Source organism: Pristis pectinata, chromosome 29 (genome assembly GCF_009764475.1).
Source record: "Pristis pectinata isolate sPriPec2 chromosome 29, sPriPec2.1.pri, whole genome shotgun sequence".
In the NCBI taxonomy this organism is placed as follows: Eukaryota; Metazoa; Chordata; class Chondrichthyes; order Rhinopristiformes; family Pristidae; genus Pristis; species Pristis pectinata.
The window spans coordinates 26,808,218-26,951,136 of NC_067433.1; the positions used below are offsets into that span (position 1 = coordinate 26,808,218).

General features: G+C 48.7%; 6 protein-coding genes, 4 non-coding genes and 4 pseudogenes across 11 annotated transcripts; 6 read left to right on the forward strand and 8 right to left on the reverse strand.

Moving 5' to 3' along the window:
* The first annotated feature begins 9,030 nt into the window (after window positions 1-9,030).
* Window positions 9,031-11,254, forward strand: LOC127584262 (histone H4-like). The gene is made up of 2 exons (XM_052040911.1): window positions 9,031-9,086; window positions 10,945-11,254. Exons 1-2 carry the CDS (start codon window positions 9,031-9,033, stop codon window positions 11,252-11,254), a joined length of 366 nt encoding a protein of 121 aa, XP_051896871.1.
* An 806-nt stretch (window positions 11,255-12,060) lies between these two features.
* LOC127584406 (late histone H2A.L3-like) lies at window positions 12,061-12,456 on the reverse strand. The gene has a single exon (XM_052041191.1). The coding sequence runs from the start codon at window positions 12,439-12,441 to the stop codon at window positions 12,061-12,063; it is 381 nt and encodes a 126-aa protein (XP_051897151.1). The 5' UTR covers window positions 12,442-12,456.
* A 1,022-nt stretch (window positions 12,457-13,478) lies between these two features.
* LOC127584263 (histone H3) lies at window positions 13,479-15,793 on the reverse strand. The gene is made up of 3 exons (XM_052040912.1): window positions 15,433-15,793; window positions 15,097-15,127; window positions 13,479-13,898 (listed from the first exon to the last, which is right to left on the reverse strand). Exons 1-3 carry the CDS (start codon window positions 15,737-15,739, stop codon window positions 13,484-13,486), a joined length of 753 nt encoding a protein of 250 aa, XP_051896872.1. The 5' UTR covers window positions 15,740-15,793; the 3' UTR covers window positions 13,479-13,483.
* An 863-nt stretch (window positions 15,794-16,656) lies between these two features.
* On the reverse strand, window positions 16,657-17,192 carry LOC127584265 (histone H1-like). The gene is made up of 2 exons (XM_052040913.1): window positions 16,938-17,192; window positions 16,657-16,881 (listed from the first exon to the last, which is right to left on the reverse strand). The coding sequence occupies exons 1-2, from the start codon at window positions 17,190-17,192 to the stop codon at window positions 16,657-16,659; spliced, it is 480 nt and encodes a 159-aa protein (XP_051896873.1).
* A 14,739-nt stretch (window positions 17,193-31,931) lies between these two features.
* On the reverse strand, window positions 31,932-69,138 carry LOC127584405 (histone H4). 2 transcript variants are annotated; one of them, XM_052041190.1, is made up of 3 exons: window positions 68,932-69,138; window positions 55,957-56,088; window positions 31,932-32,413 (listed from the first exon to the last, which is right to left on the reverse strand). In XM_052041190.1, exons 1-3 carry the CDS (start codon window positions 69,002-69,004, stop codon window positions 32,313-32,315), a joined length of 306 nt encoding a protein of 101 aa, XP_051897150.1. In that variant the 5' UTR covers window positions 69,005-69,138; the 3' UTR covers window positions 31,932-32,312. The 2 variants fall into 2 exon arrangements, with proteins under 2 accessions (XP_051897150.1, XP_051897149.1); XM_052041189.1 differs by lacking the exon at window positions 31,932-32,413 and having other exon boundaries at window positions 53,061-56,088.
* LOC127584403 (histone H2B type 1-O-like) lies at window positions 41,548-41,918 on the forward strand (annotated as a pseudogene).
* Window positions 43,069-43,530, reverse strand: LOC127584402 (late histone H2A.2.2-like; annotated as a pseudogene).
* Window positions 44,352-44,714, reverse strand: LOC127584404 (histone H2B-like; annotated as a pseudogene).
* LOC127584401 (histone H2A, sperm-like) lies at window positions 47,903-52,203 on the forward strand (annotated as a pseudogene).
* Window positions 69,139-74,652: 5,514 nt separating the features above from the next.
* On the reverse strand, window positions 74,653-74,726 carry trnan-guu (transfer RNA asparagine (anticodon GUU)). The gene has a single exon. It is a non-coding gene; the product is annotated as a tRNA-Asn (tRNA).
* Window positions 74,727-82,379: 7,653 nt separating this feature from the next.
* LOC127584266 (ferritin heavy chain, oocyte isoform-like) lies at window positions 82,380-84,148 on the forward strand. The gene is made up of 4 exons (XM_052040914.1): window positions 82,380-82,481; window positions 83,275-83,421; window positions 83,627-83,752; window positions 84,005-84,148. The coding sequence occupies exons 1-4, from the start codon at window positions 82,380-82,382 to the stop codon at window positions 84,146-84,148; spliced, it is 519 nt and encodes a 172-aa protein (XP_051896874.1).
* Window positions 84,149-95,169: 11,021 nt separating this feature from the next.
* On the forward strand, window positions 95,170-95,329 carry LOC127584455 (U1 spliceosomal RNA). Its single transcript, XR_007958387.1, has one exon. It is a non-coding gene; the product is annotated as a U1 spliceosomal RNA (small nuclear RNA).
* Window positions 95,330-95,709: 380 nt separating this feature from the next.
* On the forward strand, window positions 95,710-95,781 carry trnaa-cgc (transfer RNA alanine (anticodon CGC)). The gene has a single exon. It is a non-coding gene; the product is annotated as a tRNA-Ala (tRNA).
* Window positions 95,782-96,835: 1,054 nt separating this feature from the next.
* trnan-guu (transfer RNA asparagine (anticodon GUU)) lies at window positions 96,836-96,909 on the reverse strand. Its single transcript has one exon. It is a non-coding gene; the product is annotated as a tRNA-Asn (tRNA).
* Window positions 96,910-142,919: the final 46,010 nt, after the last annotated feature.

A 142,919-nucleotide genomic window follows, 5' to 3' on the forward strand; every position in this document is an offset into this window, starting at 1 on the left:
CATGCTCTCCCATTGAAGCTTCAGTCACCGGGCCAGGCTCATTTCACAACAGAAGGTCCAGTGTGGCCCCTTCCCTGGTTGCACCATCTGCACACTGTGTCAAGAAACTTTCCTGGATACTCCCATCAAATTCTGCCCCCCGAATCCTCGGGCACTAAGGGAGCCCCAGTCTATATTGGGGGAACTAAAGTCACCCACTACAGTTACCCTGTTGCTGTTGCATCTTTCCATAACCTGCCTACATATCTGTTCCACTCTCCCCTACTGGCATTGGGAAGCCGACAGTACAACACCATCACAGTGACGCACCTTCCTTATTCCTGCGCTCCACACATGTTCCCTCACTGGATGAGCCCTCCAGCAGGTCCTCTCTCAGTGTCACTGAGAGGGCCAAGAACTGACCCCTGCGGTACTCCACAAGTTACATCCCTCTTGCTGGAAAAGGACCCTCTTATCTCAACCCTCTTGTTTCTGTGTGACGGCCAGATTTAAGTCCATGCTGACACACTTTCCCCAATGTCTTTGCCCTTAGTTTATGCCCATGTGTCTCATGTGGAACCTTGTCCAATGCCTTTTGGAAATGTAAACACACAACTTCTACAGGTTCCCCTTTATCATCTCTCCCGGCTACATCCTGAACGAGGCCCAGTGGGATGGAGGGGACTGATCATGTCCGTGAATCACAGTACAGTGTCTGGATTGTACAGGTCTCTGTCCCTGAAGTGCTGCAGCTGTCCTGATGTTTAATGGTGGAGTACAGTGCTGGCTGTGTACAGGTCTGTGTGCTCACTGCACAGTGCTTCAAGTTTTATAGCTCTGTGTCCTTATGGTGAAGCACTTGGTGTTGTAAAGTTCACTGTCCTTGTAGTCCACTGCTGACTGTTTCTGTACAGTGCAGTGCAGGGGGTTTTATACCAAAGATACCCCTCCCCTCACTCACCATGCTGAGGGTGCAGAAGTCGGTGTTCCTGCAGGACTGTGCTTGGTTTCTGCTTGTCCATCTCCCTGCTGTGCAATGCTGGAGCTGTACTGGGCAGTCCCCGTGAAGTCCAGGGCTGGTTTGTACACGTCTGTTTCCCTCCAGTGTTGGGGGAGGCTGGTGTAAAGCTCTTTCCACACTGGGCTGTGTGTGGTCTGTATTGGGCTGTGGCATCACAGTGTTTGCAAGGGTTGTTCATGTCTTTATCTGTACAGCAGAGGCGTTGGTGCTGGGAATCTGTGGCACCACAGAGCACTGCTGGGGTTGTTGGGGACTGTGTCCCTCCATTTTAGTGCTGTGTTCATTCAGCTCTCTGGGCTTGTCAGACAGAGCTGTGTGTTTTATCAGCCTGTGTCCTTACACAACAGTGTCGGGTCTGTGTTATTGTTTAATTTCAGTCCATTGCAGGGACTGTACAGGTCTCTATTCACACAGTACAGTGCCAATTAGTTGTCTGTATAATTAGGATCTGTGTCCTTCCTGTACTGTTCTGTGGCTGTGGAGGTCTTCATATGCAGCTGTTGTAAAGGCTGTATCTTGACAATACAGTGCTGGCTGTTTTAAAGCTCCATGACCTTTCAGTACAGTGCTGACTGTTGTAACGGTCTGTGCCCCTACAGTGTGGTGCCTGCTTTTGTAAAGGTTTGTGCCCTTACAGTACAGTGCCGGCTTTTGTAATGGTCTGTGTCCTTACTGTACAGTGCTGATATGTTTATAGGTAGAGTTACAGTGCAGTGCTGGGCTTGTCCAGCTCTGAGCCATTGGTGTTGTGTTTTATTAAATCTCTGTCTTTGTATTAGACAGCTGGGTGTTGTACTGGTCTGTGTCCTCACTGGCCGGTGCTGTGCTCTGGCAGCTCAGTGTGCTTGGAATGCAGTTCCCGTGTTTGTACAGAAGTGTGTCCTTGTTATACATACTGACCGTGTCCACCCTGGACTTTAGAAGGTGCAAAGGAGACCGGACTGTGTTTTTCAGGCCTTTACTGGGCCATTCAACCCATCGAGTCAATGCCGGCTCCCAGTACAACAATTCCATCAGTCCCATCCCCCACTCTCTCCCCACAGCTCTGCAGGTTATTTCCCCCGAAGAACCTGTCCAATTCCCCTTTGAATGCCCGATTTGGTCTTCCCACCACCCGTGCAGGCAGCGAGTCCTAGGTGAGAACCACACTCCATGTGTGTGCCGACCATGATGCCAATGTAAACTGCACGTCTGCCGGCACGTGGTGTGTGTCTCCCAGTCCCTGCCTGTTCATGGGCCTGTCTGAATGTCTCTTCATGTTGCTGTTGTATCTGCTCCCAACTGACAGCACATCCAACGCACCCACCACGTAAAAGAACTTGCCACGTAAATCTCCTTTCAGCTTTCCCCCCCCTCACCTTAAAATTTCTCCTCTCACCTTAAAGCCACCTTAAGCTTAGTATCTGACATTTCTACCCCGGGTAAACAGCTGTTATCTTGCCTGTCCCTGGCTTGCAATTCTTCAACTGGGTCTCCCCTCAGCCTGCAACACTCCAGGGAAAAAACAAACCACATTAGTCCCACCTCTCCTTATCAATGACAGTCTCTAATCCATTTTGGTGAATCTCCTCTCTTGTCCCTCTGAATAACCTGGGAAAGATCCCATCAGTCCCTGTGATTTATCCACCTTAATGTCCTTCAGGTGACCCAACACCATCACCTCCTCGATATCACCCTGCCCCAGATTATCACCGTCACCCTCCCTGATCTCACTGTCCTCCACGTCCTTCTCCTTGGTGAACAACAATGTGAAGTACTTGTTCAGTACCTTCCCACTTCCTCTGGGTCCAGGCATAAATTCCCTCCTTCGTCCTTGAGTGGTCCTGCCCTGTCGATGGTGACCCTGTCGTTTGTCATGTGTGTGTAAAATGCTTTGGTATTGTCTTTAATCCCACTCATCAAAGATATTTTCTGGCTCCTGATTCCCAGCCTGAGCCCTTTCCTGCTTCCTCTGTGTTCCTCAAAGGCCCTGTCCTCTACCTGCTTCCTAAACTTTGCATCTGCTTCATTCTAGTTTTTGACTAAATACAACATCCCTCATCGTCCTCAGTTCCCGAACCTTGCCATCCTTGTCTTCCTTACTCACAGGGACAGCGGGGTCCTGAATTCTGACCAGCCGGCCTTTAACTGACTCCCACATGTCAGTAGTGGACTTGCCCAGTAACAGCTGCTCCCAGTCTGCTCTCCATAACGCTGCCTAATACTGCTGTAATTAGCCGTCCCCAGTTTCCCTCTCCCCCACCCACAGGTCCAGTCTTATCCTCATACATAGCTATCTGGAAACTTACGACCACTGTTCCCCAAGACTTTCCCACTGAAACTCCACTCACCTGGCCAGGCTCACTTCCCTACAGAAGGTCGAGTATGTCCCCTTCCTGGTGTAACTGTCTACAGACTGTTTCAGGAAACCCTCCTGGTCGCACCTATCAAGTTCTGTCCCATCTAAGCCTCAGGCAATGAGGGAGCCCAGTCAATATTCGGGAAACTAAAGTCATTCACTGCAACTACTCTGTTGTTTTTCCATCTTTCTATAATCTGCCTTTGTGTCTGTTCTCCATCTACCACTGTCTACAGTGTAACCCCATCACAGTGACTGCATCTTTGCTATTCCTGAGCTCTACCCACATTGCCTCACTGGATGGGCCTCTGGGACGTCTTCTCTTAGTGCGGCTGTGACATACCCCCTGATCAGCAGTGCAGCTTCCCCACCTCGTTTACTTCCCTCTGTCTTGTGTCTGAAACATCTGAACCCTGGAACATTGCACTGATCCAGGCTGTAAGTCCATCTTCCTGAACTGTAACACTCCCTGCTTTGAAATAACCACACTTCAGCCCCTCACCACCACCATGCTCATTGCTCTGGTTCTACCCGCACTTCCGTTCAGTGTAAGGTGACCTGACCTCTCCTTCCCCTCAATACTCTTCCTTACCTACTGCTCTGGTTCCCACCCCTCTGCCATGCTTGTTGAAACCCTCCTGAGTAGCACCAGTGAACCTTTGTTTAAGGATGTTGGTTCCCCTCCAGTTTCGGTGGTACCCGACCTCCTTGTACCAATCCCACCTTCCCTGGAAGAGAGCCCAATGATCCCTGTACCTGAAGCCTTCCCTCCTGCACCAGCTCCTTTGCCGCACATTTAACTGCACTGCCTTCCTGTTTCTTACCTCGCTGGCACGGGGCACAGGGAGTAATCCTGAGATTGCCACCCTGGAGGTCCTGCTTAACTTTCTGCCCAACTCCCTGAATTCTCTTTTCTCTTTGTCTCTCTCTTGTTAGTGCCAATATGGACCACGACCTCTGGCTGCTCACCCTCCCCTTTCAGAATGTCCTGGACATGCTCAGAGACATCCTTGACCCTGGCAACAGGGAGGTAGCACACCATCCTGCAGTCTCACTCATGCCCACAGAACAACCTATCGAAAGCTTCCCTGTCCCAAAGCGTTCCCTGTGACTACTTCTCACCAAGAACACAGAACAGTACAGCACAGGAACAGGCCTTTTGGCCCACCATGTCTGTGCTGAAGCTGATGCTAAATAAAACTAGATCCCTTCCGCCTGCATGTGATCCATGTCCCTCCATCCCTGTATATTCATGTGTCTATCTAATAGCCTCTTAAACACCACTGTAATATCTGCTTCCAGCACTCCCCATGGCTGCCCATTCCATGCTACCGCTATTCTGTGTATTAAAAAACTTGCCCCACACATCTCAATTAAACTTTCCCCCTCTTACCTTAAAGCTGTGCTTCTAGTATGTGATATTTCCACCCTAGGAGACAGATTCTGACTGTCCACGATATCTATTTTTTTATGCATCTCCCCTCAGCCCCCTTCACTCCCAGGAAAACAGTCCCAGCCCATCTAACCTCTCCTTGTACCTCCAGTCCTGGCAACGTCCCTGTGAATAGTTTCTATACCCTCTCCAGCTGAATCACATCCGTCCCACAGTGTGGTGACCAGAACTGCTCACAGTGCTCCAAGTGCGGCCTCATTAACAATTTGTACAACTGTAACTTACAACTCCTCTCAATGCGTCGGTCAATGAAGACAAGCATTACAGGCACCTTCCTCACCACCCTGTATACCTGTGTCTTCACTTTCAGGGAACTATGTCCCTGTACCCCAAGGTCTCACTGTTCACTGACGCTCCCTAGGACCCTCCCAGTGTGTGTCCTGACCACTGTAACAACACTTCTCTGTTTCTCTGCAGCAACCACCCAGCAATAAATGTCAACGTGCCAGTTACCTACCGAACCATCTGCTGCACCTGTCTGTTATTTTCATTGTAGCTTGTGCAGGACAACCCCTGTACCCCTCTCTATTTCACCCATCTGCAACTTCTCTCCACGTAAATAACAGTCTGCCCTGTGATACCACCTGCCACTGTGCATGGCCTCACACTTACCCACATTAAACTCCACTGACCAAGTGTTCTCCCACACACCCAACCTCTCTGTACCCTGTCGCAGAGACCAGATGTCCCCACCACAACCTGCCCTCCCACCTGTTTCCCTGTAACTGACAGACGTGGACACCTCACCCTCTGCCCCTCCTCCAGGTGATACATATTGATAGTGAATAATTGAGGGCCCAGAACTGATCCTTGGGACACTCCACTGGTTACATCCTCCCAGCCTGAAACAGACCTGTTTATTCTGTGTCTGTGTGATAACCAGTCTTCATCTCATGTTAACACACTTCCCCTAGTAGTGTGAGCTCTGGTCTTGTGCACCAGCCTTTTATGTGGCACCTTGTCAAATGCCTTCCTGAAAATTCAAACACACCACATAGAACAATACAGGGCCTTCGGCCCACAATGGTGTGCCAAACTTTAAACCTCGCCGAGCCCCTTCCTTCCACATATCCCTCTGTTTAAATTCTTCCATGTGCTTAACTAGTAATCTCTTGAATTTCACCAATGTACCTGCCTCCAGCACCACCCCAGGCAGCGCATTCCATGCCCCAACCACTCTCTGGGTGAAAGACCTCCCTCTGATACCTCCCTTGAACTTCCCACCCATTACTTTAAAGCCATGCCCTCTTGTATTAAGTATTGGTGCCCTGGGAAAGAGGTGCTGGCTGTCCACTCCATCTATTCCTCTTAATATTTTGTACACCTCTATCATGTCTCCTCTCATCCTCCTCCTCTCCCTAGCTCCCTTAGTCTCTCCTCATAATCCACGTCTCCAAACCAGGCAGCATCCTGGTAAATCTCCTCTGCACCCTTTCCAACACTTCCACATTCTTCCTATAATAAGGCGACCAGAACTGGACACGGTACTCGAAGTGTGGTCCAACCAGAGTTTTGTCAAGCTGCATCATTACCTCACGGCTGTTAAACTCGATCCCTTGACTTATGAAAGCTAACACCCCAGAAGCTTTCTTAACTACCCTATCCACCTGTGACGCAACTTTCAGTGATCTGTGGATATGAACCCCAGATCCCTCTGCTCCTCCACACTGCCAAGAATCCCGCCATTAACTTCGTACTCTGCCTTGTAGTTTGTCCTTCCAAAGTGTACCACCTCACACTTCTCCAGATTGGACTCCATCTGCCACTTCTCAGGCCAGCTCTGCATCCTATCAATATTCCTCTGCAATCTTTGACAATCCTCCACACTATCCACAACACCACCAACCTTCGTGTCATCTGCAAACTTGCCAACCCACCCTTCTACCCCCTCATCCAAGTCATTAATAAAATTCACGGAAAGCAGATGTCCCAGAACTGATACTTGTGGGACACTGCTAGTCACAGCCATCCAATATGAATGCACTCCCTCCACCACAACACTATGCTTTCTACAGGAAAGCCAATTCTGAATCCACAGGGCCAAGAACCCCTGGATGCCATGCCCTCTGACCTTCTGATGAAGCCTACCATGTGGAACCTTGTTAAATGCCTTACTAAAATCCATGTAGACCACATCTACTGCACTACCCTCATCAAACTGTCTGGGCACCTCCTCAAAGAGCACTATCTACAGAAGGGAACATCTACAGGTTCCCTTCTAATGTCTCAAACAACTCCGGCATATTTGTCAAAGATGTGTTTCCCTTCACCAAACCAGGTGACAGGGTCGCAAACCGGGTCACTGGTCAACAGGGTGGTGAAGAAGGCTTTTGGCATGCTGGCCTTCATCAGTGAGGGCACTGAGTATAGACACTGGGATGTTATGTTGCAGTTCTACAAGACGTTGGTTTGGCTTCATTTGGAATATCATGCACAGTGTCAATCACCCTGCTATAGGAAAGATGCCATTAAGCTGGAAAGAGTGCAGAGGGCATTTGAGGATATTGCTGGGACTCGAGGGAGTGAGCGATGAAGAGAGGTTGAGCAGATTGGCACTATTTTCCTTGGAGCGGAGGAGAGTGAGTGATGATATTACAGAAGTGTATAAAATAATGAGGGGCAGTGATCGGGTCAAGGTGCACAGGCTTTTCACCAGGGCTGGGTTATCAAGAACTAGAGGGCCCAGGTTGAAGCTGAGATGGGAGAGATTTAATGGGCACCTGATGGGCTATATTTTAACCCAGAGGGTGGTCAGTACATGGAATGAGCTGCCAGAGGAAGTGGTTGAGGCAGGTACATTAACAACATTTAAAACCGACTTGGACAGGTCCATGGATGGGAAAGGCTCAGAGGGATACGGGCCAAATGCAGGCAAATGGGACTGGTTTAGATGTGAATATTGGTCGGCATGGAGCAGATGGGCCGAAGGGACTGTTCCCGTGCTGTGTGACTCTGTGGACTTGGTTTGAAGACATTAAACTTTTCTAAATGACTTGTTATTTCCCCATTGATCCCAAACTCCAGCACGGTGCCAACAACAGATGTGACGCTAACAGGACCACAGTTCCCTGCTTTTTGTCTTCCACCCCTCTCCAACAATGGGGTCACATCTGTGGTTTCCCAACCCGCTGGGACCTTCCTGGAACACAGTGAGTTCTGAAAACTTAAACGAATGCCTCCACTTTCTCTCCAGCCACTTCCTTTAAACCCTTGAGTGCAGGTCGTTGGGACCTGGTGATGTTTGCTTTTAGTCCCATTAGTTTTTCACCTCGTGATGGGATTGTTACAGATTATTGCACAGTGTTGAAATGTCACCCATCAGGTAGCTTTGGGATGTTTTCTGTGTCCCCACTGTGAGCACTGATCTAATTGTTGAGTTAACCTAACTGCCATTTCCTTGTTAGTTTTAGCTTTTGAGTCGCTTGTCGCTGGTTCCTGAAAACTCCCCAGTGCTCTGGTCCACCACCAGCCCCTGCCATTTAATGTGCCTCTGATTTAATATTTCCCTTGACCTCCTTTGTTGACCACAGAAGGTTCATCCTTCTCCTGGCTCCTTCTGTCTAATTGGGATCAGTGTCTGCTGAGCGTTCTGACCCAGCTGTTTAAACATCTGTCACTGCTCACCCACTGTCCTGTCCCTGAGCCTATTTACCCCGTCCACCCCAGACAGCTCCACCCTCACGCCTGTGGAACTGCCCTTATTCAGGTTCTGGAGCCGGGTGTTCACCCTCACACTGTGTCTGGAATTCTCCCACGTTGTGATCACTTCTTCCTCAGGGATCCTGCACCACAGGATCTCTCATTGATCCCACCTCATTACACAGACCCACATCTAACATGTCCTGTCCCTGGGTAGGTTGTGTAACACACTGCTGTGAGGAACAGTCCCTGCCCACTCCACACATTCCTCTTCCACGGCACCTTGCCAGTTTGATGAGTTTAATCAATACACAGATGACAGTCACCGTTCCCTTCTTCCCTCCCTTTGATATTTCCCCATTTGTGCTCTATCCCATCAAGAGGCAACACCTGGGGGTGCAGAGACCACTCCCACCCACGCCTTCTTTCCCCTGCAGTTCATTTCCCCACAAATCGATTCCCCATCACGGCCCCTACACATACACCCCCCTCACCACCACGTGGAGAACAAGGTGCACTCCTCCTTTCCCTTTTGCCCGTTCCTGTAGCACACTGAACATCCTGGAATATTGAGTTCCCAGTCCCGGTCACCCTACAACCATGTCCCTGCAACAGCCGTTGGATCAAACACAGTCGTCACTGTACAATATGGAACAGTACAGCACAGAAGCAGGCCCTTTGGCCCACAATGTCTGTACCAGCCACGATGCTGAACTAAACTCCACCGATCTCCTTGTGCACGATCTATTTCCCTCCATCCCCTGCACATTCTTGGGACTGTCGAAATGCCTTAGAAATGCTGCTATCATACCTGCTTCCACCACCACTACCCCAGGCAGCATATTCCAGGCACCCGCCACTCTCTGTATAAACAAAGTCTTACCCCCCACCTCTCATTTAAACTTAAAGCTGTGCCCTCGGGTATATAATATTTCTGCCCTGGGAAAAACCCAGTCCCACCTCTGTGATCTCAACATGCCCGAGGTTATCAGCGTTCCCCACACTGCTCCACCATCCCCCATGTCCTTCTCCTTGGTGAACACCGATGTGAAGCACTCGTCCACATCCTCTGGCTCCAGGCATAAATTCCTTCCTTTAATCTTGAGAGGTCCAACACTCGCCACAACAACCATCTTGTTTTAATGTGTGTATAAAATGCCCTTGGATTTCCCTTAATTCTACTCACCAAGGATATTTCATGGCTCCTTTCACCCTTCTAATTCCCTGCAAGACTTCTCTCCTGCTTCCTTTGTATTCCTGTCAGGCCATGTCTGATTTCAGATTCCTGCACCTTAAATCTGCTTCCTTTCTCTTCTTGACTAAATTCCCAACATCTCTCATCATCCAAGGTTTCCAAACATTGCTCCTCTTGTCTTTCCCCATGACTGGAACATCGGTCCTGAATTCCCATCAGCCGGACTTTAATCGACTCCCACATGCTAGATGTGGACTCGCCCACCAACAGCTGCTCCCAATGTGAACCCCAGCACCTGCCTAATGATGTTGTAACTTGCCCTCCCCCTCCTCCACTGAGGTCCAGACTGATCCTTACTCATGCGTCTGAAACCATAAGGGGTTGCAATCACGCTTCCCAAAATGCTGCCCACTGAAATCCCACTTGGCCAGGCTCATTTCCCAATACAAGGTCCAGTATGGTCTGTCCTCTAGTGATCTAACTTGAGATTGTTTGAAGAAACCCTCTGGGATGCACTGAACATATTCTGCAACACTGAAGCCTCTTGCGTCAGGTAAGTCTTGGTGACTTATTGGGGAAGTTAAAATCTCTCACTGTGACAAGCTTCTGCATCTGCCCATAACTTGCCCACATATCTGTGCCTCACTGTTCCGCTGGCTGTTGGGAGAAAGATAGTACGATCCCATCAGAATGAAAGCACCTTCCTTACCCCTGAGCTCTGCCCACATTACCTCAGTGGGTGAGCCCTCCAGTCTGTCTTCTCTGCGTGCAGCTGTCACACTCGCCCTGATCACTGATGCACCTCCTCCACCTCTTCTACCTCGCTCTCGGTCACGTCTGAAACATCGACACCCTGGGACCTTGAGCCGCCAGTCCCATCCCTATCACAACCAGGTCTCTGTACTGGTCACAGCATCATAGTTCTCTGCACTGATCCAGGCTCTGAGGCCGTTTGCCTTACCCAGAATGTCCCACTGAAACACACACACTTCAGCCCCTCAGTCCTACAGTGATCATTTACCCGGCCCTGCCCGTCTTCCCCATCAGCCTCACTGTTCCCAATCCCGACCTTCCCCTCAGTCCCCCCCCCCCCCCCCCCCCCACCTGCTGACCTGCTGCTCTGGTCCCCAACCCCTTCCACTCTGGGTTAAACCCTCCTGAGTAGCGCCAGTGAACCTCCCTGTAAGGACATTGGTTCCCCTCCAGTTTAGGTGGAACCCGACCTCCTTGTCCCGGTCCCACCTGCCCTGGAAGAGAGGTCAATGATCCCTGTACCTGAAGCCCTCCCTCCTGCACCAGCTCCCTCGCCACAACTTCAGCTGCACTGTAGAAGTCACCGGGAGCGCAGCTGGGATCACCGGTGCCAAGCGGCACCGTAAAGTGCTCCGTGATAACATCCAGGGCATCACCAAACCAGCCATCCGGCGCCTGGCTCGGCGTGGCGGCGTCAAGCACATCTCGGGGCTGATCTACGAGGAGACCCGCGGGGTACTGAAGGTTTTCCTGGAGAATGTGATCAGGGACGCGGTCACCTCCACCAAGCACGCCAAGCGCAAGACTGTGACTGCTATGGATGTGGTGTACGCTCTGAAACGCCAGGGCAGGACTCTCTATGGCTTCTGCGGCTGAAGAACTCGCCCCTTTCTCCCGAGCACAACACAAAGGCTCTTCTCAGAGCCACCCACCGCCTCACAGAGGGAGCAGTGACCCGGAGATCTGATGTGATGTCCATTGGCCTGAAATGTTAACTCTTTTATTCCCACAATGTTCGATTATATTTCAGAGACTCCGGTGGACAAGATTTTCAGCAAATTATTGACAATTCTGGAGGGGTAAGTGGGGGTTTTTAGACAAATGTTAGGATGCAAATGTTAGCACCTCTTGGTCACCGGTTGTACTGTTGGTGGTGGGATTTGTTCAGGAATCAGTGAGCGGGGCGGTGTCCCCGCCTGTTACACACCGGTAAAGTCCAGAGTCAAACCGCACTGTGGAACACAGACTGGGCGGCATCAGGTCAGGAAGAGCGGGGTTGTGATACTAATGGCTGGAGATTTAAACTGCCTCTCTGTGGGTCGGGACTCTAGAAGTGGCGGCCTTTATGAAGTTCCCTGTTTCCCCACTCCGGGCCCAGTGAACCCGCTGTCTCTCAGCTGGGAGAGAGCTCCGTTCAACTGGTGGGGAGGGGAATCGCTTTGTGTGCAGACAGATATTGGTTTAATTCGCGAGCTGGAGGAACATGATGGTGAAGGGGGAAAAAGTTGAAGTTACTCCAGACAGACAGCGCTGGGCGCTGTCGCGGTTGTGGCAGATACACAGGCCGGTTGCACTGAATGGAAATCCCCCACGCTCGCCCCAACCGCTGCTCAGCCCTTCCACAGACACAATGGGTGGCTCTGAAAAGAGCCTTTGGGTCACTGCGTTCACTTTCTGTCGCTTCATTTGCTGGCGCCGCCGGTTTTTTTGGGCAACAGCACGGCCTGGATATTGGGCAGCACCCCGCCCTGATCGATGGTCACCCCTCCCCGCAGCTTGTGGAGCTCCTCGTCGTTGCGGACGGCCAACTGCAGGTGTCTGGGGATGATACGGGTCTTCGTGTTGTCCCGGGCCGCGTTGCCGGCCAGCTCCAGGATTTCAGCCATCAGATACTCGAGCACAGCAGCCAGATAGACCGGGGTTCCGGCACCCACCCGCTCAGCATAGTTGCCCTTTCTCAGGAGCCTGTGAACACGGCCCACGGGGAACTGCAGTCCGGCCCGGGACGAGCGAGACTTGGCCTTGGACCGAGCTTTGCCGCTGCCTTTTCCCCGTCCAGACATTTCCACAATCTAACAAATTGTTTCCCAGAGAATGAGGGAATCCTCCCGCACTCGCCATTCTTGTCCCTTCTGGGGGAATGAAATGGGGCGCTTCTGATTGGTGGAACAGGGCCTAATGTGGAATAGCCCAATCAGAGGGCGGCCTTATTCACCAATGAACAGAGGGCAGCGGGAGAAGCGCGGAAAATAACTGTTAGTCCTCTGAAATTTGAAATGCCCGCCAAAAAGTAATTAACCGTAGTCTGCAAACACATACATTAACTCATGAATGTGACCAATAATAATTTACAATACAGACCTAGAGTGATTCAGATCTCTGATTTTAACAGTTCTGATAATTTGACCTCCAAAAACAAAGACCAGGGCAAGATGACGAACCCCTTCTCCTATGTCTTATGTAAAAAAGCCTTCCCGGTCTATATTAGTGATCGGTCTGTGCATATAAACGGTACCAGAGTATGAACCGGTCGCTCTTCACAAACCGCGGTTTCAGCCGACACTGCAATGTGAAAATGTCGCTCTGGGAAAGGACCGTGATTCCAGCATCTCAGTCTCCTGTGTCCCCGTGAACTTATCATGAACCCATGTAGAAATGGGACTCAAAGCCGTTAAAAAAAAGGAAAGTACAATTACTAAACCCTATTCTCCACAGCAAGTAAAATAGCAACAACCGCAAACAGGCGACAACCTTGCCACAATAAGCGGCTGTACCGGCAGGTGTGAGGGAGAAATGTCTGACCAGGGGACACACTGACAGGGAGGGAGAGGGTGAAGCTCCAGTCTCCGCGCTACTGTTCATCTGACGGCGGAGAATAAATGATTCTCGGGGGTTGATGTGGAGGGACGTGACCTGTGTGCATGTTATAACCGAGTGCAAGGCCGGGATGTCCATTGAACACACTTGTCCAAAGGTCCCACAAAATCAGAGGGGTATGATGAGACGCTAATTTTACAGGAGTGAACAGGAGAATACAGCTCTTTCCTCTGCCGTGTTGGTGGCTCTTAAAAGAGCCTTTTGTGGTGGTTGGTGTCGAGGCCGGGTTCAGGCGCGCTCCCCGCGGATGCGGCGGGCCAGCTGGATGTCTTTGGGCATGATGGTGACTCGCTTGGCGTGGATGGCGCACAGATTGGTGTCCTCAAAGAGCCCCACCAGGTAAGCCTCGCTGGCCTCCTGCAGGGCCATGACGGCCGAGCTCTGGAAGCGTAGGTCTGTCTTGAAGTCCTGAGCGATCTCCCGCACCAGGCGCTGGAAGGGCAGTTTGCGGATGAGCAGCTCGGTGGATTTCTGGTAGCGCCGGATCTCCCTCAGAGCCACGGTACCGGGCCTGTAGCGATGGGGCTTCTTCACTCCGCCCGTGGCTGGAGCGCTCTTCCGCGCCGCTTTGGTAGCCAGCTGTTTGCGGGGAGCTTTCCCTCCGGTCGATTTGCGCGCTGTCTGTTTGGTCCGGGCCATTCTCCTTCAACAGCCGCAGAAAGTTGCAAAAGCCTGAAATACGGGGACTGGAAAGACGGAGCCGACTCCGGGACCGGATTTTAAAGGGTTGGTGAAGGTCCGCCCCGCAGCCTCTGATTGGCTAGAGGGGAGTTGTCTATGATAGAGTCGCAGCACTGCGATTGGCTGCTGTTCCCTGCGGGCCGGCGGAGGGGGAGGGGGCGTGCGGGGGGGTGGGTGTTGTGGCGGGGGGTGGTGACCAAATACGGAAACTGCTGACCGGGGGTCGGACGAGAGCCAATCAGATTGCAGTACGAATGGCTACCTGTACAAATTGAAATCGCCCGCCAATTTCAGAGCAACCAGGAACAGCGCTTGAGGGAAAGTTTCTTACAATTCATTGTCACAAGAATGCAATAAATTTCACCTTCAATTATGTTCCTGATGTAAACTTTATTTTCCTGAATCAGCAGAATCAGAATGTCTGCAGCACTGTTACGGACTCAGTGAAAGTCCCTTTAAGATAGAGAGTGTGTGTGTATGTGTGTGTGGGGCGTGCTTACGTCAATAGAAGGTAAAGGACGTAATGACGTGGTTGAAGAAGGCAGAAGAAGAAGGAGAGAGAGAGAGAGAGAGAGAAGGGAGAGAGACACCAGCCTGCTTGTTTTCTCTATCGATGGATGAGAAACAATAACTGTGTTTGCCATAGAAATCCATGTATGGAAGTTGGAAGTAATCCGGTGGAGTTCACTTTGTTGCTGACCTGTAGAAGGAAACAGGTATTTTTGTGTGGACGACCACGGTTCGGATGCTTTTCGGGTTGAGGAAGTCACTACCGAGTAAACACTGAAGTGTCGTTTGGGTTCCATCGTGGAACATTTGGATTTCGTATGTACTCTCTCTATGTTTTTCTACATCTACATCTTATCTTCAGACAACGGTGGTTGTTGAAGAAGCCGTTGCTCATGTTTCACCTTATGGCTTGCGGAACTGAACTTTAAGAACCATTCAGGAACTGGGAGTTTTGGACTTTGTCACACACACACACGAAGAGTTTAGTTTTGGGGTTAACGTTCGAGGTTTAACATTTTTGAATTCTAACATACTAACATTTTTACTTTTATTTTACGTATTATCATAAGTAGTGATTAATAAAATAGTTTTTAACACCAAATCATGCTCAGTGTGTTTCTTTTGTTGCTGGTTTGTGACAGCACATTTACTTAATTGCTTCCCGACTGACGGAATTCAGTTCTGCGGAAGACGGAGAACAAGGGAAGAGGATCGGGACCAATATTAAATTTACTGCATTCACAAAGGGCTTTGTAGGAATCACCGACAGGAAGAACGAGCCGCAGTTGCAGTTTAAAATGATCAAGGAATCTACCGTGAAGTTTATATTGAACCGTCAATTTATCTACAATTGCTGCGATCAAAATCAAATAATTAAAGTTTCCATCGACTCATGCTGCCGGGACACTGCTCCCTCTGTGAGGCGGTGGGTGGCTCTGAGAAGAGCCTTTGTGTTGTGCTCGGGAGAAAGGGGCGAGTTCTTCAGCCGCCGAAGCCATAGAGAGTGCGGCCCTGGCGTTTCAGAGCGTACACCACATCCATGGCAGTCACAGTCTTGCGCTTGGCGTGCTCGGTGTAGGTGACCGCGTCCCTGATCACATTCTCCAGGAAAACCTTCAGTACCCCACGGGTCTCCTCGTAGATCAACCCCGAGATGCGCTTGACGCCGCCACGCCGAGCCAGGCGCCGGATGGCTGGTTTGGTGATGCCCTGGATGTTATCACGGAGCACTTTACGGTGCCGCTTGGCGCCGCCTTTGCCCAGTCCTTTGCCTCCTTTCCCTCTGCCAGACATGATGCTGCTTCACTCAAGTCGCTGCTCAATGACACACCGACTGTTGCTGTCTCCTTTTATACGCAGCGCCCCGACCTGCCCGAGAAAGGCGCAGAGAGAGCGAGAGAGAGAGAGAGAGAGAGAGGCGGGGAGGGGAGGGGACAGAGTCAGAGGGACAGACACAGCAGAGAGCGGCCTCGCATCTTCCAGCTCCGCCCCCACTTTTCCACAACCGCCAATTTACAGCTGTTAGTCGACAAAAGAAACGAAACACATCGCTGGGTACATTTTTAATCGCGCGGGTTCCACACTAAAGATCAGTCAGTAATATCACCGAATAAATTAATTAACAACTTGTTTCTTCTCCTTCCAGTCCATCCCCAGAGACTGTAGCCTCTCCCCAAACCACTGCGCCCAGACGGTTCTGCAGTTTAGTGAGGTTCACTCGGAGTAATTGGGGAGCCTCCTGTTTTGGGCTTTGGGCTGTGAGGCGGGGAATCTCAACCAGTGTTACCGTCTCACAGACGCTCTCTCCCGGCACCTGTGAGAAGCTTACGGCATTGAAAACATCCCCACTCCGGGGTGACGCTCAGCCCGGACATTCGATTCTGTGTTTTACTTGAGACACTGGGGACGGGACGGGGGCACCGAATGTCCGCGAGGTACCGGGGATCCCGGGTTTTGTGGAAGTGGTTTCCCCCTGAAATCTGAGCCGAGTCCCGGGACAGGAATCCCATGATTCGGGATCAGCTCTTTCCCGAGAGATGTGGGTGGCTCTGAGAAGAGCCGTTGGGTTCAGGTCTTTACAAGTTGCGCTTTTTAATTCACTTCTTTTTGCCCGCTGCCTTCTTGGGTTTCGCTGCTTTCGGTTTGTTTTTTGCCGATTTCTTGACCACCTTCTCCTTTGGGGCTGCGACCTTCCTCGGGCTCTTGGCCTTCTACAGCGGCGTCTTCTTGGCCTCTGGTTTCTTCTCCGCCGCTGTTTTAGCCGCTGGTTTCCTGGGCCCTTGTTTCTTGGTGGGAGACTGCTTGGCCCCAACTTTCCGGGCGACAGATTTATTAGACGCCTTCTTTTTGATTGCTGGTTTATTCTTCACTACTTTCTTGGCGGCTGCTTTCTTTGCTTTATTCACCAATTTCAATGAACTTTTCTCCTTAGGGGCCTTGAAGGAGTCGGAGAAGCCCACGCCCCGGTCTGAAGCAGGGAGCCTGTTTCCACTTTCCTCTTGATGCTGAACCTGATCTGGGCGCCGCGCTTCGCTATATCGACGCCTCTGGTGGCCAGAGCCTTCTTGATGGCGATCGCCGACATTCCCCTCTTATTGGGACAACCCGCCACTATCTGGTCGATCTGTTCCCCCAGCGTGGGACCGGCTGCCTTGTTCCGGGCGGCCGCCTTCTTCTTCTTGGGAGCCTTGGTTTGGGCGGCGTTCGCGGCTGGAGGAGCCGCTTCGGCGGCTGCGGTTTCGGTCATGTCGGCGACTCTGCACAAACTCTCTCTGACACTCGGAACTGAGTGAGAAATGAAGCGAGGGGCGGAGGCACAGAGCAACTTAAAGGCAGCGAGCGGACGGGGCGTCCGATTCCAATTAAAGTCGGATACCCCGGAGACCCAGACTGGTCCCGCTCAGTGTCTGAGGCCGGAATGTTTGCTGTAAAGAAAGTTTGATCCGAATTAAAGGCGGCGCTTTCCATTAATTCCCGTTTCATTGCTGCACTGCCCGCGTTCTCTCCCCGGTCGCTGACATGTTCCCTGCTTTTCCACTGAAATATTGAAACCAACTAAAACTTTGCGGCTAATTCCCACTTCAGGACTGAACTGGGGAGAGGGGCGATCCCGTGACAGGGAAATCTTTTCATTTTCTACTGGAGCGACTGGGAAATCCGGCGATGTGATCGGACCTACAAACAAACACAGTGACACCAGTCTAAACCGCCCTCCCTTTAACACTCTCTCTGACACAATGTTCACATCTGCACCTTCACAGCACAAACTGTGGGCCCGATGCACAGTTCCCAGGACAGGTTTCCCTCTCCGCTCCACCTGTGCTGCCGATTCCCGGGGGTTACTTGTAGTTTCCCAGCTCAGTGACTGTTAAACACTCCGAGTCCGACGCTCCTCACGGTCTCTGATCCCGGGATTGGGGTTGGCCTCACCTCTTCCTTACGGGGACTGCACTTTCAGTTTAAACAGGAGACCAACATCGTTCACAGGCTCCCGCTGTGTGATCAACAATATTCTGTATAATCGACACCAAACCTCCTGACTTTTCTCTTCAATTCCCCGGTTAATCTCACAGAACTGTTCCAGTTTTATGACGAGGGAACCAAGAGGATTGATGAGGACAGGGCGGGGGATGTTGTCTGTATGGACTTTAGCGAGGCCTTTGACAAAAAAAATCAAAGTCAAAGTCGAGTTTATTATAATGTCGACAAGCCCATGTCCGCACAGGTGCGATGATAACGTCCCTTCCAGCAGCATCCCAGGCACACAGCATCAGAGACACATCATCCACCAGAAATGACACATACATTATACGAGGTCTCCCATGGAGGTATAGTCTGGAAGGTTAGATCATGCGGAGACCAGGGGGAGGTCGCTCAGTGGATACAGAACTGCCTTGATTGTGGGAGGCAGAGGGAGACGGTGGAAGGTTGTTTTTAGGACTGGAGGCCTGTGACCAGTGGCGGGTCACAGGGATCGGTGCTGGGTCCACTGTTGTTCATCATTATATGAACGATTTGGATGAGAATGTAGGAGCCGTGGTTGGTCAGTTTGCAGATGTCACTGAACCAGGTGGTGGGGTGGAGAGTGAGGAGGGTTATCAAACATTACAGGGGGGTCTTGGTCAGCTGGGGAAGTCGGCTGAGCAATGGTAAATGTCATTCAATCCAGATCAGTGTGAGCTGTTGCAGTTCGTGAAGTCAAACCAGAGAAGGACTTTGTGAACACAGCCCAGTCTATCAGGGAAATCAGCCTCCCCTCCATTGACTCTGTCTACGTGTCCCGCTGCCACCGGAAAGCAGCTGACATAATCAAAGCACCTCCCACCCCGGTCATTCTCCCTTCTCCCACCCCCCCCCTTCCATCAGGCAGAAGATAGAAAGTATTGGGAACATGTATCACCTGGCTCAAGGACAACTTCTCTTCGCTGCTGTAAGACTCTTGGATGGACCTCTTGTATGATCAAGGTGAACTTTCCATCTCTTCATCTACCATGAATTCAGAATTGTCTCGATGATGGGAAGCAGAGGGTGATGGTTGACGGTTAGAAAAGTGTGAGCTGAATCATTGTGGACCGTCAGACCCGGTGGGATGTACAGTGAATGGCAGGGCACCGAGGAGTGTGTGGACAGAGGGAGCTGGGAGTACGTGCACAGTTCGCTGAAAGTGGCCACAGCAGTGGACAGGGTGGTGAAGAAGCCATTTAACACGCTGGTGTTTGCAATTCAGGGCATCGAGTTTCGGAGTGGGGACATTATGTTGCAGTTATGTAAGTCGATGAAAAGGCCGCACTTGGAGTATTGTGCACAGTTTTGGTCACCCTGTTATAGGAAAGATGTTGTCAAGCTGGTGAGGGTGCAGAAGAAATTCATGCTGACTGACTGGAGGGCCTGAGTTATAGGGAGAGGTTGGCCATACTGGATCTTTATTCCTTGGAGTGCAGGAGGATGAGGGGTGACCTCATAGAAGTTTCTAAAATCATGAGGGGTATTGATAGGGTGGATGGTCATAGTCTTTTCCCCAGGGTTGCAGAATCCAGAAACAGAGGACACAGATACAAGGTAAGAAGGAGGAGATTTAATAAAGACCTGAGCAGTAACTGCTTTAAACAGAGAGCAGTGATGGCCTGGAATGAGCTGCCAGATGAAGTGGTCGAGGCAGGTACAACTGCAACATTTCATAGGCATTTGGACTAGTACATGAAGGGGAGGGACTTGGGGGGTTATGGGCTGAACTCAGGCAGCTGGGTCTAGCAGGCTGCTGCTGTGGTTGGCATGGACCAGTTGGGCTGAAGGGCCTGTTTCCGTGCTGTTTTACTCTATGACTCATCATGGACTTGCACCTGATTTATTACCGTAGAACAGTACAACCCAGCAACAGGCCCTTCACCCACAATGTTGGGCTGAACTGGTTAAGCTGGTAATGAAATGCCTAACTACTCGAATCATTTCTACTTACACAATGTCCATTCCCCTCCATTCCCTGCACATCCACGTGACTCTCAAGCGCCTCTATCATATTTACCTCCACTACCACCCCTGATAGCGCATTCCAGGCACCCACCACTCTCTGTGTAAGAAAAAATCTCGCCCTGCACATCTCCTTTAAACATACCCCCTCTCAGCTTTGAATGCATGTCCTCCGGTCTTAGATATTTCAGCCTGTGAGAAAAAAATCATCCCTGCTGTCTACTTTATCTTTGCATCTCACAATCTCCTCAACCTTTATCAGGTCTGCTCCCAGCTACTGCCACTCCAGAGAAAACAATCCAAGTTTGTCCAACCTCTCCTTCTGGCTCATGCCCTCTAATCCAGGCAGCATGCTTGGAAACCTATTCTGCACCCTCTGCAAAGCCTCCACATTTTTCCTATAATGGGACAACCAGAACTGAATGCAATACTTCAGATGTGGCCCCACCAGAGTTTTATAAAGCTGCAACATAACTTCCCAGCTCTTGAACTCAGTGTCTCGACTGATCAAGGTAAGCACGCCGTTCACCTTCTTTACCATCCAATCAACCTGTGCAGCCACTTTTTGGGGGCTGTGGACTTGGACCCCAAGATCCCTCTGTACATCAACACTGTTAAGGGTGTTCCCAAGGAGATGGTTGAGACTGGTACAGTAACAGCATTTGAGCGTCACCTGGACGGGTGTATGGACAGGGAAGGGTTAGAGGGATAAGGGCCAAATGGGACAATGTTAGAAAGGCATCTTGGTCGACATGGACCGGTTAGGCCTCTATCATTAGTAACCCTTCAGACTCAGTCTGCATAGCACCTGCAGCCACTTTCTAAATGTTTTTTTTGGAAAGAAATCTCAGGATAAATGGTTACTATTTATTTTATCACATTTCTGCCGAGCTGTATCTTAGATTCCTTCTCGTATTTTGTTCGTTTTTATATAATTTTCTCCCTCGGTTACAATTTCTATTTCCCTTGCACAGATAAGGACTTTGCATCGAAATGCCTCTGTCTGAAGCTCTTTTCTTCAGGAAAATTCCAGTAATATATTTGAAACACTGGCAGGGATCCCAGCCGCTCCTCTGATTGACAGCTCACTCCGCCCCTCCTCCCGGGCCGCCGCTCTCGTCACGTGACAGGCAGCAAACCGGCTGAGCAATGTGCCGGCCGGGGCGGCGGCGAGGCCTGGGCCCGGGGGTGGGGGTGAGGCTTCCCCCCCGGCGGGGCGGCAGCTCCCCGGGGCCTGGCCGCAGCGGCGCCCGTGTGCTCGGTGCCCGGGGGTGGTCCGCACTGAAGGGAGAGCGGGTGGGGAAGGAGGCGTTCGGGTCGCCGCCTTCAGTAGCCGGGCAGAGAAGGGAAGAGCAGCGAGGGGCAGGGAGCCGGGGGCGGCCGGGCGGGGGGCGGACACTGGGGAGGCCGCAGCGGGCCTGCGCTTCCAGTGTTGCCTCTGCCCCCGCGGGGCGGCCTGAGGTTTCAGGGCCAGGGGGTTTATCCCCCCCGGGATCAGATCCCATGGGCTGGGAAGGGGAAGCATTGAGCCGGCTGAAGCTGCGCTGAAAGGGCCGCTGCAGAGAAACTGCTCCCTCCAGTCAGCGCCTCTGACACCAGCCGACAGGGGCTCCCGGGGGCAAACCAGGGCAGCAGCTGCTGGCAAAACCCGGCAGGTCGGGCAGCATCTGCGGGGAGAGAAGCAGAGGTTCAGCCCCGCGTCTCAGCTCTGGTTCTGTCTCCACAGACGCTGCCTGAGCTGCTGAGGGTTCCCAGCAGGGGCTGCCTCTGTCCCGGGCTTCCCGCATCTATAGGTTTTTGTTTCCTTCCCATCTAAAACAAAGGGTCCTAAGGTCAAGGGCTGAACTGAAGCGGGGCAGGTCTGTACCTGCTGGGGTTAGAACAGTGAAGGGTGATGCCATCGGCTTCTCCTGTGGTTTACAGATAGATGTAGAGAGATGGAGGAGGCGGCGACTGGATCAGACGGGCTGCTCTTCGCTCTCTGCCGTTCCCATGTGGATCTGTGACCTGACTGGTGGAGTCTGTGGGCCTGACTGCTCCTCCACTGTGGGCATCGGCCTCTTCTCTTCCTGCAGGCTGGTGAGTAGTGAGTGTCCCTGTTCCTCTATTTACCTAACAGACCCTGGGACCCTCTGACATCTCTGCTCTCCTCCCTCTGTGGCTCCTATTGCATCCTCACATCCCTGCTGTTTCAGACTGGAGGTCTGTGACCAGTGGTGAACCACAGGGACCGGAGCTGCTCTTCTGTTGTTTGGCATGTACATTAACGATATGGATGATAATTTAACAGATGACTCCAAAATTATTACGGTTACACAAAGATATGGATAAACTTGGGAATAACTAATGGAATTTAGCTCAGACAAGAGCAAAGTGTTGCATATTGGCAAGTTAATACAGGGCAGGACCATGGCATGGGCCTAGATATTGTTGCAGGACAGAGAGACCTCCGTGCATGGTTCACTGAAAGTGCTGACACAGGCAGTCCAGGTGGTGAAGGAGGAGTTGGGCACACTTGCCTTCAGGGCACTGAGTGCAAGCGTCAGGATATCATGCTGCACAAGATGTTGGTGAGAAAACTCTGGGAGCATTGTGTGCAGTTCTGGTCACCCAGCCACAGAAAGGATGTGTTTCAGCTGGAGAGGGTGCAGAAAAGCCAAGGATGTTCCCGGGACTGGAGGGCTGGAGTTACAGGGAGAGGCTGCAGCTGTTTTCCCTGGAGTATTTGGGGCTGCAGGGTGACCATGTAGAAGAAATCATGAGGGACACAGACAAGAGTCGGGCAGTCTTAACCCAGAGTTAAGGTGAAAAGAGAGCCGTGTAAAAGGGACCTGAGGGGCAGTTTTCCACACACAGGATGGTGGGTCTGTGGAGGAAGCTGTAGCGGTGGGTACAATTACACTTAAAACACATTTGGACAGGTACATGGATCAAAAAAGGTTCAGAGGGATATGGGCTAAATGCAGGCAGATGGAACTAGCCCAGATAGGCTACTTGGTCAGCATGGATGTGTTGGGCCAAAGGGCCTGTTTCCATGCTGTATAAATCTATGACTCCATTTTGGGCAGTTAAACCAGAGCAGGATGTACACAATGACTGGCAGGGTCCTGGGGAGTGTTGCTGAGTACAGAGACCTTGTGTGTTCCTGCCTCCACCACCTTCTCTGGTACCAACTATTCTCTGTGTGAAATGAAGACCCCCTCAGATCCCCTTTAAACCTCCTCCCCCTCACCTTAAACCTCTGCCCTCGAGCTTTAACCACCCCTACCATGGGCAACAGACACTGGCTATGTACCCCATCAGTGCCTCACATAATGTTATACACCTGCATTATGTCACCTCTCAGCCTCCTTCCCTCCAGGGAAAACAGACCCAGCCGATCCAATCTCTCCTGCAAGCTCAAGCCCTCCAATCCAGGCAACACCCTTTCTGCACCCTCTCAAGTGTAATCACACCTTTCCTGTGTCGTCCCGAAATCAATTGTCCCCTTCTGTCCGCTGTAAATAACACAGTGCCACGAGGTCGATTCGAACAAATACCGTTATTAGCGGTGCACCGCTAGGAGAATTCTCTTCAGAACTCACTAAGAGTCGCTTCCCGAGTTCTCCCCGCACAAAGGACAGACAGACATTTATACAGGAATTTTCACGCACATCCCATGCAAACGGCGCCGCGAGTTTCGGTCAAGCTATAGAGATACCGAGACAGCTATCACACCTTTTGTCTTAGTATAATTGAGTTATAATCAAGGCTTTCAAAGGCAGGTATCACCCTTCATTGTTCAGACCAAAGTTCACTATGCCCAGTGTCGCCACTGTCTGACATATCGGAATGGTCCGTTACCTGAAACAAAGGCAGTTAACATACTTAACATTCTAACCTAACTAGTGGGTCAGCAGTTTGCTAGTCCTTGCTAAAGAAATATTAATCATATATATATATTTTTGTTTGCCAGTTATAGGTATGGTTGCAATTCTTAACCCTTCACTTCCTCATTCCCTCCTTTTTATCATTTCATGATAAACAAGAGCGGCGCTGAGAACGGGGCCGAGAGCTTATTAATAAGGACCTTGCAACAGGTATTTAGACAGGCCAGCACCACACAGCATACTATTATAATCACGATGTTCCACAGCTCCATGCAGCAGGTATGATTCCCACGACCCTCCTAGCAGCCACCCCAACCAACTTGCCCCTCCTGTAAATCCCTGTCTAAAGCTATCTACTTGCGTCTGAATGTCCTGAATGACATGGGAGATGCTGTAGGACTCGTCTCTCACGTTGGTGATACATTTGTCCCCAACTATAGCACATACTCCTCCTTGCTGAGCCAGCTGGTAGTCCACAGCATACCGGGTCTGCTGGGCATAAAGTCGAAGCTCTGCCAGTTCCCGGTTCACCGCCTTCAGGCCCTCCATAGTACTGTTTCCCAGTGCAGCCAATCCACAAATAAGGTAGTTCCGGTTTTTTGCGGCTATAGTTCCTACCGAACCCCCCAGAGAGAGAGTACTCAGGAATCCATGGCCTAACGATGCTAAGGGAGATCCCAATGACATAGGATCCCTCCAATCCTCACAGAACTCCTCACTAACTGACCGCACCGCAAGTCTTCATCGGATATGAGCCTTCTGGGGGCAGGGGACCGTGACCGGCCCGATCGTTCCTATTGCAAACCAGGCTGGCAGAGTGGGGGAGGCTGTGATGTAAGTGCCATTAAAGAGGAACACATACCCTTCCTTAGCCCAGTAGCAGGTTACATTACCCGATTGCCGTGGACTGGTCATTTGAGAATACCAAGAGATCCCAGCAAACTTTCTCCCATGCTCCCTCAGGTAATTCTCCCTGGTTAGCCATTCTGAAGAGACATTAGACACTCTCACGTGGGTCCCGTTCCCTTCTCCACAAACCCATTGCTCTCCTGCAAGTAACGTAGCACACCTAGTGGCAGCACACTCACAGCTAAACCATCCCCCTTTAAACCCGCAATTCCTCTCTGTACAAGTAGTAGTGGCACATGCCATAGTATGCTGTATAATCGCTAGCCCACAACCCCACCCTATGCTGGTGAAGCAGTGGGAGAAGGACTGGTGGTGGGCTGTACTACTAGGTCCTGCTGCTGTTCCTTGCAAGCATTTACCCGGCAGCACCCTCCTGTAAGTTCCCATCTGTCCAACACACTTTGTTTTTGAAAATTCATACTTTAAGAGGACACTGGGGCTCCAGCTTGGTGTGGCTACAAAAAGGCCTTCCACTGACTCTGCCAAGGGGTAACAAACGGTGCGATTCCCATGTAGCTGCATATGTATTTTGTAAATTATCCTATAACACCCACACAAGAATACTAGTAATGGTGAGGAGTCCGAATTTGAAAAGTATTATCTTTTCTCCGGTGGCCATCGTTTACAGTCACTTGGATGAATCCAGCGTTCCTGGCCTTTTACATTCACAGCTGTTGGTGTCTGGAGTAGTATCTGGAAGGGGCCTTTCCACCGAGGTCCCAGTTTAGGGCGCTCCCAATCCCGTATCAGTACCGAGTCTCCAATATCCAGGTCATATCCATGTTCTGCCCTTCAGGTGGTTTAAAGGCACTCTCCACCTGTGAATGAAGAAACTTTAAAGAGGATGTAAGTTGTCTGAAATACCGTTGTAGTTCATCCCCCATGATATTAAGGTCAACCTGTGTGGGGGGTTGGGGCTGGGTGGTGGCGTCCCATGGGGTTCTTTGGCTGAGTGGGGGGTGATTCTCATATGGTATAATGCTAAGGGGAGAACCTTCAACCAGTTTAGACCTGTCTCTGACACTAATTTGGTTAGTTTATTCTTAACGGTGCTGTTAGCTCTCTCTGCTACACCCGCTGATTGAGGGTGGTAGATGCAGTGGAACTGCATCTGATATGCAGTGCTTCGCACAATTCTGTATTTATTTCCCCAATGAAGTGGGGGCCATTTCAGAACTTATCCGTCAGGGTACCCCAAACCTTGGTATAATTTCTGTAAGCAATAACTTTACCACCGTTGAGGCCTTATTGTTGGTGGTTGGAAAAGCTTCAATCCATCTACTAAATACATCAACGATAACGAGACAGTACTTGTAACAATGTACACGCGGTAATTCAATAAAGTCGATTTGTATACATTCAAAAGGACCACCTGGCAAGGGGGTTTTGCCTGGGGTGCACTTCACCCCTTTCCCAGCATTGGTTTGTTGGCATATCTAACACGACCGTCTTTTACCTTGTGCTGCTTCCTCTAATCTGGGGTGCCACTAGGTACGTAATAAAATGTTACTCATTCCCTCCTTGCCAAGGTGGGTGTCAGAATGTAGGCAGTCAATAAGCATTGGTAACAAAGAATCAGGTATACATACTTGACCGACTGGAGTAACCCAGAGGCCGTGTAGCGCAGAGTCCGTACACCCGTGCGCCTTCCACATTTGTTTTTCTGAGTAAGGGGCATCTCCCTGTAAGTGCTGCACAGTGACCATGTCTATGGTGCCTGGGGTTGCTATCTTTGGCTTGCAAAGAACTGCTTGTTTTTCCATAGTGGAAATGATTTTGGACCCCTGGCGTGCTGCCAATTTCGCTTCTGTATCTGCCCTGTTATTGCCCTTGGTTATTAGGGAGGCATCTGAAAGGTGAGCGCAGCATTTAATGATGGCAAATTTGTTTGGGAGGAGGATGACTTGGAGGAGGTTCTTTACATAAACAGCATTCTGTATGGGGCTACCTGTAGAGGTCAGAAATGCCCTGTGTGCCCAGCGTTGGCCAAAATCATGGGCAACTCCAAAAGCATAGCGGGAGTCAGTGAAGACGTTAGCTATTTTGTCCTTGGCTAAAATGCAAGCTCGGTCAGGGCAAAGAGTTCTGCTTTTTGGGCAGATACTGGGGGCTGCAGAGATGCAGATTCCACACTCTGGGAGTCGATTACCAGGGCATAGCCACTAAGGCGGGTGCCCTGTTCAGAAATGTAGGCACTACCGTCGACGTACAGGTTCAAGTCGGCTGACACTATGGCCTTATCTGAAAGGTCCGGACGGGGTGCAATCAAAAAGTGGTTACGCATTAGACAGTCATGAGGTGGGTCCGCAAGATCCTCAGGTGGGGTCTCTAGGAAGGTGGCAGGATTAATGGTCGTACAGTAAGCAAAAGTAAGGAGTGGGTTATTCAGGAGTGCTACCTCGTATCTGTTTAAGCGGGCCTGGGTAAGGTGTTGCAGCTGGTAGGAAGTTAAGAGTGCCATTACGGTATGGGAGGAATAAACCTCTACTGCCTGTTGCAGGGTTATATTGGAGGCTGCTGTTACTAGGGAATAAATGTCTGGAAGCATTTGTGAGCATGGTGGAAGTCCCCTTGCAACTGTGTCCAGCCTAGTGGAGTAGTATGCCACCGGTCTTTTCCTAACCCCATGGGTTTGAGTAAGGATGGCTGTAGCGCAGTCCTCTAGGACATTCACGAAGAGCTGAAATGGGCGATCATACAAAGGGTGTCCCAGGGCCGGGGCACTGGCAAGGGCCTGTTTGAGTCTATCTAAGGCCTCCCTTTGTTCCTTGGTAAGTTCAAAGGGTCCCACAGACTGGCTTGAGGCCAAGGGTGTGAGGTGCTTAGTAAGGAGCGCCACGTTAGGTAGCCACTGTCTGCAGATATTTACTAAACCTAAGAAGGCGTGCATACCCTTTGGGGTAGTGGGCGGTGTGGTAGCAAGGATGGGTGGAATACATTCGGGAGTGAGCCGCCACTCGGTAGCACTCAAGCGGGTGCCCAGAAATTTTACCTGGCGCTGGGTTGGTTTTACTTTCTGTGGAGGTATTGCATATCCCCAAGAGTGGAGCGTGTTAAGTAGTCTATTCTTGTCCGCGATGTTGGCGGGTTCCAAGGGGCTTGCTAGTAAAAGGTCATCTACATACTGGACAACAGTGGATTTATCAAAAAGGTGCAACCCTTGGAGTTGATTATGTAAAACGTTTGAAAAAATAGTTGGGGAGTGTATAAGACCTTGCGGGAGGCACGTCCAAGTGTATTGCTGACCTTGGAAGGTGAAAGCAAACAGGTACTGCGAGTCAGGAGAGAGAGGAATTGCGAAAAATGCATACTGCAAATCCACAATGGTAAAAACGCAAGAGTCAGCGGGGATACTGCTGAGAATGGTAGCTGGATTCGGGACCATGGGATGTAGTGGCTCCATTATCTCGTTGACCTTACGTAGGTCTTGTACAAGGTGCCACTCTGTCCGTCCGGGTTTGGGGACGGGTAAAATGGGGGTGTTACCATAGAACCATACAGCACAAAACAGGCCCTTCGGCCAACCATGTTGTGCCGTCCATCAAACCACCCTCACACTACCTAACACCTTCCTCCCGCATATCCCTCTATCTCACATTCCTCCATGTGCCTATCCAACAAATCCTTGAACCTGTCCAATGTATCTGCCTCCACCACCACCCCAGGCAGTGCATTCCATGCACCAACCACTCTCTGGGTGAAAAACCTCCCCCTGACATCTCCCCTGAACCTCCCACCCATAACCTTAAAGCCATGCCCCCTCGTCCTGAGCATTGGTGCCCTGGGAAGGAGGCGCTGGCTGTCTACTCTATCTATTCCTCCCAATATTTTATATACCTCTATCATGTCTCCTCTCATCCTCCTCCTTTGCAGTGAATAAAGCCCTAGCACCTTAAGCCTCTCCTCATATTCCATACGCTCTAATCCAGGCAGCAACCTGGTAAATCTCCTCTGCACCCTCTCCAACGCCTCCACATCCTTCCTATAATGCGGTGACCTAAACTGAACATAGTACTCTAAGTGTGGTCTAACCAGAGTTTTGTAAAGCTGCATCATCACTTTGCGGCTCTTAAACTCAATCCCACGACTTATGAAAGCTAACATCCCATAGGCCTTCTTAACTGCTCTATCCACCTGTGAGGCAACTTTCAGTGAACTGTGAATATGAACCCCCAGTTCCCTCTGCTCCTCTACACTGCCAAGTACCTTGCCATTTACCTTGTACTCTGCCCTGGAGTTTGTCCTTCCAAAGTGTACCACCTCACACTTCTCCCAAGGTGATTGGCAAGGAACCAGGATACCCTGTTTGCAGAACGAATCTATCAACTGAGTTATTCCGTCGACTGCTTCTGTCCGAAGGGGATACTATGGGATAGAAGGCAGTTGTGCTCCCAGTCTTACACGGATCTGGACTGGGGTCACTGGGGTGTACCCTACCTCGGACTTCGATGCGGCCCATAAATCGGGGGTGGGCTCATCTGAAGGGAGTCAATGGAAACAGTGATGGTGTAAACAGCCCGTCACCTTGAAAGGGACGAGGTAATAAGTCAGGGTACCCCCCCGTTAGAGCCTGAGGAACCCCGAAAAGGCCTTTGTCTGCCTGTACCTCAAGCCGGTGGGCTAGGAAACCAGTTCCTTTGGCCTATGTCCCTCGTTAACTGACAGGGTAATGTGAGGGGACATCAAGCCTGACTGATTCCACAATTCATTAGGCACTTGGACCAGAAGTGCTGCCCCCTCCTTTCCCACTACCTCCCCTAAAATAGTGACAGTCACCATGCTACCCAGGAGAGGAGCATACAACCCTTCTAGTTCCCTTGAGGCCCCGGTGGGTTCGAAAGCTAGTGTCACATGCGGGTCAGTAGTCTCCAAGGGTGGGTCAAAATCGCTGCTCGTGAGGTTCACCGTCCACCACTGAGGAGGCTGGTGAAACCAGAGGATCCTATGGATTTTAGGAGCAGTAATGGTAATACCTTCATCCAGGTATTGTATTTTGAGTTGGAAGGAGTAGAGCAGGTCCCTCCCGGCTAGTTTAACCCCCAGGCTTGTGGTTACCGCAAACGGGATCAGGCATTCCCGATCTTCAAATTTAACTTGTTAAGGGGTAGGATCTTTCCTGTCCTTCCACTCAATGGAACTGAAGCAGTGGACAGTTTAAAATCATGCTGGGTAATACAAGGGGCTTCAAGGGTCGAAGTATTTGCTCCTGTGTCTATCATAAAGGGAATCGGCTTTCCTTCAACTAAGAAATTGACAATGGGTTCATCTTCCGGGTTATTGGTGAGGGCAGGGTACATGGAGAAGCTACTGTCCACGTCTAGTCAGGCAGAAAACAGGTTGTTGGTTGATAACGGTTGTCGTCTACCAGGGGGTCTCGTCTGCCAATGACGGTAGTGGGGGCAGTCCCTCCGCCAATGGTCAGGTGCCCCACAAAGGTTGCATCCCGTCGGCCTGGCGCTCACCGGTGCAGGTTGTTGGGGTCCCCTGGGTCCTAGGAAATTACGAGAGGGTGGTGGTGGTGGCCCATAAGGGGGCCCGTACACTGGGGCTCTTAAGTCATTGGGGTACAGTGGGTATCCTTTATCGGACCAGTCAGCCCCTTCTGGAACGCAAAATTGCCACTCCATTTGATAGCCCGTATTGTTGGAGTAGGGAGGTTGGGCCCGAGGGGGTCTCTGCACCATTTCCTGTTTTACCTTTGTGGCTTTCGAATCGCACCCGTTACTCCAGAAGTGGACGAGCGCCCTCCTCATGGCTTGTCGTGTGTGGTCAGGCCAGTTCATGTCATTAGTGCGGATAGCTGAGGCCACTCCCATAGGGATGCATTGTAATAGGAGGGTGTTAAACTGTGGGGAGGCATTGTCTCTGTTGTAGACATCTTCCCCCGCATAGGTACCATAAAGTGAACAGAAACGGTCCCAAAAGTCTGGGCCGTCCTCACCCTGTTTCGGTCGGCACTCTAAAATTTAGTTATGTCAATAGGCTGTTGGAGGGTTTTACGAAGGGCAGTTCTAATAGTGGCCACCTGGTCCTGAGGCCGGACGGCCGCCTGAAAGTCTGTCCAGTCAGCATAGTTCCCCAGGTGTTCTTTCCACTGTGCCACTTCATTAGTCGTAAGGGCCATGCAACAAAGACTGAAAATGTCTTGGGGGGCGGCCTGATACATCTGAATTGTTCCGATCACATAATCTACGAAATCCTCCGGGTTGGTTTTACGGTTGGGCGCCTGACTCATGATTAAGCACATGTCCTGAGGCTTCCAAGGGGGGTAAATTTGGATTGTAGGATTAGCGCTGGCTTGGGCTGGATCAGGATTGGGAACATTCCTGTTGGGGAATTGTTTCTTAACCTTGGCTCCCTTAACCCCTTTCAGCATGGTTGGTAGGCTGGGATTTGTAGGGTCGCCATAATCAGTGGTAGAATCAGAGTCGGTGTCCGTCTGAGAATCTATTGAAGGACTGTCCCTTGCCAAAAAGCTTCGTTGTCTGTCTGTGGCTTTAGAGCCACCCGTCTGTGGGCTTTCCCTTCGACTAAGCCGCATCCTGGTTCGGGACGCAATAGGATCATGGACGTGTCCCGAGGGCGGGACTTGGCGAGCAGTCGCTGGTGGTAAGGGCGGGACTGCTGGCAGGCTAGCCGCATTATATGGGGGCGGCAATGAAACGGGGGGGGGGAGTAGGTAGGGGCTGTAGGTTGGACCATTCCAATCCTCCTCCTCTTCGTCCGTATCATTAACTTGGAACAACAGGGGCACGCCAGACACGTCGGGAGGTACCTCCACTTTATCCTTACTACTTTTATTTCTATTTCTGCTCTTCTCCTTATACACCTCATTTACCTCTTCTCTCTCCCTTCTGCTCTTTGCAGCATCGTGGTCTCCGCACTGAGACTTCAGGACTTCAACTCTTAGGATTTCCCTGTTCATCAAACAGACTAATTCCCCTTCTGCGCACATTATGTTCCCAGTTAGCCTGCTTAGATTTATTTGTTAGGTCTTCGGCTGTTTTTCTCCAAGTGGACATAAATAATTTCCATTTTTCCCCTGTATTCTGCTCCCAAATTACCTTTTCTCCCTTTAGGCATTTATCTACATCCCAAGTTCCCCCCAATGGCCATATTTCGTTTCCCAATTTCTTATTGAGGCATGCTGATAATTTGCGAAAGTTACTCTCGTTCTTCGGATCGTCTTTACATAACTTAGATAGTGGGGTATTGGACCGAGACTTATCGAGAGTTTGTCCCATTTTGTATTCTGCCCAATCGGACGGTACGAATCGCTGCGATTACATATAAGATTGGTCTCTTTCCTTCACCCACTTCAGGTTCCTGACTTCCCCTCTTAAGAACCGGTCTAAGGCAGGGTGGTAGTACCGGAGAATCGATCTCAGAACTTAGAGCTCAAAACCTTGATATTCACAACTTAAAATCCCAAACCCGAAACTGGGGACTCGAACCCCGAACATAACAACTTAACTGGGGACTCAAACCTGTGGCACTCGGACAGGTTCGCGAAGAGTCCGTCAGAGGATTGTCGGTAAGTGAAGAGATCGATTAGGTTTCCGACTCCCTGAGAGGGATCAAGGTGAATCGTACCTTGTGGGCCCGTCCGTCTCAGGTGGCCGTTATCCCCGTCGGTCGCTCACGCCGCTTCCGAAACCTCGTCTTGGACTCTTGGCTGGCTCGCCAAATTGTCGTCCGGAAATCAATTTTCCCCTTCTGTCCGCTGTAAGTAACACAGTGCCACGAGGTAAATTCGAACAAATACCTTTATTAGCAGTTCACCGCTAGGAGAATTCTCTTCAGCACTCACTGAGAGTCGCTTCCCGAGTTCTCCCTGCTCAAAGGGAAGACAGACATTTATACAGGAATTGTCACGCACATCCCATGCAAACGGCGCCGCGAGTTTCGGTCAAGCTATAGAGATCCCGAGACAGCTATCCCACCTCTTGTCTTAGTATAATTGAGTTATAATCAAGGCTTTCAAAGGCAGGTATCACCCTTTGTTGTTCAGACCAAGCCTTCACCTCGATGTCAATTACACTCAGTATCGCCACCGTCTGACATATCGGAATTGTTTGTTACCCGAAACAAAGGCAGTTAACATACTTAACATTCCAACCTAACTAGTGGGTCAGCAGCTTGCTCGTCCTTGCTAAAGAAATATAAATGCATATATATATATATTGTTTACCAGTTATAGGTATAGTTGCAATTCTTAACCCTTCACTTCCTCATCCTGTAGTGAGGTGACCAGAACTGTGCACAACACTCCGAGTGTGGCCTGACCAACAGTTTGGGCAGCTGTAATGTGTCCCAACTCTTTTCCATAATTCTGTGGCTGATGAGGGCAGCATGTCAAATATGGTCTTCATCACCCTGTCTACCTGTGTTGTCACTTTCAGCGAACTGTGGAACAACACTTAAAAAGCATCTGCACAGGTTAGTGAATGAGCAAGGCATGGAGGGATGTGGGATGAATGCAGGCAGGTGGGATTGTTGGAGATAGGTGGTGGTCAGCAGAGATGTGGTGGGCTGAAGGGCCTGTTCCTGGGCTGTACAACCCTGTGACTGTGACACCCCAGCACTGCCTGCAGTGACTTTGGCTGCCTGGGCCCCCAGCTCTGAGCTTGTCTCACTGAACCCCTTGTCCTCTGAGATGATACGTGGACCCTCCCACTGTGACCAACCTGTCAGCCATCTCTCCTAATATGACCCACAATAGTTCTCCAATTTCCCAAATGAAAGGAGTGTTACTCATGTATCTGGCTATACACTTGGCGATGGTGGACAGGAGATCTTGATGCCCTGCAGAAGGGAGGTGGTTCATTATGTGCCCCTCTGTCCCCTGATCCAACAGAAATCCCTGCCCCTGGGTTCTGAATGTTCCAGGTGAGTCCGGCCTGAAGTGCTGTGTTCCAGCTTCCCACTGTACTTCCACACTTACAGGTTTATGCAGCAGAGAAACTGGGGCTTTGGCCCATCGTGTCTGTGCCAACCACCGAGAATCCGTCTCTGCTGATTCAGCACTTGGTCTGTCACCTACTGTGCCTTGGTGATTCAAGTGGTCATCCAGATGGTCCTTAAATCTCTGCCTGCACCACCCCCTCAGGCAGTGTGTTCCAGGTTGTAACCTCCCTCTGGGGGAAAGGCGAAATTCTTCCTCAGGCCCCCTGTAAACCCCTCACTCCTCTCCATAAACCTCTGACCTCTTGTTGTACACACCTCTGCCTGGGGTCACAGAGTTGTACAGCACGGACACAGGCCCTTCAGCCCATCTCATCCATGCCTGTCTGAGCTCGGCCAATTTACCTGCGTTTGCTCCAATTTCATCTGACACTTTCCTATCCATGTACCTGTCAAAATGCCTTTTAAACATTGTCATTGTCTCCACCTCTACCACATCCTCTGGCAGCTCACTCCACACACCCACCACTTTCTGTGTGAAAAAGTTGTCCTTCTCACAAGCTTGTTCACTCTGGTTTTAGTCACCGCAACCCTGGGAAAAAGACTGTGACCACTCACCCTGTCTATGCCCCTCATGATTTATCTACCTCTGTAAGGTCCCCCTCTCCGCCTCCTACACTCCAGGGAACTTCTTAGAACACAAGCCCTTCATTCCAGTAACATCCTGGTGAATCTCCTCTCCAGTGCAGTCACCCCCTTCCAGGAGTGTGCTCACTGTTCCAGCTGTGGCCCAACTAATGTTTTATAAAGTCCTTCCAAGATGTCTGTTCTGTGCCCAGCTGATGGAGGCAAGTATCCATCGGCCTTCACTCTATCTCCCTGTTTCTGTCACCGTCAGGGGTCTCTGTACTTGAACATCACACTCCCTTTATTCCTCAGTGCTCCCTCAGGCCCCACCATTCATAGGGTGTCCGATGCATTAGGGAGAGTTAAATAAGGGTTGGCCCTTATTTAACTCTCCCTAATGCATCACCTCACAGTTCTCATAAGTAACTTCCATCTGGCATTGCCCTGCCCAATTTCCCAGCTGCACCATATCATTCTGTAGTCCAGACTGCCCTCCTCACCATCAGCACCACCTCCAATCCTGCGTCATCTGCAGACTTGTAAATTATCCCCTCCTATTCACATCTAAACTGTTCATGTAGGTGACAAACAGCAGGGACCCAGCACCGATCCCTGTTGTACACTACTGGTTACAGGCTTCCAATCACAAGAGCCACCCTCAAAACAACATTTTGAAGATACTTGGAGAACTTCACGGAAATGTTCAGAGGGATATGGACAAAATGCAGATAAATGGGACTTGCTCAGATGGGCATCTTGGTTGGCAGAGCTGAGTTGGGCCGAAGGGCCTGCTTCCGTGCTGTATTGCTCTCTGACTCGGTCTTCTGTTACCGAGCCAGTTTTGGATCTGGTGACTGTAACATTTTGGATCAGTCTTCCATGTGGGACCTTGTCAAAGGCCTTACTGAAGTCCATGTAAATGCACCTTAAGGCCTCCAGTACCTCCTCGCTGCTAATCCGTACGTGGTCCAAGACATCAGCATTCATCTCCCCCAGTTCCTCAGCTTCCATTGTTTTCTCCACAGTAAAAACTGAAGAGAAATATTCATTGAAAAATCTCCCCCATTTCCTTTGGTTGCACACACAGACGGCCATGCTGATCTTTAAGGGAACCTATTCTCTCCCTGGTCACCCTTTTAATATACCTGTAGAATCTCTTGGGACTTTGCCTCACCTTGCCTTCCAGATCCTTCTTGTATCCTTTTTTGCCCTCCTAACTTCTGTTAATGTGCACCCCTATACTTCTTGTAGTCATTAAGAGATTCACTAGTTCCCAATTGCTGATATGCAGTGTATACCTCCCTCTATTTCTGGACCACATCCTCAATACCTCTTGTCAGCCAAGGTTCCTGAAAGCTGCCAGCCTTGCCCTTCACCCTCACAGGAACATGCAAGGCCTGAACACTTGACATTCCACTGCTAAAGGCCTCCCACTTGGCAGATGCTCCTTTCCCTACAAACAATCTCACCCAGTCATCCACTGCACCCAGTAGGACTATCTATGTACTGGCACAGAAAGCTCTCCTGGGTGCACTTTAAAAATCCCACCTCTGATCATTTCACACACAGTGGATCAGTTAATATTGGGGAAGATGAAATGCCCCAACTACTGTAACCCTTTTCTATTACACCTCAGTGTGATTTGCCTACAGATCTGCTCCTCAATCTCCCACCAACTGTTGGGAGGCCTGCAGTATAATCCCAGCAATGGAATGCCCTTTTATGTCTAAGATCTGCACACACAGGATCAAGTGAAGCGCCTTCAGAGACATCCTCCATCATTACTGCAGTGATGGTGTCCTTAACCAATCTTGCAATGCCCCTCCTCTTTTACGTCCCTCCCTACCATGTGTTAACCTTCCACACACCAGGGTGGTGAGTCTCCAGGGTACGGAAGGTTCCTGTGACAGGGAGGAAAGACAAATATTGATTTAAACGTTGTGTTTGTACCCACCTCTACAGCTTCCTCTGGCAGCTCATTCCACTTACCCACCGCCCTCTGTGTGGAAAAGTTGCCCTTCAGGTCCCTGTTGAATGCTTCCCCTTTCACAATTCCATGTCCTCTAGTTTTAGATTCCCCATCTCTGGGGATAAAGTCAATGATCGTCCACCTAACCCATGCCCCCCATGATGTTATAAATTTCTATAAGGTTCCTCAGCCTCCGAACCTCCAGTGAAAAACAGTCATGACCCCTCCAGTCTCTCCTTGTAACTCAAGCCCTCCAGTCCCAGTAACATCCTCGTGAATCTTTGCTGCACCCTTTCCAGCTTAGTGACATCCTTCCTACAGCTGGGCGACCAGATCTACACACAGTACAGTGCGGTCTCACCAACGACTTGTACAGGTGTAACACGACGTCTCAACTCCTGTACTCGGTGCCCTCACCGATGAAGGCAAGCGTGCCAAACACAGTCACAATCCTGTCTACCTGTGTCACCAGTTTCAGGGAACAGTGTACCTGTATTCCTCGGTCTCTCTGTACCACAACACTCCCCAGGGCCCTGCCATTTACTGTGCAAGTCCTGCCCTGGTTTAACCTCTCAAAATGCAACACCTCACACTTGTCTGAGCTAAACTCCATCTGCAGTTCCTTGGCCCACTTCCCCAGTTCATCAAGGTCCCCTTACAATCTTGGATACCCGTCACTGTGCACTGAACCACTGAGTTTGGTGTCATCCACAAACTTACTGACCATGTTAACAACATTCTCATCCAAATCGTTAATGTAGATGACAAACAACAGTGCACCCAGCACCCATCCCTGTGAACACCACTGGTCACAGGTCTCCAGTCTGAATAACACCCCCCACTGCCCCCCTCTGTCTCCTTCCCCCAGGCCAATGTTGCAGCCACTGCTGTCAGGCTGACCGGCCTGTAATTCCCTGACTTGTCCTTGCAGCCCTTCAACAAAGGCACAACGTTAGCCATCCTCCCGTCTCCCGCTACCTCACCCGTGGCTGAAGCTGATGCAAATATCTCTGCCAGGGCCCCTGCAATTGCTTCCGAAGCTTTCCACAATGTCCCAGGATACAAGTGATCAGGTCCTGGGGTTTATCCACCTTGATATGCTCTCCTCTGAAAGGCCGTGTCTCTGTGACTGCAACACTCCCACACCCTCTCCTGCTGATCAGCTCTCTCAGTCCATCTGCTTCACCAGTGCATTAAAATGGATTCAGTTTCCCCTCCCCACATCCCCCCTCACCCCAGATCAGGCCAATGTCTGCTCCGCCCACTGGACTGACCCAGCTGAGTGGGAAGAAGTGCTTCCGGACATCCCCAGTGCACAGCCTGGCTCTAATTCTCAGGCCATTCCCCCTTGTCTTGGACTCCTCCACCAGGGGAACTAGTGTCTCTGCTCTTATCTGATCAGTTCCATGAATCACATTCCAGTGTCAGGGTTGTACGGGTCTCTGTCCCTGAAGTGCTGGGGCTGACCTGGTGTTTAACGGTGGAGTACAGTACTGGGTGTGTACAGGTCTGTGTGCTCACTGCACAGTGCTAAGAGTTTTATAGCTCTGTGTCCTTATGGTGAAGGACTTGGTGTTGTAAAGTTCACTGTCCTTGTCGTCCACTGCTCATTGTTTCTGTACAGTACAGTGTGGGGGTTTATGTGGCTGTGTCCTGAAGGTGGTTTGTACACTGTGTGTCCCTGCAGTACAGTTCTGGGTGTTGTATCATTCTGTGTCCTCACACTACACTGGTCTGAATGTGACACCTGTGTCTGCACCGTGCTGTGTCCCTGCAGTGCTGAGATTGTAAATGGCTGTGTCCGTACAATCCACTGCTGCTGTGTGTCCTGCTCTGTGTGCTCACAGTGCAACGCTCCGTGTTGTAAAGGTCTGTGTGCTCACGGTGCAACGCTCCGTGTTGTAAAGGTCTGTGCCCTCACGGTGCAACGCTCCGTGTTGTAAAGGTCTGTGCGCTCACGGTGCAACGCTCCTGTGTTGTAAAGGTCTGTGCCCTCACGGTGCAACGCTCCGCTGCTGTAAAGGTCTGTGCCCTTACAGTACAGTGCCAGCTGTCGTAAAGGTCTATGTCCTTACAGTACACTGCCGGCTGTTGTAAAGGTCTATGTCCTTACAGTACACTGCCGGCTGTCGTAAAGGTCTATGTCCTTACAGTACACTGCCGGCTGCTGTAAAGGTCTGTGCCCTCACCGTTCAGTGCTGGCTGTTGTAAAGGTCTGTGCCCTCACAGTACAGTGCCGGCTGTTGGAAAGGTCTGTGCCCTCACAGTTCAGTGCCGGCTGTTGGAAAGGTCTGTGCCCTCACAGTTCAGTGCCGGCTGTTGGAAAGGACTGTGCACCATGACCACACAGACCTTTACGACACAGAGTGCTGCACTGAGGTCAAAGGCCTGCACTGTGAACACAGCTCGGGGGAGACCATTTGGCCCATTGTCTCTGTGCCAGCTCCTATTTCAGCAATCCCATCAGTCCCATCACCTGCCTCCCCCACCTCCTCAGGCAGCACGTTCCACATCCCAACCTCTGTGTGAGGGAATTCCCCCTCAGGTCCCCTCTGAACCTTCCACCTCTCACACTTACCTCTGCCCTCTGCTTTTACACACACACATCGGGGGTGGGGGGGGGGGAGATTCTTCCTGTTTACCTCATCTCTCCCACTCCTACTGTTGTGTCCCTCAGTCAGATCACCCCTCAGCCTCCTTCCCTGCAGAGAAAACAAACCCAGTCTATCTGCTTGACCTATAACTGAACTGTTCCAATCCGGGCAACCTCCTGGTGACACTGACTGCAGTGCAGTCCCTTCCCTCTGTGCGGTGACCAGAACCACACCCAGTGCTCCAGCTGCCTCCTTCCCAATGGTGGATAAAGCTGTCACCTGCTGTCCCTGCTCTTCTGGTCTCTGCAGCAGCTGATGAAAGCAAACATCCCATGTACCTCCCTCACAACCCCACCTACCTGTGCTGCCACTTTCAGGGATCTGTGGTCCCCCTGTTCCCCGACACTCCCTGGGGCCCCACCATTTACTTGGTACATCCGACCCTACTTAACCTTCCACACTGCATCAGCCCACACGTGTCAGGATTAAATTGCCTCTGCCGTTCCTCTGCCTGACGTTCCAGCTGCTGAATCTCATGTTGTGGTCTGAGACCATCCTCCTCACCGTCGGCATCACCACAGACTCACTGATCACCCCTCCTACATTCACAGCCAAGTTGTTCCTTGGTGTGTATCACAGACATCAGTGACGCCAGCACCAATCGCTGTGGGACACCACTGGGGTCAGACTCCCACTGGGAAAACCAGCCGTCCACCACCCTCTGCCTCCTGTCACCAAGCTCATTTTAAATCCAGTTTGCCGACGTGCCTCAGATCCCATGGGCTGTAACTTGCTGAGCCAACCTTCCATGGCTGAACTGTCACAGAGTCAGAGAGTTACACAGCAGGGAATCAGGCAATTCGGCCCAACTCATCTGTGCCGACCAAGTTGCCTCCCTGAGCTGGTCCCATTTGCCTGTGTTTGGTCCATGTCCCTCAACCTTTCCCATCCATGGAACTGTCCAAATGTATTTTAAATATTCCAATTGTACCCACCTCTGCCCCTTCCTCTGGCAGCTCGTTCCACAGACCCACCACCTGCTGTGTGAGAAAATCTATTTCTCGGGACCCATTTAAATCCACCCCCCCTCACCTGAAACCTCTGCTCTCCAGTGTTAGACTCCCCTACCCTGGGGAGAAAGGCTGTGACCATCCCCCTCATCAATGCCCCTTATGATGTGATAAACCTCTACAAGGTCACCCTTCAGCCTCTGATGCTGCAGGGAAAAACACCCCCATCATCTCAGATGGGTTAACGTGGTTGTGAATCTTTCCTGCACCCTTCCAGCTTCCTGACATCCTTCCTGTAGCTGGGTGACCAGAACTGCACACAGGGCGCTCACCGGCACAGCCCCATCACTGCAGTACAGCAACACCATCACCACTTTGCAGTGAAGTCAACATTTTTGTCTGAAGTGTGTTCTTTCTTATAAAAGTTGTGTCTGGTTGATGTTTAATTGATGTTTTTCTTTGGAATGCTGCTTATCTGATGCTGTGTCTGTGTGATGCTGCTGCAGGGAAGTGTTTCACTGCACCTGTGCACACATGTACTTGTGCACGTGACCATAAACTCGACTTGGACCTGTGCAGTTATCGAGTCACAGAGTAACACAGCACGGAAACAGGCCTTTGGCCCAGCTCATCCCTGCTGTCAGAAGTTACTGGTGCCTGAGGGTACGTACCACCAGACTTGAGGACAGCTTCTACCCCACTGTGATAAGACTATTGAACGGTTCCCTTGTACAATGAGATGGACTAGACCTGACGATCTACCTTGTTATGACCGTGCACCTTATTGCACTGCACATTCTCTGTAGCTGTGACACATTGTACTGATACTATTTTTACCTGTAGTACATCAATGCACTCTGTACTAGCTCAATGTAACTGCACTGTGTAATGAGTTGACCTGTACGAACGGTATGCAAGACAAGTTTTTCACTGTACCTTGGTACAACTGCACTGTGTAATGAGTTGACCTGTACGAACGGTATGCAAGACAAGTTTTTCACTGTACCTTGGTACAAGTGACAATAATAAACTTGGAACAAAAGTCCTGCAAACTGAGCTGTATTAAAAGCCCTTCAGGGTCACTAACTCCCTCCAGGGAAGGACATCTGCCGTCCTTATCCAGCCTGGTCTCTGTGTGACTCCCGGCCCACAGCAGTGGGGCTGACCCTCCCTGCATTCTGAACTGGGCTGGAAAGTCACTCCAGGCTGAATGGGGATTGGGGAATAATGGTGATACTGCCAGTGATGCCCACACGCTGAGAAAGAATAAAACCATTCCCAGGAATGTCCGGCAGAGAATGAGGCCATTCAGCCCACACTGGGCCAACACCGGCTGTTTAGACCCACTCCCGTCGTCGGCCCACACCCTTGTAGGTTCAGACTTCCCTTGCGGGAATGAGCATTGGATCAGCTTCACATCCCGGTTGTAAATCCCTCGGTCAGATTTGAGCTCTGCAGCCTCCTCTGTTCCAAGGGGAGAATCGATGATTCTTACCGGCAGCGGCTCCCACCTCCGCCTCCCCCGCCCTGTCAGTGTCCCTGGACCCTGGGCAGTAGGGCCGGGCTGGGATTGGTTTCTTCAATTGTCCAATCAGAAGGTTAGTTGAAAACCTTAATTTTCATTCGTCCAAACCGACCAATGACAACCCTCGCTTTCCCCAATCCCTCATTAGCATAGGGCGGGCGCACTGCCTATTTAATCCACGCTCCGAGCGGGTTCCGCTTATTTCTGGGTGTGAAACCACCAGAAGTAATGCCTGATCCACCGAAAGCTGCCAAGAAGGGCTCCAAGAAAGTGGTGTCCAAAGCGCAAACCAAGGCGGGCACGAAGCGCAAGAGGGCGAGGAGGGAGAGTTACTCCATCTACATCTAGAAAGTGATGAAGTAGGTTCACCCCGACACCGGCATCTCCTCCAAGGCCATGAGCATCATGAACTCGTTTGTGAACGATATTTTCGAGCGGATCGCGGGTGAGGCTTCCGCCTGGCCCACTACAACAAACGGTCGACCATCAGCTCCCGGGAGATCCAGACGGCCGTGCGCCTGCTGCTGCCCGGGGAGCTGGCCAAGCACGCCGTGTCGGAAGGGACCAAGGCGGTGACCAAATACACCAGCTCCAAGTGAAGCTCCACAGAGTCCGACAAACCAAACCGAAAACACAACGGCTTTTTTAAGAGCCAGCCACAACTTCTAAGAAAGAGTTGTTCTAATATTTCAACATGGAATTTGCAGCGCAACAGTGATGGGGAATGTTTGCTTCGTGAGGTAAGTCTAATTCTGATAATGATGATCCAAATTTGAGGTTCCGCTGCCCGAACAGACCTGATGTTGCTTTTGCATTCCAGCCCACTGGACTGACACCGAAATTTTCCCCTCGCCTTCACCATCAGCTTGTCTGTGTCTTTAAATACTTCACCCACAAATCTTTACACAGAGAGCGGATTAATGTGAACACGTTGGTTGCACGATTTCTGTTGTTGGTGTGGCTTAATTCCTGCGGTCCCCTGTGGTGTAACTGCCCTGAATCCTGTTGTGAATACGGTCCTTTCACAGAACAACTTCTAACGCTGCAGTCCCTGCTCCGACTGCAGCTTCTGAATAACGACCCATCCATAAACTGATGCGTTTCACACAAAGAAAACAACCGCTGTTGTGAATTAGTATTTTTAGCCGATCGGTCAGCAGTTGAAAGAATTTAAAGACTAAATTCCCAGGATTTCTCCAATATGGGAACTAATTCACACGCGGTCTGTATTGTAACTGGATCGAGTGACGGAAAAGTGGGGAATCCTGTTCACACGCAGATCTGGAATGTATGTGTTTTTCACTTTTGTATGAAATTATTTTCCTTTTGGCACATCATTGGGGCCTGACCGTTAGTTTTGGCGCTTCTCCTGCTGTCGCCTGTTCATTGGTGAATGAGCCCGCTCTCTGATTGGGGTTGAGCGCTTCACCACCAATCAGAAACGCAGCCCCGCATGTCCCCAGGAAGTACAGGGGCGAGTGCGCGACAATTTCCTCTTTTTCGGGAAAATGTCCGACGTGGGAGATCGAGGGGGTTCGGGACGGGGAGGGAGTCCAGGCTGAGGGGGAACCACCTTGTGCGCAGATAGATGCTGGTTTGTTTCAGGGGAGGGCAGTGCTTTAGACGGAGACGTGGGAGGGGTGTCTGCGGCAGACACACGGAACAGAAATCCCCCGGACTCAGCCCTTCCACAGACACTGGGTGGCTCTGAAAAGAGCCTTTGTCTCGTTAGATTGAAGCTTCGCCGATTTACTTGCTCTTGGGGTTGACAGCGCCGGTTTTCTTGGGCAACAACACGGCCTGGACATAGGGCAGCACCCCACCCTGAGCGATAGTCACCCCTCCCAGCAGCTTGAGCTCCTCGTCGTTGCGGACGGCCAGCTGCAGGTGTCTGGGAATGATGCGGGTCTTCTCGTTGCCGGCCAGCTCGAGGATTTCAGCCGTCAGATACACGAGCACAGCAGTCAGATAGACCGGGGCTCCGGCACCCACCGCTCAGCATAGTTGCCCTTCCTCAGGAGCACTGTGATCACGGCCCACCGGGAACTGCAGTCCGGCCCGGGACGAGCGAGACTTGGGCTTGCTCTTAGCTTTGCCGCCGGCTTTTCCACGTCCAGATATTTCCACAAACTTCTTCACAGAGAATGACGAAACCGTTCCGCACTCGTCTTTTTCATAACTTCTGGAGGATTGTAGCGGGGCGCTTCTCATTGGTGGTGCAGCGTTTAGTCTGATTGGTGATGTGAAATGCCCTAATCTGAGAGCTGTCTGATTCTCCAATGATCAGACGGCAAACAGAGAACCGCGGAAAATAACTGTCAGTCCTCAATAAACCTGAAATTTGAAAAGCCCGCCAAAAAAGTCCCCGCTAGGAAAAAATAATAGTCTAAAAACAAATCAGTTCCAAATCTTTGTGTGAATATGGATTCCCCGCATGAACAGTCACTTAATCCCGCTCCGCTTTCTGTCCACACAATGTGAATTAATTCTACCGCGACTGAATCTGGGAATTCCTTGTCGTTCTTTGTTAAAACACATCAGATTTATTGACGGGTCTCTCTTCACAAACTGAGATCGGAGCGAAAAACAGCAGCGTGAACACTTCATTTGTTGTTACTTGGATTCAGGGCACTTACAAAACAGTACATTGCAGTCACTAAAAGGCATTCACTCCACAATTAGAACAAGAACAACAGCAAACACAAAATTCTTGTTCAAATTAATCCGCTGTCAATGGGAAGTTCAGTGGGGAAAGTGTATGAAGACCGAGACAAACTGACGGGGAAGAGGAGGGTGAAGTTTCTGAGCCAGTGCAGTGGACAGGAATGCAACATCGACACCAGAATTTTACCGGGTAGGGGAACAGGTAATTGCGATCAACATAAATCAGACTGAGAGTTATCTCCCGAAATAATATATGGAAGCAGCTGCAGCAATTCAGTGCAGAAATATTAGTACAACTCTCTCATGGAAACTGTGGGTGGCGCTTAAAAGAGCCGTTGGGTTTTCGGTTTGGTTTGTCAGGACTCTGTGGAGCTTCACTTGGAGCTGGTGTACTTGGTCACCGCCTTGGTCCCTTCCGACAGGGCGTGCTTGGCCAACTCCCCGGGCAGCAGCAGGGGCAAGGCCGTCTGGATCTCCCGGGAGCTGATGGTCGACCGCTTGTTGTAATGGGCCGGGCGGGAAGTCTCGCCCGCGATGCGCTCGAAAATGTCGCTCACGAATGAATTCATGATGCTCATGACCTTGGAGGAGATGCCGGTGTCGGTGTGAACCTACTTCATCACTTTGTAGATGTAGAAACTCTCCTTCCTCGCCCTCTTGCGCGCCTTGCCTGCTGATTTAGGCAAGGCTTTCTTGGTGCCCTTCTTGGGAACTTTCATCAGCTCAAGCATTTCTACAGTCGGCTTCACAGCCAGCAATAAGCGGAACCCGCTTGGAGCGCGGATTAAATAGGCAGCCTACCCGCCCTATTGCTAATGAGGGATGGGGAACAGCCACGATTGTCATTGGCCGGTTTGGGTATATGAATATGTATAAATTCGCTCTGACCCTTTGATTGGATATCTGAAGGAACCAATGGTAGACATACACTGTCGCCAATCAGAGACCTCTCCCACTGCCCCGTGTCCTGTGACACTGACAGGGAGAGGGGGAAGGAGGTGCCGCTGACTGTCACTGCTGCTTCCCCTCCCCAGACCAGGAGGGGAAGTCCCCGGTCTGGTTCCAGTCTCCCCGGGTGTGTTGTTACTGAGCCTCCAGCACCGGGTCCGTGTTCTGTGATGTGGCAGTAGTTACATAGGAGTTAAGGAACAACACAGACATCAGTGAGTGGAAGAGGGTGGGGTATCAGATGGGATTGGAAATCGAGGGAAGAAACATTCAGCACCTTTACACAGATAATCCAGCGGCCCTGATAAACATGTCCTGGGCTGTTCAGAGCAGCGTGGGGGGAAATAGCAGAGACCTTGCCCATCATTTGCAGAGGGCAGAAGAGGTTTACCGGGAAGCTGCCTGGATCAGAGGGCAGGTAGTACAAGGAGAAGTTGGACAGACTGGGGCTGTTTTCTCTGGAGTGGCAGAGCCTGAGTGGAGAGCTGATAGAAGTTTCAGATTATGAGGGGCACAGATAGAGTAGACAGCTGGGAGTTTCCCCCCTGGGTGGAAATGACGAATACTAGAGGGCATGCATTTAAGGTGGGAGGGGGCAAGTTCAAAGGACATGTGCACGGCAAGTTTTTGTTTTTTCTCGGAGAGCGGTGGGTGTCTGGAATGTGCTGCCAGGGGTGGTGGAGGCAGTTACAATGGAGGTGTTCAAGAGGCACATGAATGGGCATTGTGCAGGCAGAAGGGATTAGTGTACTCAGGCATTTAATTACTAGTTCAATTAGTTTGGGACAACATTGTAGGCTGAAGGGCCTGTTCCTGTGCTGTACTGTTGTACGTTCTATGTTCATCTCCCAGTTCTCTCTGGCTGCAGGTGTGCTGCATCCGAGGATGAGGGGTGACCTTACAGAGGTGTATAAAATCATGAGGGGCAGAGGCAGGGTGAGTACACACAGTCTGTTTCCCAGGGCTGGGGAATCAAGAACCAGAGGGCACAGGTTTAAGGTGAGAGGGGAGAGAGGTAATGGGAACCAGAGGGGCAACTTTTCCACCCAGAGGGTGGTCAGTGAGTGGAACGAGCTGCCAGAGGAAGTGGCTGAAGCAGGTACATTAACAACATTTAAAAGGCACTTGGACAGGGCCAATGGATGGGAAAGGTTTATAGGGATATGGGACCAGCTCAGATGGGCATCTTGGTCAGCGTGGCCCAGTTTGGCCAAAGGGCCTGTTCCCATGCTGTGGGACTCTGACTGAAGGTAATGCAGTACATTGATGAGGGCGCTGGGGTACATGTTGTTGACATGGACTTCAGTGAAGCCTTTTGCAAGATCAGGTGTGGAAGGTTGGTTCAAAAGGTTACAGCCCATGGGATCCAAGGCAAGGAAGAAAATTGGATCTGAAATTGGCTTGTAAATGGGAGACAGAGGGTGGTGGAGGGGACCAGCGGTGTCCCACAGGGATTGGTGGCTCCATGTCTGTGCTGTACAGTAACAACCTGAATGTGAATGGAAAGATGTGATCAGTAAGTCTACAGATGACACAGACATTGGTGGTGCAGACAGAGAGAGGGATTGTCTGAGGCTGCAACATGACATCCATCAGCTGGAACACTGGGCAGAGGAATGTCCGGTGGCAAATGTGAAGTGATGCATTGAGGAAGGTCAAATAGGGTGGGGCCCACCAAGTAAATGGACAGGCCCTGGGGAGTGTTGATGATCAGAGGGACCTTGGGATACAGTCCATGGACCTCTGAAAGTGGCAGCACAGGGACACTGGGTGGTGAAGGAGGTACATGGAATGACTATCACCATCAGCTGTTGTAGAGACAGAAAGAGCAGGGACATTGTGTTACAGCTTTATAAAACATTGGTGAGGCCACCCCCGGAGCACTGTGCCCAGTTCTGGTCACCACACTGCAGGAGGGATGTGCTGGTGTGGGAGAGGGTGCAGGGGAGACTCACACGGATGTTGCCAGGATAGGAGCAATTCAGTTATAGGTAGAGATTGGATAGAGCAGGTATGTTTGCTGTGGAGGGATGGAGGCTGAGGGCTGATCTGACTGAGGGACACACAATGATGAGGTGCTTAGATAAGGGAAATAGGAAGAATGTTTTTCCTGTGAAAGTGTGTAAAACCAGAGGGCAGGGGTCAGTGTGAGAGGCGGAAAGTTCAGAGGGGATCTGAGGGGGAATTCCCTCACACAGAGGTTGGGATGTGGAACGTGCAGCCTGAGGAGGTGGTGGAGGCGGGTGTGGGGGAGCAGGCAATGTGACTGATGGGATTGCTGAAATAGCACAGATACATTGGGCCAAATGGTCTCCTCCTGCACTGCCTTTACAGTGCAGGCCTTTGTCTTCACAGTGCAGTGCTCCGTTTTGTAAAGGTCTGTGTCCCCACAGTGCACAGTCCTTTACAATAGCAGGCACTGCACTTTGAGGACACAGTCCTTTACAACAGCTGACAGTATGGGCAGAGACCTTCACAACAAGATGATCTAAAATAAAACAGAAATTTCTGAAATACTCACAGGTCAGTCTGCATATGCCAAACATTTCAAGCATTTCTGGTTTTATTTTAACCAACACAAATACCTGGACACCCACAGAACTGCCCCAGTGGGACAGCCTGCATTTTCACACAACGACAGATACTTGACCTGCACTGTGTGACCTGTACATCCCTACTGTGAACTGACAGGAAACAATAATCCCCCACACTGCACTGTACAGAAACAGTCCGCAGTGGACGACAAGGACAGTGAACTTTACAACACCAAGTCCTTCATCATGAGGACACAGAGCTATAAAAGTCTCAACATTGTGCAGTGAGCACACAGCCCTGTACACACCCAGGCACTGTAGCTCCACCGTTAAACACCAGGACAGCCTCAGCACTTCAAGGACAGAGACCTGGACATCCCTGACGCTGGACTGTGATTCATGGACCTGATCAGATCAGAGCAGAGAAACTACTTCCCCTGGGGAGAATCCACAACAAGGGGGAATGGCCTGAAAATTAGAACCATGCTGTGCACTGGGGATGTCAGGAAGCACTTCTTCCCACTCAGCTGGGTCAGTGCAGTGGGCAGAGCAGACATGGGCCTGACCTGGGAGGGGTGAAGGGGACAATGAATCCATTTTAATGCGCTGGTGAAGCAGATGGACTGAGGGAGTTGATCAGGAGAGGGTGCAGGGGTGTTGCAGTCACAGAGACACGGCCTTTCAGAGGAGAGCAGCAGCAGCCAGGTCTGTGGCACAACGACTGGCTCTGATGTACAGCAGGGGAGGGTGGAGACAAGGGGAGCTGCAGTGATAGGAGACCCCACAATGAGGGGGGCAGACAGCAGATTCTGTGGCCGGGAACGAGGCTCCAGGATGGTGAGCTGTCTCATGGGTGCCAGGGTTAAGGATGTCTCTGAGCGGTTCCAGAATATTCTCAAGGAGGAGGGGGAGCAGCAAGAGGTTATTGTCATTGGTCAGGACAGGCAGGGACAAGGCACGGAGTGAGGAAGGTCTGATGGACTCAGCTGCATTTATTTTAGTGCAAGAAGCCTGACAGGTGAGGCAGGTGAACTCAGGGCACGGATCTGTACAAGGGACTGGGGTATTATATCCATACCAGAAACCTGGCTGAGGGAGGGGCAGGAATGGCAGCTCAGTGTTCCAGGGTACAGATGCTATAGGTGTGATCGAGTTGGAGATAAGGGAGGAGGGAGAATTATGTTTTTTGAATATGGAGACAATCATGACGGTGCTGAGAGAGGATATTCTTGGGAGAATCCCACAGTGAGGCTACATGGGTGGAACTGAGAAATAAGAACAGGGTGATCACTTGATGGGACTTTATTACAGGTCCACCAAAGGTCAGCGGGAATGAAGAGGACCAGACATGTAGGGAAATCACAGATAGCTGTAGGAATAATAGGTTGTAATAGTCAGTGGTTTCAACTTCCCTCATGTTGACTGGAACCACCATAGTGCAAAGGGCTGGGATGGGACAGGACTTCCAGTGAAGTTTGCTCGAGCAGTGTGTAGATGGCCGTACTAGAGAGAGGGCAAGACTGGGCCTCCTGCTGCGAAATGAGGCTGGGCAAGTGACTGAGGTGTCAGTGGGGGAGCTCCATGGGACCAGTATTCTACTGGTTTCTAAATAGTCATGTAAAATAAGATAGGTCTGGTCCACAAATTAAAATTCTATATTGGGCAAGACAAATCTTCAAGGCATTAGACAGGAACTTGCAAAGGTTGATTGGGAGAAGCTGTTTGCAGGTAAAGGGACATTTGGCAAGTGGCAGTGAGAGACGGAGAGTTCAGGGCCAGCATGTCCCTGTCAGAGAGTGAAGGGCAAGGTTGGCAGGATTAGGGAATCCTGGTTGATGAGGGATATTGAGGCACAGGTCAGATAAAAGGAGGCATACGTCAGGTACAGGCAGCTGGGTTCAAGTGAATCCCCTGTGAGTTATGAGAGATGCCGGAGTTCACTGAAGAGGGCAAAAAGGGGGCACGGGATGGTTCTGGCAGAAGGTAAAGGAGAAGCATATGGGAATCTGCATGTATATTCAGGCCAAAGGGGTAACTAGGGAAAGAATAGGTCCCCTCAGGGATCAATGTGGTCATCTGTATGTGGAGCCACAGGTGACGTATGAGGTGTTCAATGAATATTTATGAGCTGGATTTACTGTGAACGTCATGGAAGGCAAGGAGTTAAGGAAAATGAACAGTGAGAAATAGGAACGTATCCACCTTACACATATCCCCTCCACTTTTACATCCCTCGAATCTTGTGTGAACCTTCTACACCCCAGAACGGTGAGTCTCCAGGGTGCAGAAGGTTCCCGTGATAGGCAGGAAAGCCAAATATTGTTTTTAACATAGTCTTAGTGCCCCGCTCTACAACTTCCTCTGGCAGCCCATTCAATATACCCACCAACCTCTGTGTGAAAAAGTTGGAAGAAGGATTGATATACTGCATAATAAGGTGGATAAATCCCCAGGGCCTGATCAAGTGTATCCTTGGACATTGTGGGAAGCTTGGGAAGAAATTGCAGGGGTCAGGGCAGAGATATTTACATCATCTTTAGCTGCAGGTGAGATACCGGAAGTTGGGAGGGTACCTAATGTTGAGCCTTTATTGAAGAAGGGCTACAAGGATAAACCAATGAACTACAGGCCGGTGAGCCTGACAGCAGTGGCTACAACACTATCATGGTGGAAGGAGACAGAGGGGGGTAGTGGGGGATTAGTTATTCAGATTGGAGACCTGTGACCAGTGGTGTTCACAGGTATCAGTGCTGGGTGCACTGTTGTTTGTCATCTATATTAACAATTTGGATCATAACGTTGTTAACGTGGTCAGTACATGCACAGATTACATCAACATTTGAAGGATTGTGGACAGTGAAGGTTTTCTAAAATTGAAATGGGATCGAGATGAACTAGGGAAGTGGGCCAAGGACCTACAAATGGAATTTAACTGGGACAAGTGTGGGGTGTTGCATTTTGAGAAGTTAAACAAGGACAGGACTTCACAGTAAATGGCAGGGCCCTGGGGAGTGTTGGCGCTTCCAGTCAGAACCTTCCTGTATGGTTGGAACCTCACTCACAGCGTGCGCCGCCCCCGGGAGGACTGCGCTGGCGATGAGATGGTTGCCCACCTCTTTGCAGGCTGTAGGTTTGCGAGGAGGGTGTGGCGAAAGATGCAAGGGTCCTTGTCACAGTTCATCCCCAGCAGCAGCAGGGTAACAGAGGATTCTCTGATCTACAGGCTCTTCCTGGGGACACACACAGACATCAACTGCTGCTGGAAGTCATCAACTAGGTGAAAGACGCTCTTTGGTCTGCCCGAAACTTGTTGGTCTTCCAGCACTGTGAGATGTTCGTAGGGGAATGTGCCGGCTGGCACATTCCAGGCTGCAGGAGTACGTGCTGAAGGAAGCACTGAAGCTGGGTGCAGCCAACGCAAAGGCTCGGTGGGGAAGGACTACAGTTTAGGGTTCTTCTGCCACTGGAGAGGGAGAGGCGGGGTCAGGCGAGAAAGCCCCTAAATGTTGTAAATACTGGACCGGGTAGCTTCCAGGGAGCAACACGTGTGGCATTGGTGCTGTTTTCTATATTTAAAAGGTAACACTATTGAATGATCTGTACAAGATTGTAGAGGTTTGCATTGTTTTGTAATTGTATATAGTTTGTCTTTCATCATGAAGGAAGTTTATTTTGAATAAAAAAAATTCTCCTGTTCTGGAACATGGGTCTCATATTTCTACCTGGGTCCATGATCGTTTCACGGGAACACAAGAGACGGTGGGACTGGAATCGCGGTCCTTTCACGGAACACGTTTGTCAGATTGCAGTCTCGGCTCAGACAGCAGTTTGTGAAGAGAGACCGATCCAAAATCCTCTGCATTTCATACACAGACGGATCGCTAATGTGAATCAGTTTTGGGGGCGAAATTATCAGACATGCTGAAATCGGAGAATAAAATTAAAAGCTAATAAACTTTTGGCGGGCATTTCAAATTTCAGGAGCCTGACGGTTACTTTCCGCGCTTCTTTCGCTGCCCTCTGTTAATTGGTGAATACAGCCGCTCTCTGATTGGGCTATTCCTTCCACCAATGACATTAGACACTGTTCCACCAATCAGAAGCGCCCCACTTCATTCCTCCGGAAGGTACAAGAAGGGTGAGTGCGGGAGGGTTCCCTCATTCTCTGGGAAACACTTGGTGAGATTGTGGAAATGGCCAGATGCGGAACAGGCAGTGGCAAAGCTCTGTCCAAGGCCAAGTCTCGCTCGTCTCGGTGCAGTTCCCGGTGCGCCGTGTTCACAGGCTCCTGAGAAAAGGTAACTATGCTGAGCGGGTGGGTGCCCGAGCCCCGGTCTATCTGGCTGCTGTGCTCGAGTATCTGATGGCTGAAATTCTGGAGCTGGCCGGCAACGCGACCCTGTACAACAAGAAGACCCGTATCATCCCCAGACACCTGCAGCTGGACGTCCGCAACGACAAAGAGCACAACAAGCTGCTGGGAGGGGTGACCATCGCTCAGGGCGGGGTGCTGCCCAATATCCAGGCCGTGCTTATTGTCCAAGAAAACTGGCGGCGCCAGCAAATGAAGCGACAGAAAGTGAACGCAGTGACCCAAAGGCTCTTTTCAGAGCCACCCACAGTGTCTGTGGAAGGGCTGATCCGCGGCTGCGGTGAGCGAGGGGGAAGGTGCTATATGAAATCCGCAATAATAAATGAGACACTCGTATGTTAATAGGCCGCAGAGCATAATGAGAACAATTCTGATTTATACATTTTACTGGAAACAGGTCAAGTCCAGATAGCGGACATAACAGCGGGGCCCAGAGTCCGCTGAACAACAGTAACTCCCGGCACTGTAAGCCCTGCAGAATGCACGCACCGCTCCTAATACCAGGACAAAGAAAAGCTGGGCTCGGCTGAGCACCGTCTGGGGCGAGTGTGGGGGAATTTTGTTTCTAGGCAACTGGCCTGCGTATCTGCCAGAGCCGCGGCACCGCCCTGCGATCACAGTCTGAAACACCCAGAGTAACTTTCTCTTCCCTTCTCCCTCATGTTCCTCCCCCTTCCGCCAGTTGAACGGAGCTCTCTCCCAGCTGAGAGACAGCGGGTTCACTGGGCCCGGAGTGGGGAAACAGGGAACTTCAGAAAGGCCGCCACTTCTCGAGTCCCGACCCACAGAGGGGCAGTTTAAATCTCCAGCCATTAGTATCACAACCCCGCTCTTCCTGACTTGATGCCGCCCAGTCTGTGTTCCACAGTGCGGTTTGACTCTGGACTTTACCGGTGTGTAACAGGCGGGGACACCGCCCCGCTCACTGATTCCTGAACAAATCCCACCACCAACAGTACAATCGGTGACCAAGAGGTGGTAATGTTTGCATCCTAACATTTGTCTACAAACCCCCACTTACCCCTCCAGAATTGTCAATAATTTGCTGAAAATCTTGCCTACTGGAGTCTCTGAAATATAATTGAACATTCTGGGGGACAAAGAGTTAACATTTCAGGCCAATGGACATTACATCAGATCTCCGGGTCACTGCTCCCTCTGTGAGGCGGTGGGTGGCTCTGAGAAGAGCCTTTGTGTTGTGTTCGGGAGAAAGGGGCGAGTTCTTCAGCCGCCGAAGCCATAGAGAGTGCGGCCCTGGCGTTTCAGAGCGTACACCACATCCATGGCAGTCACCGTCTTGCGCTTGGCGTGCTCGGTGTAGGTGACCGCGTCCCTGATCACATTCTCCAGGAAAACCTTCAGCACCCCGCGGGTCTCCTCGTAGATCAGCCCCGAGATGCGCTTGACGCCGCCACGCCGAGCCAGGCGCCGGATGGCTGGTTTGGTGATGCCCTGGATGTTATCACGGAGCACTTTACGGTGCCGCTTGGCGCCGCCTTTGCCCAGTCCTTTGCCTCCTTTCCCTCTGCCAGACATGATGCTGCTTCACTCAAGTCGCTGCTGAATGACACACCGACTGCTGCTGTCTCCTTTTATACACAGCGCCCCGACCTGCCCGAGAAAGGCGCAGAGAGAGAGAGAGAGAGAGAGAGAGAGAGAGAGAGAGAGAGAGGGGAGGCGGGGAGGGGAGGGGACAGAGTCAGAGTGACAGACAGAGCGGAGAGCGGCCTCTCATCTTCCAGCTCCGCCCCCAGTTTTCCACAACCGCCAATTCCCACCGGTTTCCCCACAACAGAACGGAAACACAGCGCTCCGGACAAACTCTCTCACACACCGGGTCCGTGTTGAAGGATTTCCCGGTTTCACTGCCTCCCCTGCTCCCGAATTATCAGAAATCCGTTTCCATTCGCCAACAAATACTTGAGGGAGCGGCTGAAAGTGACGTCTGTCCCTCCCCGGGCCCAGGAACAGGGCAGAGCGCCCTCCTCACACACAGTAGTTGGTGGGGGAGGGTGCAGAGGCCTCCAGTGATGAGAAGATTAATTCATTAAATACAAATCTGGGAGAGCTGTGGTACCGGACAGTGAGGGGGGAATGAAAATCACGGTCAGGGGAAGGGGCAGGAATTATAAGCAGATCTGTGCTCCTGGTGACTTCTCCAGTGCAGTTAAAGTTGTGGCGAGGGAGCTGGTGCAGGAGGGAGGGCTTCAGGTACAGGGATCATTGGGCTCTCTTCCAGGGCAGGTGGGACCGGGACAAGGAGGTCGGGTTCCACCTAAACTGGACGGGAACCAATGTCCTCACAGGGAGGTTCACTGGTGCTACTCAGGAGGGTTTAACCCAGCGTGGCAGGGGGTGGGGACCAGAGCTGCAGGTCAGCAGGTGGGGGGATTGAGGGGAAGGTCGGGGTTGGGAACAGTGAGGCTGATGGGCAAGACGGGCAGGGCCAGGTAAATGATCACAGTGGGACTGAGGGGCTGAAGTGTGTGTGTTTCAGTGGAAGGGAATTCTGGGTAAGGCAGACGGCCTCAGAGCCTGGATCAGTGCAGAGTACTGTGATGCTGTGACCAGTACAGAGACCTGGTTGTGAGGGGGACGGGACTGGCAGCTCAACGTCCCAGGGTGTTGATGTTTCAGACCTGATGGAGAGGGAGGTAGAAGAGGTGGAGGAGTAGAAATTCTCCTGGGGTAGAAATGTCAAATACCCGAGGGCACAGCTTTAAGTTTAAATGAGATGTGTGGGGTAAGTTTCTGTTTTGCACAGAGAGTGGTGGGTGCCTGGAACGTGCTGCCAGGGGTGGTGGTGGAAGCAGACATGATCGCAGCATTTCTGAGGCATTTAGACAAAACCAGGAAAGTGCAGGTAATGGAAATGGATCATGCGCAGGGACACAGGTGGAGTTTAGTTTGACATCACGGCTGGCACAAACATTGTGGGCTGAAGGGCCTGTTTCTGTGCTCTACTGTTCCACATTGTACAATGTTTGATACAACAGCTGTTGCAGGGACATGGTTGTAGGGTGACCGGGACTGGGAACTCAATATTCCAGGATATTCAGTGTTCCACAGGAATGGGCAAAAGGGAAAGGAGGAGGGTGATCTTGTTCACCACGTGCGGGTGAGGGGGGTGTAGATGCAGGGACAGTGATGGGGAATCAGTTTGTGGGGAAATGATGAACAGCAGGGGAAAGAAGGCGTGGGTGGGAGTGGTCTCTGCACCCCCAGGTGTTGCCTCTTGATGGGATAGAGCACAAATGGGGAAATATCAAAGGGAGGGAAGAAGGGAACTGTGACTGTCATCTGTGTATTGATTAAACTCATCAAACTGGCAAGGTGCCGTGGGAGATGAATGTGTGGAGTGGGCAGGGACTGCTCCTCACAGCAGTGTGTTACACAACCTACCCAGGGACAGGACATGTTAGATGTGGGTCTGTGTAATGAGGTGGGATCAATGAGAGATCCTGTGGTGCAGGATCCCTGAGGAAGAAGTGATCACAACGTGGGAGAATTCCAGACACAGTGTGAGGGTGAACACCCGGCTCCAGAACCAATGGCCTCACCCTGAATTAAGGGCAGTTCCACGGGTGTGAGGGTGGAGCTGTCTGGGGTGGATGGGGTAAATAGGCTCAGGGACAGGGCAGTGGGTGAGCAGTGGCAGATGTTTAAACAGCTGGATCAGAACGCTCAGCAGACACTGATCCCAATTAGACAGAGGGATCCAGGAGAAAGATGAAACTTCTGTGGTCAACAAAGGAGGTCGAAGGAAATATTAAATCAAAGGCACATTAAATGGCAGGGGCTGGTGGTGGACCAGAGCACTGGGGAGTTTTCAGGAACCAGCAACAAGCGACTCAAAAGCTAAAACTAACAAGGAAATGGCAGATGGGTGAACTCAACAATTAGATCAGTGCCCACGGTGGGGACACAGAAAACATCCCAAAGCTACCTGATGGATGACATTTCAACACTGTGCAATAATCTGTAACAATCCCATCACGAAGGGAAAAACTAAGGGACTAAAAGCAAATGTCACCAGGTCCCAATGACCTGCACTCGAGGGTTTAAAGGAAGTGGCTGAAGAGAAAGTGGAGGCATTGGTTGAAGTTTGTCAGAACTCACTGTGTTCCAGGAAGGTCCCAGTGGGTTGTAAAACCTCAGATGTGACCCCATTGTTGGAGAGGGGTGGAAGACAAAAAACAGGGAACTGTGGTCCTGTTAACTTCACATCTGTTGTTGGCACTGTGCTGGAGTCTGGAATCAATGGGGAAATAACAAGTCATTTAGAAAAGTTTAACATCATCAAACCAAGTCCACATGGTTTACAGCCACAGAGTCACACAGCACGGGAACAGGCCCTTCGGTCCATCTGCTCCATGCCAACCAAGATTCACATCTAAGCCCGTCACATTTGCCTGCATTTGGCCCGTATCCCTCTGAGCCTCTCCCATCCATGGACCTGCCCAAGTACGTTTTAAATGTTGTTAATGTACCTGCCTCAACCACTTCCTCTAGCAGCTCATTCCATGTACTGACCACCCTCTGGGTAAAAATATTGCTCATCAGGTTCCCATTAAATCTCTCCCCTCTCAGCTTCAACCTGGGCCCTCTAGTTCTTGATTTCCCAACCCTGGTAAAAGACTGTGCACATTGACCTGATCACTGCCCCTCATTATTTTACACACCTCTGTAACATCATCACTCACTCTCCTCTGCTCCAGGGAAAACAGTGCCAATCTGCTCAACCTCTCTGCATTGTTCACTCCCTCGAGTTCTGGCAACATCCTCATAAATCTCCTCCACACTTTCCAGCTTAATGGCATCTTTCCTATCGCAGAGTGACTAAAACTGTGCACGATGTTCCAAATGCAGCCAAACCAATGCCTTGTACAACTGCAACATAATATCCCAACATCTATAGTCAGTGCCCTGACTGATGAAGGCCAGCATGCCAAAAGCCTCCTTCACCACCCTGTTCACCAGTGACCCAGTTTCCGACCCTGTCACCTGGTTTGGTGAAGGGAAACACATCTTTGACAAATATGCCAGAGTTGTTTGAGACGTTAGAAGGGAACCTGTAGATGTGGTGTGTTTGGATTTTCAGAAGGCATTTGACAAGGTATCACATAAAAGGCTGGTGCACAAGACCAGAGCTCACAGTATTAGGGGAAGTGTGTTAACATGGGCTGAAGACTGGTTATCACACAGAAGACAGAGACGGAATAAACAGGTCTGTTTCAGGCTGGGAGGATGTAACCAGTGGAGTGTCCCAAGGATCAGTTCTGGGCCCTCAATTATTTACCATCAATATTAATCACCTGGAGGAGGGTATAGAGGGTGAGGTGTCCAAGTCTGTCAGTTACAGGGAAACAGGTGGGAGGGCAGGTTGTGGTGGGGACATCTGGTCACTGCGATGGTACAGAGAGGTTGGGTGTGTGGGAGAACACTTGGTCAGTGGAATTTAATGTGGGGAAGTGTGAGGCCATGCACTGTGGCAGGTGGAATCACAGGGCAGACTGTTATTTACGTGGAGAGAAGTTGCAGATGGGTGAAATAGAGAGGGGTCCAGAGGTTGTCCTGCACAAGTTACAAAGAAAATAACAGACAGGTGCAGCAAGTGGTTCGGTAGGTAACTGGCATGTTGACATTTATTGCTGGGTGGTTGGTGCAGAGAAACAGAGAAGTGTTGTTACAGTGGTCAGGACACACACAGTGGGTCCTGGGGAGCGTCAGTGAACAGTGAGACCTTGGGGTACGGGAACATAGTTCCCTGAAAGTGAAGACATAGGTAGACAGAGTGGTGAAGGTGGTGCACTCAATGCTTGTCTTCATTAACCGAGGCATGGAGAGGAATTGAGACATCATGATACAGTTGTACACATTATTTAAAAGGCCACACTTGGAGCACTGTGAGCAGTTCTGGTCACCATACTGTGGGACGGATGTGATTCAGCTGGAGAGGGTATAGAAAGGATTGACAGGAATGTTGCCAGGACTGGAGAGCTGGAGTTACAAGGAGAGCTTGGATGGGCTGGGACTGGTTTCCCGGGGCCAGAGGGGGCTGAGGGGAGACGCATAGAATTATAGATCGGGTGGATATTCAGAACCTTTCTCCCAGGGTGGAAATATCAAACACTAGAAAGCACAGCTTTAAGGTGAGAAGGGGCAAGTTTAAAGGAGATATGAGGGGCAAGTTTTTTTTAATACACAGAAAAGTGGGGGCATGGAATGTGCTGCCATGGGGACTGGTGGAAGCAGATACAACAGAGGCATTTAAGATGCTTTCAGATAGGCACAAGAATATACAGGGAATGGAGGGATATGGATCACGTGCAGGCAGAGAGACTTAATTTTATTTGGCATTGTGTTCGGCACAGACATGGTAGGCCAAAGGGCCTGTTCCTGTGCTGTATTGTTCTGTGTTCCTGGTGAGCAACAGCAATCGGGAACTCTTCCGATAGGTTGTTCTGCAGGCACAAATTAGACTGCAGGATGGTGTGTTACCTCCCTGGTGCCAGGGTCAAGGATGTTTCTGGGCAGGTCCAGGACATTCAGAAAGGGGAGGGTGAGCAGCCAGAGGTCGTGGTCCATATTGGTACTAAGAACAGAAAGAGACAAAGAGAAAAGAGAATTCAGGGAGTTGGGCAGAAAGTTAATCAGGGCATATAGGCTGGCGATTTCAGGATTATTCCCTGTGCCACATGCTAGTGAGGTCAGAAATAGGAATGGAGTACAGTTCAATGTGTGGTGAAGGAGCTGGTGCAGGAGGTAGGGCTTCAGGTACAGGGATCATTGGGCTCTCTTCCAGGGCAGGTGGGACCAGAACAAGGAGGTTGGGGTCCACCTAAACTGCAGGGGAACCAATGTCCTTACAGGGAGGTTCACTGGTGCTGCTCAGGGGGGTTTAAACCAGCGTGGTGGAGGGGTGGGAATGAGAGCAGTAAGTAGGAAGGGGCATTGAGGGGAAGGAGAGGTGAGGCCAAGTAACACTGAAAGGAAGTCCGGGCAGGGCCAGGGTAATGATCCTGGTGGTGGTGAGGGGCTGAAGTGTGGTTATTTCAATGCAGGCAGTGTTACATTTCAGGCAGATGGACTTACAGCCTGGATCAGTGCATGGTGCTGTGATGTTGTGGCCAATACACAGATTTGGTTGAGGGAAGAGCAGGGGCAGTGGTTCACTGTTCCAGGATTCAGATGTTTGAGACACAACATAGAGGGAGGTAAACGAGGTGGGGGAGCTGCACTGCTGATCGGGGAGAATGTCACAGTGGCACTGAGGGAGGACACACTGGAGGCTCATCCACTGAGGCAATGTGGGGAGAGCTCAGGAATAAGGAAGGTGCAGTCACTGTGATGGGGTTACACTGTAGGCCTCCCAATAGCCAGCGGGAGAGAGAGGGAGAGAGAGACACACAGGCAGATTATGGAAAGATGAAAAAACAACAGAGTAGTTGCAGTGGGTGACCTTAGTATGCCCAATATTGACTGGGGCTCCCTCAATGCCTGAGGCTTAGATGGGACTGAATCCGTCAGGTGCAACCAGGGTTTCCTGAAACAGTCTGTCGAGAGTCACACCAGGAAAGGGACATACTCGACCTTGTGTGGGGAAGTGAGCCCAGCCAGGTGAATGGAGTTTCAGTGGGAAAGTCTTGGGGAACCGTGGTTGTAAGTTTCCAGATAGTCATGTATAAGGATAATACTGGACCTGTGGGTGGGGGAGAGGAAAACTGGGGACAGCTAATTACAGCAGTGTTAGGCAGCCATTATGGAGAGCAGACTGGGAGCAGCTGTTACTGGGCAAGTCCACCACTGACATGTGGGAGTCAGTTAAAGGCCAGCTGGTCAGAATTCAGGACCCCGTTGTCCCTGTGAGGAAGGAAGACAAGGATGGCAAGGTTCAGGAACTGAGGACGATGAGGGATGTTGTATTTTGTCAAAAACTAGAATGAAGCAGATGCAAAGTTTAGGAAGCAGATAGTGGACAGGGCCTTTGAGGAACATGGAGGGAGCAGGAAAGGGCTCAGGCTGGGAATCAGGAGGCCAACAGTGGCCAGAAAATATCCTTGAACAGTGGGATTAAAGACAATCCCAAAGCATTTTACACACATGACAAACAACACGGTCACCATGGACAGGGCAGGACCATGCAAGGACAAAGGAGGGAATTTATGCCTGGAGCCAGAGGAAGTGGGAAGGTACTGAACAAGTACTTCACATCGGTGTTCACCAAGGAGAAGGACGTGGAGGACAGTGAGATCAGGGAGGGGGATGGTGATAATCTGGGGCACGGTGATATCAAGGTGGTGATGGGGTTGGGTTCCCTGAAGGGCATTAAGGTGGATAAATCACAGGAACTGATGGGACCTTTCCCAGGTTATTCAGAGGGACAAGAGAGGAGGTTCACCAAGATGTGGCCTGGATTAGAGACCGTCAGTGATAAGGAGAGGTGGGACTAATGTGGATTGTTTTTTTCCTTGGAGTGTTGCCGGCTGAGGGGAGACCCAGTTGAAGAATTGCAAGCCAGAGACGGGCAAGACAACAGTTCTTTTCCAGGGTAGAAATGTCATATACTAGAGGGTATGGCTTTAAGGTGAGAGGGGAAATTTTAAGGTGAGAGGGGGAAAGCTTAAAGGAGATTTACGTGGCAAGTTCTTTTTTTAAAAACAGAGTGTGGTGGGTGGGTTGGACGTGCTGCCAGGTGGGAGCAGATACAACAGCAACATGAAGAGGCATTCAGACAGGCCTATGAACAGGCAGGGACTGGGGGACACACACCACGTGCAGGCAGATGTGCAGTTTACTTTGGCATCATGGTCGGCACACACATGGGGAGCTGAAGGGGCTGTTCCTGTGCTGTTCTGTTCTGTGTTCACTGCTGGGTCTGAGACCCAGTGGGCAAAGGGTAAAAGGGGGATGGGAGGAAATATTTTATTCCTACACAAAGTGTGGTTCTCATCTGGGACTTGCTGCCTGCAGGGGTGGTGGGAACACCCAGTCAGGGCGTTCAAAGGGGAATTGGACAGGTCCTTCAGGGGAATAACCTGCAGAGCTGTGGGGAGAGAGTGGGGGATGGGACTGATGGGATTGTTGTACTGGAAGCCGGCACAGACTCGATGGGTCGAATGGTGCACTCCAGTCCCAGGAGGATCCTGTGCCCAGTAAAGGCCTGAAAAACACAGTCCAGTCTCCTGTGCACCTTCTAAAGTCCAGGGTGAACACAGTCAGTGTGTGTAACAAGGACATACTTCTGTAAAAACATGGGCACTGTATTCTAAGCACACTGAGCTGCCAGAGCACAGCACCGGCCAGTGAGGATGCAGATCAGTACAACACTCAGCTCTCCAATACAGGGACAGAGATTCAACAAAACACAACACTGATGGCCCAGAGCTGGACAAGCCCAGCACTGCACTGTAACTCTGAGCTATAAACATCATCAGCACTGTACTGTAAGGACACAGACCTTTACAACAGCCGGCACCACACTGGACAGGCACAGACTGGTACGACAGTCAGCAATGTACTGCAAGGGCATGGACCTTTAAAACAGCCAGCACTGTACTGTCAAGATACAACCTTTACAACTGCTGCATATGAAGACCTCCACAGCCACAGAACAGTACAGGAAGGACACAGATCCTTATTATACAGACAACTAATTGGCACTGTACTGTGTGAATACAGACCTGTACAATCCCTGCAATGAACTGAAATTAAACAATAACACAGACCCCACACTGTTGTGTAAGGACACAGGCTGATAAAACACACAGCTCTGTCTGACAAGCCCAGAGAGCTGAATGAACACAGCATTAAAATGGAGGGACACAGACCCCAACAACCCCAGCAGTGCTCTGTGGGGCCACAGATTCCCAGCACCAACCCCTCTGCTGTACACATATAGACATGAACAACCCAACACTGTGAAGCCACAGCCCAATGCAGAACAAACACAGCCCAGTGTGGACAGAGAGCTTTACACCAGCCACTCACAACACTGGAGGGACACAGACATGTACAAACCAGCCCTGGACTGCACAGGGATGCCCGGTACAGCTGCAGCACTGCACAGCAGGGAGGTGGACAAGCAGAAACCAAGCACAGTCCTGCAGGTACACCGACTGCTGCACCCTCATCATGGTAAGTGAGGGGAGGGGTATCTCTGGTATAAAACCCCCTGCACTGCACTGTACAGAAACAGTCAGCAGTGGACTACAAGGACAGTGAACTTTACAACACCAAGTGCTTCACCATAAGGACACAGAGCTATAAAGCTCTCAGCACTGTGCAGTGAGCACACAGACCTGTACACAGCCAGCACTGTACCCCACCGTTAAACACCAGGACAGCTCCAGCACTTCAGGGACAGAGACCGGTCCAACCCTGACACTGGGCTGCGGTTCACGGACATGATCAGTCCCCTCCCACCCACTGGGCATCATTCAGGTTGTGGCCGGGAGAGCTGATAAGGGGAACCTGTAGATGTTGTGTGTTTACATTTCCAAAAGGCATTGGACAAGGTTCCACATGAGACACATGGGCATAAACTAAGGGCAAAGACATTGGGGAAAGTGTGTCAGCATGGACTGAAATCTGGCCGTCACACAGAAACAAGAGAGTTGGAATAAATGGGTCCTTTTCCAGCAGGAGGATTGTAACTTGTGGAGTACCACAGGGGTTGGTTCTTGGCCCTCTCAGTGACACTGAGAGAGGACCTGCTGGAGGGCTCATCCAGTGAGAGAATGTGGGTGGAGCACAGGAATAAGGAAGGTGCAGTCACTGTGATGGTGTTGTACTGTCGGCTTCCCAGCAGGGGAGAGAGGAACAGATATGTAGGCAGTTTATGGAAAGATGCAACAGCAACAGGGTAACTGTAGTGGGTGACTTTAGTTCCCCCAATATAGACTGGCTTCGAGGGGCAGAATTTGTTGGGAGTATCCAGGAAGGTTTCTTGACACAGTGTGCAGATGGTGCAACCAGGGAAGGGGCCACACTGGACCTTCTGTTGTGAAATGAGCCTGGCCCGGAGACTGAAGCTTCAGTGGGAGAGCATTTTGGGGACAGTGATGCCAAAATAAAGACAAGGCTGGACCTCGGGGGAATGTGGTGAACTGAGGGATAGCCAATGATTACAGTGTTGGGCAGGCACTGGGAGCAGCTGTGATTGGGTAAGTCCACGTCTGACATGTGGGAGTTGTTTAAAGGCTGGCTGGTCAGAATTCAGACTGAACTGTTTCTGTGAGAAGGAAAGACAAGGATGGCAGGGCCCGGGAACCTTGGATGGTGAGGGATGTTGCCAATTTAGTCAAAAGGTAAAAGGAACCATGAGGAAGCTTTAGGAAGCTGAAATTGGACAAGGCCTTTGAGGAACATAAAGCAGGCAAGACAGAACTTCAGCAGGGAATCAGCAGTGCTAAATGGAGGGCAGGAAATGTCTTTGGTGAGTTGGATTAAAGAGAATCCCAAGGCACTTTGTACATACATTTTAAGAGGGGCACTGGGGACAAGGGAGGACAACAAAGACAAAGGAGGAAATTTCTGCCTGGAGCCATAGGAAGTGGGGAGGTATTAAATGAGTATTTCACAACAGTGTTCACCAAGGAGAAGGCCATGGAGGACAGCAAGTCCAGGGATGGGTGCGCTGATATTCTGGGGCATGTTGATATCAGGGAGGTGGTGGTGTTGGGGCTCTTGAAGAACATTAAGGTGGATAAGTCCCCAGGGCTGGATGGGATATATCCCCAGTTATTGAGTGAGAGGGGCAAGATGGAAGGTTGCTGCGGCCTTCACAGAGATCTTCATAGCCTCTTTTTAATTACAGACAAGGCCGCAGAGGACAGGAAAGCAGCCAGTACTGTTCCACTGTTTAAAAAAGGCAACAGAGACAAACCAGGAAATTAATGGCCAGTGGGCCTTAAGTCGGTGGTAGGGAAATAACTGGAGAAGATCCTTAAGGATGGGATCTACTTGGATCTGGAAAAGTATAAATGTATTAGGGAGAGTCAGCAATGGCTTTGTGTGGGGGAGATCATGTCTTACAAACTTTAGTGAATGTTTTGAGTAAGTGACAAATTCGATTGCTGAGGGCAGAGCAGTGGATGTTGTCCACACGGACTTCAGTAAATCTTTCAACAAGGTCCCCCGGGGTCATCTGATCCAGAAAGTTAAGGCACACAGGATCCACAAAGACTTGGTAGGATGGGTTCAAAATTGGCTTGGCAATAGAACACAGAGGGTAATGGTAGAGGGGAGTTACTCTGATTGGAGGTGTGTGACCAGTGGTGCTCCACAAGGATCAGTGCTGGCAGCTCTATTGTGTGGGATGCGAGTGGATGTAAATGCAAGTGGCCTGATCTGTGGGTCTGCAGAGACACAAAAATCATCAGAGTTGTGGATGGTGGGAAAGGTTGTCACAGGATTCAGCAGAATATCGATCAGTTGGAAATGTGGGCAGAGAAATGGCAGGTGAGGTGCTGCACCTTGGGAGGCACATTTCTGAGGTTTCCTTGGAATTCCTCTCCCTATTGGAGTATCTGGGATGGCGGTTATGGCAGTGACATGCTCCTCCTCAGGATGTGGGAGACCAGGGAGACTGACAGTGTCCCTGATGACTTCACATGTAGGACGTGCACTCAGCTGCAGCTCCTGACTGACCGTGGGAAGGAAATGGAGCTGGAGTTGGACATACTCAGGACCATGGGGATGCTGAGAGCATCACAGACTGAAGCTTTAGTGAGGTGCTCACACCTAAGGTGCAGGCTGCAGATAGTTGGCTGAGCACCAGGAGAGGTAAGGGGAAGAGACAGATAGTGCAGGCTCCCCCTGTGGCCATTCCCCTCAGCAACAAGTAGACCCCTTTGGATACTGCTGGGGGTGACCTATCAGAGCACAGCAGCAGTAGCCAGGGCAGTTGTACTGAGACCAGCTCTGAGGCTCAGCGGGTCAGGGAGAAGTCAGGCAGGGCAGCAGTGACAGGAGACTCGATAGTTAGGGGGACAGACAGCAGATTCTGTGACCACAAAAGAGATGCCAGTATGGTGTGTTGTCTCCCAGGTACCAGGGTCAGGGACATCTCAGAGCAGCTGCAGAACATTTTCAGGAGGTGGGGGAGCAGCCAGAGGTCGTGGTGAACGTTGGTACCAATGTCATGGGTAGAAAGAGGGATGAGGTCCTGCACAGTGAATATTGGGAGTTATGAGAGAACCTAAAAAGCAGGACCTCAGGGGTAGTTATGTCTGGATTACTGCCAGTGCCACATGTTAGTGAGGGTAGAAACAGAAAGATACCTCAGATGAATGTGTGGCTGAGGAGTTGGTGCAGGGGACAGGGGTTCAAGTTCTTGAATCCTTGGGATCTCTTCTGGCGGAGGGGTGACCTATACAAGAGAGATGGGTTGCACCTAAACTGGAGGGGAACCAATATCCTGGCTGGGAAATTCACTGGTGCTACTCAGGAGGGTTTAAATTGGAGTGGCAGTGGGGTGGACCCTGAGCAGCAGAATGGCTGCTGAGAAATCAGGGGATACAGTAGCCAAGGAGAGCAAATTTGGTCGTCAAGATAAACAGGAGCACGGTAACGGGAGAGGAAAGATCATCAGTTTAAACTGCATTTATTTCAGTGCAAGAGGCTTGACAGGTGCGGTGGATGAACTCAGGGTGTGGATTTGCTCTGGGAACTGGGATATCATTGTCATAATAGAAGCATGGCTGAGGGAAGGGCAGGACTGACAGCTTAATGTTCCAGGACACAGATGGTACAGGTGTGACAGAAGCACAGGTAGAGAGGAGGGGGAGTTGCCTTCTTGATGAAAGAGGACAGAACAACAGTCATTGGAGAGGATGTTCTTGGGGGATCATCCAGTGAGGTCATATAGGTAGAACTTAGACACAAGAAGGGGATGGGCACTCTGATGGGATTGTATTATAGGCCCCACGATAGTCAGCAGGAATTGGAGGAGCAGGTACCTGGAGAGATTACAGTTTGTTTTAAACATAATAGGGTAATATTACTGGGAGACTTTAATTTAGCTAATATTGACTGGGCCAACCATGGTGTAAAAGGCTTGGATGGAGTAGAATTGGTGAAATATGTTGAAGAAAGCTTCCTTCATCAATATATGGAGGGAACTACTGGAGAGGGTGCAACACTGGACCTCCTCCTGGGGAATGTGGTAGGGCAAGTGATGGAAGTGTCTGTCAGTGAGCACTGTGGGCCCAGTGACCATAATTCTATTAGTTGTAAAGCAGTTACAGAGAAGGATATGGTCAGTTCACACGTTAAGGTCCTGAACTGGGGCAGAGCAAATTTTGGAGCCATTAGGCAGGATCTTGCAGTGGTTGACTGGGTGAGATTGTTTGCAGGGAAAGGAGCGTCTGCCTAGTGGGAGGCCTTTTAAAGTGGGATGTCAAGTGTTCAGGGCCTGCATGTTCCTGTTAGGGTGCAGGGCAAGGCTGGCAGCTATTGGGAACCCTGCCTGATGAGAGATACTGAGGCTGTGGTTAAGAAAAGGAAGGAGGCATAATCTGCACAAAAGCAACTTTCAACTGGTTAATCTCTTGATGACTACAAGAAGTGTAGGGGTGCACTTACAAGAGAAGTTAGGAGGGCAAAAGGAGGATCTGAGAAGAATCTGGAAGTCAAGGTGAGGCAAAATCCCAAGAGATTCTACAGGTACTTTAAGAGTAAAACAGGAGGCCAGGGAGAGAATATGCCCCTTAAAGATCAGCATGGCTGTCTGTGTGTGGAACCAAAGGAAATGGGTGAGATTTTAATATTTCTCTTCAGTTTTTACTGTGGAGAAAATGATGGAAGCTGAAGAAATGAGTGCTGATGTCTTGGACCACATATCAATTAGCAGGGAGGAGGTATTGGAGGACTTATATTGCATGAAGGTGGATAAATCCCCAGGGCCTACCCTGGTGCAATCTTGGACCATGTGGGAAGCTACAAAACAAATTTTGGAGGTCCTTCCAGAGATTTTTGCTTCACCTCTGGCCACAGGTGAGGTTCTGGATGAATGGAGAGTGGCTAATGTGGTACTATTGTTAAAAAAGGCCAGCAAAGGCAAGACAGGAAAGAACAGGCTGGTGAGCCTGACATGGGTGGTGGGTAAATTGCTGCAGGGAATTCTGACAGACAGGATCTACCAATATTTGGTCTGCTTCAGGACAGTCAGCACTGCTTTGTGCCTGGGAAGTCATGTCTGACAAATCTCCTGGAGTTCTTAGAGGATGTATCTAAGAGAGCAGATGAGGGTAGGGCAGTGGATGTTCTCTATATGGAGTTAGCAAGGCCTTTGACAAAGTCCCTCAGTCTGAAAGGTTAGATCACATGGGATCCAGGGGGAGATAGCAGATTGGAATCAGAATGGCCTCAATAGAAGGAAGCAGAGGGTGATGGTCGAGGGTTGTTTCTCAGATTGGAGACCTGTGTCTGGTGGTGTGCCACAGGGGTCAGTTCTGGGGCCTTTGGTGTTTATAATTCATATGAATGATTTAGATGTGAATGTACAAGGCACAGTTGGTTAGTTTGCAAATGAGACCAAATTAGGTGGCGTTGGAGATAGTGCAGAAGGTTATGAAAAATTATAGGTGAATCTTGATCAGCAATGTCTGTCAGGTGAGGATTGTCAAATGGATTTCAATCCAGATAAATGTGAAGTGCAGTATTTTGGAAGATCAAACCAGTGTAGGATTTGAACAGTGAACCTGGGGAGTGTTATGGAACAGAGGGGCCTCAGAGTGCAAGTGCAGGGCTCACTGAAAGCAGCGTCTCAGGGAGAGAGGGTGGTGAAGGTGTTTGGCACACTGGCCTTCATCAGTCAGGACAGTGAGTACAGGAGTTGGGAAGTTATGTTGCAGTTCTACAAGATGTTGGTGAAGCCTCACTTGGACTACTGTGCACAGTTTTGGTCGCCCTGTTATAGGATAGATGTTGTTAAACTAGAAAGAGTGAAGATTTACCAGCATGTTGCCTGGACTTGGGGGCCTGAGTTACAAGAGAATTGCTGGACAAGGATTTTATTCCCTGGAACGTAGAAGATTGAGGGGTGACCTGATAGAGCTATACAAGATCCTGAGGAGCAGAGACAGGGTGAAAGCACATGGTCATTAGAGGGGGTGCAAAAAACAAGACAGCATAAGTTTAAGATCAGATGTGAGAGATTTAAAAGGGACATCAGGGGCAGCTTCTGCATGCAAAAGGTGGTGCATATTTGGAATGAGCTGCCAATGGTTGAGGTGGACACATTAACAACATTTAAAAACCATCTGGATAAGTCCACAGATAGGAGAGGTTTAGAGGGCTATGGGCCAAATGGGTAGCAAGTTCACTGGGAAACACAGTTTGGCATGGCTGAGTTGGGCCAAAGGGCCTCTTTCCATGTTGTTTTGAATTTATTTCTGTAAAGGCAAGAATAGGAGACAGTAAATGGCAGGACCCTCAGGAGCATTGAAGCACAGAGGATCTTGGGGTGCAAGAACACAGCTCCCTGACAATGGCAACAGTTAGACAGTGTGGTAAAGAATGCATACAGCTGTTGAGGGTAAAAGTTGGGAAGCCACGTTGCAGCTGGATAAAACTTTGGTTAGGCCACATTTAGAGTATTGTGTTCAGTTCTGGCTGCTGCATTACAGGAAGGAGAGTTTTCATTATGAGGAGTTGAAAAAACTCAGATTGTTACCTGCGGAGTTTCAAAGGCTGAGCGGAGAGGTATAAAATGATGAGAGACATTGATAAGGTGGATAGAGTCTGTTACCCAGGCTGGAAATGTCAAACACCAGAGGCACAGCTTTAAGTGGGTGATGGGGGGGAGGGGATGTTTGCAGCAGGTTGAGGAGGCAAGATTCTGTTTGCCCCGGAGAGCGGTGGGTGCGGGGAACCCGCTGCAGGGAAGGGGTGGCAGCTGCTCCAACACTGATGTTCAGGGGCATTGAGACAGGCAGATGAACAGGCGGGGATGAAGGGACACGCACCGTGCAGGTGGCTGGGATCAGTTAACATTGTCCCCAGGGTGGGTGCGGAGACTGTGGACCGAAGGGCCTGTCCCTGTGCTGGACCCTCCCCTGTGTGCTGTGTGTGAGGCGCCGACACACTCACCTCTCACCGGCCGGCAGCAGCAAGGGGAGAGGCCGCTGCCCACAGTGGAGGAGCCGATGGCATCACCGCTCATTCTTCTCAACCCAGCAGGTACAGACCGACCCCGCTTCAGTTCAGTCCCCGCCCCGCCCGGGGAGAAGCCTCACCCCCAACCCCGGGCCCAGGCCTCGCCGCCGCCCCGAGCCCCGACAGGCCCGTTGCCGAGGGAACGACGTCACCAACGCCAGCGCGTAAATGGGTCACATGGGTGCTGGGTGTCCCGTGACGTCAGACAGCAGCCCGGGGGGCGGGGTGGGGCGAGCTGTCAATCAGAGGGGCGGCAGCGGGCGGTCGGGGTTTGAATCTGCAGCTGGGTAAAGGGAACAGGAATTGTCAGCGGAGCAGCAAAGGGGGGATTCACATGGGGCGCGGCAGCCTCTGCACACAGGAAGGGAAAGACCGGGCACACTGGGATCCAGGGAGGTCGATGTTCTCTTCAGAGGGTCGGAGAGACCGGTTTAAATGACCAGTGTTAAATGAGGAGAAAATTGAAATTAGAAATGCTGGGAATGTGAAACTAAAGCAGAGAAGCTGCAGACACTCAGCAGCTCAGGAAGCAGCTGTGGAGAGAGGGAGAGAGCGAACATTTCAGGTCAGAGCTGGGAAGGGGGGCAGCAGTTCACGTTAATTTACAGAACTGAATGGGGGGGGGGGGGAGATCCATGGGATGTAATGAGTCTCAGTACAACCCGAGGCCGCCGAGTGGGACAATGAGGGCAGAAAGACGGTGAATACAATTACTGTATTTATTTAGCTTAGAAATTGTTAATCGCAGGGATTCATTGATTCCCAGTTTCATAACGTTTTACAGCACTGAAACGGGCCATTGGGCCCTCCAGTCCACACCGACCAGTGGGCACCCATCCGTAAAAACGCCATCTCCCAACAGTGTGGCGTCCATTCTGTTCCTGTCAGTCTCTCATACTGTGTGAGAGTGTAAGGTTAATTCACTTCCAGTCTTGTAGTTGAATACTTTGATTCTGTTATTCTGCTTGTAGATGTGTGACCAGTGGTCATCCACAGGAATCAGTGCTGGGACCAGAGAAAAATGCACATGGGCTGATTAACTTGCAGATAACACAATTGTTGGTGCAGTTGTGGGTGGTGAGGAAGGTTGTGAAAAGGATACAGCAGGATATCGATCAGTTGCAAATATGGGCAGAGAAATGGAAGATGGAGTGTAATCTGGACAAGTGTGAGGTGCTCACTTTGGGAGGTGAAACGTTTGAGGAAAGTGCACAATAAATGGCAGCTCCCTTCGGAGCATTGATGTACTGAGGGTTCTTGGGATCCACGTCCATAACTCCCTGAAAGTGGCAACACAAGGAGACAGGGTGGTACAGTAGGTGTCGGTACACTTGCCTTCATCAGTCTGGGAATTGAATATAAAACTTGGGCAGTCACGTTGCAGCTATAGAAAACTTTGGTTCGGCCACATTTGGAGAACTGGGTGCAGTTTTGTTTGCCACATTACAGGAAGGATGGAAAGGTGCTGCAGAGCTTCACCAATATGTTGCCGGGATTAGAGAGCATTAGCTGCAAGGAAAGTTTGGATAAACTTGGATGGTTTTCTCTGGAGGATGAGGGCTGAGCTGAGGGAAGTATATAAAATGAACAGTGACACAGACAGTGTGGACAGGCAGAGTCGTGTTCCTCAGGTGGAAATGTCAAACACTGCTGGGCAGAGATTTAAGGTGAGCGGGGAAGGTTGAGATTCAGGAGGCAAGTTTTATTTTACACAGGGAGAGGTCGGTGCCTGGAACATGCGGCCAGTTGAGGTGGTGGAAGCAGATCCAATGGAGAAACATTGAAGAGGCATTTAGACATCCCCATGAACAGACAGTGGACGGAGGGACACAGACCAGGTGCTGGCAGATGTGCAGTCTGAATTGTCATCATTGTCAGCACAGGCAGTGAGGACTAAAGGGCCAGTTCCTGGGGGTGTTTGCAGCTACAGCAGGTAATGAGTAGAGCTGACCTTATATTGATGGGGAACTGAGTACAGATATGGGCAGGTCGTGCCTCATTGATGTAGGGCAATGGGGAGGCCACTTGTACAGTGTTGGGCTCTTTATGTAAGGAAGGATGTTAATGTATTGGATGCAGTTCAGAGAAGGTTGGACCAACACTGGAATTGGGCCTGTTGTCTGATGAGGAAAGGTTGGATGTTCTGGGCTTGTATCTGCTGTAGTTTAGGACAGGGAGAGGGGACTTGATTAAAACAGGCAGAGGTCCTGAGAAATCCTGACAGGTCACGTGGGGAGAGGATAGTTCAACATGTGGGAGAATGTGGGAATGGAGACTGCTGTTCAATGATAAGGGGTCTCTCATTTCAGCCAAGGAAAATAGAGGATTATTCTAAAGATGATTTTTTTTTTGCAAATATGTTTTTTTTGCCTCAGAGGTTGTTAAGTCTTTGCAATTCTCTTCCCCAAAGGGTGTTTGAACCTTTCTAAGGCAGCGGTGTTGAGCTCCGTTACAAGGAAGGGGCTGAGATGTTACTGTGAGCCAACAGGAACCTGGAGTTTGATGTTAAACTGAGACCAGCTGTGAGCTCATTAAATGACAGAGCAGGTGGGATGGGCTGTGGAGACTCCTGCTCCTAATTCGGATGTCGGTGTCTGTGTGACCCTGTGGGGTGGTGACCAAGACTGGACACAGCGCTCCAGCTGTGGCCCAACTTGTGTTTCTACAGCTCCAGCAGAGCTCCCTCTGGCATTCTGTGCCTTCAGTCAACAAAGGCAAATCTCCCATCTGCCTCCTTAACCCATAGACCCACCTGTCCCCCTACCTTCAGGGACCTGTCCACATGCTCCCCAGGGTTCCTCTGCTCCTCCACACTTCTCCAAATCCTCCCCCCATGTACTGTGTGTCCCCGGCCGTGCTTGGGCTTCCCACCTGCATCATCTCACTTCCCCAGATTAAATTCCATTTGCCCCCTGTCTGCCCACCTGCCCAGCCCACTGATATCTTCCTGCAGCCTTCAGCTTCCCTCCTCACTGTCAGCCACACGGCCAATTATTGTAACCTCTGCAAACTCCTCCATCAGCTCATCACACCAACAGCAGAGTCGTCCTTTCCCATCAAACTCAAGGGCCCTGGCCCTGGTCCCCAGGGAGTCCCACTGCAGGCAACCTTCAGGCACTGAGCCCTTGTCAACAGTTCTCCTCACTTCCTGTCATTCACATAGTCTGGCATCCGACGTCACTTTGCCTTGGATCCCATGGGATCGACCTTCCCCGTGGGACTTGTCCAACACCTTGCTGACATCCATGTGAACCACATCATGTACACTCTCCTCATCAACTCTCCTGAAAAATAACCAAACCACTTCCAACCTTCCCATCTCACAGTGTGACTGACTGTCCTCGAGAATCATTCTGTGCCCATAGAACATAGAACTGTACAGCACAGGAGAGGACCTACAGCCCACAACGTTGTGCCGATGTAATTAAACGCAATTAAATGCCTACGTAAACTAAACCCTTCTCCCCACACAATTCCCATGTCCCTCCATTCATGTCCCCATCCAAGACCCTCTTCAATGTCTGTATCGTATCTGCCTTCACCCCCACCCCTGACAGCACATTCCAGGCACCCACCACTCTCTGTGTAAAATAAAATGTCCCACACTTCTCCTTTAAACTTACTCCCTCTCATTTTAAACAGATGCCCTTTGGTATTAGACATTTCGGCCCTGGGATAAAGCTACTGGCTGTCTACCCTATCTCTGCCACTCATAACCTTATAAGCTATTCTGAGGTCTCCCCTCAGCCTCTGTTGATTGTTCACCATACCTCAGTACATGTGACAATAATAAACCAATTTACCAATGTAGCGCATGCCATTTCATCCAGGCAGCGCCCTGGCCAACCTCTTCCACACCGTCTCCAAAGTCTCTCATTCTTCCTGTAATGGGGTGAGCAGAACTGAAAGATGAGCTCCAGATGCAGCCTAACCAGAGCTTTATACAGCTGCAACATAAATTCCTGACTCTTGAACTCAGTGCATCGACCAATAAAGGTACATTCCATACACATTCTTTACTACCCGATCAACCTGTGCAGCCATTCTCAGGGAGCAATGGACTTGGACCCCAAGATCACGCTGTACACCAACACTGTTAAGGTTCCTGCAGTAACTGTGTACTGTCCCTTTACATTTGATCTCCCAAAGTGCAACACCACACATTTGGCTGCATTAAAATTCAGCTGCTGATTATCCGCCCACATCTGCAACTGATCGATATCCTGCTGTATCCTTTGGCAATCTTCAAAACTACCCACAATGCCACCAACCTTTGTATCATCTGCGAAAATAGACCACCCACCAGAATAAGCCCCGTCGACCACCACGGTCTACCTTCCATGGGCAAGCCCATTCAAAATCCAAGAATCCCATCCTGTGCCGTTCTCAGTGGTGATTCCTGCCGTCCCTCAGAACTCGCCCCAGTAATTCCCCCAGCACTGCTGTGAAGGTGATGGGCCTGTAATAACTCAGTCCGTCCCTGTCTCCCTCTGTAACCACAGATACCACGTCAGCAGCCTTCCAGTCCTCCGGCACCCCACCTGTAGCTAGAGAGGGCTGGGAAATGATGGGCAGGGTCTATATTTCCACCCACGCTGCTCTGAACAGCCCGGGAGGTGTTTATCAGGGCCGCTGAATTCTCTGTGTGTAAAGGTGCTGAACAATGTTTCTTCCCTCTGATCCGTCACTCTCTCCAACTCCTCCTGCTCCTGTTCCTTATGTTCTCATTCAGCCCCTCGTGTCTGCTCCACCGGTCAATGAGGTCACGGCTGGTCTTTGACCTCAGCACCACCCTCCTGCACTACCCGCAGGTACAGCGACTCCCTGGTGACTAAATATCTCCCAGAAACTATCAGTCTCAGCCATGAATATACTGAAACCTGGGTCTCCACAGTCCACACGTCAAGAATATTAAGGTGAACCCTCCTCTGATGAATGAAGCAGCTTCTGGACTTTGTCCTTGAAGGTCCAACCCCTCATTCTGAGACTGTGACCCTTCACTGCAGACCCCTCAGACAGCAGAAACACCCTCCCTGTATCCAGTCTGTCACACCCTCCAACAATTCTGCAAGTCTCCATTGGATCTCCCCTTCTTCTCCTTAACCCCAGAGAATACAGGCCCAGCTCACTCACTGTTCCCTCACACAGGGGACCTGCCCTCCCTGGAACCAGTCCAGTCAGTGTGGGGAACAGGCACTGCACTCCCTCTATTGCAGGTAGATCCTTCCTGAGGTAGTGTGACCAGACCCGGACACAATGTTCAAGGTGCGCTCTCACCAGGGCCCCATATAATCCCAGTGAGACATCTCTACTCCTGCTCTCCAATCCTCCTGCATCACAGGAGGAAATCCTGTCGGCCACCCTAATGACCTGCTGTCCCTGCATGGTCACTGCCAGTGGTTTGTTTACAAGGACACCCAGGTCCCTCTGAACATTTCACTCTGTCCCCATGGAAAAAGTTCTCTCCTTTTCCGTGTTTCCTCTGGGAGTGGATGAGCTCATATTTCCCCACATTCTGTTCCATCTGCCCCGTCCTCACCCATTCACTTATCCTGTCTACACCCCAAACCCTCTCTGCAACCTTCTCACTGCTGACACTTCCCCCCAGCTCTGTAACACCAGCAGACTCAGAGTCACAGAGTTATACATCGCCAGCTTCCCCGGGTGAGCTCGAACCACCAACCTTTCGGTTAACAGCCGAACGCGCTGACCGATTGCACCACAGAGACGCCCTGAAGGAGGAGGGAATAAACGGGCCGTGCCCGGGTTGGGAGGCGGTGACCAGGGTCCCGGCTTTTCACAATCTGCGTCAATGGTTTTCATCAGGGAGTCACGGACAATAAAATACACAAGAAAAAAATAGTGGAACCCTCAGCGAGTCGGACATCCTCTGTGGAGAGAAAAACAGAGTAAACGTTTCAGATCGGAAAGTGAAGGATCTTCAAACTAAAACGTTACCTTTGTTCCTCTTTTCACAGATGTTGCCCCTTCAGCTTTTTCTGCTCTTGCTTTAGATTCACAGCAGCTGCAGTTTGTTTGTCTTTCACGGACAATGTATCCAGGTTTGCTGATGACACAAAACTGGGTGTCAGCGTGGGTGGTGAAGAGGATGCGGAGAGGATTCAGTGGGACAGCGATCGGCGAAGGGAACGGGTGAAGACACGGCGTGGAATATAATGTGGAACGTGGTGGCGTGGAAAATGATTTTATTTCACGGTGAGTGATTGAACGGTGTTGGTGTCCCGAGGAATCCGCGTGTCCTTGGGCTCCAAACACTGAACATTAACATGCAGGGTTGGTGAGCAAGTGGGAAGGCAAACGGTATGTTGATCTTTATTGCAGGGGGTTTGGGTCTCGAAGCAAGCATGTCTCACTGGAATTAAGCAGGGCCCTGGGGAGACGGCACCTGTAATATACGGACATGGGAATCTGGAACAGGAGTAGGCTACTCGGCCACTCACGTCTGCTCCGCCATTCAGTGAGGTCACGGTTAATCTGATTGGATACTCAACTCCACATTCCTGCCTTCCCGGTGACCCCTTGCTGATTGACCACGTATCCACGTCGGCCTTCAAAAATGTTCACGTCTCTGCTTCCAACACCTCTGAGATAGGGAGATCCAAAGAATCACGGCCTCCTGTGTACAAGTCCGGCCCCTACCTGTGGGAGGATACACCTGTGACCGAGGGAGTGCAGCAAAGGTTCACCGGGTCTGTCCTGTGAGGAGAGCAGCAGCGTGGGCCGACATTCTCCGAAGTTGACTGAATGAGAGGTGCTCCTCACACACTCTGGGCCCACAGGTTCTGGTCCGGAGCAAATGGTCGAATTTTATATCGAAGCGTAAGTGAAAATAGAACATATGGTGGATATATAAAATAAAACAGACATGCTGACACGGTGAGCAGACCAGGCGCGTCCGTGGGGAGGGAAACGGAGTTAACGTTTCAGGTCAAGTCCCTCTCTACATTGTTGTCCCCTTTTCAATTCTGACGCGGGGCGTTTGATCTGAAACGGTGGCTCTCTTTCTCTTCCCACAGATGCAGCTTGGCCTGCTCAGTATTTCCAGCACGTTCTGCTTTAGTGTTACAACTCAGGAGCAGGCCATTCGGCCCATCTTGTCCATATCGGCTGCAGATAATTCGTTGACTTTCATCAGTAAGCAGGATCACTGCACCCGAGAGTATTTCCAAGGACATGTGGTCGGTAGGGGGATTGGCACCGTAAAATGCTCCTCGTGTGTCAGTGAGTAGAAGAATATGGGGAAGGGTTGCTGCGAATGTGGGGAGAATAAAATGGGATCGGAGTAAATGGGTGATTGAAATGTGGACCCAGGGTGCTGAAAGGCTGTTTCTGTGCTCGGTGACTCTATGACCATGGGCCTATTACACAACAGCTGAGATTGCAGTGACGGAGGAAGAGATTTATTGGGATATTTCCAGCTCTGGGACATTCCAGCTGTGGGAAAGAATTGAAAAAGTGGGGTTATTTGTTCTCTGAAACAGAGGAAGCTGCAGGGAGATGTAATGGTGGTTTATCAACATTTAGACAACAGTTTAATCCTGTTCATGGAAGTTAATTCAATGATTGCAATTGCACGTTGCAAATGCCGCTAAATACGTGAGATATCTTTGACTAAACAGCAAGGAGAAGGAGGTATCAGGGTCAGTTACAGGAAGGGAAAGCGAGAGAGCTATGGAATGTGGACAGATGGGGAGGGAGAGGGAGAAAGCGAGGATAAAAGGCAGTCGGGGAGAGACACAGACCGATGGACGGCGGGCAGAAAGACAGGCGGACAGACAACGAGAGAGAGACAAGACAGACAGAGAGGCAGAAGGCGGAAAGGACGATATAAAGGAGCAGAAGAAAGTAAAGAAAGTCTAAAATACTGGAGGCATTCAACAGATCAGGCAGCATGTGCAGAAAGGTAAACAGGGATAAGCTTCAGGGCGGACATTCTGCGTCATAACCGGGAAGCAGAGGTAACCAGCTGGTGCAGGATCAGATGTGAGATGGGGAAGGGTGTATGAGGCAAACGGGATATCTCTGGGATGGTGAGGCCGGGGGTGACTTCGGGATCAGCTACAAACAGCTGGTTTAAATATCTGTTCACAGTTGGAATTGTAATTATAATTGGTTTATTTTCGTCACAGGAAAAAGAGACAATGAAAACATCGTTTTGCATGCCACCCATATAGATCATTGCAAAACATCAGTACATTTCGGTAGTACAAAGGAAAAGCAACAACATAGTGCAGACTATGGTGTTATAGTTACAAAGAAAATGCAGTGCAGGGTGACAATGAGGTGAAAGGGTCACAACGACGTGGAATATGAAATTAAGAGTTCATCTTTATCGCCGAAGAGGTCACTTCAATGGCTTATAACAGTAGGACAGAAGCTGACCCTGACCCTGGCGGTGCGTGTTTTCCATCTGTTGTATCTGCTGCCCAGAGGAAGAGAGAGAAGAGAGAATGACCGAGGTGGGGCTGGGAGGGATCTTTGATTATGTTGGCCGCTCTACGGAGGAAGGGAGAAGTCTAGATAGAGTCCATGGAGGGGAGGCTGGTTTTTAAATGGACTGCCGATGCTTGCGCTCTTGGGCAGAGTAGATGCCAGACCAAACCGGGACGCATCCGGATAAGATGTCTCTGTGGTGTATCCATAAAACATTGTCAGCTTTAACATGTAACGTAATTTCCACTTTCATTGGTGTTGGTGGGGGGGGGGGGGAGATGGAGGGTCGGGAGCAGGTAGATTTAATCACGCTATTTCATCCAATTTCTTCCTATGATTTAATTATTTTCACATTCCGATTCAGCGGGTATTTTACCGCGTTCTTCAGCTCCTCGCGGCATTTGCTGTGAGTAACGGCGTAAATACACTTGTTGGTGCAGGAACTGAGAAGCTGCAGCATTCCCGATGTGTGGCTTGTGATATAACGGGGATCGGTGGGTGGAAGAACAATTGTAAATCTTTGACATTCGCCGATAGATATAAAACCCCACCTGTGTTACCCACAACAGTATGAAACTGCCGGTTAAATTGAAGAGTAAAACGATGGATTTCCTTTGGTTCTCCATCTCTGTGTCCTTGTCATTCTCTCCATTGCTGCGGTCCCGGAGCCCCCTGCGGATTCTACTGGCCGCTAAAATCCGTCTGACCGTCAGAACATTGAGCAGCAAAATCAGAAAGAACGGGACGCAAGGGGCTAAAATGCGGTGAAACATCTCAAATGCAGCCCATGTGGGGGATGTATAGTAACTCGTTTACCGAGAAAATCCCGGGGTACATGATCAATTATGCACGAAGGTTGGACGGTGAAGTACCAGGGGACACGCTCTGAACAGCCCAGCGCACTCACTGGCCCTATAACCACAGCCGCCGTTCTCTCGGTGCAATATTTTGTCTTCAGCTTCTCACAACAAACGGCCACAAATCGATCCAAGGTGAAAGCCAGCTGGAGCCGACGGTGCTTGCAAACATCAGCCACAGACCGAGACTGCACACGGGAGTGATGCGGAGGAATGATCGCGGAAAATAAATCAGAACAGTCCACCTCAGTGCATGTCCGAGATAACGGCCAAGAGATAGGCTGCTGCCATTCCCACCAGGTAGCGAGTGACACATTTTGAGAGACCGCACTTTCCCCGGGACAGGATCACAATCGCCACCAAGTTCACTGGAAGAGAGAAGAAGGGAAGTCGAGGAATTACTGATCAGTGCCCGAGCCAAAGGAGCAGTTTGACGGGATCCGCTGACAATTGAACCTCGTAACTGCATCGCGCGGTGGTTCCTGATTACTTACTGTTGACGGAAATTTCAGGTAGCAGGGACATATCATCTGGGTATGTGTTTCGTCAGAAGCAAAAGAGGACGGATGAGCTTTTCTGTCGCCGTCCGCGCCTCCTGGTGAATGGAATGGATAAACGCGGCCGGTAGATGGCGGCAGTGCTCCATTCACCAATCACCAACTTCCCTGGCGCTCCTTGTCAGCGACACATCAACAGAAGGAAGGAACAAATCAGGAAATTCTGGAGGCTCTCAGTCCGGCAAATGTCATCTGTGGAAAGAGAAACCAGATACCGTGTCTGGACAGAGACCTTTCTGCAGAACTGTTCTGTGAGCGGCCCCGATCCGAACCGATATCAGGTTTCTCTTTCCATACACGCTGCTTGCCGGGCTAAAGGCATCCAGCATTTCTCGCTGTAGTTTCACATTCCAACATCTGCCATCCATTTAGTTTTACAACAGAAGCACGGCCGATCCCAACAGATACAAGTGCGGCCTGACAGAATCTCATGGCCGGCCATGTCGTCTCCCACGGAATGAATCACAGGGAGACAGAGGAGGGGATTTCAACGGGCAGCAGCCAGCCCGATGCGGTAGTCAGACGTCTGCGGCGGGGAAAGATACCGGTACAATAGAACCATACATTACAACATAGATAACAATTAAGCACAATATCATCGCTGACGGCGAGTATTTCATTGAATTCATTGATTCCTGACCCTAACCCAGACACCCGATCCCAGAACGTTCTGATCTACCAGCTGCGCTTGTCGCTGAGTTCCTCCCGCAGTTTGCGTTTTTTTGCTCCAGATCCCGGAATCCAAAGTCTCTTGTGCCTCCATTCCATTCTTTGAAATTCAGGGACTGGACAGGGGGCTGTGTAAACACGCAGCGAGACAAACTAAACTTAGCATTGGTATTAGACATCGATTTTCACCTACGGCAGCTGAGACAGCGGTTTACCGGGAACTCCAACGGCTGAAAGAACAGGATAGTACATTGCTGCTATCCGCCAGATTACTGGATATCCTCTTTCAGTGAGAAGCTGTGATTTCTGTTGCTACAGAATCCTCAGCTCGGACAGGTAACCTGAGCTGACCTTCTCCAATAGGGTCTAATTTATACAGAGAATTGAACTCCAGTGACACGGTTGGACACAAGCCATTGCACTTTTTTTTACATTCGCTTGACTAAACACATTGTAACAACACCATTGCCTCTGTTGGAAAGAGAGGGACGATTTAACACACATACACCATAGTCCTCGGCATTACCTCAGCATTGTCCGTGTGGAAACACGGCCGGTATCTTCACTCACACAGCACTGATCTTTGTCAGTGAGCGGCTCCATCAATAGTTTTCATACAATTGTACTGGCAACTTATTAATCTATAAATGCCATAAATGTCTCCCTTCACCCTAACCCTAATCAAGACTGGAGGGCAGAACAGAAAGAAGACTCTTGGCCGAGGGGAGGAGCGGGACAGAGAGGAGTTCCGACAGAGAGGAGGGAAGACAGTGGTGGCTTGGCAGAGGAGGGGACAGAGAAGAGGGAGAACAGAAAGGAGGGAGGCGGGCGGGGTGAGTGGAGAGGAGGGGCCAGAGAGGAAGTGTGTCAGAAAGGAGAATGTGACACTAGAGGAGGGTAAGAGCAGAGGGCATGAGAGGGAGGGAGCGAGAGAGGAGGGGCTGACGTAGGAGGGAGGGAGAGGAAAGGGGATGAGGAGAACGGGTGAGAGGAGAAAGAGGTGAAACACGAGAGGCGGAGCGGTGAACGGAGAGAGAGGAAGAAGGGGGTGCGATGAGAGGACGGCTTGGAAGAGGAGGAAGGAACGGATGGGGTAGACGAAAGGAGAGCGGTTGGGAGAAGAACGCGATCGCTGCGCAATTCAGAGGGGTCGGGGTGGGGTGGAGTGCGACTGGCGATGGGATCCTCGCCTTCCTCAGAAATGGCGAAAGATGATATACCGAAAGGGAAAGTCGGTGGGGTGACAGGTAGACCAGTGGAGCTCTGATCTCTGTTCTCTCTCGGGCTGGAGGGATGTGACAGCAGACATGCAGCGATGGGCAAAATACGAGTGAGGAATCCCATCTCCAGCAGACGGGACACGGACCATGAGAAACGAGGTAATTTCAGTTCTGGGTCAGAACGCCTTATCTTCAGAACAGATGCTGCAGCGACAGTGACATTGAGAGAACGCGACGGCATCTTTACAGGAGACGGGATAGGAGGAGATGTCGTTCACGTAGCTGCATGAGACAGTGGGCATTGTTATAAGTGGATAGCTGGTGTCCTCAGGTGGAGACAGAGAGATTCAGAAATTAGAGAGAGGTTGCACAAAAGAGACTGCAGTGCTGGAAATCTAGAACAACACAAAAACGTGCTGGAGGAACTCAGTTGGTTAGGCCGCATCTATGGAGGGAAATGGACAGTCGATATTATCGGGTGATACCCATCATCAGGACTGGAAAGAGGGGAGATAATCAGTGTATGAAGATGAGGGGTCGGGGTGGAGCAAGAGCTGGCGGGTGATAGGTGGATCCATGTGAGGGGTGAAAATAGGCAGATGCAGGGATAAGTGCCTGGAAATCGGGGAGTGGACAAGGGAGTCACGCGGAGAGCGATCCCTGTGGGAAGTGGAGGGGGGAGGGGGGAGGGGAAGATCAAAAAGATTTATTATCACGGACGCATGACGTGAAATGGTGAGTTGGTGTGAACGTGAACGATGTGAACTAGCGGTGGGATCCCGCTGGAGATGGCAGAAGTTGAGGAGAAGGATATGCTGGGAGCGAGCTGTCGGAAATGGATCAAGTGAAATTGAGAGCAGAGTGGAAATTAGGAACAAAGGTGAAAACACTGAAGATTTCTGCACTGCAGGAATTTGCACTGACCCAGTTATCGATGAGAAGGAGAAAGAGTTGAGCTGTGGTGCCAGAATAGGTTTGGAGCAACGACTGTTCCACGAAACAAACGAAAAGACAGAGGTAGCTGGGCGCATGAGGGTGCTCATGGCAAAATCATTTCATTTGTAGAAAGTGAGAGGAATGGAAAGAGATCCATTCACGCCACCCAGGGCAGAGAGTTTCCGTTCCACTCTTCAAAGGGTGCTCTGAACATTCGCAGGAGAACAACTGATTTATTTGAACAATCAAGTGCTCTGGGTGAAGTTTCACCGCTGACAGTTACCCTCATGTGATAGCCTTGTTTAGGTTTGGGAAAATAACTGCAAATAACGGAATCTATTATTCTTTATTAAGCAGTGATCTGGAGATACTTGAACATGAAGTCATCCTCAGCTGTGGGGAAGTTAAATTGGGCCACAAGCAGTGAGGTGACATCACTGAGGACAGTTTCTCAACACTTCATGTCCTGATTGGCTCTGCGTCTCTCCATATTCTGCTCTTTCACCTCTCTTGTTCATTGGTGTTTGGATTCATGATGAATGGCTGAATGGTTACTTATAACAACCAGTCATAATTGGTGAGCTCGGGTTACACCAATCAGGCTGCTCCCAGGAACATAGATGCAAGGTAATGAGCACAATGCAGGGTCAGTCTGAGTTGGCCTGTTTCATCGTGAAGAGACGGTGATTATGGATTACCAAGTGTGTCAGAACTACCACCAGGTCTGCGAGGATGGTGTCCACAAGCAGATCAACAGAGAGCTCAATTCCTCCTGTGTTTATATGTCCATGGTGAGTCTTTCATTCCTTGGAATTTCTGCGGTGCGGTGAAGTGCATGACCTGCATTTCTCTTCCTCACTGGAAGAGAGGCGTGGGAGCTTTTGTATTACACACCCGAGGTCCTCATTACCCAATGAGAACTTGTTGTGTTAATGACCTCCCATCTTTGCAGTAGCTGCACTCAATACTTCCTCATATAAAGCCAGCTCAAGTTCTACCTTGGTTTGTATCTGAAGTGGAAAGAGATTGCGTGCTGAGCAGCTTCAGGTAGGGGGCAAGTTTCAATCGGTTGTTCTTTTTTTTTTCCTTTTCTAACCATGGAACTGCATTACTTCGTGAAGATGCTGTAATGAAATGTCTTTGCTTCCATGGTTAAATTCATTTTATTTTTAAATGTTGCCTTTCTCCAGTATCGTTTCTACTTCCCAGAGCAGTTCCGGTAACTACCTGCAAAGACGGAAGTGCAGCAATCCATTTCTACACAACCCTGTGACTGAACCTTTCTCCGCTGTTCCACTGACTATCTGAAGGGCCAGTGTCTTGCGAGAACTCCTGGTATTGGGAGAAATTTGCTTTGCCTTGACCAAATATAGTGATTGGATGTCGGTACCGCAATTTGTCCATGTTGCATGTTTAGCTTCACTTCCCTGGAGAAAATCCCGGTCATTGTTTCTCCCTGTCCTCCTCCCTGCCCATTGAGGGAAACCATTCTGTATGGCCGTGATTCTTTCAAACCTTTAACAATACATTAAGGTTTTGTATCATGATGCAAACTTGAAGTAAGATCAGTAAATTTATTTCCAGTCCTCGTACTTTGACCGGGATGACGTTGTCCTGCGTCACTTTGCCGAGTTATTCAGGAAGCGGGGACATGAGGGACCGGAACAGGCTGAGAAACTGATGGAATTCCAGAATCGGCGGGGAGGCCGGATCTTGCTGGCGGACATCAAGGTCTGGTTGCCTAAGGAATCGTCTGTCTTCCCGTTTAGTATTGAAGTTGTACAACAAATACATCGGTTGAATTTGAGTGTTTCAACTGACTAGTTGCATGATTTCAATTCTCCTGTACCAGTCTGTTTCCCTATGCTATGCAGTTCTGGTTGCTTTCCAGCTTGTTGCTAGTGTTCCACGTGATCTGTGCTGCCTTTGCTTTCAGAAGCCAGAGCAGGATGAGTGGACCAACGGTCTGGCGGCGATGCAGAGAGCTCTGCAGATGGAGAAGGACGTTAACCAGTGCCTGCTGGATCTGCACAAATCCGCCACTCATCACGCTGACCCTCATGTAGGTTGTTGGTTGGGTGAACGCATGTATTATCCATTATTCCCTATTGAACCATCTACGTCAGAGGTCATCGTCAGCTTTGCATTCCCGTTGGCAAGAGGAGGAGGATGTGGGTGGGGAAGAGAAGACAATTTGCTTAACTGTCTCTGCATCATTGACTAAACATCAATCAGAAATTAAAAATTCAAATGGATTTGGGAGCTCCATAACATCTTATCCGGGAGGTAACTGACTCTCCAACTTTATTTCCAGCTGTGTGATTTCCTGGATAAACACTACTTAAATGAGCAAGTAAAGATGACCAAGAGGCTTGGAGATCACATCACCAACCTGAAGAGACGAGGAGCCCCTGAGAATGGTCTTGGAGTGTCTTGGAGAATCGGCAGTTCTCGATAAATTGAAAATGCCTCCCATTGTAATGGGGAATGACCAGGTTGTTCCTGTTTCCTTGTGCTTTGAGATATTCAAATCTGGAAATAAAACTGTATGAACTGTTAAATCGGTTGTACAATTCTTTCAACAAACAATCCAGGATTAGAATTGCAGGCAATAACAGCGAACATTTATTTCTAATATCCTGAGTCGTGGCATAATAAGACAGTTGAGGGTCAACTACTTTTAGATGTGAAGCTATCTGAGCGATAAAAGTGGGGAGCACGGCCTATTAATTAATGAAGAATTAAAATTTTCACAACCCTAACTTCAGTATCGCCAGCTGTTGTGGGACAATTTCAAGGTCTCGAAAGTGAAGGACTCTGAACACAGTCCGGTAAGTAAGGATTTTATTTACAAAGACAAACGCAGGGAAAAGGCAACGGGCATAATACACACGCGCACAGTTTATAGCGAGCGTGGGAAAATCGCAACAGGGGTAAAACACACACACACACACGCGCGCACGCGCACGCACACACACACACACACACACACACACACACACACACACACACACACACACACACACACACAAACCCCGAAATGGGTACACACGTTATCCCAATTTTAAATTCACACTCCTGCCTGCTGCAAAATCACACAGTGCCACGGATTAATTCCGTTAAAACGCGTTTATTAGCAGTATATTGCCAGGGAGAAGCCTCGTCATCACTTGTTGAGAGTCGTTATCGGAGGTCTCCGCAACACAAAGGGGCAGACGTTAATTTATACAGTCATTGTCACGCACACTTAATGAATGCGACTCCACAAGTTTCGATCAGGCGCCTGAGATTCAAAGACCGACATCACACTCGTTGTTTAGTACAATTGGTTTACAATCAAGTTCCGGACACAGTAATTACCACATGGTCTTGAGTCAAAGGCTTTCATGCTACCTGTTTTCATTAGTTGCATGTATTGTCACAATCTCTTAACCTTTTCCTTCTTCATTCCCCCCTTTTATCATATCATGATGACCTAGAGGGGTGCCGAGTAAGGGGCCGAGAGCTTATTTATAAGGACCTTGCAGCAAGTATTTAAACAGGTCAGCACCACACAGCATACCATAATAATAACGATTAACACCACTGCTCCATGCAGCAGGTATGATGTCCATGATCCTCCTAGTAACCACCTCATCTAACCCTACCCTCCTGAAAGTCCCTGCCTGAAGCTATCTACTTGCTTCTGAATGTCCTGAATGGCATGGTAAATGTTGTAGGACTCATCCCTAACATTGGTGACACATTTGTCCCCTACTATGGCACATACTCCTCCTTGCTGAGCCAACTGGTAGTGCACAGCACACCGGGTCTATTGGGCATAAAGTCGATGTTCCGCCATTTCCTGGTTCACTGTCTCCAGGCCCTTTATGGTACTGTTTCCCAGCACGGCCAGTCCACAAATAAGGTAGTTCCATTTTTTTGAGGCTGTAGTTCCTGACGAACCCCCCAGAGAGAGAGACAATACTCAGAAACCCATAGCCCAATGACAATAAGGGGGAGCCCATCATAACATGATCCTTTCATTCTTCACAGACCACGCTACAAGTCTTCGTTGGACATGAGCCTTCTGGGGGCAGGGGACCGTGACTGGCCCAATCGTTCCTATTGCAAGCCAGTCTGGCAGAGTGGGGGTGGCAGTAGTAAAAAGTACCATTGGAAAGGAACACATACCTTCCTTGGCCCGGCAACAGGTTACATTACTTGTTTGCTGTGAACTGGGCATCTGAAAATACCAAGAGATTACAGCAACATTCCTTCAATAATGTTTCAGGTAATTTCCCCTGGTTAGCCATTCCATAAAGACATTAGACAATTTCACATGGGTTCCGGTCCCTTCCCCACAAACCCATTGTTCCGCTGCAAGTAATTTAACACACCTAGTGTGGCACACACACACACCTAAACCATCCTCCCCTAAATTCACATATTCTCTCTATACAGGTAGTGGTGGCACATGATATCGTGTGTCGTATGATCGCTGTCCCACAAACCCATCCACCGTCAAAGCAGTGGAGGAAAGACTAGTTTCTCGTTGTCCTACTAGGATCTGCTATTGTTCTTTGCAAAAATTTACCCGGCAACACCCTCCCGTTCCCTTCTGCTCAATACACTTTGTTTCTGAATATTAAGAGAGACTTGGGGCTCCAACTTGGTGTGGCGTCAAAAAGACCTTCCACTGATTATGCTATACCCGCTGCCTGAGGGTGGTAGGTGCAATGGAACTGTTGTTCGGTATATTTATTTTCCCTATGAAGTGGGGGCCGTTGTCAGAACTTATCCGTTGGGGTACCCCAAACCTTGGTATGATCTCTGTAAGCAATAACTTCACTACCGTTGAGGCCTTAATGTTGGTGTTTGGAAAAGCTTCAATCCATCTACGAGATGCATCAACAATAAAAAAAAGAACACAGTGCTTATAGCAATGTACACGTGGTAATTCAATAAAGTCAATTTGTATACATTCAAAATGGTCACCTGACAAGCGGTTTTGCCGGGGGGTGCACCTCGCCCTTTTCCCAGCATTGGTTTGTTGGCATATCAAACACGATCGTATTTTGCTTTGTGCTGCTTCTTCCAATCTGGGTGCCACCAGGTACATAGTGAAATGTTACTCGTTCCCTCCTTGCCAAGGTGGGTGTCAGAATGTAGGCAGTCAATAAGCATTGGTAACAAGGAATCCAGTATACATACTTGACCGACTGGAGTAGTTCAAAGGCCATGTGGCGCAGAGTGCGTACACCCGTGCGCCTTCCATACTTGTTTTTCTGAGTCAGGGGCGTCCCCCTGTAAGTGCTGCACAGTGACCATGTCTGGGGTGCCCGGCGTTGTTATTGTTGGGTTACAAGCAACCGCCTGTTGTTCCGCAGTCGAAACGATATTCAACCCCTGGTGTGCTGCCAATTTGGCCTCTGTATCTGCCCTGTTCTTGCCCTGTGTTACCAGGGAGGCGTCTGAGAGGTGAGCTGATCATTTAATGATGGCCAATTTGTTAGGGAGGAGGATGGCCTGGAGGAGGTTCTTCACATAAGACGCATTCTGTATGGGGCTACCTGTAGAGGTCAGAGATCCCTTGTGCGTCCACACTTGGCCAAAATCATGGGCGACTCCAAAATCATAGCGGGAATCAGTAAAGATCTACTTTGTCCTTGGCTAAAATACTAGCTCGGGTCAGGGCAAAGAGTTCTGCTCTTTGGTTGCCTGTTCAGAAAAAGGAGGAACTGCCGTCGACATACAGGTTTAAGTCTGCTGACTTGAAGGCCATATCCGAAAGGTCCGGACGGGATGTAGTCAAAAAGTGGTTTCGCATTAAACAGTCATGTGGTGGATCTTCAAGATCATCAGATGGGGCCTCTCGATAGGTGGCAGGGTTAATGGTGGTGCAGTATGCAAAAGTGAGGAGTGGGTTATTCAGGAGCGCAACCTCATATCTGTTTAAGCGGCCTGGGTAAGGTGTTGCGTCTGATGGGATATCAGGAGTGCCGTTACGGTATGGGAGGAATAAACAACAATGACTGTTGCAGGGTTATATTGGAGGCTGCTGTTACCAGGATGTAGATCGCTGGAAGCATCTGTGAGCACGGCGGAAGTCCCCTTGCAACTGGGTCCAACCGAGTAGAATAATAGTCACTGGTTTTTTTTCTATCCCCATGGGTTTGAGTAAGGACGGCTGTAGTACAGTCCTCCAGAACATTCACAAAAAGCTGAAATGGGCGATCAGATCGATGGCGTCTCAGGGCCGGGCGCAGGCAAGGGTCTGTTTGAGCTTGTCATAGACATCATTTTGTTCCTCTGTAAGTTCGAAAGGTCCCACAGACTGGCTTGAAGCCAGAGGTGTGAGGTACTTAGGAAGGAGGGCCACATTAGGTAGCCATTGTCTGCAGAAATTTCATCGTCCGGGTTATCGGTGAGGGCAGGGTACATGGAGTGGTTACTTCCCGCAGTAGTCAGGCGGCAAACGGGTTGCTTGTTGAGAAAGGTTGTCATTTACCGGGGGGTCTGGCCTGCCGTTGGCGGTGGGAGCACTTCCGCTGCCAATGGTCAGTTGCCCCACAATGGTAGCATCATGTCAACCTGCCGCTCGCTGGCGCAGTTTGTTGGGCCCCCTGGGTCCTTGGGGGCTAAACCACGAGGGGGTAGTGGTGGCGCGTAAGGAGGTATGTACATTGGGCCTTTGGGCCGTTGAGGTGTATTGTGTACCCTTTACCAGACCGGTCAACCCATCCTGGAATACAAAACTGCCGTTCCACTTGATATCCTTTTTTTCGGGGAAGGCAGGTCGGGGCCGAGGGGGTCTTTGGACCATTTCCTGTTTTACCCTTGTGGCTTTCCAATCGCCCGTTACTCCAGAAGTAGACCAGAGCCCTCCTCATGGCCTGTCGCGTATGGTCAGGCCCGTTCATGTTATTAGTGAGGATAGCTGACGCCACTCCCTCAGGAATACATTGTAGTAGGAGGGCTAAAACTTTAGTTATGTCAATATGAGGAAGTAAAGGGTTAAACAACTGTAACTATACATATAGCTGATAGAAAAATAACTTGCAAGCAAGAGCAGGCAAGTTACTGACTCAAGCTAAGTGATAATTGCAGTGTCCGGGACCTTGGTGGCAGGCCAATACACCAGACGATAAGGGCAGTGGGTGTAATAAACAGACCGGAGGAAGCTTGACACCTGTCTTTGAATATCTTGATTATAACTCAATTATGTTGGACAATAGGTGCAATGTCCGTCTTTGGTTTTCTGAGGCCTGACAGAAACTCGGAGAGCCGAATTAGTTAAGTGTGCGTGACAATATCTGTATAAATCACTGTCTGCTGCTTTGGACTGTGGAGATCTCCGCTAAAGACTCTGCATGAGAGTTTGAGGAGAATTCTCCCGCAGTATACTGCGAATAAACGTGTTTTAGCAGAATTAATCTATGAAACTGTGTGACTTTGCATCAGACAGTGAGGAGGTGCAGGATTAATAAACTATAACCAAATTCATATCTTAAGACAGATGAGAATTATGGCTGCTCGAAATACTGATTTAAAAAGTGTCCTTCAGGCCAGAACAGCCACACCATTGGTTTCTGGGCTGGGTGCTGTGTGGTAATTGCTGTGTCTGGAAATTAATTAGATTTCCATTATGTTTGACTACGGAGATGATGGTCAATCTTTACGGGAAATAATGAAGGTGATACCTGCCTTTGTCTCACCCGATTGCAAAACGATTAGCTGAACCTGGGGTGTGAGGCTTCTTTTGTCCATCTGCAGTAGCCCTTTGTCCGTTTCAACTCAACCAAGAACTCCGGCGCCTGACTCATTAAAGTGTGCGTGACAATGTTTGTATAAATTACTGTCTGCCCCCTCTGTACCTCGGAGAACCCCGCCGCGGACTCTGCCTGAGAGTAAGGAGGTTTCTCCCTAGCGATATATTTCTAAATAAACGCGTTTGAATTACCCTGTGGCACTGTGTGATTTACAGCAGACGGAAGTAGGACTTCAAAATCGGGTTAATAACAGGAGTGGGAACTTAACATTGGGACAACAAATAGGCTGTTGGAGGGTTTTGCGAAGGTCAGTTCTAATTGTTGCTGCCTGGTCCTGAGGCCTGACGGCCGCTTGGAAGATTGCCCAATCCGCATGGTGTTTTTTCCAACTTTCCGCCTCATTAGTTGTAAGGGCCATACAACAGAGACTGGAAAATTCTTGGGGTGTGGCCTGGAACATCTGAATTGTCCCAATCACATAATCTATAATATCCTCCGGATGGGTTTTAAGATTGGACGCCTGACTCATGATTAGGCACATCTCCCGAGGTTTCCAAGGGATATTTGGATCGTAGGATTAGCGCTCGCCTGGGCTGCATCGGGATTGGGAACAGTTTTATTGGGGCACTGTCTTTTAGCCTTGGCTCCCTTTACCTCATTCAACATAGGTGGCTGGTCGGGATCTTTCGGGTCGTCATTATCAGCGGTAGAATCGGAGTCATAATCGGTGTCCGACTGAGGATCTACTGAAGGTCTGTCCCCTCCTCTCCGTCTAAGCTGATTTCTAGTTCGGGACGCAATAGGGTCATGGAATGGTCCTTGGGTCGGGACTTAGCTAGCAGTCGTTGGTGGTGAGAGCGGAACGGTTTGCGGACTAGTTACTTTATATAGGGCCGGCAGTGCGATTGGGGTGTAGATAGGGGCTGTGGGTCGGACCATCCAATCCTCCTCATTTTCGTCCGTATCATTACTTTGGAACAACAGGGGCACGTCAGACATGTCGGGAGGTACCTCCACTTTATCCTTACTTTCTCCATTTTTATTCCTACGTTTTTCCTTCCTTCCCTGGTCTGCCTCTTCCCTCTCCCTTCTACGTGCATTATGTTCCCAGCTACTCTGTTTAGGTCCATTTGTCAGGTCTTCGGCCGTTTTTCTCTAAGTAGACATTAATATTTTCCATTTTTGTCCTGTATTGCGTTCCCAAATCGCCTTTTCTGCCTTTAGACACTTATCCACATCCCAAGTTCCCCCCAATGGCCATATTTCATTTTCCAATTTCTTATAGAGGCGTGCCGATAATTTACGGAAATTATTCTCATTTTTCAGGTCGTTTTTACATAATTTAGATAGTGGGGTATTTGACCCAGACTTGTCGAGTGTTCGCCCCGTTTTTTTTCTCGAACGCAAGGTGCAGATCGCTACAATTATCTATAAGATCGGTCTCTTTCCTTCACCCACTTCAGGCTCCTGACCTTCCCTTGGGGGATTTCGCCTCTTAAGAACCAGTCTCAGGCAAGGTGGTAGTACTGGAGAACTGATCTCAAAAACTTCAAAAAAAATTCACAACCTTAAAACCCAAAACTGGGGACTCGATCGCCAAACCCAAAACTGGGGACTCGAACCCCTTACTATTAGTAGTCCGAGGACTCGAAACTCAGATACTTTATCTGGAGGACTCTAACCTCCTCTTACATGTGGCACTCAGACGTGTTCGCGAAGAGTCCGTCAGAGGATTTTCGATAAACGAAGAGATCGATCAGGTGTCCGAATCCCTGAGAGGGATCAAGGTGAATCTTACCTTGTGGGCCCTTCCGTCTCAGGTAGTAGTTATCCCTTTCGATCGCTCACGCCGCTTCCGAAACCTCGTCTTGGACTCCTGGCTGGCTCGCCAAATTATTATCCCAATTTAAGTTCCCACTCCTGCCTGCTTCAAAAATCACACGGTACCAGGGATTAATTCTATGAAAGCGCCTTTATTAGCAGTATACTGCGGGGGAGCTCTCCTCAAACTCTCATGTAGAGTCTTTATCGGAGGGCAGACATTAATTTATACAGTCCTTCTCACACGCTTAAACAATGCGGCTACTCCAATTTCAATTGGGAAGCTGAAGGTTCAATGACAACCATCACACTCATTGTTAAAATCAAACCTCACACTCATTGTCTTAAGACAAACCTCACATTTATTGTTTTAAGGTAAACCACCTGGTATTGAGTAATAGCTTGCGGGCGTGGTATTTTTACATTGGTTATGTGTATAATATGTACGGTCACAATTTCTTAACCCTTTACTTCCTCACATGGATGACTAAATATCTCCCAGAAACTATCTGTCTCAGCACTGAATATACTGAAACCTGGGTCTCCACAGTCCACACGTCAAGAACATCAAGGTAAACCATCCTCTGATAAGGAAGCAGGGTCTGGACTTTGTCTTTGGATGTCCAACTCCTCATTCGGAGACTGTAACACTTCACTACAGACCCCTCAGACAGCAGAAACACCTTCCCTGTATCCGGTCTGTCATACCCTCCAACAATTCTGCAAGTCTCCATTGGATCTCCCCTTCTTCTCCTTAACCCCAGAGAATACAGGCCCAGCCCACTCACTGTCCCCTCACACAGGGGACCTGCCCTCCCTGGAACCAGTCCAGTCAGTGTGGGGAACAGTCACTTCATTTCTTCTATCGCAGGTAGATCCTTCCTGAAATAGTGTGACCAGACCTGGACACAATGTTCAAAGTGCGCTGTCACCAGGGCCCTATATAATCCCAGTGAGACATCTCTACTCCTTCTCTCCAATCCTTCTACATCACAGGACAAAACCCTGTTGGCCTCCCTAATTACCTGCTGTCCCTGCATTGTCACTTTCAGTGGTTTGTTTACAAGGACACCCAGGTCCCTCTGAACATTTCACTCTGTCCCTATGGAAAAAGTTTTCTCCTTTTCCGTGTTTCCTCTGGGAGTGGATGAGCTCACATTTCCCCACATTCTGTTCCATCTGCCCCGTCCTCACCCATTCACTTATCCTGTCTACACCCCAAACCCTCTCTGCAACCTTCTCACTGCTGACACTTCCCCCCAGCTCTGGAACACCAGCAGACAGAGTCACAGATTTATACAGCACGGAAACAGGCCCATCATCCCAACCCGTCCACGCCGACCAAGTGGCCTTCCTGAACTGTTCCCATTTGCCTGCATTTGGCCCACATCCCTGTAAACCTTTCATCTCCATGGAGCTGTCGAAATGCCTTTTAAATACTGTAACGGTACCCGCCTGTACCACCTCTTCGCGCAGCTCGTTCCATACACGCACCACGTTATGTGCGATAAACCTGCCTCCAGGTCTCTTTTAAACATTTCCTCTCTCACTTCAAACCTGCGCCTCTGGTGTTGGACTCCCTCCCTTGGGGAAAAGACATTGGCTATTCACCTGACCTATGTCCATCATGGTTTTATAACCTCTCTAAGTTTACGTACGTTCCAAGGAAATAAATCTTCGCCCATGCAATCTCTCCTTATCACCCAAACCACTACTACCGGGACCATCCTCAAATCTCTTTTGCACCCTCTCCAGTTGAATGACCTCCATCTGACAGCAGGACAACGAGAACTGTACGCGGTGCTCCAAATGTAGCTTTCCCAATGGGCTGTACAGTTGTAACATGATGTCCCAGTTCTGGTACCCAATATTCTGCCCGATGAAGGCAAGTCTGTTAAATGCCTTCTACACCACCCTGTCTACCTGTGTTGCCACTCTGAAGGAATTAAGTACCTGCACCACTAGGTCTCTCCGTTCTACAACACTCCCAGGGCCCGACCACTGACGGTGTCAGTCTTGCCCTGGTTTGTCTTACCCAGATGCAAAATCTCGCATATATCTGCACTTCCTAGGCCCACTGACTTAGTTGATCAGGATCCCATTATAATCTTAGATAAATGTCTGCACTGTCCACCTTCCCACCCAGTTTAGTATCCTTTGCAAACACTGACCATGCCACCTACAGTCTCATCCAAATCTTTCACATAAATAGTCACGATATAAATAACAGACCCAGCACTGATCTCTATAATGCACCTCTGGTCACAGGCCTCCAGGCTGAAAAACGACACTTTGTCCCCTACCATTAAGCTTGCCCTGGATCCCATGTGATTGAACTTTCCAGACCAGCCAACCATGCGGGACATTGTCAAAGGCATTGCTGAAGTCCATGTAGACGACATCTACCGCACTTCCCTCATCTGTCATCTTGGTCCTCTTTAAAAAAAGCTCGACCAAGTTCGAGGGACATAATTCCCACTAATTCCATAATTAGTTTTTGCCTTTCCCAATGCAGGTAGATCCTGTCTCTCAGAACCCCCTCCAATAACTATCCCACCACTGACGTTAGCCCCACCAGTCTGCAGCTCCCAGGCTTTTCCTTGCAGCCCTTCTTAAATTACAGCACAACAAGACCACCATCCAGTCTTCCGGCCCCTCACCCGTGACTATCGATGACACAAGTATCTCTACAGGGGGCCACAAAATGTCTTCCCTACCTCCCCACAATGCTCCAGATACACTTGGTCAGGCCTCAGGGCTTTATCTACCTTTGTGCATTTTTGGACCTCCAGCACTTCCTCCACTGTCATGCGGTCTCTCCCCAAAACATCTCTGTCCCGAGTTCCCTGCATCATGTCCTTTTCCACGGTGAATAAAAATGAGAAATGTGTTCAGGACCTCTCCCATATCCTCTGGTTCCACAGGTGGTTTATCTTCGTGATCTTTAAGGGGCCACGTTCACTCCTACAACTGTTGTATTGGAAATGTGTGCCTGCGCCTTGGGCTCAGTGTGGGACTGAATGTCTGTGCTGTCTGACACTGTGGAACTGATGAGCGGTCGGTGTCTCTGTGCTCCGTAACGTACCTGGTGTATGAGAAACAGAGCGGCTGCTCTGCTCCTTGACCTCGGGAGGAGGGAACATAAGAGTTGATTGAAGTATCTCCTTGTGGGAAGGAAAAGGAAATGGGATCAGTGAGGGAGAGGTAAAAGGCAGACGGCTGTGTGAAGCGGCCACCTCAGAAAACACCCTGATGATTATCCCCCGCACTCTCTCCTTTCCATTTAGGGCTTCTGTCACTCCCTCTGACCAACGGGAATACCTCATTTTTTTGGCTGAACTGCCCGGATCTTCTTTTTTTGTTTCCCATCTTTTGTGTTCTGTGTAGGAAATTTAGATTTCTCTTCATTGGTAAATTGCTGTTTACGACGAGGTAAATTGCTGTTCAGCTCCCGCTGCGCCGCTCTGCTGTTGGGTAAACACTGTGTGATGTGGCTGCGCTGTGAATGTCCCGCCGTCCCTTCTGTCAGTTTTATTTGACGTTTCTTTATCCTCGCTGACTTCTCTTTCTTTCCTGACATTTCCCTTCTGTCTTTCTTCCCCTGTCTCTCTGTCTTCCTTTCCCTGTTCCTTACCTCCTTCCCCATCCGGTCACTATCCCTGTGCTGTCTGTGCTCTCTCCCGGTTGGACACCTCTTTCCCGACATTTCAGCAATGACTATGTTTGACATGATTTCATTGACCCTGTTACTGCGGCCCTGCTGTCGGTCATTCTGTTTATATTCCCCTGTGTGTTCCGTGTTCCGGATATGACGGTCGGCGAATTAACAGCGGCTGTCATTCCCAGAGCAAGGCGGCTGGACCAGCCAGTGGCAGGTGGAGAGTAGCGGGGTGCCGCAGGGTCCAGTGTACTGACCTGGCAGGGCAGTGACGGGGATCACAAGGCTGTTCTCCCGGGCTGAGGCTCGCCCACTGCACTCCGGGTGTGCTGACGCCTGTCATGTCCCAAATGTGGGACACTCGACTGTAAAATGTGTGGTGGTGGGGACTGTGTTCCCGCTCTCCCTGATCTTCAGTCAAATCTAGAATTACATTCAACTTGCTCTGACCTTATCCCCCTCATTCCCAGAGGGAGAAACAAGGGGGCCGCTGCGAGGGGAGGGGGTAGGGGGTAATCTTGCTTCAGAAGCTACCACAACAAACAATCTGCCGCAAGAACTCAGCGGGTCCAGCAGCAGCTGGGTGGGAAAGGAATTGTCGACGTTTCCAGTCAAATCCCCGCATCAAGACCCCACCCCAGTCCTGATGCAGGGTTTCGACACAAAACGTCGACAATTCCTTTCCTCTCATAGATGCCGCTCGGCCGCTAAATTCCTCCAGCAGATTGTTTTTGCTCCAGATTCCAGCATCTGCAGTCGCTTGTCCGTCAGAAACTGCTCCCTAGTATCGGGGATGTAGCTCAGTGGGAGAGCGCATGCTTCGCATGTATGAAGTCCCGGGTTCAATTCCAGGCATCTCCACGCTGGTGATCTTGAATGTTGAACAATGCGGGGAAATTCGTTGTGAAACGCGATGCCGCCCCGAGCTCCAGAGGTGCTGGGAAAGTGACATCTAACAGGGATAAATCACTACCAATCTTTCGGCCATCTCCCAGACATCCCCCTCTTTGGTCAGTATCATCCTATTATTGATTCAGTTTCGGGATCTGAACCTTACTGGCAAGGACACGGAGTGAGGAGAAAGTATCCCTGAGAATGACGAACGGTCACTTTGTGCCTGAATGAAGCGCTGGGCTCGGGGCAGAGGCGGGATAACCACAGAATCGTATCATGTGGGAGAGTCAGCACCTCGTCCTTGCCGGCTCAGGTGCAAAGCCTCGGCGGGGCATATCGCAGGTCTGTGGTCCGAGCGGACAACATATTGTGCAGGTAGAAGATCAGGAGAATGAAATGTCATTTGGAGAGGCGTAGGCGATAGAATTGACGAGACGGGCGGGAACATCAGTCCCATTCTAAACTCTGAACGTCTCCGTTGCCACAGGCAACAAAGGGCATGGGGGGATAAGGTCAGAACAAGTTGAATGTAATTCTAGATTCGCCCCAACCCCTCTCCACCACACCCTGCCCCGAGGCCCCCGTGTTTCTCCCGCTCGGCATCAATCATTGCCATTGAAACATAAATGATAACAACTGGCTCAGTCCATTCTGCCCCTCGTGTTGGCTCCCTCTTTCAGTACGTTCATGGTAGATCATCCAAATTAACCTCCCTGTTCCATCTTTTCACCTCCCTCTGGATAACGTCAGATATTATTCAGACTCTCACTGAATGATGAAGGCCCAGAAAACAAACAAATGAAGCACAACATTAGACCCAGTAAGCTCCAGGGTTGTTGCTTTATGAAACTCGCACATCCCGGTGAAAGGGAAGAGGAAAATCCGGACTCCGGACGTGAGACCCCGCAGGGAGGGCTCCCACTCAGCCCAGTGAGGCAGCAGCAGGGAGCGCCCGCCTCCGGACAGCGCAGTGTTACCCAGCTGACAATGACACGCACAGCAAAAGCTGCCGCATCGCCAGCGTCCCTGTGTGGGCTCGAACCACCAACCTTTCGGTTAACAGCCGAACGCGCTGACCGATTGCGCCACAGAGACACCTTGAAGGAAGCGGGAATAGATGGACCGTTCCCGGGTTGGGAGGCGGTGACCAGGGACCGCTGCTAGGACCCGGCGTTTTACAACCTACATCAATGGTTTGAATCAGGGAATCACGGACAATATGAAACAGAAAATCGTGGAAACACTCAGCGGGTCGGGCAGCGTCTGTGAAGAGAGAGAAACAGAGGTAACGTTTCAGGTCACCAGATGAAGAAGATAGTTTTGGGGAAACGTGATTAACTTCTAGAAGCTCAAAGCAAATAATATCAATGATAAATTGATCTGTGCTGTGGACTACCCAGTCACGATACAAGTAAGGTATAAAGTTAATTCAAGTATACAGTTGGAAGTATATCAGAGTAGTATCTGTGCACTCTCGCTCTGCATCGAACTCAGCTGCAGAATTGTGGTGTCAAAGCATTCACAACGTCAATCTATTCCATTGATTAAATGCATTTTATTCAATAAGTTCTAGTTTAAGTGGTCATTCCCTGAAGCAGACGCAAATTCTGGGAAATACAATGAAACCCACCGTGTGTGAAAAGGACGTCTAACAAGCAAACAATACATTCGTCATACTTGACTGACCAAACACGTCGTGACATCGTCCTCAGTTAATTTCGATGATATACCTATATGGCTGCCATCATCTCTCGCAGCCCTTTCCTTTCAGTCTTGCCTTTTCATGCCATTCGTCCTCATTGCACTTTGCGCCACACACACACAGAATGACACAGAATTCCAACAGAACTCCCCTGAAACTTCCACTTTTCGCTCAGAAGGTATTTTATCACAGGTGCCCTGAAAACGGCCTCATTCCACACTGTGATGGTTGAACCCCGGATATGTTGCATAACGGGAATATATTTACCCAATCAAATCTGTCTCATTCAGGAAATTTAGTTCAATCGTGGATCGGTAGTCCTGCCCTTTGTGGCTCATCAACTCCAAATATCTTAAAGTCGGCCGATGATTCGCCCTCCACCAATGATTGAAGGAGTTTCATATCAAACTCATTGCGCTGTTTCTTTTTATGGAAATAATTATTTTTCGCCTAAAGTGTTTTCGATTCAATTTATTCACATTTGTGTCCTCTTCGTTTCAGCCTCTCCGTATGGGCAACCAAATCCCATTTCTATTATCTGAACCCCTGTTGGAGTTCTGTACATCTGAGTCACATTTGACCCCCCCCCCCCCCGACATTCAGCTCAACATAATACATCTAGCCATCCGATATTATCTACTGAACACCATACTTTCAACGTCAACCTCCTCTAAAACTCCCCAGCATACCGCATGCTCGCTGCGGTACAGGTGTAAGAATTTTGCACGGTTTATTGGACCGCTGTGTCTAATTATTATTTTGTTGCCATTTGACTTGGACCGGCCTGTTGTTTTAAACAACAGCACAGTCAGTGAATGCAGATAACAACTAATTTCGTTATCTACCCGACGTGAAACCTTTGGGTAAAGCAACTTTCCTCTGCTCTGGACTTCCCTGTTCTGCTGGGAACTGTATATTCCTTTAGTATGTTTGCACTCTCCAAATGACTTAACTCACACAGTTGTGGAAGGTACTTCAATTGCACACGTTTATTGCCACACACCAGAATGTTGATATCTCTCTTACTCGCCACTGTGTCCGGTATGAAATTTACTGTAGATGCGATATCACCTGCAAAGCTCCAAATAACGGATTGTACGTTTAAATTCTAAATGGCTGGTATTTGTAGAAAACCATATGGGACATTACACTGAACTCTATGGATCCCACTGCGTGCAACCCAGTCTTAAAGAAGTGTAACTTGTTATTATGTCACTGAAAGAAGTCCTTGATCCAATCTCCCCTTGGTTTTCACCCTGCAGGATTTTGCATTTCTGATCAGTTCTGCTCCTTAGAACCGAGTCGAATGCTTTGCTAAATCCCAAGTTCGGCTTCATAGCTCCCGTTGTTCTGATTCCAGCCCAATTTAAGCACATTGTTTCTGGGAATTCCGCCAGTGCATCGCTGGAATGGACAGGTAGGTTGAGCAGAACAGGCAGCGATAAGAAGAAAAAAGGATAATGTTGAGAATTGCGACACGATTAATACATATCTGCACTGTAGAGTTGATGAATCACCTGGAATGCCAACGGCTGCAATGACAGGAGAATAAGTCTCTCGGAACCTGAGAATTGCTGGTTTTCCCACGTCTGTCAGAGGCAGGGACACGTGTCGATTTGAACCACACGGCTCCGGCAGGATCTTTGAACTGATGCATTGTGATGATTCCAGATTTATACAGGAGACTGATCTCCAAAGGTACGGCTGCAATCCTAATCAGCACTGCTGGTTACAGTTCATGAAACAAACAGATTACATCAGCTTGTTGCCAAGCATGTATTTGGCGATGTACAAACATATCAATGTCCATGCCAAAGCCATGTTTAGACCTCCTTTGGGAGTAAAACTGAAAACGGTAAACACACTGGGCGGCTCCAACAACACAATCCGGTTTCATTTGCAGCTTTCATTCAACCGAATTCACCGCGTTCATCCCGACCGATTCTTTTATGTATGTGAACAATGTTTCCGTCATGCAGAATCCAGGGAACAGGAAAACGCTGGCAAACCACCCAGCATTCTGCAGTAACATTCAGACTACCGAGGCTCTGCCATGGAAAGTCACCGATCGTTTTCATCACGACAGGCCAGAAAATGCAGTGAGCGGTATCAGAGAGCTTGCGCTGATGGTGTCCCATTGCATTCCTCTCCCACCATTATCCCGCCATTTCACCGGAGGTACTTAACCTTTTATTCTACTCCCGATCGTGTCTCTAGGAAGATCAGTACAGTGCTCCGGCTGACTTCATTCCTTCAGTTCGCCTTTAGCTGATACCCTGCTGCCAACTTCAATAAACAGAAATCGATGCAAAAATGCTGCTTCGGTCCAGATCCACTCATTTCCGGCTGTACATCAAGATCAACTTTATCCATTCAAATCGGCTCAGTTCCTTGTCGCGGACACTTGAAAGCCCATGTAGTTCTTGTCTACATTCTTCTCACCCGTCCACACCGGAACATTCTCCTCCAGTGTTGTACAGGGCGCTCACGGGATGTCTCCGTGTATTTCTCATTGCGTTCCTTTGCTGGCTGCAGTAAGTCATCGAGTGACCGGGAACAACTGAAGGGCGAGATCAGGAGATGCTGAAATAGTATAAGGGTGATTGGCTGGTGAACTGATGATTATGAGGTCCGTGGCTGAAATAATTATTCCCGGGTGAAGGATGAACGTTCATTTGGGGTGTCAGGTAAATGTGACTGAAAAAACACAAGTTTGGATCACACGATCTCCTTTGATGTACTGACTAGCGGCATAAGTTAATGGGGTTAGAACTAAATGTTGCAGGAATGCCAGTCGACAAGGAAGTTCAAAAGTCCATATTAAACAACAAGTCATTGAGATATGCCTATTACAAAGATAATGACACAACGACACATGAATTAGGAGCAGGAGTACACACCTCAAGCTTATTCCGTCGCTTGGTAAGGTTATAGAGTCATTGAGTAGTCATAGAATACTGCAGCACAGGAACAGGACCTTCGGTCTATTTACTCCATGCCGACATGATTCTGCCGAGCCCATCAACCTGCACTTGAACCATATCCCTCTAAACTCCTCCCATCCAGCTACCTATTCAAACTTCTCTTAAATGTTACAGTTTGAACCCTTATCTAGCACGTATACTGGCAGTTCATTCCACACCCGCACCACCCTCTGAGGGAAGAGGTTACCCCTCAGGTTATCCTTATATTTTTCAGCTTTCACTTTAAACCTGTGTCCTCTAGTTACCGTTTCACCCGACCTCAAGGTGAAAAGCCTGCATGCATTCACCCTATCTATGCCCCTCATAAATTTGTAAACCTAGAAGTTCTCCTCATTCTCTACACTGCAGCGAATAAAGTCCTAATATATTAAACCTCTCTCTGTAACTCAGGTCTTTAAGTCCCGGAAACATCACTGCAAATTTCCCTGCACTCTTTCAAGCTTATTAATATCTTTCTTGTAAGTTGGTGACCACAACTGAACACATTACTCTAATTTCGGCCTCAACGTCTACTACAACTTCAACATAACATTCCAGCTCATGTACTCAACGCTCTGATTTATGAAGGACAAAATCCCCAAAGTTTTCTTTATGACCCCATATACCTATGACACCACTTTTAAAGAACTATGGATCTGTATTCCCAGGTCCCATTTTCCTGCTTCACACCTCAGAGCCCAACCATTCACCGTGCAAGTCTTACACTGGTTTTTCCTCCCAAAGTAGAACACCTTACTTGTCTGTATTAAATTCCATCAGCCATTTTAAAGCCAATTTTTCCAGCTGGTCCAGGTCATGCTGCAAGGTTTGATAGCCTCACCTGCTGTCCACTAGGCCCCCAATCTTGGTGTCGTCCGCAAATTTCCTGACCCAATTTATCACATCATCAACTAAATCATTAATATAAATGATAAACAATGGACCCAGTACCCTGTGGAAGACCACAAGTCACAAGCCTCCAGTCAAAGAGACAAGCATTTACAACCACTCTGGCTTCTCCTGTTAAGTCAATTCTCCATCATTTAGCTTCTTGATCCTGAATGCCAAGCGACTTAACCTTCTGGAACAGCCTCCCATGCGGGCCTTTTTGAAACATCGAGCTAAAATACATTGACAACGTTCAGGGCCTTTCCCTCGTCGACCTTCTTAGTAAAGTCCTCGATAAACGACAAGAGTTGTTAGACATGACCAAATACGCACGAAGACGTGTTTACTATCTCTAGTCAGGCCATTTAGATCCAAATGCCTTTCAGAGTACCATCCAATAATTTACCAACGATTGCCGGCCTACAATTTCCCGGTTTATTCTTAGAGCGCTCTTTAAACAATGAAACATTAGCTATCCTACAGTCCTCTGACACCCCCACCCGTGGCTAAGGACTTTTTAAATATCTCTCCCAAGGCCCCTGCAATATTTGTACTTGTGTACCACACCTTCGAGGGGACATCTTCTCAGGGCCTGGGGATTTATACAGCTTCATTCGCCTCAAGACAGCTAGCACTTCCTCTTACTTAATCCCGATACAGTCCATGACCTCATTGTTCTTGACTCGGTTCTGTTGTCTTGTCTCCAGATTAAGTACGGATGCAAAAAAAAAATCAACATCTGCCCCATCTCTTTCGTATCCATGCATACAAGACCATGCTGACATTCAAGAGGACAAATTTTGTCCTACCTTACCCAAAATATGTTAATATAGCTGCGGAAACGCTTAGGATTCTTTTTCACCTTGTCTGCCAGAGCAACCTCGTGTCCTATGTTTTCCCTCCTGATTGACCTCTTAAGTGTACTTGTTCTTCTTAGACTTCAAGCGCCTAATTTGATCCCAACTACCTATCCCTGATATACGCCTCCTTTTTATTTAGCAGGGGCTCAATATCCCTCGACGACCAAGGTTTCCTCAACCTGTTGGCCTTTCCTTTTATTCTAACCGGAATATATATGTTCTGTACTTTCAGTATTTCACTTTTTAAAGCCTCCCACTTCCCAAGCATCCCTTTGCCGGAAAACAACCTCTCCCATTCCACGCCTGTGAGATCCCTAATAAAGCCATAAAAATTGGCCTTACTTCAATATAGAATCTCAACCAAGGGACCAGTCCTATCCTTCTCCATAATTATCTAGAACAAATGGAATTATTATCACAAGATCCAAAGTGTTCCCCGACACACACTTCTGTCATCTGCTCTGGCTAGTTCCCTAAGAAGAGAACCAGTATCGCACTCTCTCTAGTTGGGACCTCCACATATTGAATGATGTGATAATACAATGATTGCATATTGATGTATATGACAACACAATAACTGAAATATAGAATGAATGATGACACAAACTTTCCTGAGCTCATATGACAAACTCCATCCCATCAAATCCCTTTACGTTGTGGTGTCTCGGTCAATGGGAAAAGTTAACATCACCGACTGTCAAAACGTTATTTGGCTTGCAAATTCCTGTTATTTCTCTACTAATTAATTCTTCTGAATTCTGCTGACTATTGGGAGGTATACAATATAGTCCGATTAACGTTGTCATCCCTTTCTTATTTCTCAGGTTCTAAGCGGAAGATCCCTGAGGATTTCCTGTGAGCACTGCCGTGACATTTGCCCTGATGAGCAATGTCACGACCTCCCTTTCAAACATCGATCTCTATCTCTACCTCGTCTAAAACATCGGAACCACTGTAAAACTGAGCGGCCAGTCCTGTCTCACTAATGGCAACAACATCATAATTCCACGTGCTGATCTGTGCCTTGTTCATCTGCCTTACCTAAAATACGCCTTGCATCTCCCAACATCCGTCCCACCCTCAATGCTCATCAACCAGTCGCTTCCTATCTTTGATTGTAGGCTTAACATCGACCTTCCTATCTTTGATTGTAGGCTTAACATCGACCTTCCCCAGAGCCTCTCCCCTTGCTGCCCTGCCACTCTGGTTCCCACCCACATGAAAGTCTACTGAAACGCCCGAGAAGCACAAGCAAACATTCCTGCAAGATATTGGTCCACCTCCAGTTCAGGTGCAATCCATCTCATTTGTACGGGTAAAATTTTCCTGGAAGAGAGCCTAATGGCCAGAAATCTGAATCCCTCCCCCTGCACCATCTCCTTACCCACGTGCTAAGCCATACTATCTTCCTATTTCTTGCCTCACTGGCCTGATATCACCACCCTGGAGGTTCTGCCATTTTAATTCCGCAACAAACTCCCTGAACCCATTTTGTATGACATACTCACCCTCCTTGCCTATGCTATTGGTATCGATGTGGACCACTACTTCCGGCTGCTCACTCTCCCCCTTAAGAATGCTGTGGGCACGATCCAAGAATTCTCTAACCCTGGCAACTGGCAGCAACATACTATCCTGGAATCTCATCCAGAGAAACTCCTGGAGAAAAAAAAAGACTGAAGATGCTGGAACCTATAAGAAAACCACGATGATGCTGGAGGAACTGAGCAGGCCAGGCCGCATCCGTGGAGTAAGCATGCGGTCAACGTTTCAGGTCAGGACTCTCTTCTGGACTGCTAATCGCTTGCTTTCTCCACGGATTCTGCCTGGCCTGCTCAGTTCCTTCAGCATCATCGTGTTTATTCCATCGCCGAGAATCTCCTGTCTGTTCTCTTAACCAAACCAATAAATACCCTATTCCTGCTGCACTATTCTCACCACTTTCCCTTCTGTGGGACAGAGCCAGAAACTCAATGCCAGAGACCTGTCCACTATGGCTTTCCTCTGGTAGGTCGTCCACCTAATAGAACCGAAAACAATTTACATGCTATTGAGGAGGGCGGCCATAGGGATACCCTGCACTAACTGGATATCCTCTATCCCTCTTCTGACGAAGTCCACTGAACCAAAGCCGAGTCAGTGATAACAACAAAATAGAAACCTTTCCTGTTCTTATCTGTGACTTCTGTCAAGCCTTTTTCTCCCCTTAAAAACTCATTTAACTCTCTAAACTTGGGAACTTACTCAGCCTCTTGTGCCAAAGCTTCAGCTCCCCAATCTAACATTGATCACTCACACAATGGCTGCTCCAAAATAGCCGGGCCCCTTGACACTAACTTCAATTTATTGGCTATTGCTAATTAGCCAATCAACTATGGCGACAAATCGATCGAAGATGAACGCCACTGTGAACCAGGCGGAAGCTAGCGTGCCGGAAGAGGCCAGGACAAAGTTAAGCGAGCACACTGGGGTGAAGGTCAAGAATGAAAGTGGGAAATACATAACAATGCTTGTTTTAAATATGACGTCAGTGACGACCACCAAGAGATCGGCCGCTGCCGTTCCCACCAGGCAGCGAATGATACATTTGGAGAGACCACACATTCCAAAAGACAGGATTACAATCGCCACCAAGTTCACTGTAAGGGAGAGAGAAGAGAAGAAACTTAATCCTGAAATTAACAACTCTGTTTCGGATGTCGTTGCACGTTAGTTATCGAATGATGTGAACTCAATTCTTTAACTACATATTGCAATTAGAATTAACATGTGATTGAAATATTACTTGATGGGCGGTAAGATGCATGGCATAGGAAGAATTGATGAGGACTGGACAGGATAAGCGTGCAGTAGTGACTGGGGAGGGTAAATTTGTAATGGGGATTGGGAAGCGTTGAGATTTAGCGAGGACAGCGAGGAATGAAGGTGCAGGCGGAGCGTGGATGGAAACGGAACGAGTCAGAGAGTAGATGCAATGCATTCGGTCAGAGTGCACGGGCAGTGGGGTCTGGTCATGCTACAGCTGAAATACATACTATGCAGGGCGAACACAGTGGGTCTGGATGGTGCTTTGCTGCAGAGGCGACAGGGCAGGTTGACGGTGCAGTGGAGAACTGGGCAAGGTGAAGGTGGAGCGCGGTATAGACAGGATGAAGTCATGACGCTAAATGGGTCGGATCATTGTTTCAAGTGGACGAAACTGAGAGCGGAGGATATTGATTTAGGAAGTACTCGTGGTAATACGGTGGCTGGACGCCTCTGTTGGTGATGATCCTTGACTGGCAAGTGTAGCGTGGTTTTCAACAACTGATTCAGCTCGAATTATGGTTATTATGAACAGAATCTATCAGATAATGATGGAGCAGAGAGAAAAGTTGACTGGAATCCAACACATCACTGTGTCGTGAGTTGCTAGGAGAAGCCCAGGTCCAAAGAAAACGTGAACAACATGTAAATAAACAGACTACTGGACAACAGTAAAACCTTACATTCAGAGTAAAGCAGCCTACGTTATCGAAGCCTCGTGCCCTGTATCTCACATTCCCTCCTGGAACGGGCAATTCTATTTCACACACCTGTGCTGTTCTGACTCAACCATAGTGTTAGCACCGACCCCTACACGACAACAGCGCTTCAGCAAGAGGAGTCAATGTTTACCTTACAGGTGAGCAAGTACCGGGCAGCACACACAGATTTCCGCCTCAGCCACAATACAAGTTGAAGCGCTAATAATGCTGGATAATTTTCAGAGTGTGAGATTACCATGTCAAGGATTGGAATACATTTTCGAAGTAGGGGTAAAGTTTACTGTTATTGTATAACTTTTAAGTCGACTACAGCTAGGCCAGAAACATAATTCAGATGGAAGGCAAGGCGATGTGTTGCAGCTGCATGATGTGGGAGCTAGTGGACCCTGCTCGGGTGCACGGTGACCACATCTGCTGTAAGTGCTTGAGGCTGTAGGAACTGAGCTGGAATCTCAGCTTCAAACACTTCGAAGCATCAGGGAGGGAGAGAGTTATGTAGATGTTGTTCATCAAGAGAAAGTCACTCCACTTAGAGCAGGTACTTCTCGGGTTCATAAGGCAGATAGATGAATGACTGTCAGGGGAGAGAGGGAGAAAGGGAACATGCAGAGTGCAGAGGACCCCGGAGCCTGTTATACTCAGAAAAAGGTTTTCCGTTTTGGATGCTGTTGAGGGGGATGAACTATAGGGAACAAGCGGCAGTAGGCAGGTGTCTGGCACTGGGACCGGTCCTGCTGCTCAGAACGGAAGGAAGAAGATGAGGGCAATAGTGATAGGGGAACAGAGGAGGTTCTGTGGACGTGAGCGAGAATCCCTGATGGTATGTTGCCTCCCAGGTACCAGGGTCCAGGATGTCTCTGATCTGGTCCACAGCATTCTTGAGCGGGAGGGAAAACAGCCATAAGTCGTGGTACATGATGATGCCCAACGTCATAGGTAGGAAGGGGGATGAGGTCTGAAAAGTAAGTTTAGAGAGCTTGACAGAAGGCTGAAGAACAGAACCTCAAGGGCAGCAATCTCAGGCTTGCTGCCAGCGCCACGTGATAGTGAAGGAAAGAATAGGATGAGATGACAGATGAATGCGTGGCTGAGGAGTTGGTGCAGGGGGCAAAGTTTAAAATTTTTCAATTATTGGGATCTCTTCTGGGGAATGTGGAACCTGTACAGCCTGTTACACCTGAACTCAAGGGGGACCAATATCCTTGCAGGAAGGTTTGCTGTTGTGGTTCAGGAGGGTTTAAACTAGTTTTCAAGGGGATTGGAACTGGAGGGTAGCTCAGTGGAAGAAGTGCATGGAGTAAAGCCAGATCTAACATATAGAGAAGCTTTGAGGAAGGACAAGCAGAGTATAGGGTATAAAGTAGTAACGTGGATGAGCTAAAGTGCATTAACTTAAATGCAAGAAGCATCAGGAATAAGAGTGATGAACTGAGAGCTTGTATCAGTAGATGGAACTATGATATTGTGGCTCTTGAAAAGAACTGGCTGTCACCAGAGCAGGAATGGATCCTCAATATTCCCGGATTTCAGTGTTTTAAAAGCGACGGGGGGGGGGGGGGGGTGGATGGAGAAGAGGAGGAGGGGTGGTGATACTTGTCAGAGACACTATTACAGCTACAGAAAGGGTGGATAATGTAGCAGAGAGTCAGTATAGGTGGTAGTTAAGAACAAGAAAGGAGCAGTTACTCGTATTCGAGTATTCTATAGCCCGCTTGGTAGCAGCAAGGATACTGAGGAGCCGATCGGGAGGCAAATATTGGAAAGATGCAAAAGTAACAGGGTTGTTTTCATGGGATGCATCAAGTTCCCAAATATTGATTGGCACCTTCGTAGTACCAAAGGTTTAGATGGGGAAGAGTTTGTTAAGTGTGTCCAGGACGGATTCCTGTTACAGTATGTTGACAGGAGGACAAGAGGGAATGACATATTAGATCTAGTATTAGGTAATGAACGGATGAGGTGACATATCTCTCAGTGGGTCAGCGTTTGGGGGACAATGACCTTTTGCATTGTCATGGACAAAGATAGGAGCAAAGGGGACAGGAAGATATTTAATTGAGGAAGGGAAAATTCTGAGGCTATAGGGGTCGAGATTGAGGGTGTAAATTAGGATGAAATCTTTGAAGAGAAATGTACTATGGAGGTGTGGTTGTTCTTCAGGGGTCTCTTGCAGGATGTTAGGGATCAATTTGTCCCGGTGAGGCAGAGAAAGAATAGCAGGCTGAAGGAATGATGAGCGAAAAAAGAGGTGGAAAATCTAGTTAGGAGGAAGAAGGCAGCATACTTAAGGTTTAACCAGCAGGGATCAGATAGGGCTCTTGACGATCTTCGGGTAGCAAGGAAGGAACTTAAAAGGGGCCAAGGAGAGCAAGAAGGGGACATGAAAGACCTTGGCGAGCAGGGTTAAGGAAAAACCACAGGCATCTTTCACTTAGATGAAGAGCAGAATGATGACAGAAGTAAAGGTAGGACTTTTTCAATCTTTTTATTGGTTTTCCAATTAATACAGATTAATATATAACATCAATGTTTGTACATGTAATACAAGAGATCAGGAGAACAATCATGGCATGGATAATCATAAAGAACAATAAAGTATAAAAAATCTGTAGATCCACGATCTGTTAGTGAATGAATATTATATAAAAGAAAGGAAAGGAAAAGATTTATTATATAATTATAAAAGAAAGAAAAAAATCTCCAAAACAATAAGAACAAATATAAACAATATATCAAACCAAACTAATCTAAACAAAAAAAAGCTGGACTAAAATTTCTCAGTGGGAACAGAGCAATATTATGTCGTCAACTCCATTCCTCTAAGTTGAAAGGTTATTATAAGGGGATCTATATCATGTGAAAACATTGAATAAATGGACTCCAAACTTTCTCAAATTTAACCGAAGGATCAACAATACCACTCCTAATTTTTTCCAAGTTTAAACATGATATAGTTTGAGAGAAACATTGAAAAGTAGTAGGGGTATTTGATCCTTCCTTTTAAGCAAAATGCATCGTTTGGCCATTAATGTAACAAAGGAAATCAAGGGCAGATAGATGGCCAGACTCTGTCCTTGGTAATCCAAAAATTGCAATGACAGGATGAGGTTGTAAATCAATCCTCAATACATTTGAAATAATGTTAAAAATATCTTTCCAATATTTTTCCAGAAGAGGACAGGACCAAAACATATGTGTCAAAGAAGCCACATCCGATTTACATCTGTCACATATAGGATTTATATGTTGATAAAAACTAGCTAGCTTATCTTTTGACATATGGGTCCTGTAAACTACCTTAAACCGTATCAAAGAATGTCTGGCACACATTGAAGATGTATTAAATCAATGAAGAATTTTCTTCCAAGTCTCTATAGGTGGAGATGTCTGAAGTTCGCTTTCCCATTCATTCTTAATTTTGTCCAGTGGTTCTGGACGAATTTTCATAATTACATCATAGATTATTGCTATCAAGCCCTTCTGACAAGGATTAAAACCGATTTTTTTCCCCGTAATTTCAGTTCTGTAAGGTGTCGGAAAAGAGGATATACTAACGTTTTAAAAATTTCAAATCCGCAAATATCGAAATAGGTATGATATTGACAAATTGTATTTGTTAGACAATTGTTTAAAGGATGAAAAACAGTTATCAATCAATGAAACACGATAACATACAATTCCTTTCCTTTTCCATATGGAAAAAGCTGACTCAACTCTGGATGGATGAAAGGAAAAAATAAATTGAATGGGACTTGATAGATTAAATTTATTCAATCCAAAAAATTTACGAAATTGAAATCATATTCGTATTCTCTGGTAAACAATTGGGTTAATCATATGTTTACTTAATTTGGTAAGTGCAAAAGGGAGTGAAGCTCCTCAAATAGAAACTAATGAAAATTCAAGTACTGATTGGGACTCAAGATGTACCCATTTGGGGCGTTGAATTACATCTGAATCTTGTATCCAAAAATAACATATCTACTATTGATTGCCCAATAACATAATCTAAGTAAGCAAAGCCGTACCACCATCAGGAAGTAAAGGTAGGACCGATTAGAGACAAAAGTGGGAAGATGTGCCTGAAAGGTGTGGAAGTGGGTGAGGTCCTCAGTGAATACTTCTTTTCAGTATCCACCAAGGAGCGGGACCTAGATGACGCTGAGGACAGAGTTGGTAAGTTTATTGTTCTGGAGCATGTTGATATCAAGAGAGAGGATGTATTGGAGCTGTTAGAAATATTAGGACAGATAAGTACCCAGGGCCTGACAGAATATTCCCCAGACTACTCCGCGAGGCGAGGAAGGAGATTGCTTAACGTTTGGCTAGTATCTTTGTGTCCACGTTGTCCACGGGAATGTTACCAGGGGATTGGAGGGTGTCAAATGTTGTCCACTTATTCAAAAAATGTAGTAGGGATAGTTCAGGGAAATATAGACCAGGGAGCCTTACGTCTGTAGTGGGGAAGCTGTTGGAAATGATTCTTAGAGATAGGATCTATGGGCATTTAGAGAATTGTGGTCTGATCAGGGACAGAAAGCATGGCTTTGTGAAGGGCAGATCATGTCTCACAAGCCTGATAGTGTACTTTGAGGGGGTGATAAGACAGATTGATGAGGGTAGTGCAGCAGATGTGGTCTGCATGTGACAAGGTTCCATATGGAAGGCTTCTTCAGAAGGTGAGAGGGCATGGGATCCAGGGAGGCTTGGCTATATGGATTCATAATTGGCTTGCCTGTAGAAAGCAGAGTGTTGTGGTGGAGGGAGCACAATCATATTGGAGTCCTGTGACTAGCGGTGTCCCACAAGGATCGGTCCTGGGACCTCTGCTTTTGGTGATTTTTATTAATGACTTGGATGAGGGGTTGAGGGTGGATTGGCAAGTGTGCAGACGACACAAAGGTTAATGGTGTTGTGGATTGTGTGGAGGATTGTAGAAGATTGCGGAGTGACATTGATACGATGCAGAGCTGTGCTGAGAAGTGGAAGATGGAGTTCAGTCCGGAGAAGTGTGAGCTGGTACACTTTGGAAGGACAAACTCCAGTGCAAAGTGCAAGGTAAATGGCAGGATTATGAGTAGTGTGGAGGAGCAGAGGGATCTGGGGGTTCATATCCACAGATCCCTGAAAGTTGCCTCACCAGTGGATAGGGTAGTTCTGAAAGCTTATGGGATGTTAGCGTTCGTACGTCGTGGATCAAGTTTAAGAGTCGCGAGGTAATGATGCAGCTCTACAAAACTCTGGTCAGACCACACTTAGAGTACTGTGTCCAGTTCTGGTAGCCTCATTGTAGGAAGGATGTGGAAGCTTCGGAAAGGGTGCAGAGGAGATTTACCAGTATGCTGCCTGTTTTCGAGAATATGCATTATGATTAGAAACTAAGGGAGATAGGGCTTTACTCTTTGAAGAGAAGGAGGATGAGAGGAGATATGATAGAGGTGTACAAAATATTAAGCGGAATAAATAGGGTAGACAGCCAGCGCCTCATTCCCAGGGCACCAGTGCTCAATACAAGAGGGCATGGCTTTAAAGTAATGGGTGGGAAGTTCAAGGGAGATATCAGAGGAAGGTTTTTTTTTTACCCAGAGATTTGGGGCGTAGAATGCGCTGCCTGGGGCTGTGGTGGAAGCGGGTGCATCGGTCAAATTCAAGAGATTGCTAGATAAGCATATGGAGGAATAGAGGATGTGGGGGATGGGTTAGATAGTCTAACACAAGGTTTAAAGGTCGGCACAACATTGTGTGCCGAAAGGCCTGTATTGGGATATACTGTTCTATGATTCTATGATGAGCTACTGTCATTCGAGAACATAATTTCAAGTGTGAACAGCTTTATTAAACACGGAATATCGGGGAGCAAACAACAGCATAGAAACACAAATGTTCCACAGCGGACAGAGAAAAGCTGCTCGTTTTTTCCGGAGACGGAGCTTCCACAGCTGCAGAAACAACCCACATTTATTCCCGAAATCAGGGAAGTGTCAACGTCACCCAGACAGCCGGCACCAAATCATTGCCCAGTGGCAGGTTTCAAATTTGTTCTCAAGTCCTTCAATTGGATTGAAAATCATTGAGCAGTAGGTTAACTTCGGGTCAGTGTTGCAAAAGCCAGGAGTTCTGAGAACACCATTTTTCTGTGATTTCAATGTATAATTCACATATTGAGATCATCAGTGTGTTGGTATCTATGCACACACCCAAAAAGAAGAGCATAATCTCACAATGTCACTGCCGACCTGATACTGGCAGCTGGTTCGCACTCATACTGCAACAAACAAAACTGTGCCTGAGATCAGGATTTGAACGGAGGCACCACGTTAACTCAGAAGCAACCGCTAGGATTGACCAAATATCACAGTATTAATAATAAAGAAAGCAACAAAACCGTCAGTTCATTCGACATCCAACATCCGCAACGATGACGTTAACAGAGATGAAGACTGTCGGTAGCTGTGCGTTCGGTGTACGGAGCATCGGAGAGCGAGCGAGCTGCCTGATTGGTGGAGCGACCTACCTTCGCTATATAAGAGAGGCATCGTTTTGCCGAGCGGTCGTCGTCGGAGTGGTCTGATTCAGAGTGGTAAGGTTTTGGCTCAACAGGTTTTGGAGAGAACAGCTAAGATGCGAGATTTATAGGGGGGGGGGAATTACTTTTTTATTTATTTGGTAACATTAGACAGTAACAGAAGCAGTAAACACCTCGGATTAGTGTTATGCTTGGAGTACCCTGTGTGGGGACCCTGGTAGACTACCAGCCTCCCCGAGGACTACACTAGCGCAAAGTGTATTGAGATGCGGCTCATCAGGGACCATGTTAGTAATCTGGAGCTGCAGCTCGATTACCTTCGGTTAATTAGGGGAAGTGAGAAGGAGATAGACAGAAACTATAAAGAATTTGTAGAGAGCACCTGTGTGGCAGTCCCCCTCTGAATTCAGTATATCACTTTACATAGTGTTGGAGAAGATGACCTGACAGAGGAAAACCACAGACATCGTGCCTGGTGCCGTGGTCCAGCGAGAAAGGAGAAATTCAGTAGTTATAGTGGATTTAATAGTGAGGGGAACGGACAGGAGAATCTGCGAGCCCGATAAGGAGAGCCGGATGGTGTGTTGCCTCCCTGGTGCTAGGGTACGGGATGTCTCAGATCGTATCCGGTATATTCTTAGGGGAGAGGGTGAGCACCCAGAAGTCTTGGTACATGTAGTATCAATGGCATAGAAAGAAAATGACTGAAGGAAGATTACAGGGAATTAGGAAGAATGTTGAGAAGGAAGACCTCCAGGGTAGTAATCTCAGGATTACTGCCTGTGCCACATGCGAATGAAGGTAAGAATATTTGATCAGGCAGATGAATACGTGGCTGAGTAAATGGTGCAGGGGGCAGGGCTTTAAATTCTTGGAATATTGGGACCTATTTTGGGGGATATATGACCTGTTCAAAAAGGATGGGTTACACGTGAATCAAAGGGGACCAATATCCTGATGGGCATGTTTCATATAGCTGTTAGGGAGGGTTTAAACTAATTTGGCAGGGGGAAGGAAACCAGGATGTTAGGATAGAGGAAGAGGTATGTCGTGTGTAGCAAAGATGGTAAGAGGGACAGGCAGGTGAAAAGATGGGATAATTTGCTGAGCAATAGAAATACAGCGAAATCTGTTGCAGATACTGGTCTAAATGTACTGTATTTAAATGCAGGTCGCCTGAGAAATAAATTGGATGACCTAGTGGTGCAGCTACAGATTTAAAAATATGACATTGTGGCAATCACCGAGTCCTGGCTTAATGATGGATATGATTGGGAGCTGAATGTCCAAGGGCGCACAGTGTATAGGAAAGATTGGCGGATAGGCAGAGGGGATGGTGTGGCCCTGATAATTAGCAATGATATAAAAACAATAGAAAGAAGGGATATAGGGTCAGAAGAAGTAGAATCCTTATGGGCTGAGTTGAGAAATGGTAAGGGTAAAAGGATCCTAATAGCAGTTATATACAGTATAGGCCCCCAAACAGCAGCCGGGATGTGGACTGCAAGTTACAGTTGGAAATGGAAAAACCATGTCAGAGAGACAATGTCAAGATAATTATGGGGGATTTTAACATGAAGGTGGATTGGGAAAGCCAAGAAGGTATTGGATCTCAGGATAAGAGTTTGTGGAATGTCTACGGGATGGCTTTTTGGAGCAGTTTGTTGATGAGCCCACCAGGGCATGGGTGTTTTGGATTGAGTATTGTGTAATGAACCTGAGATGATTAGGAAACTAAAGGTAAAGGAACCATTAGGAAGCAGTGATCATAATATGATTGAGTTCAGTTCCAAATTTGAGAAGGGGAAGCTGATATCAGGTGTTTCAATATTTCAGTGGAACAAAGGAAATTACAGTGGCATGAGAGAGGAACTGGCCCAAATTGATTGGAAATGTAAGCTAGTGGAAGGGACGGCAGAACAGAAATGGATGAATTTTCTACAAGAATGAAGGAAAGTGTGGGATAGATATATTCCAAGAAAAAAGGTTATGAATATAAAAATGTGGCCAACGAGAGACATTAAGGCTAAAATATAAGCAAAAGGGAGGACATACTGAGGAAGTAAATGTTTAATAAACTATAACTGCATTCGTATCTTATAACTGATGAGAACTGTGGCTACATGAAATACTGATTAAAAAGGTGGTTGGCAGGCCAGAGCAGCAAAACTACTTTTTATGGGCTGGGAGCTGAGTGATAATTGCTGTGTCCGGGAGTTAAATGGATTGCAATCAAGTCAAACTATAAGCACGATGGTTGCCCTTAACGGGAAATGGGAAAGCTGTCCCAAACAATGAGTGTGATACCTATCTTTGTGTCTCTTGATTGGAAACCGATGATCTAAAGCTTGAATGCGATGCTGTTCTTTTTTTCTCTGCAGTTGTCCTTTGTTTCTTTGCTGCTCAACCCTGAACCGTGGCGCCTGGATCATTAAAGTGCGCGTGACAATGTTTGTATAAATTACCGTCTGCCCCCTCTGTACCACGGAGAACTCCGCTGCGGACTCTACCTGAGAGTAAGGAGCTTTCTCCCTAGCCATATATTGCTAAATAAACGCGTTTGAATTAACCGGTGACACTGTGATTTTACAGCAGACAGAAGCGGGACTTCAAAATCTGGTTAACAACTCAATGTACAGACAACTGAAATATACACCCACAGAACCTAACAGCACAGACACAAATGTATATACACACAGCACCTCACTGCAAGGACACATATGTATATACCCACAATAACACTCTCCAGACGCAGATGTATTAACCCACAGTACTCATTGGAAGTAAGAGATTCTCTACATACAGTACCTCACTGCATGGACACAGATATATACACATCCAGTACTTCCCTACATGACACTGATGTACACACACTGAAGATCACTGTACTGACACAGATGTATACACCCACCGTACCTCACTGTACGGACACAGATTTATACACACAATATGACACTGTACAAACACATATGCATACACCCATCGTACCTCACTGTACGGACACAGATGTATACACACACAGTATGTCACTGTACAGACATAGATGAATACACACTCAATTCGTCATTGTACAGACCCAGAAACACACACTCAGTACCTCACTGTATAGATACAGATGTACAAACAAACACTACCTCCCTGTACTGGCACAGATGTATGCACACAAAGTATCTTTCTGTACAGACGCAGATGTACACACACACAGTACCTCACTGTACAGCTACAGTAAGTACCTCACAGTAAGATCACAGATATATATACACAGTTATTCACTGGGCAATCTGGGTGCAGAGATCTGTGTCACTTCATTGTACTGCTGTGGGTGTTATCAGGACGTGTCCTTAAAATGATGGGCTATTGGTGTCTGGAATTGTGTCTTCACAGTGAAGTTCAATGAGTGTAAAGAGTGGTGCTCTTACTGTGTACTACAGCAGTTGTTCAGAGCTGTGTTCTTGCAGAGAGATGCTGTTGGTGGATGTAGCTGTGTCATTAGAGTGAAGTACTCTGAATGTACAGACATAGATCTGAACACACTGATCCTCACTGCAAGAACAGAGCTCTGCACACACTGACCCGAGCAGAAAGGAAATATATTTGAACATACTGACCCTCCCTGCAAGAACGGAGCTCTGTACACGCTGATCGTCACGGTAATCACACAACTCTGTACACACTGGTACTCACTGTAAGGACACAGATCTGTACACACTGATCCTCACTTCAAAGACACAACTTTGAACACACTAATCTGCAATAAAAAGGAGGCAGCTCTGTGCATACTGCATTGTAAGCACAAACATCTGTACGCATTCTTCTTCATTATAAGAACACAACTCTGTACACACTGACCCTCACAGTAAAGGCACAGTTCTGTACACACTGATCCTCACTGTAAGCGCACAGTTCTGTACACACTGATCCTCACTGTAAGGACATAACTCTGTACACACTGATCCTCACTGAAAGAACACAGCTCTGTACACACTGACCTGCGCAGTAAGGACACAGATTTCAACACACTGACCCTCACTGCAAGGCATTCTCTGTAAACACCGATCGTCACGGTAAGCACAAAGCTCTGTACACACTGATCCACACTAAAGTTACAGTTTTACACACTGATCCTCACTGTATGGACACGCTATAGACACTGATCCTCACTGTAAGGACATAACTCTGTACACACTGATCCTCACTGAAAGAACACAGCTCTGTACACACTGACCTGCGCAGTAAGGACACAGATTTCAACACACTGACCCTCACTGCAAGGGCATATCTCTGTAAACACCGATCGTCACGGTAAGCACAAAGCTCTGTACACACTGATCCACACTTTAAAGTTACAGTTTTGTACACACTGATCCTCACTGTATGGACACAGCACTATAGACACTGGTCCTCACTGTAAGGACACAGCTCTGTACACACTGATCCTCACTGTAAGGACAAAGCTCTGTACACACTGATCTTCACTGTAAGAACAAAGCTCTGTACACACTGACACTCACTGTAAGGACAAAGCTCTGTACACACTGATACTCACTGTAAGGACAAAGCTCTGTACACACTGACACTCACTGTAAGGACAAAGCTCTGTACACACTGACACTCACTGTAAGGACAGGGTTCTGTACACACTGATCCTCACTTTAAGGACATAGCTCTGTACACACTGATCGTCACTGTAAGATCACAGCTCTGCACATACTGATCCTCACTGTTAGGACACGGTTCTGTACACATTGATCCTCACTGTGAGGACACAGCTCTGTACACACTGACCCTCACTGTAAGATCACAGCTCTGTACACACTGACCCTCACTGTAAGATCACAGCTCTGTACACACTGATCCTCACTGTTACGTCACGGTTCTTTACACACTGATCCTCACTGTAAGGACACAGCTCTGTACACACTGATCCTCAGTGTAATGACACAGATCTGTGTACACCATACCCTCACTGTAAGGTCACAGCTCGGTACACACTGATCCTCACTGTAAGGACACAGCTCTGAGTATACTGACCCTCACAGTCAAGACACAGTCCTGTACACATTGATCCCTACTGTAAGGATATAGCTCAGTACACGCTGATACTCACTGGAAGAACCCAGGTGTGTACGCACCGATCCTCACTGGAAGGATATTGGTCTGTACACACAGCACCTCACTGTAAGGGCACAGATGTGTACACACTGATCCTCACTGTAAGGACACCGCACTTTGCCCACTGATCCTTACTGTGCAGACACAGCTTGATAAAATTGAAATAACTCACTGTAAGAACACTCCTCTGTGCACCCACAGTAAATCACTGTAAGGGTGCATCGCCATATCACTTTATTGTCACAGCTCTGTACACCAGCAGATACTCACTTTATGGACAAACGTCTATAACCAGCAGAACGTCACTTTAAAGATACAACTCTTTTCACTCACAGTTAGGCATAGTAAAGATACCGCTCTGTAAATCACACTACTTCACTGCCGTAGTACACGCCTATCGTCCTGTAGTAACTCAATGTGAGGTACAGATCTATGCACCCAGAGTAATTCTGTTAGCACAAAGCTCAATACAGCCACTGTTGCACATGGTAAAATACATCTCTGTACCCCACACTACATCACTGTATAGATATAGCTCTATGCACCCACAGTAAGTCACTGAAGGACCCACTTCTATACACACACATTAACACAATGGAAGGAGACAGTTCTGTACAACATCAGTAACTCGTTGTAAGGAAACAGCTTGAAGTACCTGCAGTAACTCACCTGAAGGAAACACTGTGGGTGTGTAGAACTCCGTGCAGCTGCATTAACTCACTACAAAAATGAAACTCTATAAACCCAGAATTATGCACTGGAAAGATACAGCTCCAGACACCACATCACATCACTGTAGGACACAGCTCAATGCACCACAAGAACTCACTGTAAGGACACAGTTTTATACACACTGATCACCTCATTGCAAGGACACATTCCTTGACACCCACAGCAGCTCAGTGCAAGGACAACGTTTCTTTGACAAAGTCATTGGAGAAACTGACATTCTCTTGGATACCCTCACGGTGGAGTCTCTCAAAATCAAAATCCGTCATTTTCTTCCATAATAAGAACTCCGCTAACAACAGGTGATTCAATACAATATCAATAACTATAATGACATTGTTCACTTGGATACTTTCTGTCGGAGAAATGGTTCATTGAAGTACATACTTATAGTGGGAGCCCACTGTAACAGATAAAGCACCTCTGAATGTTCAAATACCGTTGTTGGGGACAAATTACTTCACACAGTAGGTCTAAAAGCTTCATAGGAGAGAACCAAACTCCCAGGATGAATGCTGTGAGTGCTGACCCTCAGAATAAACAAAGATCCCAGTTATTGAAAGATCAAAGGTGCCCAAGACCACGTTTGATGTGCTCAGTGACAACACTTAGTCTGGTTTGGCAGCCCTCCTTGACCTCTGAAAGAAGGGTTTGAAATAACTGAGCTGTTGGTGCCTGGTTTGATGCAGCCAATTAACATCGCCCATTGTCTTCCGTTCGGCCGATGCAGAGAGGAATATCTCACGGCCACAGAAATTTTATAAACAACATTGAGCAGCAGGACCCCTGCTGTGGGGTAGAAGCCTGTGCTCTGGAAGTAACTTCCCATTGCAGAACTGATCACAGCTTTTACTTTACATTTAAACAGGTTATTTGAAGACTGGTGGGTTTTTGGTTTTATAAATACCTGACACCCCTATTCCGTAATCCCTATTCTGAGTTCTGTAATAATGTGGTCCATGACTGACAGTTCCAAAACTGACACTTTCCAAGACAATTAATGTACCTCACTGTAAGGACACATCCACAGACACCCACGGTACCTCACTGTAAGTACACTCCCAGACACCTGAGTACCTCACTGTAAGAACACATTCACAGACATGCACAGTACCTCAATGTAAGGACAAATCCCTCTACACCCACAGTACCTCACTGTAAGGACAAATCCTTCGACACCCAGAGTATCTCACTCCAAGGACGTATTGCCAGACACCCAGAGTACATCACTGTAAGGACACCTTCCCAGACACCCACAGCACCTCACTCCAAGGACGTATCCCCAGACACCCACAGTACCTCAGTGCAAGGAAACATCCCCAGACACCCAGAGTATGTCACTGTAAGGACACATCACTCGACACACACAAAACCTCACTCTAAGGGCACATCCCCTGACACCCACAGTACAACACTGTAAAGACACATCCCCAGACACCCGCAGCACCTCACTGTAAGGACAAATCCCCAGATACCCACAGTACCTCATTGTTAGAACACAGCCCCTGACACACTGTACCTCACTGAAAGGACACATCCCCAGACACCCAGAATACCTCACTGTAAGGACACATCCCCAGACACCCACAGTACAACACTGTAAGGACACATCCCCAGACACCCAGAATACCTCACTGTAAGGGACACATCCCCAGACACCCAGGAATTAACTCATTATAATGGCACAGCTCCAGATTCCCTCAGGTACTCAGTGAAAAAAAACCTCATTGTAAAGACAAAGTTGTATTCCTCCAGAATAACTCGATCTAACGACACAATCCTACACACACATATTCATTATGAATGAAAAGATGTATTAACACAGACCCCAAACATTGGAAAGGCTCAGTTCTGTATGTCCCGATCCCCACTATAGGGACACCACTCTCGGCAAACTGATTCCCTCCCACTGAAGTTCACAGCTCTCTCCAGGCTGACCCTCAAGGAAAGGACACAGCTCTGTACACCACAAGTAACTTACTGTAAAGGCGCAGCTCCATACACCAGCAACAACTCACTGGAAGGACACAGCTCTGTGCACCAGCAACAACTCACTGGAAGGACACAGCTCTGTGCACCAGCAACAACTCACTGGAAGGACACAGCTCTGTGCACCAGCAACAACTCACTGGAAGGACACAGCTCTGTGCACCAGCAACAACTCACTGGAAGGACACCGCTCTGTACACCTGCAGTAACTCACTGGAAGGACACAGATCTAGACACTAGCACAAACACAGTGAGGACATAGCTCTATACTCTAGCAGTAACTCACTGTCAGGGCACACCTCCGTACACCTGCAGAAACTCATTGGAAGACACAGCTCTGTACACCAGCAGTAACCCATGGTAAAGACGCAGCTCTCTTCACAAGCAGTAACTCACTGTAAGGACGCAGCTCTTAACACCAGAAGTAACTCATGGTGATGGCACAGTTCTCTTAACCCGCAGTAACTCAGTGTAAGGACACAGATTAATACACCGCAGTAACTTTCTGTGAGGACACAGCTTTCTACAACAGCAGTAACTCACTAGAAGGACACTATTCTATTCACCAACAGTAACTCACTGGAAAGACACAGCTCTACACACCAGCTGTAACACACAGAAAGGAGACAGTTCCAGACACGAGAAGGAACTGACTGTAAGGACACAACTCTATATACCCGCAGTAAATCAGAGTAAGGACACAGCAATGTCCACCAGCAAAAATTCACTGGAAGAAGCTGGCTCTATAACTAGCAGTAACACATTGGAAGGACACAGCTCTATAACCAGCAGCAACTCACTGTAAGGACACAGCTCTGTATACCAGCAGTAACTCGCTATAAAGACACAACTCTCTCTACCAGCAGTCACTCCCTGGAAGGGCACAGAGATATACATCAGCAGTAACTACTGTTAGGACACAATTGTGTAAACTAGCAGTAAACTCATTGAAAGGAGACAACTCAATACACCAGCAGTAACTCACTGTTAGGACACAGCTCTGTCCACCAGAAGTAACTCACTGTAAGGACACAGCCCTGTACACCAACAGTAACTCACTGTAAGGACACAGCCCTGTACACCAGCAGTAACTCACTGTAAGGACACAGCCCTGTACACCAGAAGTAACTCACTGTAAGGACACAGCCCTGTACACCAACAGTAACTCACTGTAAGGACACAGCCCTGTACACCAGCAGTAACTCACTGTAAGGTCACAGCCCTGTCCACCAGCAGTAACTCACTGTAAGGACACAGCCCTGTACACCAGCAGTAACTCACTGTAAGGACACAGCCCTGTACACAACAGTAACTCACTGTAAGGACACAGCCCTGTACACCAGCAGTAACTCACTGTAAGGACACAGCCCTGTCCACCAGCAGTAACTCACTGTAAGTACACAGCCCTGTACACCAGAAGTAACTCACTGTAAGGACACAGCCCTGTACACCAGAAGTAACTCACTGTAAGGACACAGCCCTGTACACCAACAGTAACTCACTGTAAGGAAACAGCCCTGTACAACAGCAGTAACTCACTGTAAGGACACAGCCCTGTACACCAACAGTAACTCACTGTAAGGACACAGCCCTGTTCACCAGCAGTAACTCACTGTAAGGACACAAGCCCTGTCCACCAGCAGTAACTCACTGTAAGTACACAGCCCTGTACACCAGAAGTAACTCACTGTAAGGACACAGCCCTGTACACCAACAGTAACTCACTGTAAGGACACAGCCCTGTACACGCAGCAGTAACTCACTGTAAGGACACAGCCCTATCCACCAGCAGTAACTCACTGTAGGACACAGCCCTGCTCCACCAGCAGTAACTCACTGTAAGGACACAGCTCTGTACACCAGCAGTAACTCACTGTAAGGACATAGCTCTATATACCAGCAGTAGCTCAGGGTAAGGACTCAGCTCTATGCATCAACAGTGTCAGTGTGAGGACGCAGCTCTATACACTGAAGAGGATATTGGCATCGCGGAATGGGGATGGGTGGTAGAGGGAACAAGGGATGTGGTTAATGGGGAGTGTGAGGGGGAAGAAGGAGTGGGGTGTATGGCGCGGGGAGGTTAAGGCAGAGTGCGAGCAAGGGGAATGGTGAGTGGGTCGGATGGGAAGGCGTTAGGATGGATGTGGGAAAGGGTGTGGGTGGAATGGAGAGTAACAGTGGGCAAGGGGAAGGGGTTCCGAGGGGATGGGGAGGGAGTTGGAAGGAAGCGGGAGAGTACTGGAGGGGAAAGGGGAACTGGGTAGGGGAGTTGGGGAAGGGAGTGGTGTGGGTGGTGGGGCGAGACGGACAGTGGGTATGGGATTTGGGGAGGGGAGTGGGGAGGGAGGGAAATGGAGAGTGGAGTGTGGGGAAGTGGATTGGGAGGTGGGGGCGTGGGAGAGGGAGCCAAGACGGAATGGGTGTGCGAGTGGGTGGAAGGGGAATGGGGAGGGTCAGTGGGATGGGACGGGGCAAGGAGGAGTGGGAGGGGCGAGGAGGAGAAGAAGGGAAGTGGGTAAGGTAAGGGGAAGTGGGGGTGGGAGGAGAGGGAAAGGGATGGCGGAAAGGGTGTGGGGGAGGTGAAAGGGATGAGGGAGAGAGGATGGGGTGCGCGGGGGGACAATGGGGAGGTGGAGGATGAGGGAAGATGAAAGGGAGGGGGCGTGGGGTAGGGGACTCGGGAGGGGAGTGTGGGGAGGTGATAAAGCGAAGGAATGGGAGGGTGGCTAGGGGATGAAATGGGAGCCTGGTTTAGGGGAGGAAAATAGAGGGAGAGGAGGGGACGGTGGGGAGTGGAGGGGAATGGGAAGGGAAGGAGAGGGGGATCTAATGGGAGGGGGAGGGGAGGCGAGGGGAGGTGGAGTGGAGTGGAGGTGATAGGAAGAGGAGCGGGTAGAGGAGACGAGGGAGGGGAGTGGGTGGGAAGGAGGAGTCGGTTGGGAGTGGGTGGGTTAGGGAGGACGGGGGCAGCTTGTGGGTGAAGGTGGAGAGCAGGAAGTGGGGACGGAAGGGGAGAGCGGGATGAGGTGGGGGAGAGGGGGATGGGGAGAGGTGGGCAGTGGAGAGGGAAGGGGAGAAGGTGGAGAGGGAAGGAGGAGGGGAGGTGTAAGTGGGAGAGGGAAGTGAGGAAGGGGAATGGGGAGAGGGTGAATGGGGAGGGGGGAAAGGGAAAGAGAGAAGGGAAGAGGTGGAAGGGGGAGTGGAGGGAGAAGGGGAAGCGGAGAGGGGGAAGAGGGAAAGGAGTGAGTGAAATGGGAGAGGAGAGTGGGAAGGGGAGCGGGATGAAATGGAGTATGTGGGAGGGATGGTGTGAGGGGGAGGGAGGGACGTGGGGGCGCGTGAGGGGCAGAGGGGGAGGAGGGGAAGTGGAGAGGGGAGGAGTAAGGGGGACAGGGGTAAGGGGTGGTAGAGGGGAGAGTGGTAAGGGAAAGGGGGGGAGTGGTAGATGAGGAAAATGGGAGGAGGATGGGGAGAGCGGATGCAGTGACGGTAAAAGGGGGAAGGGAGAAGGGGAGTGGAGGAGGACAGAGGAGTAGAGGGGGCATGGGACTGGAGGGGGATAGGGAGTGGAGGAGGGCAGAGGAGTACAGGGGGCAGGCGAGTGGAGGGGAAAGGGGAGTGGATGGTAATAGGGAGTGGAGGGTGAATGCGGAGTGGTGGGGAATGGGGAGGGGGATGGGGAGTGGAGGGTAAAGGGGAGTCTAGGGGAATGGTGAATGGATGGGAAAGGGGAGGAGATGGGAAAGGAGAGTGGTGGGGAGTGAGGAGGGGCAAGGAGAGCGGGAAGTGGAGGAGGAAAGTTGAGAGAACGGGAAAGGGGAGAGGTGGAATGTGGAGAGAAGGGTAGAGGAGAGGTGAGGGTAAGAAAAGGGGAGAGTGGAGGGGGAGAGAAGGGAAGGGAGAGCAGGGGAGGGGGAGAGAAGGAGAGTGGGCAGAGACGGGCGCCGGGTTGGGAGAGAAAATGGGAGGAGAGAAGGTGAGAGCGAGTGAGAAAGAAAGCGGCATGGGGAGAGAGAGAAATTGGGAGAAAGTGAAAGAGGAAGAGAGGGAAAACAAGCCAGAGAAAGACATAGAAAGAGAGAGAAAGAGACAGAGAGAGAGAGAGACAGAGAGAGAGAGGTTGTGAGACGAGGACATTGAGAGGGAGACTCCGTAGACAGATGGTGTGACTGAGGAATAAAGGTAGAAGCCGCGACAGAAACAGAGGCTTCCTGGCAGGAAGAACGGCTAAGATTTTCCTGAATTTATCTCCCTATTCGTCCGATACAAGATCCAAGAAAGTAGAACCCGAAATAACTTTAAAAATCCTCAGACTGCACCATCCAACACAGAACCAAAAGAGACCGGGAAAGGTTCTGCGGGTCAACAGAGAAGGAGGGGCTGACCCCTCGGGGAGTTCGGAGAGGAACGGCGATACAATGCAAACACTCCGCGGTTGATAGATTCGGGCGGGGGCGGCCTCGGTGAGAAACGAATGTTCGGACGACACTTGGAGCAGCGGCAGGTGAGCGCTGCACCGGAACCGGATCTATAGACAAAGGAAACGGCACCGAAGCTCTCAGGTTACACACGGCTCTCTGACAATGACGTGTCCCCAGGTGATTGGGGTGGGGATGGGGGAGGGGGAGGGGGAGCGGTGCTGGGGAGGGAGTCTCAGAATGAACGGTCGATGCACAAAAAGCAAAGTTTGGCAGCAGGACCGCTAATAAAAAAAGAGGAAATGAAAAGAAACGATACAAACAGCAACATCCCAACGAAGCAAAGGCCATCACCATAGAGAAACAACGTGTGTGATGGGGACGCAGGTATCAGGTACATCACATCCACCCCACAGGCTGATCTGTGTAACCAGAGGAGAAGTACTGAACTGAAACATCCAGCAAAGCACTGTGGAGTGAGACTAAGAACGGAGATTCGGGCTGTGGCGGGCAGAGCGACGATGAGAGGGCTGGACAGACCCCGAGTGACAACAGGTGAGAGCGGCAATACCTGTGAGACAAGGGTTGAAACGGGAGAAGTGGGGGGTTTGTGCGTTAAAACTCAGTGCAGTCGGACAAGGTCCAGCGACAGAGAAGGGAGGGCGAGAATGGAAACCGCGCAGAAAAGCCGAGAAAGAGAGAAAATATGTTAGTTCGGAAAAGAGAAAGAAAGTCGGGTATTGTGAAGGAAGAGGAGGGAGGGAGGCAGAGAATCAGGTCAAATAGCAGAGTATGGCAGCAAAGAGAATGTCCGAGGGAGAAGGGGAGAGAAATACAGAACAAGGCACAGACAGATCAGTGGAGGCGGTGGGCGGGAAAGGTGGGGCAGCCAGAGAAGGCAGACGGACATCAGACGGAAGGCTACACTCAGAAACGCCAAATGCTGTGGTAGTTGGTGTTAAACACAGAACGCAGAGAACAGAGAAAGATGTCAGGGCAGAGAGAGGAAGAGACAGACGGGACCGTGTCAGATGTACACGCACAGAAAGAGGGACGAGGAACGCGAACGAAAGAATCGGCGGATTATTTCGAGACGGATCGAAAGATGAGAGAGAAAGACACAAACAGACATTGGAGCAGAGAGAGAGATGGTTACCATTAGTGTGACTGATGGCTACCGAACTGTGCCTGGCGGGGTTGCAACAATACCCGTTAACAATCTGATCAGAAAAGAAACGCACTCTTCTGTCTTCGTTGTAAGAGCATCAATATCTCCCAACAGTTTCCGATGCGGGTGGCGGGAGGTTGCCGATATCCCCGGTATTTCTCGACAAAACCAACAAACCATACCAGGAACGATACGTCAGATCCGTCGCCCAGTACCCGAGAGAGAGAGTAGCTGAAACTAGAAACCGTAAAGAGCAGAGAATCGGAAAGAAACCAGTAGCAGATTCTTCCTGAGAACAGAGAACAAAAGGCCTAAACCCGCGGGAATTCAGGGAGGAACGGCGATACAAGGCAACCCTGTGCATCCAGTGAGGGGCTCTCCCCAAACCCGCACCGACCGCTCACTGGTTGGTGAATCCGCTGGCACCGGCACCGATCTGTGTTACGGTTCAACCCGCCCGCCGTCCCCATCAGAAGCGGGGGAGCGGGCGGCACTTGGAGCAGCGGCAGGTGAAACGCTTCACCGGACCTCCCCCACATACAAAGAGGGAGCACTGAAGCTCGCAGGTTGCCTCGGGCTGCTCTCCGTCTCCCTTGGAAACGGCACGTCACCAGGTGAGTTGGAGGTGCGGCGTCACTGGGTGGGCTGGCTGTGGGCGGGGCGTATGTCTGGGTTCAGAATAAATAGTCGGTGGCACAACAAGGAACCTTCATTCATGCGGACAACAGGAACATTGTTAACAGAGGGAGGGAAACCGCACACCCGGCAGCAACTCGCAACACATGAATTGTTTCTGCAGGGAAACTCTGCGCAGAATCATCAAACGTCAATTCCTGAGATAAAATGAGACGGTTCAATTAAATCGGGGTCAGTCAGAGGAAAATGGTGAACTTGATGAGATCAGTTTATTGTGCTATGTGCCAGGGTGCATGAAATGCACTGCTCTCAAGAAGTTTGTCGAGTAAACGGTATAATAATAAATATAACGACGAGAGCAAACAACAGCAGATTGGCGGCAAAGATTGCGGGTTGAAGTACTGCATCAAAGTGACAACAAGAGAGAGATCGAGTGAAGAGTATATGGCAGCACCCCCGGGAGGGGATGTGAGAGAGCTGACTAGGTCAGAAGTCTGACAGCGGTGGGGAAGAAGCTGCACTTGTGTGGACGTCCGGACGTTCAAGTTCCTGCATCTTCTCCCGGGAGATAGAAGAGAGGAAAGGGTATGGCCAGGGTGACAGGCATCCTTGCTGAAAACATCCCGCAGGGTGAGAAGATACAGAGGGATTGGGCGGAGGCACAGCAGAACGAATCAGTGTGGAGACACAGAGACTGCAGATACTGGAATCTGGAGAATAGAGCAAGATGCTGGAGGAACTCAGCGGGTCGGGCAGCACCTGTGGTGGGAAATGGACAGTCGATGTTTCGGGTCGAGAGCCTTCACCTGCACTGAAAGATAGAGGGGAGAGAGCCAGCACAAAGAGGTGAGGGAAAGGGCTGGAACAAAAGCAAGAAGGCGACAAGTGGATCCAGGTGAGGGGGTGATGGGCAGGTGGGGAGGGAGGAGCAGAAATAGCGGCAGAGGCGGGGAGGTGACAGGTGGAGGCAACAAAGGACGGCAGGTGGAAGGAAGGAAAGGAAGGTGGATCATGGAATCAAATAGGGGAGCGGGGAGGGAAGATGGGAACAGTGGAGGGATTGGAGAGGAGACCCAGTGGGTGGAGTGTGGGTGATGGGCAAACAGTGGGCGGAGGAGGGAAACAGGGTGATGGGGGCTAGGGTGGGTGTAGGAGGAACTGGGTAGGTCAGGAGGAGACAGGAAAGGGACAGACCGGGAGAAGGAATCTTTATATTTACTCAATGAGATATAATAGAACAGAAACACCAAGCCGGCAGACCCAGGCCGGGAGTGAGGATCGCCTGGCCGAATGGAACAGTAGCATTGGTCGTCAATGCTTGTTAGTCGCACTGACGTCACCCACTGCTGGACCGACTCCTGCTCCGATGCTTCAGCCCGCCGGCAAATTGTTCTCAAAGAGATAGCATGTGACTGGAACAAGGCGGGTGGGGGGGGGGGGAGTGCAAAGGAGTGTGCAAGTAGGGAGACAGGCTCTGCGCCTTGATATGGGTATTTCTGCGCTGAGCAACCTCAGACGGCGTCCACCTCGCTATAAAATATTCCCTTGCCATCAAGAACACCCAAACCAGCGACTTCTCCCAGCGAGAGTTGGAATTTGAATTGGTTTATTTTTGTCACATGTACCGATGTACAGTTAATAGCTTGTCTTCAATAGCGTTCATAGGGATCAATTCATTACACAGTGCATTGACATAGTACAGGGTAAAACAATAACAGAATACAGAGTAATGTGTCACAGCTGCACAGAAAGTGCAATGCAGGCAGACAATAAGGTGTAAGTTCATAAGTAGGTAGATTGTGATGTCAAGGATACATCGTATCGAATGAGGGATCTGTTAGATTGCCTTATAACCGCGGGATAGAAGTTTCCTTGAACCTGGTGGTACGTGTTTTCAGGCTTTTGTATTTTTACCCCACGGGAGAGGGAGAAGAGAGAATGCCCGGGGTGTTTGGGATCTTTGAACATCTGGCTGCTTTACTGAGGCAGCGAGAACAAAAGAGTCCATGGAGGGGAAGCTGTTTTCCGTGATGAGCTGAGCTGTGTCCCCAGCTCCGAAGTTTCTTGAGGTAATGGCACAGCAGTTGACATGCCAAGCCGTGATGCATCGGGGTAGGGTGCTCACTGTGGTGCATTGAACAAACTTGGAAAGGGTCGACGAGGACATGCCATATTTCTTTAGTCTCGCTTAAGTAGAGACGCTGGTGAGCTTTCTTGGCCATGGCGTCTGCGTATTTGGACCAGGACAGATGTTCATATTACTGATGTTCACTCCTTGGAACTTGAAGTTCTCAACCCTCTCGACCTCAGTACTGTTGAAGCAGACAGGTGCATGTGCCCCGCCCACCGAACGATAAGAACAGCGGGCGTAAGTGAACACCGTCACCGCAGGTCTCCTCGAACTCACACAAAATCTTAACTTCTGAGTTTTCCAGGAAGCGATTCGGGATACATATCAAGGGCTCACAGACTCATGAAACAAAGTAACAGGCCTTTCGGCCCACAATGTGCGTGCAGACCATAGGGTGACTATCTAAACTGGAAAGACAGAAAACAAACAGATGCTGGTACCTAGAACAAAACAAAAACAAGGTCCTGGAGGAACAGCGGGTCAGGAATCATGGGGGGGGGGGGGCGGATGGTGTCAACGTTTCGGACAGAGAGCCTGTATCTGGACTGAGGTGGACGGTATAAAGCGGAGGGGGCTGGGAGGGTGAGACAGGTGCTGGTCAGCGATAGGTGGAATCAGGCGGGGATAGGTTGATTGGCAGATGGAGCCAGGTGTGGGAGGGAGGGGTGGAGACACAAAGAGAGGCTGGGGGTGGTTTGTGGAGATACAAAGGGCTGGAGATGATGGATTCTGATTAGAAAGGAAGATGGTGAGTGGAAGCAGAGAAGGGAGGAGGTTAGGCAGAAGGGAACAGTGGAGATGGAGCGTGTTGGGGACCGAGTGGGTGGAGTGTGTGGGTGACGGGGAGATGCAACCAGGTGCGGGAGGAAGAAGCTGCGTAACTGGTAATTGAGTGTTGGGGCTGTGCGAGAGAATCTAAGTGTATCAGAAGGAGAGAGAACGTAATAGAGGGGGTGCGGGTTACCTGCAATCGGAGAAATCAATTCATTCCTACACGGAATATGAAATGTTGAATCTGAAGTTTGCATTTGGCCTGAGCTTGTCAGTGGAGGAGGCCGAGGACAGACAGGTCAGTGTGAGAATAGGGAGAGGAGTTGAAAATACCTGCAATCGGGAGCTCAAGCTGACCCTTGCGGACAGAGAGCTGGTGCTCGGCAAAGCGGTCGCCCAGTGTGTGATTGGTAGAGGAGGTCACGTCGGGAGCACGGGATGCCATAGGCCAGGTGGTGCACGTAAATATTTGGACCACCTGAAAGAGGTGTTAGGTCCCTGGTTGGTGGCGGAGGTGTCAGGTCAAGTGTGACACCCCCTCCCGTTGCACGAATAAGTGCCTTGGGAGGGGAATGATTGGGTAGGGAGGGATGAGTGAACAGGAGTCACTGGGAAAGTGGTCTCTGCGAATATGCAGAAAGAGGTGGGGAGACGAATATGCGGCTATTGGTGGGATAGCGTTTCAGCTGGCGGATATGACAAATGATGATGTCGGGGCTCTGTTACAATAAAAGGCTAGGATCAAGGGAATACCTTTATTATGCGGCCTGGGGAGGGGGGAGTGTGGGTGAGATCAGAAGTGTGGGAAATAGAGGAGATGCGGGTGAAGGCTCCATCAACCACAGTGGAGAGAAAGCCATGTTTCCTGAAAACGGAGGGCATATCAGATGCCCCGAGGTGGAAGGTCTCCGCTAGCTAACAGAAGCGGCAGAGACGGAGGAACAGAAAGGGATGACGTCAAGACATGCGACAGGGTGGGAGGGCGTGCAGTACAAGTCGTTGAGGGAGTCAGTGGGTTTGTGGTAAATGTCATTGGACAGTTTGTCTCTTGAAACAGAGGCAGAGAGATCAAGAAAGGGGAGCGAGCTGTCGGAAATGGACCAATAGATTGGAGGGCGGGTTTTGTTATTTTCTTTTTGAGATCGTTTGTGTTGGTTCAAAATTTTGATGTAGAGCTGTATAACAGATATTTTACCAAAAAGAAGAATGCAGGTCAGTGCCAAACAGAAACGGGAACCGGTGGAAATACTCGTTCCTGGTGAGAGAATTGAAGTAAATATTTCAATTTGGTGCTTTTTTGTCAGATAGTTGTGGACTCAGATTGAATGACCAAGCAACCCCCAAGCAAGAACAATTGATATTGCACTCTGCAGTCAGGATTCCCAGCAACCGTCGGGATACATTAAAGCTGTTATTTTTATTTAACATGCATTTTGATGTGAATGGGAAGTGGAGCGTCAGGGCTCTCGGGTTCGGGAAATGACAGGGAGGGGTCTCAATGAGCTCAGTGAGGCGGCGCCCTGCCACCAGAGAGCACTGATGAGTTGAGCCCTGTGAAACAGCGGCCTGTCGCCAGAGGGAACTAAGGGACTGGGCCCTGTGTAACATCGACCTGGCGCCAGAAGGCATTGAGGGACTGAGTCATGTGTAACATCGACCTGCCGCCAGAGGACATTGAGGGACTGAGTCACGTGTAACAGCGACCTGCCACCAGAGGGATCTAAGGGGATGGGCCTTGTGAAACAGCAGCACAAAACGTCATGGGTGTATTGATTAAAGAACAAACATGAGTGGCACTGGTACTCTGCAAGAGGATGTATTGGGTCCTGGGTCCATGCTCCATGCCCTGAATGTTGATTTTCTGACAAAATGTATGTAAGTTAAGATAATATATCTTTATTAGTCACATGTGCATCGAAACACACATTGGAATACATATTTTGCGTAGAGTGTTCTGGGTGGTAGCCCTAACCCGTACATCTTTGGGATGTGGGGGGAATCCGGATCACCCGGAGGAAATCCACGCAGATCACAGGGATAAAGTACAAACTCCTTACAGTAGCGGCTGGAATTGAACCCGGATCGCTGGCGCTGAAATAGCGTTCCGCTCACTGCGACACTACCTTCATGTGTTGATAGTATTGTGATTTATGTATATGTATGTCGTTTTTTGTCAATAAAGTGAATTTTTAAAGTGGTCAACATGGAGTGCAGTATTATCTAGCTGATGGCAACAGAAACAGTAAACCAACCGGATTGCTAGCGTCACTGGGTGGGGTCCAACCACCAACCTTTCGGTTAACAGCCGAATGCGCTGAGCGATCGCGCCAAGCTGAACAAGGCAGCATAAATGGCTATTCCAGGGTTGGGTGGCGGTGACTTGGACTCGGCTTTTCACAATCTGCATCAATGATTTTTATCCCGAGGTTACGAACAGTACGAAACAAAATATGTTGGGAACACGTCGTCGGAAAGTTTCGATATGTTTCAGCAAAGTCACTTCTCGACCTTCTGAGCTCCGTTTTGTAGGAGCCAGAGCCGGCCTCACATTCCAAATTGCAACCTCATACAGTGCTTCCAAGAACAACACACAGTCAGTTCATTACAGAGCTGCCCAGCACTCCCACACAGTGTCAGGCCGGAAGTTACATTATCTATCAACAGCACAGTGATCGATTAAAGAGTTATGTTCTGATCGATATTGGTGCAGAGACGATGTCAGTAGTCGGAATATCTTCCCCTTTATAGTGTATGAAAAATCTGACAGCAAGGAGTAGGTTAGGGCTAATAGGTTAAGAGGGGATCTGCGGGATATTTTCATTCACGCAGAAGGAGGATGGAATCTGGGACGCTGACAAACATTTAACATTTATCTAGACCAGAAGGTGAAAGGCCAAGGCAGAGAACGTTGTAAACCGGATGTTTTTCACTGGGATTAGTGCAATTGCATAATCAATGGTCTGAATGGACAGGATGGGCCGAACGGCCTGTTTATGAGCTGCGCGACTCCGTGAATCTCGATATACTGCTCCAGTATCACCGGCATCAGTCACACTGGCACTCTGTATAATGAATTTATGTATCAGCCAGTGGTTTATCAATATAGCTGAGCTCAATATAGTTTGAGAAATAAATACAGATGATTATGTGTAGGGAGTCAGTGCCAGATTAATGGAACAACAAGCAATAAATAGAATGAACCCCACACTCTCACACTGTGCCAGAGACTGACAGGTACAGAATGAACCCCACACTAGCACACTGTGCCAGAGACTGACAGGTACAAAATAACCCCTGCACTCTCACACTGTACTAGAGACTGACAGGTACAGAATGAACTCCACACTCTCACACTGTACCAGAGACTGACAGGTACAGAATGAACTCCACACTCTCACAGTCTACCAGAAGATGGCACGTACATAAATAAAGAATTTTTCTTCTCTCTCTATCTCTGTTTCTCTATCTGTTTCTTTTCCTCTCCTTCTCTCACCTTTTCTTCCAGTAACACTCCATTCATCTTTCGTCTATTTCTTTCCCAAGTTAGTGTTACATTTTTTATTATTATTTAGTCGGCCTACTATGGTTGTGCTAAATATAGATTGAACAATTTATGTAGATAACTATATTTAGAGAGTTACTGCCAGATGCATGGAACAACCAACAGGAAGTAGAATGAACTACACACTCTGCTGCTACACCAGCAACTGACGGGTACAGAATGACAGAATGAACCCCACACTCTCACAGTATATTAGAGACTGACAGGTACAGAATAAACCCGAGACTGCTACACTATACGAGAAGATGGTACGTATAGTATGAAACTCTCTCTCTCACGCTCCCTCTGTTTCTGCTTCTCTGCCTCTCTCTCTAACACACACACACACACACACACACACACACACACACACACACACACATGCACACACACACACACACACACACACACACGTATCTAATGCTTTAACTCATGCTTGTGTTTTTTTTTCTATTGGTTTCCACTCATTTTTCGTCTATTTATTTCCCGACTGTGTTTTCTTTATTGTTTCGCCCGTCTGCCCTACATTTGGACGTGCCTTCTTACGGTTATCTTGCTCTCTGACAGACTGAGGTGCCCACACATGTCTCCTGCTTCTGCAACATGGCCCTTTGTTTCAACCCCCTCTGTTCACTCGAGGTTTTCCTTAGTGTTCTGACCCAACTGTGGATGTGTATGTGTGTGTGTGTGTGTGTGTGTGTGTGTGTGTGTGTGTGTGTGTGTGTGTGTGTTGGTGTTAGGGCTGTGGAGGTAACGAGAGCAAACCAAACTCAGTGACGCCAGGGGTAATGTTGTCTGAGTCCTAGGTCTTTGTATTGTTCCGGACACGGGCAGGGGGTGTTAAACGGGTTATGTTTACGGATGAACCAGCAGGAGTGTCGCGGCCAGGGCGGAGTCGAAGGATGAAGGGAGGAGGTGAATGGTTCTAACCGGGAAACTGCAGAGGAGAGGGTCCAGGTTGTGCCGCTGGTTCAACTGTGCACTGGGGAGGAATTGGTCACAGCTTCAGGTGAATCAGTTGTCAATTCAGAAGTGTGAAAGCTGTAAGTGGAGCTGCTCACTGACAGCGATTAGTCATGTGTGATTACGGCGACCAGCCTTCCTTCAGCTAGAGACATCGCTGAGCTAATGACGAGGTTTTTGGTGTAATTGTGTTAAATCGTCCCAATATCTACATCAGAAACAACGGTGTTGATATAATTTGTTTGTTCAAGTGACTGTAACTAAGAGCAATGGTCAGGGGTATAAACCTATCATTGGAGACTAATCCTCTGTATAAATCAGAGCCTGTTGGAGTGCATCAACTCAGAGTATCTGTCGGAGCTGTGGATTCCGGAGCAACAGAAGTCACAACTTCTCACTGAAATGGGATATCCAGTAATCCGGCGGATAGAAGACATTTACTATCCTGTTATTTCAGCCGTTGGGATTCCCGGTAATCCACTGTCTCAGCTGCCGTTGGTCTAAATCGGTGTTTAATTGAAATATTTGGAATTGTTCTTCTTGCTTATTGTTTCCACAGCCAACTGTCCAGCCGCAGGATTTCAATGATGGAATATCCGCTGTCTCTGCATGATTGGTCTTGTCGCAGTTGCCCTGTAGTTGCAGAGATTCTGTTTGTACAGGCCGGTGATGGTCTGTAAATGTACTGGGAGCGGCGGTTGGGTTAGGACAAGGATCAGATCACCGGCAGGTCGTAACGTTTCAGCTGTTGTGAGGAGTTCCATGTTGTAGAACGAAGTCTTTGTGGGTTTCTTTCAAATAAATGTGTTCAATGACCAAATACGAGACAGTTATGGAGAAGTCGGTGAAATACGTCAGGAGTCAGTTAAAAGAGAGGACATGTGCTTAATGTTTACCACTATTTTGAAATGTAGCTCTGTTATATCTGCATCTGACACCCGTGCAGAAGTCTGAGTGCTGCATCGAGCTTTCTGCTGGACGCTAAAATCCTCTCCTCTGCCTCCCTGTGATGGACTCAGTGGGAGACACGCCTGGCTGTGAGGTTGTGTCAGACCGCACTCTACCTGTTGGAATCGGTCGTGTTTCTGTTGTAAAACCAGGACGCCGACAGATGATGGAATGTGAAACAAAACAGGAAATTCCGGAAGCCCTCAGACCGGCCAGAACCATGTCTGGGAAGAGAAACCAGATATCGCTTCGGGTCAGGGCCTCTCTCAGAACAATTCTGAGGGAGGGTTACTGGCCCGAAATGTTAACTGGTTTCTCTTTCCACATATGATGTTTGCCGGGCTGAGTGCACATATAATTTCAGACTTTTATCCTTCTGTTGTTCTGGCATCGACAGGGAGCACCGGGGAAGGTGGTGTTTGGTTAATGGAACGATTCTGCCCTCCAGCGGCCGGATCTGTCGATTCCATTCACCATTGTTCCATCCGTTGTTGCCGTTGTTACACAGCTAGTGCTTTCCTGTCACCTCAACTTTCTGGCCGTCAGTAAGGAATCCTTATCCAGATCTGTCCGATCTTATCTGAGGCAGCAAACCCCTTTCTGTCCACACCCGCTGCGCCCTATCTCGGCCCTTCGCATGATACAGGAACCAGTTTCCATCGCTCCCCGCAGCAACACAGTGGAATTGTCACGAGACCCCATCGAACTGCAGCGTTGGCTCCAGGTCTGAACAGTAATTTCTCTGCTTCCTTTTCTCTCTCTTCCAGTTAACTTTATGGCGATTTTGATCATGATCAGTGGAAAGTGTGGTCTCTCCAAATGTATCACTCGCTACCTTGTGGGAATGGCAGCGGCCGATCTCTTGGTCGTTTTTTCCGACCCCCTTCTGAAGTGGACTGTTCTGATATATTTTCCACGATCAATTTTCCGAATCACTCCCTTGTGCAGTTTCGGTATGTGGCTGGTGTTTGCAAGTTTTCTGACAGTCGCTTTCACCTTTGATCGATTTGTGGTCATATGTTGTGAGAGAATGAAAACAAAATATTGCACCGAGCGAACAGCGGCTGTGGTTATCGGAACAGTGAGTGTGATGGGCTGTTTGGAGAGTGTCCCCTGGTACTTCATATATGAGCCTGGAGCAATAATTGGCAATGTTCCCTGGGACTGTGTCACTAAACCGAGCTTCTATACATTCCCAGCATGGGAGGCATTTGAGATGTTTCACCGCATTTTAACTCCTTGTGTTCCGTTCTTTCTGATTTTGCTGCTCAATGTTCTGACGGTAAGACGGATTTTAGTGGCCAGCAGAGTCCGCAGGGGGCTCCGGGACAGCAGTAATGGAGAGAACGACAAGGATCTGGAGATGAGGAAACGAAGGAAATCCATCGTTTTACTCTTCAGTATAACCGGCAGTTTCATACTGTTGTGGGTAACACAGGTGGGGTTTTACATCTATCAGCGAATGTTAAAGATTTACAGTTACTCCTCCACCGATCCCCGTTATATCACAGAATGCACAGCGGTGATGTTTCAGCTTCTCAGCAAATGCACCAACACGTGTATTTACGCCGTGACTCAGCGCAAATTCAGATCGGAGCTGAAAAACGCGGTGAAATACCCGCTGAATAAGATTGTGAAAATCATTGTACGATAGAAATAAATGGTGTAAAACAGTGTAATTAAACATACCCACCTGCTCCTTGCATCTCCCACTCAAATTGGAAATCGTGGTTTGACCAGAGCTCTGAGACAACAGGTGACAGCTGATCCCGACCGCACCCCGAGTCTCATCATCCCAGATATCCGCTCTTTGGCCCACACGTCCCTTCCCCACTCGCCCAGCAGCTTGATACCAGCTTGTTACCTCTGCTCCCCGGTTCTGACAAAGTGTCTACGACAAATATTTTGGAAAAAAAATTGGAATCCACATTCAATAAAGGAATAGGTCTGTAAGATATATATTCAGTAGGATCTTTATCCTTTTCCAGAATTAAAGAGATAGTTGTTTCTAAAAGGATTGTGGTAATTCACCTACTGATAGGGCATCTTTCAAAATTTTACCTAACCAGAGAGAGAGAAGATCAGAAAAGAATTTTAAAAAATTCAACTGTACACCCATCGGGACCAAGTGTTTTACCCGAATTCATTGAAGAAATTGCTTTCTTTATTTCTTCCTCCGAAATGGGTGCATCTCATATCGAACGTTGATTAGGTGATAATTTCGGAGTCTTCAAATTCTTTAAAAATTGATGCATTGATGTAGGATCCTCAGTAAATTCTGATTGATATAAAGAAGTATAAAATTCTTTAAAAATTTATTGATTTGATCATGGTCCACAGTGTAATTACCATCTCGTTTACGAACTTTAATAATCTGTCGTTTAGTTGAATCAGCTTTCAGTTAGTTGCCCAACAATTTACCAGATTTATCACCATGTATATAGAACTGACTCCTGGTTGTGAGTAATTGATTTTCAATTGGAGATGTTAATAATAAACTGTGTTGTAATTGAAGTTCAGTTCTCTTTTTATAGAGCTCCAAATTAGGAGCATCGGAGTCATGTTTATCGATTTCTTTGATCTTATCAGCCAATATACGTATGTCATTATCAGTTCGTTTTTTCAAACCAGCAGACTATGAAACAATTTGACCACGAATATAAGCTTTAAAGGTATCCCATAATATCCCACTGGAAATTCTTCCGTAAAATTTGTTGTGAAGAAAAAGGAAATGTGTTCTTTAATAAAATTAACAAAGTCTAAATCCTGAAATACAGAAGAATTGAGTCGCCATTGTCTGACACCAGGGGGAACGTCCTCTAATTTATTTGATAGTTTCAATGACGCATGATCTGGCATGGCAATTACATCGTACTTACAGTCAATAACAGATGGAGCTAATCGCGAGTCAATAAAAAAAAATATTAAATCCTAGGGTAGGTGTGATAAACATGAAAAAAGAATGAGAACTCTTTAACAAATGGGTGTAGAAATCTCCAAACTTCTAAAATTCCGGAGTCAACTAAGAAGGAATTAATAAAGACGGCGGATTTGTTTGGAAGTACGAGATTCGACACAGATCTATCCATCGAAGGGTTTAAGCAGCAATTGAAATCTCCACCCATATATTCGTCTAAATTAGGAAAACGATGCAAATAAATGTTTTAAAATGGTCAACATTAGGCGCATATACATTAAATATAACCACATTTCTGTTATGAAGTAAGCCAGTCATTAATAGAAATCTGCCATTCGGGTCTGAAGCTGTCTCATGATGAACAAATGAAATTGAGGAGTCTAGACTGGGAAAGGTACTTCCACAAATTATTTCTGATGACCAGACAAGATTTAATAAGAATCGTTATTTGCATTTTAATCTTAGGAGGTTAATAAATATTGTATATACCCCCTCATCTATAATCCCAGAATGTGTTTTCTCACTAGATGCCGAGAAGGCGTTTGATAGAGGTGAATGGAAATATTTAGTCAACACGCTTGAGAAATTTAATTTTAGCCCAAATTTTATATCCTAGATTAAATTGATTTACCATACACATATGGCTTCAATACTTACTAATAATCAGAGGCCCCCATTTTTCAGTCTATTTCGAGGCATTAGAAAGGGCTGCCCTTAAAGTCCTTTATTATTTCATGCTGCCTTGGAACCCTTGGTAATTTCCTTTCGGGACTCTTCTAACATATTTGCTATTACTCGTGGAAAGAGGATCCATAAGATATCACTGTATGCAGATGACCTGTTATTCTATATTTCTAACCCAGAGAATCTATCCCTGCAGCATTATCATTGCTTGCTCAGTTTACTGTTTTCTATGGTTATAGATTAAATCTTAATAATCGTGAATTTTTCCGATTAAATATGCAAGTTCCAATTTATAGGCAATTGTCATTTAGATTTGTGACTAATTATTTTACGTATTTGGGTGTTAAAATTACTAAGAAGTATAAGGACTTATTCAAAGTTCACTTTTTACCTTTGATTGATCATGCTAAACTATTGTTTACGAAATGGTCCCCATTATCCCTGTCATTGATTGGCCGAATTAATACGGTTAAGATGAATATCTTCCCAAAATTTTTGTATTTATTTCAGGCGGTTCCAACTTTCATCTCGAAATCCTTTTTCGATTCTACTGATTCTAAAATTCTTTCATATATATGGCAGAATAAAAATCCAAGGTTAGGTAAGAAATATTTCCAAAAATTAAAAAATAAGATGGTGGTATGGCTTTGCCTAACTTTTGATTTTACTATTGGGCAATTAACATTAGATACTTAATTTTGAGGTCACAAGATTGAGATGTAATCCAATGTCCTCGATGAGTGTATCTTGAGTATGATTCATGCAAGGATTTTCATTAGCTTCTATTTTAGGAGCCTCATTCCCATTCGCACTTACTAAATTGAGTAAACAAATGATACACCCAATAATTAAACATAGAATACATATATGGTTTCAATTTCGTAAGTTCATGGATCGAATAAATTCATTTTATCAAGTACTATCCAATCTATTTTTTTTCTTTCAAACATCTAGAATTGACTTAGCTTTTTCTTTATGGAAAATGAAGGGAATAACATGCTTTCGTGATTTATTAATTGATAACTGTTTTATGTCATTTGAACAGTTGTCTAATAAATACAATTTGACTAGATCACATTTTTTCGATATTTACAGATTAGAAACTTTTTAAAAGTTACTTTACCTTCTTTTCCAATATTATATAAAACTGAAATTACGGTAACAATCTTAGGTTTTAAGTCTGTTCAGAAGGGCTTGGCAGAAATAATTTATGATCTGATTATGAAAATACGTCTAGAGACACTTGATAAATGAATGGGAAAGAGAACTTCAGATACTTTTACCTACAGAGACATGGAACAAAATTCTCCAATTATTTAATACATCTTCAATGTGTGCTAGACACACTTTGATACAGTTTAAGGTGGCTCACAGGACCCATACGTCGAAGGATAAGTTAGCCCGTTTTTATCACCATATAAATTCTCTATGTGACAGATGTAATTGGAACGTGGCTTCCCTGACACATATGCTTTGATCCTGTCCTCTTCTTGAAAAGTATTGTAAAGACATTTTTAATACTATTTCAACTGTATTGAATATTGATCTGCAACCCAATTCTATTACTGCAATTTTTGTGTTACCAATGATGGATTCTGGCCATTTATCCGCTTCTGCTTGTCGTATGGTTGTTTTTGTCACATTAACAGCCAAGAGATCCATTCTATTTAAATGCAAGGACCCGATGCACCCTACTACTTTTCAACGTTTTTTTTTCAAACTATAACATGTTTGCACTTAGAAAATATTAGGAGTGGTACTGTTTATCCTTCGCTTGAATTTGAGGAAGTTTGGAGTCGGTTTATTCAATATTTCCATATTATCTAAGCAGAAGTTTTTTGAATCCCTTTCAATAAACTTTGAATATAGAGGAGTGGAGCTGACGACATAATAATGTTTTTTTTTAAATCTAAGAAATATCAGTCCTGTTTTTTTCTTTGAAGTTGTTGGTTTGCTTGTGTCTATTATTATATATTTTCTTGATTTGAGTGTTTTATTTTCATATAATCAAATTTCTTTTCAATTTCTTTTTTTGCATTATGTACACTTAGCAAGAGGGCGGGAGGTCTAGATTACATATTTTACTCCTTGTGAGTATAAATATTAACTGTTATTATTGTTATCCTGATCTCTTCTAATCATGTGTATAATCACTAATGTTCTGTATATTTATTTGAATTAATTTGAAATTCAGTAAAAAGATTGAAAAAGAAAGTGTCTGCGACCTGAGGCTTTGACCCTGGTTCTCTTGCTGCAGTTGCTGCCGGATAGGTTGTCTCTTCCAGTACGTTCTGTTATTTTTTCATCTCTATCTCCCATCTCACATCGAGATCCGCTCCTTTTCTGCACCCTTATTTCTGTGTGTGTGTGTGTGTGTGTGTGTGTGTGTGTGTGTGTATCTATCTGTCTCTACCTATATATTACGCGTTTTCCCGATTTCCTTCCCTCTATCCCAATCCTGACGCGCTCTTTCTCTTTACTCTGTATCTAAGACAATTATCACATGTTCACCGGTAGTAGCAATGGTCAATTGTAATCCTTGATTTAACGACCATTGGCATAATTCAGCTGTTGTAAATCTATTAAATCTCCCTGCAGCTTCCTCTGTTTGAGAGAAAATATAAACCCATAAATCCAGTTGTTCACAGCTGGAATATTTGAGTGCTGGCAACATCCCACTATTAAATCTTCCTGCAGCTTCCTCTGTTTGAGAGAAAATATAAACCCATAAATCCAGTTGTTCACAGCTGGAATATTTGAGTGCTGGCAACATCCTCACAAGTCTCTCTTCTTCGACACTACTCTCTGAGATCCTGTGTGACAGGGTCATGGTGATAGAGCCATGGGGCACAGACACAGGCCCTTCGGCACACTGGGTCCACACATCAATCACTCATTTGCACCGATCCAGTTTTATTCTGCTACCGTATTCTACCACTCACGTACACACGAGGAGGATTTTACGATCAATTAACCTGCCCACCTTGTGCGCTCTTCTACTTTGGAAGTGCTCTCGGATGCACCGATCTTGGTTACTGCTGAAAGTCAACGGGTTATCTGTCGCCGACATGGACACGATGAGCCGAATGGCCTCCTTGTTGAGCTATCAATCCAAAAACAAAGAGAAAATGCTGGAAATACTGAGAACATGTGGTAAGAGAAGGTCAAGCAACTCTCGGCGGAACTGAAAAGGGGTCAGAAAAAGCTGGTGAGATGCAGGGAGGGATTTTGACCGGAAAGCTTAACTCCGTTTCACTTCCCAAAGATGGGGCTTGATTTGCTCAAGATTTCCTTCTTTTCCGGTTTATGCTATATTTGCACACATGAGGCTCATTTTTTTTCATTCTGTTTCCAGCGATTTACAGATAGAAAACTCGATCATTGTCTCTGAACGCGAATCTGTGGGCCCAGAGTGTGTGAGGAACAATGAGATCACCTCTCATTCACTGAGTTCCAGAGACTGTCGGCCCACGCTGCTTCACCTTTCTTCACCGGACAGACCCGGTGAACCTTTGTTGGACCGTCGCATTCTATATATGTCCTCAGGTGGGGCACAGACCTGGACGCAGGAGAGCGTGAGTCTGGTACTCCCTCCCTCAAAGGCCAGTGGAAGCAGAGTATGTGGATATATTCAGTCAGATATGGAGAAATAAATCAGCGAAAGGTCACGGGCAAGAGGGAATTCGGAGTTAAGTTTCCAGTCAGAGTCGCCATAAACTTATTGAATGGTTAAATGGTGTCGAGGAGCTGAGTGGGCTGACTCTCTGCTGATTTATATGTTGATGTATTCCAGGTGCCGCCAGGCAGGGCCCCGTGTAATTTCTTCTTTCAATAAAGGCCGACAGACTATTTGCCTCCTCCTTGCTCGCCGACCCTTCATCTTAACTTTCAGTGTTTTCTGCACAAGGACATCCGGGTTCCTCAGAAAACCAACACCTTTAAACCGTTCACATTAAATAAAACACTTTTTCTAGAGAGCACCCCGCAATTTTCTTCTCAATCGTTTGGTCTCCCCTCAGTTAATTATCCACTTTGTTCCTTTTTATGAAGAAGCCAGACGGACAAACAAGGCATCAGAAGTCCCAGGGATGGAGCGGAAACCGGGGATTAAATTTGGATGATCAGCCATGATTGTATTGAATGGTGGACCAGACCCGAAGGACCGAATGGCCTGCTTCAACATTTCCTGTCTTTGAATGTAGATGATTTGACCTCAGCGGTGGAAAGGCAGGTAGAAGTTTACGTATATGTTTGCTCACTGGCGTCGGATGATGCAGCTGAGCGGGAGAGTGCGTGCTATACATGCATGTGGTACCGGGTTCAATCCTCGGCATCTCCACACTGGAGCCCAGGAATGGTAACAACACTCAGCGGAAGTTCCCGAACAAATCCGACGAGAACGTAGGACGGCTTTCGACTGTAAAATGCAAGACCTTTGTTGTCCTGAGTCCTTGAGAGCTGGGAAAGTGACAGCTGAAAGGTATAAACCACTTCCAATATTTCCTTCGCCAACTCTCAGCTGCTTTTTATTGCTTATTTTGTTCATTGACGCGAAATAGGAACCGGGAGCAGGTACACGGGGTGAGAAGTGAGCACAGTGGTAATAACCCAGTTGTGAGGAATAGGAACCGG

Bases quoted from the DNA above. Each gene is read 5' to 3' on its own strand.
- LOC127584405 (XM_052041189.1), bottom strand. From the start codon at position 53,373: ATGTCTGGCAGAGGGAAAGGAGGCAAAGGACTGGGCAAAGGCGGCGCC.
- LOC127584262 (XM_052040911.1), top strand. From the start codon at position 9,031: ATGTCCCTGCAACAGCCGTTGGATCAAACACAGTCGTCACTGTACAAT. The intron at 9,087-10,944 runs GTACAGCACAGA...CCACAACTTCAG, and splicing joins TCACTGTACAATATGGAACA to CTGCACTGTAGAAGTCACCG.
- LOC127584406 (XM_052041191.1), bottom strand. From the start codon at position 12,441: ATGTCTGGACGGGGAAAAGGCAGCGGCAAAGCTCGGTCCAAGGCCAAG.
- LOC127584263 (XM_052040912.1), bottom strand. From the start codon at position 15,739: ATGTCTGGCAGAGGGAAAGGAGGCAAAGGACTGGGCAAAGGCGGCGCC. The intron at 15,128-15,432 runs GCTGAAGAACTC...CGTCTTCCGCAG, and splicing joins CACTCTCTATGGCTTCGGCG to AACTGAATTCCGTCAGTCGG. The intron at 13,899-15,096 runs GTAAATGTGCTG...CGGCTGTTGAAG, and splicing joins GTCAGTCGGGAAGCAATTAA to GAGAATGGCCCGGACCAAAC.
- LOC127584265 (XM_052040913.1), bottom strand. From the start codon at position 17,192: ATGACCGAAACCGCAGCCGCCGAAGCGGCTCCTCCAGCCGCGAACGCC. The intron at 16,882-16,937 runs GTGGAAACAGGC...GACTCCTTCAAG, and splicing joins GGTTCAGCATCAAGAGGAAA to GCCCCTAAGGAGAAAAGTTC.
- LOC127584266 (XM_052040914.1), top strand. From the start codon at position 82,380: ATGGATTACCAAGTGTGTCAGAACTACCACCAGGTCTGCGAGGATGGT. The intron at 82,482-83,274 runs GTGAGTCTTTCA...ATTTATTTCCAG, and splicing joins CCTGTGTTTATATGTCCATG to TCCTCGTACTTTGACCGGGA. The intron at 83,422-83,626 runs GTCTGGTTGCCT...CTTTGCTTTCAG, and splicing joins TCTTGCTGGCGGACATCAAG to AAGCCAGAGCAGGATGAGTG.